Source organism: Papio anubis, chromosome 8 (genome assembly GCF_008728515.1).
Source record: "Papio anubis isolate 15944 chromosome 8, Panubis1.0, whole genome shotgun sequence".
Classification (NCBI taxonomy): domain Eukaryota; kingdom Metazoa; phylum Chordata; class Mammalia; order Primates; family Cercopithecidae; genus Papio; species Papio anubis.
Genome location: NC_044983.1, coordinates 11,699,116 through 11,843,294, shown reverse-complemented (window position 1 = coordinate 11,843,294; position 144,179 = coordinate 11,699,116). Strand labels below are relative to the sequence as shown.

At 37.1% G+C, this 144,179-nt stretch overlaps 3 long non-coding RNA genes and 1 pseudogene across 3 annotated transcripts in view; 2 read left to right on the top strand and 2 right to left on the bottom strand.

Annotated features, from left to right (window-relative positions):
- Positions 1-58,600: 58,600 nt before the first annotated feature.
- On the bottom strand, positions 58,601-62,978 carry LOC100999104 (annotated as a pseudogene).
- A 12,862-nt stretch (positions 62,979-75,840) lies between these two features.
- On the top strand, positions 75,841-99,848 carry LOC103886645. The gene is made up of 4 exons (XR_004185743.1): positions 75,841-76,655; positions 78,202-78,389; positions 94,763-94,917; positions 99,777-99,848. It is a non-coding gene; the product is annotated as an uncharacterized LOC103886645 (long non-coding RNA).
- A 242-nt stretch (positions 99,849-100,090) lies between these two features.
- On the top strand, positions 100,091-118,309 carry LOC116276329. The gene is made up of 3 exons (XR_004185744.1): positions 100,091-100,241; positions 117,079-117,584; positions 117,942-118,309. It is a non-coding gene; the product is annotated as an uncharacterized LOC116276329 (long non-coding RNA).
- Positions 118,310-128,153: 9,844 nt separating this feature from the next.
- LOC116276328 overlaps positions 128,154-144,179 on the bottom strand; it is a 19,816-nt gene continuing 3,790 nt past the window's right edge. The window contains exons 2-3 of the long non-coding RNA XR_004185742.1: positions 130,831-131,017; positions 128,154-129,125 (exon numbers count right to left, since the gene is read on the bottom strand). This is a non-coding gene — a long non-coding RNA (uncharacterized LOC116276328). The remainder of the gene's footprint in view (positions 129,126-130,830; positions 131,018-144,179) is intronic.

The following is a 144,179-nucleotide window of genomic DNA, read 5'->3' as shown; positions in this document are numbered from 1 at the left end:
TGGGAGCATCCTATATTTTCACTGTTTTGGTGGCTTCATGACTTTGTGTATTTGCTATTAACTCATAGTACTGTACATTAGAAATGGCTATTGTATGAATTTATGTTACATGTTATAATCTATGTTGTGTATGTTATACAATATACATTATACTTATACATGTAAATTATTATTAACTCTGACTTTAAAAAATTCTGAGTCAACGTAACACTGTTAAATATCTTCAGGCTGGGCGCGGCGGCTCATGCCTGTAATCCCAGCACCTTGGGAGGCCGAGGTGGGATGATCCCTTGAGCCCAGGAGTTCAAGATCAGACTCGCAATGTGGTGAAACCCCATCTCTACAAAAAACTACAAAAATGAGTCGAGTGTGGTGGCACCTGCCTGTGGTCCCAGCTACTTGGCAGGCTGAGCTGGGAGGATCACTTGAGCCCGGGGAGGTTGAGGCTGCCGTCAGCCATGATCAGAGGAGGAGAAGTTTAAATGTAAGTAAGTTCCATATTTCAAAAACTATGATGAAATAATTAGATCAAGACCTCAAAATCGATGGGGATGTTTATCTTATAAATGAAAACTATCATTTGTAAAAGTCAGTCGGAACACTGAGCTACATGCCTGGTTCTTTCCATGAAATTAAGTCCTCCTGAAAGAAAAGGATTGGGAGATTTTAATAAACATTAAGAATACCTCATCCCCTGAAGAAGAAATTTAAGGGTGAAGAAAATGTGCTGATATTAATTCTCTTTAAATTATTTCATCTTTCTAGAGAGAAAGATACTATTTGATAATTCTCAATAAATTGCTTTACTATGCCCATTTTAGGCAGTCTCAAAGAAATAAAATACCTACAAATGAGACACATGATTGTCTGATAAATGATGTAACAATTCATCACTGCTCCTGTGAAAGTCTCAAGGCAGTATTTTTCTAGTTTTATTTATTGGTCTTATCAGTGCATGAATGCTATTTGAAAGCTAATTGTTATTGAGAGACTCTATTTTATTACTTAAGAAAAGCGAGGCCGGGCGCGGTGGCTCAAGCCTGTAATCCCAGCACTTTGGGAGGCCGAGACGGGCGGATCACAAGGTCAGGAGATCGAGACCACCCTGGCTAACATGGTGAAACCCCGTCTCTACTGAAAAATACAAAAAAAAAACTAGCTGGGCGAGATGGTGGGCGCCTGTAGTCCCAGCTACTCGGGAGGCTGAGGCAGGAGAATGGCGTAAACCCGGGAGGCAGAGCTTGCAGTGAGCTGAGTTCCGGCCACTGCACTCCAGCCTGGGGGACAGAGCGAGACTCCGTCTCAAAAAAAAAAAAAAAAGAAAAGCGAACATAATCTGAGATTTCAGCATGATATGTTAGTTGTATTTCATTTTATTCCTGGGTACTAGTACTATATTCATCATACTTCTAAACTAGCCCCCCCACCCAAGATTTAGCTTATTTAATATCATTGATCCTCTCTTGCTCCTACTAATCAATTTACATCTATGGGAATGAAGTGGTTCCAAATTTTGGGCTCCGCATAGTCCTACACTTAGCATCCTTATTGAAGTTGCCAGGTAAGCAAAACATGTTAGCTCGAACACCCAAGTAAGACAAATAAATGCTACATTCATCTCAGTGTTTCAGACATATGCATACTTTTTCGACTAGTACTACTGTTCAATAAACCTCAAATGCTTTCTGTTGGACCCTTTAATCAAATTTCGTCAATGTGTGCTTAAATGTTTCCAAACGTGTTAGTTCAATTTACAACCAAATTTGACTTCTGTCACACTGACTATTGGCACTGTTCAGTAAAAGCCTATGCACTTGAAAATTGTGTCATTTATCTCTGTTCCATTCCAGAGTAGCATTTTTCCATTTTCTTTTTAATTTTTTAAAGACTAGTACACTGTCTATAATTTAAAAATCTCAGTTGTGTGTCTGCAACTGAGATTTTAAATTATAGAATTTTAGAACTAGAAACCATCAAAAGTTATGGAAATCCAGCATACATGCCTGCAACTGAAGTCTGATTTTTTTCAGTTTAGGCTTTATTACAGTAACATGAGAACTTTAAGGGTTTTTCAATAGTAGATTTAAATGGTCATGCCATTGAAACCTATGCCAGATATGGCCTTGAAAAAATAGATAAGAAAATCATTTGGAGTGTGTGCATTCAGGTTACAGTTAACTCTTATAGTGAGTAACACAGGTGTACTGGCTCTGCCTCTAGTCAACAGCAACTAGGGCATATCTAGGTGCCTTAGACCACCTAGAATTCTGTTCGCCCTCTTGCATGACTGAAGTGTAACTAAAAATCCTTTGTGCTAAAATTCCTCACCAGAAATAAAACTATTCATTATTTCCTGAGCAGAAATAAAAATATTCATCCTTTCCTCAGCAGGTGTTTTTTAACAAATGTATTTTCAAATTAAAACTTGTTTTCTTACTAAATGCAAGAAGAAGGGAGGAAGCGAAGGAGGAAGAAAGGGAGGGAGACATGGGAATGAGATATGAGTTGGAAATCCTGGAATGCCACTTTACTGACTATATAACTTAGTTTTCATTTTGTTTTTGTGACCAGGAATACCTTTCACGGTGTTATCCATTGTATTTACTATTGTAACTGTTACGCGATCTCTTCCTTTTCTAGTCTGTATTTACTTAGATATACAGTACTTCCTTTATTCTTTTCTCCTTTTTTTATTATTATACTTTAATTTCTGGGGTAGGTTTGTTGCATAGGTATACATGTGCCATGGTGGTTTGCTGCACCCATCAATCCGTCATCTACATTAGGTATTTCTCCTAATGCTATCCCTCCCGTAGCCCCCAGGCCCTGACAGGCCCTGGTGTGTGATGTTCCCCTCCCTGTGTCCATGTGTTCGCATTGTTCACCTCCCACTTATGAGTGAAAACATGCTGTGTTTGGTTTTCTGTTCTTGTGTTTGTTTGCTGAGAATGATGGTTTCCAGCTTCATCCATGGCCCTGCAAAGGACATTTTAAAAAGATATTTTAGAGACAGGCTCTCGCTCTGTCACTCATGCTTGAGTGCAGTGACACAATCATCGCTCACTACAGCCTCGAACTCCTGGGCTCAAGGGATTCTCTTGCCTCAGTCTCCTGAGTAGCTAGTTCTAGAATCACATGCCACCATAATGGTTTATTATTATTATTATTGTTATTATTATTACTATTTTGTAGAGAAGGGATATCACTATGTTGCCCAGGCTAGTCTCGAATGCTCAAGTCATCCTCCCACCTTACTTAGACTCCCAAAGTGCTGGGATTCCAGGTGTGAGCCACCGCACCTACCCTGTTATTTCTTAAGCAACGCTTGGTGGCAATTAGGACACATGTAGTAGGGAGAGAACAGGAGGACAGAATGACAGATGGACAGATAGGCCTTCTCAACTTCTGAGGCCATTTGTCATGGAGTGGCAGAGAAGAAATCACTGTGGGGAATTTTGGAGTGGAGAGAAAATATGCTGCCCGTTTGTTTCAACACAAATGGAAAAATCTAATTGATGACACGGCTCCACGCAAGGAATGCACATCCTGTCTTCTTCACTTGATTCTCACGGGAGACGGCTGGCAAAGCATTCATGGCATTAAGAAAAAAATAAAATATATAGGTTCTTTCCCAAACATGGCTACATTTTGTTTTATTTTGCTAAAGAATGCACTGTAATCTATACAGATTTGCAGTTTTCTCCTCTAAAAAAAACTATTTGGAAAAAAAAAAATCAATGCTTCTCAGTAAGTGCTTTACATGTAAGGGGTCATTGTTTATATATTTTTTTCTCTTTTTAAATAAGCATCTGCCCCGCTACTATCATTGAAAAGCTGTTTTTCACCTCAATTCTTTTAAGAACCCCAATTATAAAATCTGAAAATAAAATTTAGACTGTAGTGAACTGAAAGTGATGTTGGCTTCGGAAGCACTGTGGGAGTCAGCCAGTCTCCTTCTGTGAAATTGATCCCAGCTTCCTGGTACCTGTAAGCCCGTCAATCCTTTTCTATTTTTCTTTTTTTCTTTTTTTGAACTCTAAGGTTTTTTCCTCTGCACCCAAACTCTACCTTCCCTTTTTGTAACAGCTGAGAACACCTTCCCTCATGTGTCACTCTTTCATTTTCTACTGTCAGACTTCAGGTACTTAAACATATGAAACTGCTTGTTTAAAAAGTCACAATTATACTTCTTCCTCATCTCCAAATCTTTTTCTCCTCCTCAACTGTGCAGGATTAATCACGTCCAAGTCTTACCTTCTTAAATATTTTCAAATACTTAACAATTCATTTATTATCTGCATTCCCCTTTCAGTACCCAGTGTAGCTTAGTAAGTGTAAGAACAGACAGAGGGAAAGTGGAGAAAAGACATCTGAAAGTCATACATCTTCTCCCTCCATCCATGCCACGTGCCAGAAATGTCTTCTGAGTCCACTGAGTAAGAATTCTTGCTTCCTATTGAAACTTCCTTTGCAAAATTTTCACTGAAGGAATTATGACACTGAAAGAAATCAGACCTAATAGACACCATCTCGCTTCTAACCTTTAAGCTGCCCTTGCTCATTCCTGGGCATAGGCTGATGTAACTTTGAGAAGGAATTTAGTTCACAGTTTGACTCCAAAATAAAATGTATAATACCCCTTTCCCAAAAAGTTCCCCTTCTTGCCTGGGCATCAGTCTGCCCTTGCAGCACTAACAAATTAGTTACAAGATTAGAAACTACAGTGCAGTGGTCCTGCAGCCTCTGGCTCCAAGAATCTGAACATCCCCAAATTGGTCCTGGGGATAACATCACTATTGTAAAACCTAACATCAGTGCTTGAGATAGTTTGCAGTCCCCGTAAGGGAGGAGACCACCCCTCATATTAACTTATGCCCAATTTCTGCCTCCAAAGAAAGAAGAAGTAAAAACTAAAAGGCAGAAATGAAATCCACAGGCAGACAGCCCGGCGCCGCGCCCTGGGCCTGGTAAAGATCCAGCCCTGACCTAACTGGTTCTGTTATCTATAGATTACAGACATTGTATAGGAATGTACTGTGAAAATCCCTATCACGTTTTGTTCAGATCTAATTACCAGTGCATGCAGCCCCCAGTCACGTACCCCCTGCTTGCTCAATCAATCACGACCCTCTCACACACACCCCCTTAGAGTTGTGAGCTCTTAAAAGGGACAGGAATTGCTCAGTCGGAGAGCTCAGCTCTTGAGACTGAAGTCTTGCCAATGCCCCTGGCCGAATAAACCCCTTCCTTCTGTAACTCGGTGTCTGAGTTTTGTCTGCCGCTCTCGTTCTGCTACACCCGCACTCCATGAATCAGCTGACACTAGGCAGAGCAGTAGTCTGGCTCAACCAGTTCTGCCATCCCAGTCAGCAACAGAAGACAGCAAGAAAAACTCACTTCAACCACCTATGATTCCATCTCCAACCTTCCCAATCAGCACTCCCCACTTGCCAAGCCCCTACCCGCCAAATTATCTTTAAAAATTCTGATCCCCCAATGCTTGGGAGACTGACTTGAGTAGTAATAAAATTCTGGTCTCCCGCACAGGTGGCTCTGTGTGCATCACTCTTTCTCCATTGCAGTTCCCATCTTGATAAACCAGCTCTGTCTAGGCAGTGGCCAAGCTGAACCCATTGGGTGGTTATACTACAAGACTCTTCCTCATTAGTATTCTTCTGAATACCACCAGCTTCTACCCTTTTTCTGTGTGTGTGTGTGTGTGTGTGTGTGTGTGTGTGACAGAGACACAGAGAGAGAGCAAAAGGGAGAAAGAAAAGACAGAGAGAAAGAGGAAAACAGAGAAAGAGGAGAAGGAGGATGGAGAGAAAAACATCCAGAGAGGAATATATATAGAGAGAGGAGGAATCAGAGAGAGATAGAGACACCAAGAGAGAAAGACAGACACACACATAGAGAGGGAGAGAGGGACAAAGAAAAGCAGGAGGAGGAGGAGAAGAAGAAAAGAAAAAATATGAGGATAAGTGAACCTCAGCAATCACAATTTTCTCACTATGGCTAATAGTTGAAACAAAGTGATAAGAACATAAGGTTGAAGGAGAATACCTTTCTCGTTGGCCCAGTCATTTGCAGTTTTAGCCAAAACACTAATGTGACTGTGTTGAGCTGCAAGGAGAGACGTCCCTGAGTGATTGCTTTTATGAGAGGATTTGCACACCCCCTCTAGGCAGAGGGGGGTTATGACATTCCAAACAAGAAATATGGTAGATTTAGTAGTGATATCATGTATTTTTTCTAGCTACACACTTAATCTCTTAGCAGCCAACATTTTCTTTTAGGATTGGCAGATACAGGAAGGGCTAGAAGCACATAAACAGAATTTTCTTCCTTTCTCATCTACAGAACTTCCTAACTAACTCTATCTGGAAACCAGTGGGCCATATGCTGATAGAGGTCATGTGTATTTCCTCAGTAAGCGCTTTTCTCTCCCTAACAAATGACCTAGGAGAAAGAAAACTGGATTGCTTTACTGCAACATTTCAAATCCCCTGGTTGTTCAATTATGATGAGCTACAACATTGACAAGCTTATTTTTGTTTTGCCTCTAATATTCATCATAGAAACTCCAACAAATGTTACTACAATAATTTTGCTCTCTAATAATTCACAATTGTTTCCAGCAATCAGAAGGTACTGGACGCTAGTGAATGAATAATGCTACAGCTGGGAATTTGGATATTTTAATGAATTTGATTATTGATGAAATACAACCCTTGCCTTTTAAATGGTACTATCTACTTATGAATTCATTGTGCTACATTCCAATAACAGGCATGTTCCAGGACTACTAGTATACATATATATGTATACACACACAGATATATCTCTATATATTTATCTCTATAAATCTACCTCTATATCTCTATATATCTATGTATCTATATCTATCTATATATCTATACACCTAGATCTATATCTATCTGTATATCTATATATCTATATATATCTATATATTTATATATACACAGAGATATATAGATATCTATACACACAGATATATCTATATAGAAATATATATAGAAATACATATATATCTTTATATATCTTAACAGTGTATACATATATATCTTAGTGTATATATAATCTTATTATATATAGCTTATATATGAATACATATTAGTAAATAGTATATGTGTGTATACATATATAGTATATATAGTATATATACACTAACATATATAGTATATACTATAATACACATGTATATATAATACACATGTAATACACATGTATATATACTATATATGTATACACTATATGTACACATATATATGTACACATGTGTACTATATGTGCGCCATATGTACACATATGTGTACACATGTGTATGTATATTCTATATATGTGTATGTGTATACTATATACACATATATAGTATATATACACATATATACTATATGTATACACACATATACTATGTATATACTATATATGTGTATATATACCTATATACATGTATATAGGTATATATAATAGGTATATATACACACACATATATATTAGAAAAGCTGCTACTTTTTTTTGGTGTTTTTCTTATTTTTTTTATTATTATTATTATTTTTTTTTTTTGAGACAGAGTCTCACTCTGCTGCCCAGGCTGGAGTGCAGTGGCCGGATCTCAGCTCACTGCAAGCTCTGCCTCCTGGGTTTACGCCATTCTCCTGCCTCAGCCTCCCGAGTAGCTGGGACTACAGGCGCCCGCCACGTCGCCCGGCTAGTTTTTTGTATTTTTTTAGTAGAGACGGGGTTTCACCGTGTTAGCCAGGATGGTCTCGATCTCCCGACCTCGTGATCCGCCCGTCTCGGCCTCCCAAAGTGCTGGGATTACAGGCTTGAGCCACCGCGCCCGGCCGTTTTTCTTATTATTTATTTAAGAATGTGGGAGTAAGTCACAGCGCTATTTCCTGTTTCTTCCTGACCTTTGAAATTATTCTTGAGATACTAACTAAACTATCAGTAAAATGCCAGCAGACAGAGGTGAACCTAGCACTTGCGTGTCCTTTCTTTCTTTCAGCAGTCAAGTACAGTTCTTTCTGAAATTGCAGAAGCCTCTCAAGCATATAATTTGTGGCTTCCAATGAGTTTGAACTTCATGCTTGAAGTGACACACAAGTAAGTGATTTAATTCATGCACCTGTATCTGGATTTTTTCCAGACACAAAGAAATGGGCAACTACTTCAGAATTTCCCTAATAAGTATTGAAGCAAGACATCAGAAAGGCACTGATTGGCATATTTGGGCAGGAAAAGCAACAACGTGCTTAAGGTTGAGCTGTGACAGGCATCAGGGCTCAGCCCTTGAGACAAAAACTGAGCATTTCCTACTCCGAAGACCAGGCCCTTTGACTTCAATGATGTACAATTTTCTCATTACAAAAACTATTGTACCCAAAGGAATTCCTGTCAGCTTTCTAATTATTTTCTCAGTTTGAAATAAGACCATGTCTTTAATAAAACAGAGGTTTTGTCCTATGATTATTTTCGGCATCAACATAACAGTACAGAGAATGAGCACACAGGGGAAACACCACAAGGACTCATGAGAGGAGAAAGGCATTTGTTACAATAAATGTAGACTCTTCCCCCCAGGTGATTATCAAAATATGAGTATTTGTGTAGCAGTCAGTTACCATAGTCGTCAGCTAGAGAAATTTAAAAAGGAAAAATGTATTTCCTTAGCGTTCTGTTTTCAATGATACTATTTCCATAGTTACTATTGATGAGGTCACATAATCCCTAATCCAGACGCTTTGTGTTTTGGATCCATGGTTAGTGCATCCATATAAGCCAGTTACCATATAACCTACAGTCTCCATACCTGTATTCCATATGTGGAATTGACAAAAGCAGAGCAGACAATTGCTCTATCTTTAAATGTTGTTTCTTTTTTCTTTTTTCTTTTCGAAACGGACTGTTTCTCCGCTGCCCAGGCTGGAGTGCAGTGGCGCAGTCTCGGCTTACTGCAGCCCCTGCCTCCTGGGTTCATGTGATTCTCCTGCCTCAGCCTCCTAAGTAGCTGGGACTACAGGCGCCTGCTACTACACATGGTTAATTTTTGTATTTTTTGTAGAGACAGGGTTTCACCATGTTGGCCAGGCTGGACTTGAACTCCTAGCCTCAAGCAATCCACCTGCCTTGGCCTCCCAAAGTGAGCCACAGCACCTGGCCAAATGTTGTTTCTTTAGTATGTTTTGTGACCAGTATTTTAACGGTGATCTAATAGGGCTTAGCAAACTCCATTTGCTTGTTTTGCATTCTGCTATAATAGGGATTATATTTTGTTCATGTTTCTTCTCTCAAGCAAAAATTATCAATGAAGTATAGTAATCCTTGAAATGGACCCAAATTGAAAATAAGATGCCAACAAACAGAAGTGAAGAGGTCATGACAACATCATCAAAAACATTTAGTTGAACCTAAGGATTTGTTGGGCAAGTGAATACAAAGAGAGCAGAGAGCGTTGGAGAGTCTGGCAGTGGAACGAGAACTCCTACTAGCGTCTTTATGTTTCTCTCATTATGTCATTTCAGAAATCACAGGCCTTCAAAACTACAGTTCCATTCTCAGGAGCAGAAAAAGAAAGGTCATTGCATGACTCTGTCACGTAATAGCGTATGGCCACAGGGAAATCAGTTGACTGATCTGGAAAATGAAGGCTATGACCTGGTAAATCTCTAAGGTAACTTTCAGTTATACTTTCACTCAAAGATAAACTTGGTATCTGCCATTGTGGGCCAGATATTTAACATATTGTTGAATAAGTTAAAAGCAAATTATAAGAAAGATATTTAGGGCTATGTAGGCAGAGCTTAGAGAGCTTAGAACAAAATCTAATCTAACCAGGGAAGTGTCAGGAAAGGTCTCCTTGAGAAACTGTCATTTAAGGAGAAACTTGAAGGATTAGTGGGAGGTAGGTAAGGTGGGGGCTGCTAATAGTTCAGACAGGGCAACAGACTATGTGAAGACCTGAAGCTTAAAATGAATATGGCCTTGGAAGAAACTGCAAGAAGGTGAGCAAGGTAAGTGTGGACCATCCTTGAATGCAATGCTAAGGTTTTCAGTTTTATTTTAAGAGCCATGGGAATCCACTAAAAGATCTTAAGTCAAAGGAGAGATGATCAAATTGATTGTTAAAAAATAACTTGGGATAAAATATGGAGAAAGATTGGAAGAGATCAATAGTAGAAACTGAAAATCAATTATGGGCAATTGCAATGAATTTAAGATTGACATGACTTAGTTATGGCTTTAATGTGGGCATAAGGACAGAGTAAACACCTTTTTTTGGTCATATAACTGAATGCATGATGGTGATCCTGATGGACCTAGGAAAGGCTAATTAATAAGATTGATTGATTGATTGATTTTATGTTTATGGGAGAGGGTAAAAAAATCAATGTTCAGGTCTAAACATGTTTGCTTAAAATGTTTAAAACAAGAGAATCTAGGCAAAACAAAAATGTATTTGGGACTTCTCAGCATACAAATGGAAATTAAATACAAGGGATTAGAACCCAAGAAAATTACCAACTGAGTGTAGAGAAGGAGACATGTCAAAGAAGACTGAGAAACTGCAGAGAGATAGAAAAAAGTTCATGTAAGTATGGTGTCAGGGAAGTAAAGAAAAGGGTATATTATTAAAAGCAGTGAGTAGCCAGTAATGCTGAGCCCTGGTAACAGATCAAATAAAAAATGCCCCTTGCACAGCAACATGAAGAACAGGGTGACAGTCTAGAAGAGTTTCTATGCAACAGCACTGCCCAACAGAACATTTTGAGATGACCAGTGTTTTCTATTTGCACTATTCAATATGAGCCACGTGTGGCTATTGAGCACTTGAAATGTGGCTAAGCAATGCTAAAGAACTTAATTTTAAATTTTACTTAAAGTTACTTAATATAAATTGCACATGTGACTAGTAGCTGTATATTGCACAGTACAGATGGATTATGGGAAAATGTCAGACTTTAGGAGACTGAAGAGCGAAACTGGTCATTATAGATAACCTGTTCATAAAGTTTGCTTCTAACGTAGAATGGTGAAATGATTAGAACCTGGTAAGGAGTATGAGGTTCAGAAAGGGTGAAGTTAGATCTATTGATTGATTGATTGATTGACTGGAGATGGAGTCTAGGTCTGTTGCCCAGGCTGGAGTGCAGTGGTGCAATCTCTGTTCACTGCAACCTCCGCCTCCTGGGTTCAAGAGATTCTCCTGCCTCATCCTCCTGATGGGACTACAGGCACGAGCCACCACACCCAGTTATCTATTAATTAATTAATTTATTTATTTTTTGTAATTTTAGAAGAGATAAGGTTTCGCCACGTTGGCCAGGCTGATCTCAAACTCCTGACCTCAGGTAATCCACCCGCATTGGCCTCCGAAAGTGCTGAGATTACAGGTGTGAACCACCGCGCCCAGCCTAGATCAACTTTAGAATGTTCAAATGGCAAGGAGCCAGGGAGAGGGAGAATTTAAGGGATTGATTTTATGTAACGAGGATACCTCTTTGATTATACTCAAATGAAGAAACAAACATGAATGAATAGAGGTCAGTTCATAGATTTGGTGATAGCTATTAGAGCAATTGCTATTTAGAGTCTTCCATTTACTTCTCATAGTGGGAAGAAAGGTCATCTTCTGAGAGAGTGGAGGAAGGTGAAGGAGCCAAGGCAGAATGTTCTCTCTTCCTAGCTGGCTCCCCTGCGTTCCCCCAGGCTGGCTCACACATTTGCCCCACAGGTATCTGATTGCAAAGCGTGCTGTAAAGAGCAGTGAAAGACCTGTCTGCTTATAAAGATCCCCCCTGAGGGACCTTGATCTCCCCTGTGTTTCCTGCCATTTGAGTCAATACCTGTGATCCTTTTGAGAAAACACTTATTTCAGTTAGGGTAAAACATGAAATGAAGCACAAGCATTTATTCGTCTCACATTTAGAACAATTACTTTAACTAATTAACTAACAGATATTGCCACAAAATGCCAATCAGGGAAGAAGAAAGAAAAGTTTCTGGTCTGGCAGGCTCCTGGAACCCACCAAGTCCTAGGCATGTGGGTGGTCAGGACACAAACCCGACCTTGAAAAGAATAAACTAGAATACTGCCGAAAGACAGAGACAGAAAAAGGACTGATGCTGAAACTTGGCTCATCTTTTTTGAGATGGAGTATCGCTCTGTTGACCAGGCTGGTGTGCAGTGGTGCCATCTCGGCTCACTGCAAGCTCCGCCTCCCAGGTTCACGTCATTCTCCTGCCTCAACCTCCCGAGTAGCTGGGACTACAGGCGCCCACCGCCACGCCCAGTTAATTTTTTGTATGTGTAGTAGAGACAGGATTTCACTGTGTTAACCAGGATGGTCTCGATCTCCTGACCTCGTGATCCACCCGCCTCGGCCTCCCAATGTGCTGGGGTTACAGGTGTGAGCTACCGCGCCCAGCCCATAACTATTCTTAAAGATAATCTTACATTATATGTGGCACATTCTACCTATCCATTATCTACTCTTAAAGCTCCTTCCAAGGTAACAGTTGTTGTGGAACTAAATTCACAGATAATAGATGTGGCAGGGTTGGGAGGAAATTATGTAGAGCTGTTGAAGTGGCTTCTACGAGCTGCCACGGGAAGAATATCAAACTGATGCAGTAAACTTTTAGTATGGTTAAATGCAAGGGTAAAGACCAACAGTGCAGAAAGGGGAGTATGAAACGTGACTACAGTAAAAAGCCCAGGTGGGAAGAGTGAGGGCAAAACAAGGACTTGAAGGACAGATTCTGAAAACCTTGTAAACAGGACCTAGAATTCCAGTTGAAATGTCAGAAGAAGGGCAGAAGAGGGGTAAGCCCAGAACCCCAACAGGATCCTACTCTCTAGTTCAACTCAGTTTCAATTGCCATTTATTGGCACTCACTCACAGCATGGCATAATCCTTCTCATGGTTCCAAAGGGAACTATGGCAGTGGGAAAAGGAAAAGACCAGTGAACCACCAAGAAAAAGAAAAGCTAATGCCCATGCTATTCAAGTGCAATAAACATGTGTAACTTTCCTTTGGACCTAGAATTAACAATTGTAAACTGAAATGTGAAAACAGCACTTAGCCCCCACAAACCCAAGGAATAAAATGTGATGCTAATAAAGCATTGTTTGAAATTCTATTTAGTTAAGATTTTATAAGGAGGTAGTTAGAATTTTTATCAGATTATTCTGGTTCAAGAATGTAGTTAAAATTATTTAACAGAATTAACCAAAGCTTAGTGCAAGCTTCCCTTTCACTTTACAACTGCCCTGGCTTTAATTTTCTTTCCTTTTTTTTTGGTAATTTGTTATTTATTCCAGAAATGTAAGACAGTTGCATCCTAAAGCTTTAACAAAATCATCACTAAAGATTAATAACAAACCCATGCACTACACATTCTAGAAGATTAAAATTAAAAAAGATACTTTTCTCTTGTACTGAGAACCAAAATATTCATGAGCACAACCAATGGCCGTGATATATGTTTTCAAGCATACTCCTAATGAGTAAGCCATAAAACTGTTTATTGGTTTTTGTATTTTTAAGTTATATGTTTTCAACCTGATTAATGATGATGAGCATCCTAATAAAATCACTAGTCCAAAGATATATGGTAATACATTTGTAAACTCCAGTGTCAATAATTTTGTAACTCGATGGCTTCAGCTCAGCTTCTATAGGTCACAATCCTATAGGCCCATGAAAAAAGTTTTCTCTTTAAGAACTTTGCTGAGTATGACATTTTGAGCTCAGGGCAAAACTGGTGCACAAGTAATCATATTAATTGGATATGGTTACTTAGGCAACATTTATAATGTAGATGAAGCCTTCATTGAGAAGAAATGACTTCACTAATTATGAACATTTATGGAACCATGTCCACATTTAATTTTTGTAATTAATTATAAACTGATTATTACTATTTGCAAATTTATTTATAATTACCACATTCGCAGTGCTCTTGTTCCATAGTATTTCTCAGTTGGTGATTCTGGCAAATTATCTCAAACACTTCCCAGAAAAATTCTTGCTCTACTAGATCAGTAATATTTAATGCATAAATGTTTCCTTCACTGTATGGAAATCTTCTCCTATAATGATTTGCCTACTCAAGGTAATTGTCTACAAATCTGTTACTTGCAGCATTACAAAACTTAGCAAATAGAAGTATTGCATGGAACACACTTACAGTAGAAATTTACTGTTTATCTAAAATTGAAGTTAAAATAGGCATCCTGTATTTTGTCTGTCAACCCTAATTATTTGATTTTGTATGAATACTGTGCACAGACTTTCATCTTATGAGTTCTTACTGGTTTTCATCTAAGAGACTGCCACGTTATTAACTCTTGTGCCCTTAAGTTTTGGGAATTACCCCTAAAAGAGTGATGCCAGACAGGTTTTACATATAGAAATCTATGTAGAAATATTTCTGTATTCTTCAAGTGGGACACATGACATCTTTTCCTCTAACTTCTCTGTTGAAGAAACTTGTTTCTCACAGATTTGATGGGTTATATTTCCCCCATTTTTCACAGGAAAATCATGTATTTCCCCAATACCTGTGATGGTATCCTTGAAGATTCCTTATTAAGCTGCCACTCAAATATCTTAAAGACATTAGATTTATGTAATTCTACACGTCAATTTTTTCAGAGTACGTTTGAGATCAGTCATTTTCTATTCTCCTGGAGTAGGTGGGTGCGACAGAATAATCTATGAATGTATCCACCAAAAAGTGAAAAATAGAGAGCGAGGGAAAGAAACAATGTAAAATCAACTCTCATAGCCTTTACTTTTCAGATCATATTTGAAAATATAGCAATAAGGGGGCAAAAGCATGTGAACGAGTATGGCTAGTATTAGTCTGTTCGCACACTGCTATGAAGAACTGCCAGAGACTGGGTCATTTATAAAGGAAAGAAGTTTAATAGATTCACAGTTCTGCATTGCTGGGGAGGCCTCAGGAAACTTACAATAATGGCGGAAGGCATCACTCCACAGGGAGGAAGAGAGAGAATGAGTGCCAGTAGGGGAAATGCCAGATGCTTATAAACCATCAGATCTCGTGAGAATTCACTCACTATCAGGAGAACAGCATGGGGGAAACCACCCCATCATTCAATTACCTCCCACCAGATGTCTCCACACATGCTGATTATGGGAATTACAATTCAAGATGAGATTTGGGTAGGAACACAGCCAAACCATGTCACTGACCTAGTAATAATTTATGTAACTATACTTAAGCAGTGTATCTTATTGGCTATATATTCATTGGTATATAACATATAATTTCATATATATCCAGAGCTGTGGGATGTATGTGTGTTTGTCTGTGTACTTATCAAACCTGCCTGTGGTATATAAATGCTGCCGAAAGAGGCTACATAAATGAATAAATGCAAACACACATACATGCGTACATACATAGTCTCTTTAAAATCCCTAAAACAGTTATTTGTGCCATGTAACTTAACAATTATTTATACATTATTAATACTTTGTAAATTGGTTTACAGAAGTTAGTTTGAATCCTTCACTCCTTTGTAGTTTGACATTGCAAGAATCACAAGAAAGATGAGATCACTAAGACTGTCAAGCTAAAGGCGAGAGCAACAAAATCAGGGACCAGCTAGGGACTGGACAGCAAAAAGAGACTTGGCAAGGTAGGAAAATCAGCTTCATGTGACACATGTCAATCTTGGCAGTAAGATCCATATACAAAAATAATGGAAAAGTACATACCTAATGCAAATAGTGGTGAGAAGTAAATTTAAAGTTCATGGACAAATGTGATATAAACACCAGCCAAAACTACAAAATGATAAGGCAGAAGCTACTGTTGGAATGTAATTGACAGACACTGACTCATGTGAATGGTCACTAGTCATCATGGAGAAAATAAGAAGGTCTAGTGTCCTGCGTCTGGGCAAATTTTCATCAGTTTTAAAGACACACTCTTTGCACAGCAATTTACTTCTTTAGATTCCACTGCATCCAGCACAACATTAGTGCATTAAGTGATTGTTGGCTATAGATAGGTTAATATTCGTGTTTGGAGTCTCACTATATGCTAGTTCTGTTTTCAATGAGTACTGCAATTTATATTGCAACAGTAAGTCACATGGAAACTTTAATGTATTACCTTTGGGCGTTTTCTGCAATATAAAGTCTTGCTGAAAAATAAGTAGGTAAAAAATATGTAAGTCAAGCACATATCCATCCCGAAAAGTAATTTCATATAACACATTTTCTTATCTAGTTTAAGTAATCTCTACATGTTGCCCTGGTAATTGCTGACATTACATGGGGGAAAAATACAATCCTTTATAATATGTTAAGATGCTCGATGAAAATACATGTTTTACCTAGGCACAATTAATGTGCATTAAGTAGTTCAGCTGTGTCACAGATCTAGCAAAAAAAGATGACGTGTATAAATACTCAATAAAACTGAGGTAAACATCGATGTGATGCTGTCCAGCCTGGAATGTATTTCAGTTTGACAATAATGTTCTTGCTGTTTCTAGTTTGTCAGTTTTTAATTATTGGTTACATTTCAAACTATAAAAATCATGAAATTAGAAGAACTTTGAGGCACTAAGAATTGGTTATTTGACATCCAGATGAAACCTGGCTTAATTTGGCAACAGAATGCCATCAACTGCATAATAAATGATAATGGTCCCCACACGTCCCATATAGCACTACCCGTTATAAGAGGAAGCATCTGCTCACTTGAGCTATCAGGAAAGTTTTGGAGCTTTTCCGTGTACCTATTTATATTATTCAGCTATGTTTGTAAATGTATTTATACTCCCTGATGGGACCAGTTTGGTTATAAGGACCATTTGGGAGGTAAAAAAGTTTCAATTGATTGTAAAAGTTTCCTTCCAGATAAGGGATACGTCACTCTTTCAAGAGCCAGAGATTTAATAATTTTAGATTCTAACCCATAATGATCAAGTCACAGTGTCATTTTCTATTTGATAACAGTGCTGTTTAATAGTGTTGTGGTAAAAATCAAAGTTTAAGGTCAGGGTGGAAATGGTGATCAATGACACTATACAAGAAAAATAACCCTTGGACAATGAATACAAATAATGCTACTGACCATTATTTAGAGCTCACCACATGTCAGATACTGAGCTTTCCACTTCATACAAATGAGTTCACTTAAACTTTAAAACAACCCACAAAATGGGTATTGAGAGCTTTATTGTGCATGTGGGAAAAGCGAGTTTTAAAGATATTAGCTGGTTGGCTTTCTGTCATATGCAGGTAAGTAGTAAAGTCCAGACCAAACCCAGGTTAAAGACTCCATAAGCCAATATTTTTGAGCATCTAATGGTTGCCGTATCATCCCATTGGCTATGGATCATGTGGTTGTGTTATTGCTTCATTTTATTTCTTTTCTCCACTTACCCAATATGCCAATTTTCATAAGCAACCTAAAAAATGTTCAAAGACAAAGTCATTTCATCCTGTTTTGGATGAAATGAGGAAACTAGAAGGATCCATTTGTCATTCATACAATTTTTCTCTAAAACCACTTGTGAAGCTGGGTAATAGTCCCCAGATGGAAGTCATTAAAGTTTAATTTGTATGCATATGTGACATCTTGCTTTTCAAAATCTTTTTGACTTCACTCTTTCTATTACTGGAACTAATTGATATATATGAAAAAATAACTAATTAAAATGAGTATAAAGCAGTTTTCTCCAATATAAAGCATGCTATAAAATGCTAATAAAACTATAAAAATATATGGAAAAATCTGTCAATTATAAAATTAACTTCAGATGGGGAAGCAAGTATCATTTATCCTTTACAACGTCCAAATAAATTACTTGTTTGGCATCTAAAATTCCTTTTTGTTTAGTGTTAATAAAATCTCAAGGATAACAGTTATCTTTCTTTTTATAATGCTAACCAGAATAAAATTTTGAAGATGATCTTTGTAGTTCTAAATCAAATTTCTAAAAAATGTCTAAATAGCTAGTGGCTGGGAACATATCTTTGTTATGATTAAATACATTTAAATGACTGCTTGGCAAATCATTATCAGAATGAAAGTTTGTTTATTGTCCTCCTGAGCAACTTTGGTTGGGTGATGGGGCCGAAAGGATGCTGTATGGAGGAGAGACCCCTTTCCCAGTGGAAGCAGACACAGTGAGTAAACCTGGGCAGGACTGAGACTATCAGATGGATGTCCTTGGCTATAAAGAATTAGAGGAGATAGGCTCAGGGAGACCACGCTCATAATTGGGAAGGCCCAAAGGCTCTTCTCATTATTCATTGTGTAGACACAAAAGAATAAAGAAATTGTTTGCTTTGCTTCTGTACATCCCTTGAAGTAAAGATTAGAAAAGGCATCCTTCAAACGTAACAGTGTTTTAAATACACTTAAACGGAACTATTCAGTGTATTTCTGAATGTTCTCATAAGTTTGCTATATTTTAAAATTAGGGTCATGTTTCAAATTCATGCTCATCTGTGTAGAGTTCATTTATTTACTAATTGTATTCATTCTTCCAAAATATATCTATTGAATGCATACCACATGTCAAACAAATATTACCCTTCAACGACAAACTGGCCTCTCTGTGGTATCTGCTGTCATGGAGTTCACCATCAAATGGGGAACACAGGTACTTGACATATAATTACAGGTGTTTCTTGACTTACAGTGGGTTTAGGTCCCAATAAATCCTTCATAAGTTGAAAATATTGTAAGTTGAAAATACATTTAATACACCTAACCTATGAAAAAATTACAGCTTAGCCGAGATGGCCTTATACATGTTCACAGCACTTATATTAATCTACGGTTAGGCAAAATCATCTGGCAGCATATTTCACTGTAGAGTATCAGTGGTTCACACTCATGACTGTGTGGCTGACTATGGGCTGAGGCTCAGTGCCGCTGTCCACCATACTGAGAGAGCATCCTACCACATATCGCTAGCCTGGGTAAAGATTGAAATTCAAAATTGGGAGTATGGTTTCTACCGAATGTGTATTATTTTTGCACCACAGTAAAGTCAAAAACTCATAATTCAAACCACCATAAACTGAAGACCATCTGTACCTAATAATTTGAATTTAATTTTGATGAGTTCAAGAATAGGGTGCTGCACAATTCTAAAATGGAAACTCTGACCAATCCTGAAAATCACCCTTCATTAATTGCAATGCAAAATTCAGATGGAAGGAAGGCTGATGTATCCTGCAGCATGGGGGCAGCGAGGGGAGTTTCTGGAGCACAGAGAATACAATTTAAGAAAGGAAATTTTTTAAGTGACCCTAAGGACGTAGGAGAATTAAGTGTGACCACGAGTTCTTCTAGCTTCATTGTTCACCATGTAAAAATTCCTAGCTAGAAAAAAATAAAATTTGATAACAAAAATTTTATTCATCTCTTTTAGGAAAACAGGATAAACTAACACTGTTGGGGAAGAATAACTTTTTTTAAATTTTTTCTATTTTTATTTTTTTTTAGACAGAGTCTCAGTCTGTCATCCAAGCTTCAGTGCAGTGGTGCGATCTTGGTTCACTGCAACCTCCACCTCTGGGGTTCACGCCATTCTCCTGCCTCAGTCTCCCAGGTAGCTGGGACTACAGATTCACACCACCACACCTGGCTAATATTTTGTATTTTTAGTAGAGATGGAGTTTCACCATGTTAAACCAGGATGGTCTTGATCTCCCAACCTCATGATCCACCTACCTTGGCCTCCCAAAGTACTGGGATTACAGGTGTGAGCCACCATGCCTGGCCAGAATAACATATTCGTTTTAGCTCTGGGATTATGGGTACCTAGATTTTCTTTGAGAAAGAGCTACACATTTTTCTATAGCTTCTCCACACTTCTCATGAGCATACTGTGGCAAATGCTGACAGTAATGTTCAAGAGACAATGGGACAGAAAGAAAGAAAACTTTTTTAGTAGAATCTGATCAGGAACATCATAGCCAGTAAAGACTGTGCTTCCCTCCTCACTGAGAAGGCCAGGAAATGAGGAGGATATGGCTGAAACAGAGGCATCCTGAGGTAATTACCACAGCATTTTAAAATATGGTGCCTGCATCTACAAGCTACCAACTGAAATTCCTCCTGAGAGAATTTTATTAATATTGAGATCAGCAGCCAAGTTTCTTTAATAAGACAAGTTATTTTATATTGCTTCGTAAAATCACGATACCCATTTGGTTTTCAGATACTGACCAAATTTGGGATTATGCCATAAATTTCAAAATCCTGAAATTACTTCATCAAAATGGCTGGTTTCCTATTGTATGAGCAGACAGACGTTATGCATTTAAGGAAAATCCAAACAGTGCTAAATAATCTTCAGCAACTTTTTGTTGGGAACGAATGAATTGGGACAACTGGGAGACCTGGGATACAGGAACATACAAATATTTCAAAGATAAAAGTTCAGTGTCACCTAGCTATCCTTGTGATCCTTTAGCATCATGACCAAAAATGATTTGACATTTGTTCTCTCAGGTCAGCAGATAAAGAAGAAGAAAACATATACATTACGTATGTGTGTATATATATGGAGAGAGAGAACCTTGACAACATACACAGAATTTTGAAGACAGAACATATATAGAATCAGAATATATATATAGAATTTTGATGACAGAACCTCTGTATACAACATGGTTTACTAAATATTTTAAGCCCATTGTTGAAACCTATTGCTCAGATAAAAAGATTGTATCAAAATCATGCTCTTTGTTGGCAATGCCCCTGGTCACCCAAGAGCTTTATGGAGATGTATAAAGAAATTAATGATGTTTTCATGCCTGTTAACACAGTACCCATTGTGCAGCCCATCGATAAAGGAGTAGTTTTTACTTTCAAGTTTTATTAGTTAATAAATATGCTTCATAAAGCTAAGTAGCCACAGGTAGTGAGTTCTCAGATGGATTGAGCAAAGTTAACTGAACCCTTCTGAAAAAGATTCACCATTCTAGATGCCCTTAAAGACCATTCATGTTTCATAGGAGAAGGTCACAGTAGCAGCATGAATAGGGTTTGAACAAACTTGATGTCAATCCTCATGGATGACTTTGAGGGTTTTAAGGCTTCAGCGTGGGAAGAAACTGCACATGAGGTGGAAATAGCAAGAGAATTGGTAGCGGAGCCTAAAGATATGTCTGAATTGCTGCAATCTCACGCTAAAATTTGAAGGGATGAGGAGCTTGTTATGGATGAGCAAAGAAAGTGGTTTCTTGAGATGGAATCTCCTTCTGGTGAAGACACTGTGAACATTGTTGAAATGAGAACAACGAATTTAGGATATTGCATAAGCTTAGTCGGTAAAGCAGCATCAAGATTCAAGAGGATTGGCTGCAATTCTGAATGTTCTACTGTAGGTAAAATGCTATCAAAGAGTATTGCTTGCTACAGAGAAGTCTTTCGTGAAAGGAAAAATCAATCAATAGGACAAATTTCATGGTTGTCTTATTTTAGAAAATCACCACAACCAACCCAACCTTCAGCAACCACCATCCTGATCAGTCATCAGCCATCAGCATTGAGACAAGACCCTCTACCAGCAAAAAGATTACAACTCCCTGAAGACTCAGATGGTTGTTAAAAAGCTTTAACAATAAAGCATTTTTAAATTAACATTTTTTTAGATATCATACTATTGCACACTTAGACTATAGTTTACCGTATTTTTATGTGCACAGGGAAAGCAAAACATTCCTGTGACGATTTTTTGTGATATTCCCTTTACTAAGGTAGTCTGAAATCTCTGAGGTATGCCTGTATAGAAAATATAAATAGCAGTGTTAGATTTTATTTCTCTGCTTTTTTTTAGTATGTTTTGTTTTGAGGTCATGATAGCTAATATTCAATGAATCCTTACTAAGAGCAGGCAACGTCTAAATGCTTTCACACAAGTTATCCAATTTTAATGTTACAATGAGATACTAGTGTTAGACCCATTTCACAGGTGTGAAAACTGAGGCTTTGAAAGGCTACATTATCCCACAAATGGTTAGGAAACGTGACTCACTCTGTAACTCACTTTGTGGTATTTGTTTTATTGTGGGGCTCTGGAACCAAACCCACAACATCTCCCTAGTAGGCCAATATGAGAGCTTCTCAGCTGTACAGAACCCAGTGCTCATTTTGCTCACATCCCATAGCAGCTATCTTCAGTAAAAACTTTCCAAGTGCTTTCTACTTTTGTAGCTCCCCAAAACTGAATTCAGCAGCACTGATGAAGTACTTTTACAATACTCAGATCCATTCTAGTTATTTTCATCTAGGAACAAGAAAAATGACCTGAAAGGAATCTGTCTTGAGCCCCAAAAAGCTATCATAGAATTTATGTTTTAGTGCTTTTTTTCCCTACCTCCAAAGCACTACACATTCTTATCACGACTCAGAGATAAGTAGGTACCTGGGGTTGTTTTTAAGGATCTAATCCAAGTTCTGATTCTCATTTCCTCCTCTTTGGCTGCCATTCTCTGTGTGATAGTTAATTTTATGTCAACCTAACTGGGTCAAGGGATGCCCAGATAGCTGGTAAATCATCATTTCTGTTGTTTCTGGGAGGGCATTTGTGGGGAAGATTAGCATTCAAATGGGTAGACTAAGATCACCCTGACCAATGTGGGTGAGCATCACCCAGTCTGTCGAGGTCCCAAACAGAACAAACAGGTGAGGAACAGGTCAATTTGCTAACTCAGCTTGAGTGGAGACATCTCTCTTCTCCTTCCTGGAACACTGGCACTTCTGGTTTTCCAGTCTTCAGATTTAGATACCCTGGCTGCCTTCTCAGGACCTTGGACTCAGACTGAGTGTTACAGTCAGACAGCAAGTCATGAGACTTTTCAACTTCCATAAATAGCATAAGCCAATTCCTATAATACAGTCTGGGTTAAGGGAAAAGAGTTTTTATAAGCAAACCTTGTCTTTGTGTCATTGAAGTAAAAGTCATAAGCAGCAACCCTTCCCTCAAATCCTAATTTTTCTATAAAACATTTATTATTGACTAGCTACATGAGGCTTTGTACAAATAAAAGTTAACAGTATGCTCTCAAATAATTTACATTATAATGAATTTCTTGAGTGTATATAGTGAAGTCGCTATTTTATGTTCCTTATTGTGAGAGGGAGTTAGAGAAATAAGGAAAGGTATTATATTTCAACACATTTAAGATGCTATAAATTTTAGGTTGTACCATTAATTTTATGCATCAATAAGGGGGAAAACATCCAGTTAAACCATGAAATATTGTTTATTATCTCATACATTCTAATTAAAAATGCAATAAAATGTGAAAAATGTTTGTCTTACAATCAATGAAACAAAGTAACTTGTTCAAGGTTAAGTATCTAGGGGGACTAAGACTGTAGAAGCCGCCAGTGGAAACTTACGCAGTATGAGACACTTGAAGGAGTAAGCTGGAAATGTTGGGCTGCCTTCCAGAACAGATGCCCAGAAAGGGCATTTATCTTTCAGATTCTCCCACAGTTTTAAGTCTGCCATGTGCATAACAACCGAATATTTTTATTTTATTGATGTCCCAGAGTTGATTGTCAAGTAGATGCTAATTTGTATAACCAAAGCTCACAAAATACATGCTAGAAGATCAATTTATTAAATTGTCAAGAATTATATCAGCCAATACTTGCTAACTGAATGAACCTGTCCAATTTGTTTCTCCTCAGAAGCAAGTTTTATAGGAAGACACATTTTCAGGAAGTTCCCAAGTTATCAAGTGTTATTCACAGAATTGTTTGCCCTCAAAATTCATATGCTGAAGTTGTAACCATCAGTACCTCAGAATGTTTGAAGATACGACCTTTAAAATTCAGATTCAGTTCCTTATAAATTCTGGATGTTAGTTTTGTGCTGGATGCAAAGTTTGCAAATTGTTTTAGTCAGGGTTCTCTAGAGTGACAAGACTAATAGGATAGATGTAAGATATACATAAAAAAGGGAGTTTATTAAGAAGTATTAACTCACATGATCACAAGATGAAGTCCCATAATACGCTATCAGCAAGCTGAGGAGCAAGGAAGCCAGTCCGAATACCAAAACCTCAAAAGTAGGGAAACAGACAACACAACCTTAAGTCAGTGGCAGAAGGCCCAAGAGGACCAGTAAACTACTGTTTTAGGTCCAAGAGTCTAAAAGCTGAAGACCTTAGAGTCCCATGTTTGAGGGCAGGAAGCACAGGAGAAAGATGGAGGCCAGAAGACTCAGCTAGTCTAGTCCTTCCCTGTTCCTCTGGCTGCTTTTATGCCAGCCATAGTGGCAGCTGATTAGATATTGAGGGTGGGTCTGCCTCTCCCAGTCCACTGACTCAAATGTTAATCTCCTTTGGCAACACCCTCGCAGACACACCCAGGAACAGTACTTTGCATCCTTCAACCCAATCAAGTTGACATTCAGTATTAACCATCAGACAAGTATTTTCTCCCATTCTGTAAGTTGTCTGTGTACTTTATTGATGGCTTCTTTTGCCTCAGAGAAGTTCTTTAGTTTAATTAGGTCCCAGTATCAATTTGTGTGTATGTGTGTGTGTGTGTGTGTTAGGTCTGTGTGTGTGTGTGTATGTGTGTTTGCTTTTGAGATCATAGTCATAAATTATTTACCTAGGCCAACGTCCAGAAAAGTATTTCCTCAGTTTTCTTCTAGGATTTTTATAGTTTGAGGCCTTACATTTAAGTCTTTAACCCATCTTGAGTTAATGTTTGTATATGGTGAGAGTTAGAGGTCCAGTTTCATTCTTACATCAACAAGACAAAAAAACAAAAAAAACCTCATTAAATAGTAGGCAAAGGACATGAACAGACACTTCTCAAAAGAAGACATACAAGCAGCCAACAAACATGAAAAGTATTCAACATCACTAATCATCAAAGAAATGCAAATAAAAATCACAATAAAATACCATCTTAATCAGAATGACTATTAGCAAAACCTCAAAAAATAACAGATGTTTGCAAGGATGGAGAAAAAAGGGAATGCTTATGCACTGTCAGTGGGAATTTAAATTAGTTCACCTTCTGTGGAAAGCAGTTTGGATATTGCTCAAAGAACTAAATCAGAACTACCATTGGACTCAGCAATCCCATTACTGAGTATATACCTAAAGATAATGAAATCATTCTACCAAAAAGACACACACATTTGTATGTCCATTGCACCATTATTCACAATAGCAAAGACACAGAATCATCCTAGGCACCCATCAATGGTAGATTGGATAAAGAAAATGTGGTACATATACACCATGGAATACTACACAGCCATAAAAAAGATTGAGATCATGTCCTTTGCAGGGACATGGATGGAGCAGGAGGCCATTATCCTAAGAAAATTAGCACACACACACAGAAAATCAAATAACACATGCTCTCACTTACAAATGGGAGGTACACGTGGACATAAAAATGGAACAAAATAGACACTGGGGACTCCAAAAGTGGGGAAGCATGGAGGAGGGCAAGGGTTGAAAAATTACCTATTTAGTACTATGTTCACAGGAATATAAACCCAAACCCCAGCTTCAAGTGATATATCCATGTAAAAAAACCTGTAAATATACTCTCAGAATCTTTTTTTTTTTAAGTTTCAAAACAATAATTTTCATAAAGGTGATTAAGTTTAAATGAATCTTTTAGGGTAAGTTGTAACTTAATCTGTCTAGTGTCCTTGTAAGAGGAGGATATTTGGACACAAAGAGACACTAGAGATGCCCATCTACACAAAAAGAGACTTCATGGGGACACCACCAAAAGGCACCCATCAACGATCCTAGGAGAGAGATCTCAGAAGAACGAACCTCTCACCACATTCATCTCAGACTTCTAGTTTCTCAGACTCTAAGAAAAACATATTTTTGTTGTTAAAGTTACTCATTCTATGGTGCTTTGTTACGACAGCCCTGGAAAACTAACACATGAAAGAAAAAGGAAAATGTAATTAGATATATGAAACAAAATTTTTATAGACCTAAGCTCTTTGCGTTGAGTCATCTATTTCTCCAAGTAGTCATACACTTGACTCTGAGACCAAAAATAGGATAAAAGTCATTGACAAACTGATGGTATTTCAATGGGACTTCAAGTAGAATTTCTTTTGTAAAAAAGACATTGAAATTCTGTTTGCAGAAAGCTAAGCCACGTACACTGCAGCTACACTCATTCTGCTTTGTGAAAAACCCTTAGGAAAATGCAGTTAAGGGATTTTTGTACATTTCTAAATAATCTACTGTGTCTTCATTTCCAGTATTTACTCTCAGATATCATTTTTAATTTTACAGTTTATCTCTTATATCTATGTACAATCTACAAAGCATGCATAGCTATAAACCAACATCAGATAAATATCATAAAATCAAAGTGCTATATCAAGCCTTCAGAGAGACAAAACTCTATTCAAGAATGATAAAAAGAATCAACAAAATGGTGTTGAAGAATGGGCAAGATTTTAATAGGTGGTAATTTAGAGGTAAGTTATTTTAAACTTGAAGAAACCTCCTAAATAAAAGGGAGAGCAAAGTATTGATTATAATCACATAACTAAATACATTGTTCCTGAAATAATATTTTAAAATAAGACAGTAGAAGCAGCTAGGCCTGAGGTAGAGGTAGAGGACGTGTGTTAAGGCCCCTGAACAGAAGGCAAAAAATTAATGTATTTTGGAAGTCAAAAGAGCAAATGGTGATACATCCATACAGTGAAATATCACTCAGCACTCAAAAGAAAGAAACCACTGATACTTGTGACAATGTGCTGAATCTCAAAGACATTTCTCTCAGTGAAAGAAGCTGGTCTCAAACAATTACATGCTGTATGATTTCATTTATGTGGCATTCAAAAAAAAGACAAAACTACAGGGACAGAGAACAGATCACTAGTTCTCGGTGTTTAGAAACAAGGAAAATGTAACTACTAATAAAGAGAGCATAAAGGAGTTTTTGGGGTGATGAAACTGTTCTGAATCCATCACTTATGACGGTGTTTATATAAATACCTGCTTGTGGTAATATATGTGGAATCATACAAGAAAAAAAAGTTTATTGTATAATATTTTAACAAACATTATTTTAAAATGTGAAATTAAAACACTTTCAGCAAGGAACAGAAAATGGATGTGTAGACATTTATAATGTAAAGAGAATTTACTAGATGAAGCTACTAGTGTAAGAGAAAGTAAGAGAGAGAAAGAATGGAAGATGTTCAAAGGTTTAACCCGGGGCAGGTGGATAATTAACTGTGGTATCTTGTGATAGTAACACAAAAAAATAGTGAACTAAGAGAGAAGATTTCAAGAGTACAAGAAAAAGGAAAATTTGGATTTAACATTTTTGCCTATCAGAAAAATGCTCTGGAGATCAGAAGGTTTGGAAATATGGATCTGGGATGTAAAAGAGAAATTAAAAAGAGAAAACAAGTTAAAGACATAGATTTTCGAGTTCACCTGCTTAGAAGAGCTAATTGGAAGGATAATCTTGGAAAAGGTCACTCAGCAGGGACCATCAATGAACAGGAGGATGAAATCTTGGAGGTGTCAATTTTACAGGAGAAAAGAATCTCTATTGAATTCTATTCTGAAAACACCAGCCTAGCGTGTGCCCTTCTCAAATATCTTACAATATTCTTTTGGCATTATGTATCGGCTTCATATTTTTAAAACCAATATATGGTCACCTTAAAAAAACTATAAACAATTCTGAGTATTTACTCAATATGTATACACAGGACACCTACAAGGTACAAGGCAGTGCTGGATGATATAATGTTACTATTTATTCCTTAGAGACAAGCCTGGGCTCTTATTACCCTCCAGGTGTCTAAATGGAAAATATTATCCAGGTTTTCCAGCTACTTGCTCATTCTTGCAATGAACAGAGGTGACAGATTGAAGTACTGACTGTGGGTGTGAAAGATGCAGAGTGTAGTGTCTCATAGATTGGATTTTAGACAGATGGAACTGCAGGCTCCTTCACTATAATACAATGTTTTTCTCAGAAAATGTGCCCTAAACTTCACTGTTTCATCACTTCTGTTATAAATAACCTCTAAAAGCTTCTCTATTCTCATAATATGATTCTTTCCCAGAAGCCTGCATCTTGTTTTCTTATTTTTCCATTGCTGTAATGTATTAATATAAGTCACGCCAGTCTCCAAGTCAGACTGAACAACTCATTAAGATCCATGCAACTTTCGAGAATGGTTGCATGTGATAAACCACCTAAACATTTTTAAAAGTGTTGATTTTTCATACTGATGCCTTTTCGTGTAAGAATCCTAAGAGACAATTGAGGAAAAACTTTCTAATAGGGATGGGAGTTGTGATTAAAACCTCAGAAATTGTATGCTGGAGATAATTTTAAGACTAAGTTACAGATAAGAAGTTTAGAGATACATCTTTGTGTTCCTGCTTATAAAATCACAATAACCTTTATGAAATGGGGCCTTGGTTACCTACAAGTGTTCCAAAATAGAGAAAAAAATAAACTGATGGAAGTTTTATTAGTGCTAATATATGTATGATATCTATACTAGTACTAATAAAATATATATTAATATATAGTATATAATATATAGCATACAGTACTATATATAGTATATCATCTATTAAATACTATATAGCAATATATAGTATAAAATATATAGTAATATATAATATATATCAATATATTCTAATATTTATAGGATGATAGAAATGAGATGTACAGATTCTCATAGCAATGGTCCTTTCTCTTTTTGTGAAGGAACTACTGGATGCTATAGATTAGTTTACTCAACTGCATTTCACCTTTCTTTCAAGTGTGGAATTTTAAAATCAAAACAAAACAGAACATGTTTTCCAGATTCCTCTGAAGCAAGGGTTCTACAGGCAAATTAGATATGCCAATCATATGCCTGGGCATGAAATTTGGAAAGCAAAAGTGAGGTAGAAGCCATCTTCCTGTCACATTTTGTCTGCCTCTGCTTGGAAGCCTGTGGGGGAAACAACAATTTCTCTGCAGCAATTACTCTTCAACAGCCTCTTTTCCTAGCTCTGTGCTTCCTCAGTATGGAGTCACTAGCGCCATGTGGCCACGGAGCGTGTGCAATGTGTCTGGGCCAAATGGAGATGTTCTGCAAGTATAAAGTACACAGTGGGCTTTGATGTCTTCCTATTCCCCAAAATATAAATAAATAAAAAACAAGTAATCAATTTTCATATGGATTGATAATTGAAATATTTTATATATAATGATGTAAGTATAATCATATTAATTTGGTTAAATAAAACATGTTAAAATTAATTTTACCTGTTTTACTTTACTCCTTTGTTTAATGAGGGCACAAGAAAATTTTAAATGACAAATATGTCTCACATTATATTGCTATTAGTCAGCACTGCTCTAGCGTAGCCAGAATAGAGGACACCATTATGTAGCTTCTCTCTCCATCATCTGAGTTCCTGGATGGCAGCCATGGATGTTGATTCTCTTGCTTCTTGATAATTCTGTGGCCATGGAAGTGGGCTCCTGAGTTTGGCTTAGCTTCTGTGGTGACCTCAGTAGTAGTAGTAGTGGCTCTCCTGATGGTTCTAGGAGTCATCTCTATGGGTGCTACTGAGAGCCCTCTCTTTCCGTCTTTCTATTTTGTAAACATCCACTTTTCTGTATTTATTCCTTGTTTAAAATCTTCATGTGCTTTCTGTTCCTTGCATTGAATCTTTATTAAAAAAGAGAGACATCTTACATAATAGGATCAATTTCCAGAATGGAACTCTTCATTTAGGTTTGTATTTTTAAGTTTCTAAGGAAAAAAATATATTTTTAATAAACCTTCTGAAGCTATGGGAATACCTCTAGTAGGTGACACTGTTGGGGGGAGGGGGCTCCTTCTTTTTGCCTGAATACAGCACTTGTAACACCTGTATTTGCATATTCCAAACAAAAGACAAGCCTGGGAAACCTCTCAAATGATTTTTTAAAAGGTACCTCTGCAAGTAATACTATTCATCAAAACAGAATTTTAAAGAGAAGACAGAAGTAAAGGAAGAAGAAATGAGATGGCCCCAATCTGATAGGAACCATTCCCTGACCAAATCCGATTTCCATGATAAGGGCCTACAAAATTACTTGCCATTTTTCTCATTTTCAGCGTATCTTGAGGGCATCCAAATGGTGACCCCCCTTCCTGTGTTCCCCTGTTCCTGTTGTAAAAGCGATTTATGAATCTGCCTGGTTATCACTGGGATCATTCTATTTTGTATAGAGGTTGTTGCCTATTTTCCATACAGGATGCTTTATCCAGTAGTACTGGGCATTCAGTGATGATATCACAGCACCTGAAAATGGCCACCCTCACTAGTGTAGCTCCCAGGTTTCTTTCACAATCACAGGAAATATATGTCTCCTCCCCAGCCATGCACGATTTTAGATGTAAATTAATAAAGTGTTAGCCTATCTGCCATGGTGGGGAAGTTCATGAGTTGCTTAAACCCAAAGCCAGTACAGTAGTTACTTATGTGCGCATGCGCATGCACATGCACACACACACACACACACAGAGAGTGGATTCCTTTCAGACAAGTTCATTTATTACCTACCCTGTGTTTGACAATGCATTAAAGACCATTTAAACAAAATGCATGGTGCACTAAAAGATCATTTGCTAGGAAAGGAAAAAAAAATCTAATTCAACAATTTTTTTTTTCTCAATTTCACATTTCAGATTTCATTAACCTAGTCTTAGCGATTTACATTTCTTGGCAAGATGTCAAATGTAGTAATGTTGGGGTAACAGCTAATGGACTACGTAAGCACAGACAAAATGTAGAAAAGTATGATACACTTAAAGATCATGGAATTGCAGGCTGCAATCTGTTTCAGGCCTAAGCTCAGCTTGTATTTATGCTGGGAAGATCTCAAGTTATCTGATGGGCCTAGAGATGTATAGATTTTACATTTGATATTGTATGAAAATCCAATATATATCCAAAGTAATGCCACAGATTTACTTACAATATTGCAGCAAGTGGAAAAGAGGAAAGAAGACAGAGGAAGAGAGAAAGAAGAAAATGCAAAGTCAATAAATGATGCAGTGATTCAAAGAAAGGAAGCAACACCCTACAGAGGGAATCAGAAGGAAAAGCAGTAAAAAAAAAAAAGCAGAAAGAATAGGGTGGAGAATGAAGAGATAATGGCAGGAAATTAGTGAAGAATTCGTATTCATCAAACTAACAATTCAAATGTAGTGTTCCTTTCTTCTGTTCCTACCCATGTGGATCATAAAAGCAAGTACACACAATTCTTGAAGACAATCACTTCCAAGAGGCACGGAATAGTCACAAGGAAGTGTGGAGGAATGGAGTTCAATTCAAATTAACCTGTTCCACATACCTTACTCTGGACTAGAAAGAATCTGTGCATTAGGAGGAAGAAAAGTGGAAAAAAATTAAATAGTAAGGAGGATTCCTTTACAGCCCACTACCCAGGAGTAGAGGCTAAACCTGGCAGGAGGGGGAACACTATGAAAATCTTAGAAATTTCGAGACTCAAGACTAGATCTTATTCGATGTCCTGGTGGAAAGATTTTGGAAAGCTGCAGTCATACTCTTTCTCTTCCTACAATTGGACACTGAATAATTAAAAACAGAATGAAAACAAAAAATATAAATCAATGGAATTCATATAGAACTCAGAGGACCCAAATCCTCAATGCCCCGCATCTGCTTGCCCCTGCAAATCTGCAGCATAGAATACATTTTTGAGTTATGAGAATCCCAAGCTATGAGTTAACAGAATTAACGGGGTAAGAGAGTGAATGTACTTAGCAGACTGACTCCCGCAACGTGAAGGGATCTGGCTCAAAAGGGACATGTGGATGAGTCACAAAGATGGAGGATGATGAGGCTGCATCATGGTTCTTCACTAAAATCAAGAATAAGGAAGAACACATGCATTTTTTCTTTTGAAAATTAATGTAGCCTCATATTTAATTCTCACAATAGTTGTACAATGTAAAGTATCATCTCCTCAATTCTCTGGTGAAGATGCCTAGATTTATCAAATATAACTCAGTTGGTGTTTGTTAAAACTGGAATTCAAGTACAGAAATACCCAATTATATATTGCATGCCCTTCATAATACTCCATACCGCCCCAGGCTTTGTTATTACTTGCTACGTGTTTACTCAAAAGTATTTATTGAGTTCCTACCATCTGTAATAACACACTTGATACATGAAAAGAAAAACATTTTTTGAAAACTTGGAGCCTGCTATCTAAAGGGGAAGACAGATATTGAAAGGAATGAGGCACATCCCCCATATATCTCCCAACTTCCTGAGCCCAGCACAAACACATTCCTCCATATTTCTTTCAAACTTCAGAAAAACATCACCTGGGAGATCTCCGATAAGGAATGCTAAATGTATAATGTTAACCAATTGTAATGCTGTAACCGAGAGAATTACCTTGTTCTCTATAACTTTACATATCCTGTTTACATCAGGCTATAAAAAGCAAGCACTCGCATTGTTCGAGGCCCTCCTGTATGCTGTGGAATGGAGGGACCAAGTTCGAACTTGTAGTAAAGATCCTTGCCGCTTGGCTTTGACTCTGGACTCTGGTGGTCTTCTTTGGGGAACAAACGGTCTGGGCATAACATCATTAAATCAATATCAGTACTGCATATTATGAGAACATGTAAGAAGTGAAACCTAAACTAGTCTGAATTAGAGAAGAGGCAACATTGAAGCTGAAATTTGAAAGACAAGGAATTAGGTAAGGCAAGGAGTAAGGTTGTCATGTGAAATACAAACAGCCCAAATATTGCACAGAACATACTTATATTGAAAATTATTTGCTGTTTATCTGAGGTTCACATTAACTGACACTACTCCACAAAAGAGTAGAGGGTATGTCCCAAGAACAGAGGAGAGCTTGCATGAAAATCTTGAGTGCCAACACATACACGTGACAATTATGGGGGAGGAAGATGATATTGCTTTTTAGTTCTTGTCTGTTATTGTATTTTTCTCTATTTCTTGCGAGCAGTCAGGGTTCAGAAACAATTATCTATAACTATAGGGCAACCCTCAAACTTGTGTCCCACTTCAAACTTCTCTACATTCCAGATGTTACCTTTCCATCACACCCTATTTGCAATGCATCAGAAATGGCATTTAATTCTTCCACAAACATACATCTCAGATATGTGTTTAATACTTCTGTCCGTACTACTTCTGATCCTGCAAGAACATGGGCATTTCTTGTTTCGGGTGGTGCTGAAACCTTCTAATCTCCATAATCCTTCTGGCTGTGCCTTCCTTCTCCTTTACATTAAAATACAGAGTGATCTTCTCAAGATCTATGCCAGGTCATATTCTTTTCTTTCTTCAAAACTTCCAGTGAATTACCCCTGTATTGAGAATGACATCTAAGCTTCTTTTCCATGCCCTCCAAGTCCATTCATAAATTTCCTTCCCACATCTTTAAGCTTATCCATACCATTCTATGCCCAACTTAGAACATTTCAGCTCTTTGATTGTGGAAACTCTTTTTGGTAAATGTTCCCTGAGCTCTTCTAAATGCTGTTAAGAGTGAAATTAGAGATTTAAAAGAGAAAGGGTGACAACTCATGACTTTAAAAAGGTAAGATGTGATGGGTCTCAGAATACATAAGAAAGAACTGGGCCTGGAGAAAAAACTTCTTTTGAACATGAAAAGGTACATGTAGCCACAGCTTGTTATGCTGATATGGTAGTTAGCAAAACAATGGCATCTATTAATTTTTTCTGTTCCATAAGAAGTAGGATCACTGGATGAGAGTAAGAGGGAGTTAAGGACCTTTGAAATAAGAAGTGAACTCCAATAATTATTTTTAAATTACCACTGTTAAATATGAAATCGACCTAACTAGAAAAATACCTCCATCGTGACTGGAAGTGTTACACATCAGCTCGAGGGTGATAATGATTTATGATGGAACCAGCCATCCATGCGTGTAGCATGATTTTCTATAGCTGTTCAGCTTTCAAAGACAAGTATTGAGACTACAGATAACTAAGGTTCATTAAGCTCTTTGTTAATCATGAAAGAGGTCTGTAGCTTTTCCTGAGGCCAACCTGGCTCTCTCTGAGGCAGTTCTTTGCTTACCTAAGAGAGAGTCTGAAGGCTCTCCTGTTTGGTACCCTCACTATTCCAGAAAAGCAGGCAGATTTCAAACAGACATGAGTCCAAGACATTTTTCTTCTGCAACTCTATTTTCTGCTGACGTATAGGTCACCATGCCCTATTACAGATGAAATAACTGCTCTTAATATCCTGTAAAAATATGGTTTAAATTCTTACCTGCACACTGAAATCTCATGGCGGGGAGGGGGGGACTTTCAATACCAAGGCCTGAGCTCCATGCCTAATATTGTAATAGAATTGGTCTACCGTGAGGTCACAGGGAGTTTTAAAAGTACTCCAGGGGTGTCTACCATGTAGCCAATATTGGAGACCTGTGATCAGAACATGTGCTCTACAGAGGATGCCTAGTTTCAATTATCTTGAAGAAGTTTGAGACATGCGTATTTACACATCCTACTTCTGAAGCATACAATTCTGAGGCATCAAAGTAGATACACAAAAAGTTTATGAGAACTAAGTTGTCAGGCTCTACTGATATGAATCAATATACTGCATTTAGGCTGAGTCGATAATTTAATTGAAAAGTAATTCATATGTCTCAAAACCAAACTCTTACTAGTGAAAGAGCAATTATAACAGCAAGATTTTTTGTTGAGGGGGAAAGGGAAGAACTAAAATAGAAGACATCTAAGTCCAGTCAAATGCTGGTCATTTGTGAAAATTAAAAAGATATTTTATCCAAACATTTTAACTGCTCCAGGGTTGTTTTTTTCCCCCCTTGAAACTTTGTCAGTAAAATTAACATTACATAATGAAAAGGAGCAAATTCATTTGTAGCTGATTTGAAAATAAAAGGTACTATTGAAGTTTTTGACAGCAGGAAATCAAATTTGTAGCTCTCCTTGTCAGATATGAGAGAATTCTGATGGGCCAGCTAGAAAAATGGAGACTATGACCAGGCACGGTGGCTCACGCTTGTAATCCCAGCACTCTGGGAGGCCGACGCGGGCAGATCACCTGAGGTCAGATGTTCAAGACTAGCCTGACCAACATGGAGAAACCCTGTCTATACCAAAAGAACAAAATTAGCTGGCTGTGGTGGCACATGCCCGTAATCCCAGCTACTTGGAGGCTGAGGCAGGAGAATCACTTGAACCCAGGAGGCAGAGGTTGCAGAGAGCAGAGATCCCACCATTGCACTCCATCCTGGGCAACAAGAGTGAAATTCCGTCTCAAAAAAAAAAAAAAAAGAAAAATGCAGATGATGATCACAGGTCTTTCCCATATCAACTTTGATGCAGTCTGGAGTACTAATAATTTATACCCGGCCATACTTCCTCCCATCTAACCATGTGATGTGACTCACAATGTCTTGAATTCTAATAATTCTTCCATTATCGATTTCTGATTATTTTCCCAGAAAACCAAACTATGATTGTGCTTTGAGAGAAGCACAGTTAAACGTCATATTCTAAAGTTACAGCAAAAATTGGAGAATAATTCAGATATAATTTTTCTCAATACTTTCTATAGTGGAGAAGTATAGTATCAACAAAAAGGTTCAAACATTTAGTTGCATTTGTGTATATAGTGGTATCTCTTTGTTTTTTAAGTTATACTTTTCTGATGACTGATGGTATTAAAAATATGTAATATATAATTGGTATTTGTTTATCTTCTTGTGAAGTTCTATTCAAGTCTGTCCATTTTCTATACAGTTTCTTATTTATTTATAAGAGTGCTTTACAGATTCAATATATAAGATCTTTGAGATATGACTTATAAACACCTTCTCTGACTTTTCTCTCTCACAGTGATATCTTTGATGAACACAAGTAACACAAGTTGGTACTTTTATGCAGTGCAATCAATCAATTTCTAACTGTATGGCTAAAACATTTTCTTCCCAGTATAAGAAATATTTCATTCTGCAATGTCATTAACATATTCTCATGTTTTGTTATATAACTTTTATTATCTTAATTTTCACACTTAGATAATAACCCATCTGGAATTATTTTGCTTATGGTGTGAAAAAAGGGTCAAATATATTTTATATGAATATTCAATTGACTGTAACAATTTATTGAAAAGGACATTATTTTCTAATTGACTGAAGAGTCCCCTTCATTATAAGTCATGTGATACAGTGTATGTGGATGCCCTCATAGACTCCGTTGGTCTGTTTGCTTTTACTTATGCTACTTTCACACTGTTTTTAGCTTTTATAGTTAAAAACATGTATGCCTTAATATATGGTCACCTAAGTATTTTAGTTTTGTTATTATTCTTCAAGATTGCCTTGACTATTCCTGGTCATTTCTAAAACTTTTAGAAAAGATCGTAAATTTTCAAAAAAAAAAAAAAATCAACTAGAATTTTTACTAATAATGCATTGATTCTCTAGATTAATGCAGAGAAAATCAACAACAACCAAAGACCAACTTTCCCTATTCACAAACGTTGGCTATCACATTATTAATTAGGCCTTCTACAATGTCTTTTAATAATTTTTACTTGTTTTGTTTTGTTCTTTCTTCCTCTGTAAAGGTCTTTCTCATCTAGGTAATTGGTGTTATTAAAAATGACATATTTAAACATTTTTCATTTTGTAAGGATTGTTATGAGAAATGTAACTGATATTATATATTGACATCGTGCCACACTATCTTGTTAACTTAAAATGTTAATAGCTGTTTATAGATTCTTTGAGTTTTTACATACAGAATCACATTGTCTACAAATAGTGACAGCTTTTTGTCATTTCTGACAAGTTTCATATTCTTTTTTCCTTACTGTGTTGATGAACAAGAACTGCCATAACATATTTAATAAGATTGGTAACAGGTATTGTTTTCTTCTTTATCTTGAAGGGAAATAGGTAATTATTTTAAAAATAAATATGATATTTGCTATAGGTTTAAGGATTTTGATAGAATTGACATGTTACAAAGTCCACATATTAACATGTACAGCTAAATTTTGAAATATGTATATACCATAAAACAACACAATCAAGTAATCTTTCCCTCTTGTACTTCCCTCCCACCCCTTTCCCATCAGTAGATAATGACCATTCTAGTTCTTTCAATTAAAAATTCATATGCATTTTTTGATTTTCATGTAAAAGTCACCAGATAGTAAGTACTCTTTCATGTCTGGCTTCTTTCACCCAGCATAATTATTTAAAGATCTACCATATAACATTTATCCATAGATCTTTCCTCTTTTACTTTTTGGTATTACATGACCTAGATATAGCACAGTTGTGTATTCACCTATAGGTGGACATTTGGGTGGTTTCCAGTTTGGAGCTATTGTACCTCAAGCAACAAAGAACATTTAAGTACAGCTTTTGATATAGGTATAGATACAGATATATAAAGATGGCATATTCCTTTTATTTTCAATAAATTATGAGCACATATATTTATAATATATAAAATACTTATTTAGGTATTTAGGATTGAGATGGTTAAACCAGATGGTGCATCTTTAACTTTCAGAAAAGCACTAAATCTGTCTTAGATGTACAAATTAGCTCGTTAGTTGCTTTGTCTGTTTAGTGGTTCTCTACGTGGTTCTCTAAGGTGATCTGACTTATTACAATGTTATATAAATTTGTATATTAATCCCCTTCCAGGGTCATGTAGGACCTTAGACACTTCAATTCTATTTACCTGCTTGCCACTTCTTTTTATTATTAGGTGTTTATTTCTATGTACATGTCTTAAGCCCAATAGGATCTTATATAATTGTTTGAGACAGTCATAACTCATTTTGATTTGACTACATTTTCACTTTTTCCATTGCTTTTCATTTCTCCCTGTGTTTTCTTGTTTCTCTTTGGGTTTATCCTTTTGCCTTAGAAATTCTGTATTTTCCTTTTTAGTCCAGGTCTGCTAACAAATTCTCTAACTTTTCTTTTTTGTTTTGACATCAGTTTATATAACTTTAATTTTGAAAGGAACTTGCTCTAGGTATGGAATTCTAAGTTAGTATTGCATGGGGTTTTCCTGCATTTTTTAGGTAACTCCGTTTTCTCTTGGCTCTTTAGAAGTAAGCCTTCTTTATGAATGTGGCTCACTGAAAGCATTCTGCTAACCACTTTTTCCCTAACCACTTTTAAGATTTTTTCTAATAGATTTTTATTATTATTATTATTTTTTTTTTTTTTTTTTTGAGACGGAGTCTTTCTCTGTCACCCAGGCTGGAGTGCAGTGGCCGGATCTCAGCTCACTGCAAGCTCCGCCTCCCGAGTTTACGCCATTCTCCTGCCTCAGCCTCCAGAGTAGCTGGGACTACAGGCGCCCGCCACCTCGCCCGGCTAGTTTTTTATATTTTTTAGTGGAGACGGGGTTTCACCATGTTAGCCAGGATGGTCTAATAGATTTTTATTATGTACTCTTCCTGCTTGTGGTTTTCATCACTTCTTCATTCTGCACTATGCTTGGTGTTTCTTCTGTTTTGGAAAAATCTCATTTTCTCTTCAAGCTTTGTTTCCCTTCATTCCCTGCTTTCTGTCTGGGATTCCAATTATGCATGCTTCATACCTCTTCCACTCTTACCACTATTTCTCACCTTCATTTGCTGGACATTTTTTAAAACTGTACCGCAATCAAGTTCATAATCATCTTTTTTCTGTATCCAATATGCTCTATTTAGATGCAGTTGATGTATTATTCCCTTTTAGAATTTCCATTAATTCTTTTATTAGATATTCCTATTCCTATGAGACATTCCACCTGGTCATCTTTTCTCTTGAACATAATAACCACAGTTACTTAAATGTCCGTGTTTCACAACTCCAATCCCTTGATCACTTGTGGGTCTTTTCTATTGTCTGATGTTGCTATTGTTTTTATTTCTTTGTATGTTTGGTGATATTTTTGTTGATCTTTGGATATTGAGCATAAAAAATTCTAAAAGTAATGGATGACATTTATTTGCTCCAGAAATTATTCATCTTATCCTCTGGTATGAAGCTAGAGTGGTGTCTGATTAACTTAATCAAATAAAGCACCGAATTGACTCTAGGCTGTGTTGGAATTTTCTAGCTGTCACTCAACCTCTGGTTGGCCCTTGCTCTGAGATTATTATCTTATAGGTATTATGTGAGAGTCAGTATGTTTGTCTATACATAATTGGTGCATCCTAAATTATGGTCTTTTCAGTACAGTAAGAGTGCCAAAACCTTCATTCTTCTTTCAAAAGGCTTTCTGAATGCCTTCAGTCTTCTTGCACTGCTGTTTAATTATACAATACATTTATAAAGAGGCAAAATCTTAAATATTAGGTTCATGACTCTGTGTCACCCTTGCTTCAGGATATTGTTCTTTCAAGTCTTATCCTACTTGAAAATCACAAACTTGGATATTTGTCTTCCCAGACACAAGATACTTCCAAAAGCGCTCGTGGGATTTCTGCTTCTTAGCAGCAGCCTTCGTCCAGGGTTCACAGCCTGTTGCCACGCTCAGAAAATCAGCACATGCCTCAAAGGCTGAGGGAGACTGCAGAATGCTGTCACTCTTTTCCAGTACCTTCTTTTTCAGGTTCTTTGCCCCTCAATGTCTGGCAGCCTCGACTGCCCTTTGATGTCCCCAGACAGATGTATTTTAGATTTTTATCTGGCTTTCCTAGTTGTTCTTTCTTGATCACCATCATAGCAGGAAAGGAATTCTCTATAAAACTCAAATTTTAACTAGAAAAAGCCAGATGCCAATATTTATTAAGTTATTATTAATTTAATGTTCAAAATTCAAAATGTGGACCAACTGACCTCCATAATATTCTTAGATATATGTTCAATTTTATTGCTTCCCCCACTTTATTGGATAAATTTTGAAGCTAATCACAATGAAGATGTATGCAAGCAGGTGAAACAAGAGGCAAAATAAAATCTCAAAAGTGTATAATTTCTTAAAAACAAAAAGAATAAAAGTGCTTTCTTATATAATTTTTAAAATTATCACAATTGGAAAATAATAAAATATTCTGTACTATTTACTCTTCACTATAAGCGTTTTAACCTTGTATTTCCATATTAGCCCTTCATTGTTTGAGAGTTAAATACCATTTTAATATGGTATTTAAACATTGTAGGAGAAAGATATACTAGTTTTTATTACATGCCTATTGATTTTTATTCTGTACTTGACTAAGGTCACATTAAATTTGTTTGTTTTTTTAAGAAAACTAGTTTTTGTATGGAATCTATCTACAAATTTATTTCACTAAAATCTCTTCCAAAGCCGCTTTTAGAAAACCAGCACAAGAATTGATTGATTTTCTTCAAACCTAAGTTGATCATGATGAATATACACCCTGTGCCTAAGTTGAGTTCATTTATTTAGGGAAAAGGTCACTGAAATCAGTTGTTGACTTTTTACTTCTCAAATAACAGTCAGAATTTTATGTGACTATAACTTCAAATGCAGCACTGAGAGAGATTAAATTGGAGTAGTCAGTTTTACTAATGATGTTACATCTGTATAAAACATATCATTATGATGGCACATACTAAATGTGGTTGTAGCTCTGTTAAAATATACAAACATTTTTACATGAATTAAGAAGACTGATGACAGAAGTACTATCATTCATATTTATCTTCTTACAAAAGAAAAATATTCCACACCATCTGCCTCCTCAATCCCTGTTAGCTAACTTGTCACTCTGTGCATAAATTGCTCAGGATACTATTTTGTTCAGACCTTGAATTCACACTCAACTCACAAGTGTCCTTTCCTAGTATCTTTCTCGACACTTGTAGCTCCTCCCATCCTCTGCTTGTTTGGTCTGCGCTCTTTCAGCTTCCTAAGCTCTTTTCCTAATATTGTATCTTTCACAATGTTCTCCAATGGAGTAAATGCCTTCCTTACTGTTGATAACACTTATAACAATTCCCCCACATTTCCTAGTGACTTTATCATTCGCATCTCAGATCATTTGCTCTCCATTACCTATTTCCAGCTCAAAGAATGCCATCATCCTCATTAAAGATTCTTTAAAGTTCACATTACTAAGTCTCTTCTGTATATTTGTTTCTATCTTATTCAGCCACCCAATGATGTGGTGATGATCTTGCTTCCAGTGATTACAAAGAACATCTACCTCCTAGAAGTGATCAAAATCACCTTACATTCTACTTCTGTGGCCTTCATTCTCATCCTTATTTCATTTCTCTCATCCTTATTTCACACTCTAACATTCACTGTCATATTAGTCTACTTCCTTGCCTTACTTTGGGCTCTTGTTGACGCTCATCCCGTTAAACACTCATGAACATATCCATTACCATCTTACTAACACTCTAGAGTCACTCTCCTTTCCATTCCAAAGGCATACTCAGTCAAATAAATCTCGAATTTTCATCCTCTTTATCTGCTGCCATTAAGTTTTAGGAAAGTCTCACCACTGTACAAGTTGATGTCAATCATTTTTGTTTCTACTTTCTAGACCCTTTCTGCTTTTCAACAATTTTGTGTCAGTTTGTTTCTAGTTGTCTTCTGCAAAAATTTTAAAAAGCCTATTTCAAACATTTTAACTAACTTCCTCTGAACTGAAATGTTAGGTAGTTGTAGAAAAGAAGCACGTTTATTGAAATTCCAAAGCGGATAGGGATAAAACTAAATTGTTAACAAAGCCCAAGATAAAGTCTCTCCCCACCTCTAATTATCCATTGTCCTAGTCTCTGTGGCACAAGTGTTGTGGTCTTTTAAAAATGTGTGTATAAGGCCGGGCACAGTGGCTCATGCCTATAACCCCAGCACTTTGGAAGGGCAAAGCTGGTGGATCGCCTGAGGTCAGGAGTTCAAGATCAGTCTGGTCAACATGGTGAAACCCCATTTCTACTAAAAAAATACCAAAAATTAGCTGGGCAAGGTGGCACATCCCTGTAATCCCAGCTACTCCGGAGACTGAGGCAGGAGTATTGCTTGAACCTGGAAAGCAGAGGTTTCCGTGAGCCAAGATTGCACCACTGCACTCCAGCCTTGGCAACAAGAGTGAAACTCCGTCTCAAAAAAAAAAAAAAAAAAAAAAAAAAAAAAAAAAAAAACCAAAAAAAAAAAAAAAAAAAAAAAAAAAAAAAAAAAAAAAAAAAAAGTGTGTTCATCTAACTCAAACTAGTCATTATATGCATTTAATAATTTACTTTCAGACTTCAAACACATTTGGTAATATTTTCTATAGATGTATTTTTTTGTGTGTCAACACTTTATTCCTCTATCAAAAACTTAAGTTTCATTTTGCTCCAACTGAAATCAACCACACTTTTGCTCAAAAACACACCTTATCTCTTTGATGTTTTCTCTGTAGTTGGAAATTTTATACATAAAATAAAGTTTTATACAGAAAATGTATAAGCCTTTCATACAGGAAGTAAAGGATCTTGCCATCTTGAACATAGAGTGGTAGAAAAGGCTGTACAGTGTAAACTGAGGCTTTCTTACTAAAACAGAATTCTGAATAACCAAGGACACTCTAATATTAACGGAACCATCACCTTGTTGAGAAAGTCAACCCATCAAATATAAGCTGCCTAAAATTTCTTATCTCTGCATTTTTGATGTTTAGAAGAAAATAAAGAATATAAACACATAAAGAGGTTTGCTACATTAGGGATAAATTGGTAGCAAATAGTCAATACAATTATACTTTTAAAAATAAATTTTGTTGTACATATTTAATGTATATAACATGGTGTTATAGACTACCTATAGATAGTAAAAGCATTCCTATAAGTAGATTAACATATTCATCATCTCATGTAGTTCTGCTTGTTTTTGTGGAAAAAGTAGCTAAAATCTATTCATTTGGCATCATCCCTACTACAAGAAAATGTTATTGCCTATACTCCTCATGTTGTACCTTAGATCTCTAGACTTCATCTAACATTTCTTCTTCTTTGTATCCTCTGACCTGTATCTCCTCATTTCCTCCCCACCCCCACTCCCATCCCTAGTAACCACTGTTTTTTTTTTTTTTTTTTTTTTTTTTTTTGTGAGGCAGAGTCTCGCTCTGTCGCCCAGGCTGGAGTGCAGTGGCGCGATCTCGGCTCACTGCAAGCTCCGCCTCCCGGGTTTACGCCATTCTCCTGCCTCAGCCTCCCGAGTAGCTGGGACTACAGGCGCCGCCACCACGCCCGGCTAATTTTTTGTATTTTTAGTAGAGACGGGGTTTCACTGTGTTAGCCAGGATGGTCTCGATCTCCTGACCTCGTGATCCGCCCGTCTCGGCCTCCCAAAGTGCTGGGATTACAGGCTTGAGCCACCGCGCCCGGCCTGTAACCACTGTTTTATCCTCTCTCTGTATAATTGATTTTTCTTTTAACTTTCACATGTAAGTGGGATCATGCAATATTTTTCTGTGTCTGACATTTCAATTAACACAATGTCTTGTAGGATCATGCACATTGTGGTGAACTGAAAGGTCTTTTTTTGGAGGCTGTATAATATTCCATCATACAAACACACACACACACACACACCACAATTTCCTTATCCATTCATTCATCAATGCTTCCATATCTTAGATATTCTGAATAATGCTACAATGAACATGAGATTGCAGGTATCTTTATGAGGTGGTGATTTCATTTCCTTTGGGTATTTGTCCAGAAGAGGGATTGCTGGGTCATATGGTAGGTCTATTTTTAATTTATTTAGAAATCTCTATACTGTTTTTCTAACATTGGTTGTACCAATCTACATCCTCACCAGTAGTGTCCAAGAATTCCCTTTTCTCCACACCCTCACCATCATTTGTAATATTTTGACATTTTGATAATAGCCATTCTAATGAGGAGTGTGAGGTGATATATCACAGTGGTTGTGATTTGTATTTATCTGACGATTAATGACATTGAGCACCTTTTCATGTATCTATTGGCCTTTGTCGGCCTTGCTTTGATCAATATCTATTTCAGGTTTTTGTCAATTTTTACATCAGTTTAATTGTTTTTCTACCATTGAGTTCTAAGGTATTTTATCCATTTTTAGTTGCTTTTCATAGGATAAGAGTCCAATTTTAATCTTTTGCATGTGGAAATCCAGTTTCACAGCACCATTTTTTGAAGAAACTATCCTATTCCTAAGGTTTATGTTAGTGCCCTTGTCAAAAATTAGTCGACTGTGTATGACTGCATTTATTTCTGAACACTGTGCTTTGTTCTGCTGGTCTTTGTGTTCATTTTTATGCCAGTACCATACTGCTTTTATTACTACAGCTTGGTAACATGATTTGAAGTCAGGGAGTATGATGACTTACAATTTTGTTTTTCTTTCTCAGAATTGTTTTGGCTATTTGAGGTCTATTTTTCTACACAATTTCGAAATTGTTTTCCATATTCCTTTGAAGAATTCCACTGTATTTTGATAGGGATTGCACTGAATATGTATATTGCTTTGGGTAGTATGGACGTTTTAACAATATTTATTCTTCAATCCATGAGCATATCTTTATTTGTGTCTTCTTAAATTTATTTATCAATGTTTTATTGTTCTTATTGTAGAGATATTTCAGCACCTTGGTTAAATTTGTTCCTAATAATTTTATTTTTGATACTTATATGGATTTTCTTGGATTCACTTTAGTCAGATTCTGATTTGTGTATAAAAATACTCCTGATTTTCGAGTGATTTTGCATCCTGAATCTTTACTGAATTCATTTATCAGTTCTAGTAAATTTTTTTGTGGAAATTTTGGGAAATTTTTAGCATATAGGCTCATGCCATCTGCAAATACAGATAACTGTAATTCTTCGTTTCCAATTTGTGTTTTCTTCTTGCTGTCTGATTGTTCCTGCTAGTTCTTCCAGTACCATGTTAAATAGCAGCAGCAAGAATGGGCATCCTTGCCTTGAATTTAATCTTAGTGGAAAAGCTTTCCACTGTTCCCCCATTGATTATGATGTTAGCTGTGGGTTTTTCATAGTTTTCATTAGGTTGAGATAATTTCCTTCCATACCTAAATTATTGAAAGATTTTTAATAATGATGTCAAACGTTTTTTCTGCATCAAAATGATCATGTGATTTTAATCTTTCATTCTATTTGTCTGATGTATCATACTGATTCATTTGTGTTTGTTAAACCAGGCTTGTATGTCAGGAATAAATTCAACTTGATCATGACATATAATCATTTTGATGTATTTTTGGATTCGGTTCCCTAATATTTTATTGAGGATTTTTTGTTTACATCAGTGTTCATAAGAGCTATTGACTTATAGTTCTAGTTTCCTTTTCTTGTGATACCTTTGTCTGGCTAAGGATCAAGGTAATGTTGGCCTTATAAAATGTACTTGAGACGTATTCTCTCTAGATTTATATTGTGGAAGAGTTTCACAGGTATTGGTGTTAATTCTTCTTTGACCGTATGCTGGAGTTTGACTGTGAAGCCATCTGGTCCTGGGAGGGATCTCTTTTTTGGGAGTTTTTTTTTTTTTTTTTAATTGCTTCAATCACTTTATTTGTTAAGCGCATATGGACTTTTGATTTCTTCCTGACTCACTATCATGTTTTATTTTTCTAGGAATGTATCTGTTTCCTCGAAGTTTTTCCAATTTGTTGGCATAATTGTTCACAGTACTCTCTCATGATCCTTTTAATTTAGTAAACATCTTTCATAATTTCTTCATTTTCATTTTTCATTTTACTTGAGTCATCTGTTGTCAACTATGTTTATGTTTTGAAAAATAAAACTCTTAATTGTTGCTGTGGTTATCCTGTTCTCTATCTCTGTTTCTATTTTTATTATGTCCTTTATTCTGCTAATTTGGGGTATAATTTATTCTAGTTCTCTAAGGAATCATGTTAGACTCTTTGAGATCTTCTTTTTCAAGGTAGCCATTTATGGCCATAAATTTTCCTTTAGAAAATAGGTTAATAGGTAAGGAATTACTACCAGCATTTTGCTATTTTTTGCCTTTTTTGTAGCTTTTTATGGCTTTTTCCCTCTCTTGTCAGCTATCTTTCAGATTTGATAATTTTATGTTGTTAGATTTTGTTTCCTTTATTGTTATCATTTGTTTATCTGCTGTAGTTTTTATTCTGTGATTATCATGAGGCTTACAAAAAACATCTTATAGTTATAATCAACTATTTCAAGCGTATAACTTTTGTCACCTACAAAAACTCTGCACTCTCCTGCCCACACATGATTTTATGTCACAATTTCAATCTTTTTATACTGTGCATTCTTTCATAACTTGTTGTAGCTGTAGTTATTTCTGACCATTTTTGCTTTTAACTTTTATACTAAATATATGTATGATTTACATATTACCATTACAATGTATTTCTGAGCTTGACTATGTATTTATCTCTACTAGTGTGTTTTGTACTTTCATATGTATTCATGACAATAATTATTATGTAAATCATGGAAACGTGTCAATGTATTTAAGTGTACTTAAATTTGAAATATTGCTAATTAATAAACTAGGCATGTAACTGAACAAAATAAAGGGAATAAAAAGACTAATACCATCCTCTCTCCCCTAGAAAAAAAAATACAAAAAAATAAAGATAAATTATGGAAATGTAAAAACAAATAACGACTATAACAAAATTAAAAGCTGGCTCTCAGAAAAGTCTAAACAAATTAATACACCTACTTCAAGTTTAATCAAGAGGAAAAAAGCACACAATATTTGGAAGGAAAACTAGGCCACACCTAAATACAGAGAAGAAAGTTTAAAAGTTATAGGCTGTATTAGAATAGTCCTTAACCCAGTAATTTTAAATGTCTGGATGTGTCAAAGAAACCATGTTTCATATTCTCTATAAATCAGAAGCAAAATGAAGTGCTTTCTTCTAAAACACTGACAGCTGCTGGGGCAAAGTTATTTGTGTCTACACAAAGTCAATATTTAGGAAGGTTAAATTATCAAAACAGTGTATTGATGATGACATTTTCAATATATAGACAAATAATATATACATATATTTCATTCCAACTTCTTAAATGATGTGTGTTTACAGATTCCACAATATTTTCTTTAGCCTACAAAGGAAACGATCATATTGTAGATTTCCATCTTCAGTCATAATAAACAATGTCTAAAATAACCCTCTCAGTGTAAACAAACAGAAAAACTGACAACATGTACTTTATCAAGTGATTTCCAAACATTAGACAATATAGGAATGTGACTTACGAGAAAAGGAAAATAAACAAGATGGCAAAAGTATGACTGATTGCCCTGATTTTCAGCCTGCAGGCAATTTCTGGAATGTGGTACAAGGACTTAAAGCTCAAAACAGAGCCCAGTAGTCTCACCTTTAAGTAAACAGAGATCAAGTATGAAAAGAGGACAGCTGAGAATATGCAGGAATAATACTAGAGAAAAAGGAGCTAAACAACAAAAGAATTCCAGACATCACTATAGGGTCCCCTAGAGTTTTCGTCTAAATCCCGATCTTCACATGCATAGGGGTAATGTCTATGACACAGAGCAAAAACAGTTTCTGGTGAAAGAACAGTTATTCGGGGGGGCTATAAATTGAATAATTCCTGGAACTCACGTAAGACTAGAAAACATTCAAGTCCACACTGAGGAGAATGGAGCAAACTCAAACTCAGTAAATCATAGGATGTTTGCTAGTAATGTTTTAGTCATGTGACTAAATTAACCTGAGGGTACAGGCAATTTTGGATACACTTCTCAAAGAGCTTAAAAACAAGCCTCAGAAAGATCACAGTAATATGTAACTTAAGTGCCAACGAGACCAAATCCAGTGCTTTTTAAAAGAAAACAACAACAACAAAAAATCACTAACTCGATTAGAGTAAAATAGAAAGTCTGATTTTCATTCAAGTATCTCTGGACTGGCAAAAAAAAAAAAAAAAAAAAAGGCAGAAAATCTGATTCACAGCCAGGAGAAAAATCAGTCAGTAGAAACGGACCCAGAAATGAGAGGCGATAAATGATAGAAATTAAAACAGCTATAATAAATATACTGAATGTGTTCAAAGATTTAAACAAAAACATCAATATAATAAGAGAAGCAGGCCAGGCACAGTGGCTCATGCCTGTAATCCCAGCACTTTGGGAGGCCGAGGCGGGCAGATCACCTGAGGTCAGAAGTTTGAGACCAGCCTGACCAACATGGAGAAATCCTCTCTCTAATAAAAATACAAAATTAGCTGGGCATGGTGGTGCATACCTGTAAGCCCAACTGCTCAGGAGGATGAGGCAGGGGAATCACTTCAACCCGGGAGGCAGAGGCTGTGGTGAGCCAAGATCATGCCTTTGCACTGTAGCCCAGGCAACGAGAGCAAATCTCAAAAAAAAAAAAAAAAAAAAAAAAAAAAAAAGCATCAGATATAAAAGATGAGACTTAAAAGAAACTTCTACAGATCAAAAATATAATTTCTAAAATGAAGATTTCACTGAACAAGATTACCAAGAGATAAAAAATTACATAAGAAATGATCAATGAACTTGAAGATAAAGTAGAAAATATCCAAAATACAGAAAGAAAATTTGAATGTATGAAAAATAAAACTACACAGTGACCTGTAAGACAAAGTTCAAAATCTGATGAAAATTGATGGTCCACAGATCAAAGATGCTAAATGAATCCCAAACGAATTACCACATACAAAAAAACCCCAGAAAGAAAAAAAGAAAAAGGAGACAGGGGCATATTCTGTACCCAGGAAAAAGTGAAATTACAGACTTCCCATTGGAAAAACTGTAAGCCAGAATAATATGTCACTAAAAAGCTGAAAAGGAAACAAACAAGACTGTCAAACTCAAATTCTATAATTGGTTTAAAATATATTTCAAAAATTAATGCAATAAAGACTATTACAGGCAAATGAATAAATAAACACAAAAATCTCTGAGGCGATTTTAACTTGCAAATCTACAAAACATTTTATAAAGTGTTCTTCAGGAAGAAGGAAAACAAAGTCCAGTGGGAACTTGCATATGAACAAAGGAATCAGGAAAGCCAGAAATGATCAATACACAGGTAAGCTAAAGCATTTTTAAGGTATAGTATATCTTCTCGCATTTTTAATTTCTTTAAAAATTAAGTGACTACTTAAAGCAGAAACAATGACACCATATTGTGATATATCTAACATATTCTATTTTATTTGTTCTTTCATCTTTCTTTGAGACGAAGTCTCGCTCTGTCGCTCAGGCTATGTATGACAGCAATGGCAAAAAGGACAGAAAAGGCATAATGTTATAAGGTTCCTGCTTTACAACTAAAGAAACAATATTATTTAAAAGACAACTGAGTTAGTAAGTTGAAACCTTTGAGCAATCCCTAAAAACTAAATAAAAGGGCAATAGTGAAGTAAAGTTGGAGCATATAAATAGTCTCAAAACATGGGAAAAGAAGAAAAAGGTATAAACAGGCTGGATAAACCCAAAACAAATAACATGATTGGACACTGAAACTCAATTATATGTAAGTGTTCCAAATGTATGTTTTCTAAACAATCCAATTTAAAGTCACATTTTCGAGTTAGATAGTAAAAGATTTATATATTCTACAAAAAGTCACTTAAAATCACGTATTTCAGTTTAATTAAAATGACTGAATTGCAGTCAAAGATATCAACATGGATACGTCTCAGGAGATGTCAAATGATGTTTAGAAAATAAGTTGCAGATAGTGTTTTAAAGATCTATTAATATAGGGGAAACTATAAACTCAAGCAAAATCATGTCCACAAAACTCAGCCTCTGGGGAGGAAGGGGTGAATCAGCCTTGTTAGGAGCCAGAAGGAACATCAGCTGTACCTGATAAGGCTCAGTGGCAGTTTCAAAAATGTTAATTTCATTGCTATGCTTCAATGTGTATTATATTAATTTATGTAAATGAATAAACTGCATACTCATTACAGATAATATCATTACTATCACATTATGAAGGATATATTATAGAAAGCCAAAAAAACACACAAAAAAATGCTTGAGACAGCCTTACTAAAACAAATGAGTGTTCTTTTTTTTTTTTTTTTTTCTGGAAGGACTCATGAAAACCTTACACTTGTGTAATAAAGCAGAGAGATTAGATTTAATCTTAGGAACTTATTTCAAATTGATTCATCAACTCAGCAAACTCCTTTGTTTAACCACAGATTTCTTAATAGCTCACACTAAGACTTTTCAGAGTATACGGGCTATAAAATATTTGGATTCACAAAAAAATGTATTCTTATGGTGCAGAACTTTTGTTTGCTCTTCTAATGGTAGTTGAGGAGAATTTGAGGGAAACACTATATTTAATTTTAATGTATCCTTGTCTTAACAAAAGGAAGACATACTCTCCGGTTCCACAATCCTTCTTGGCCGATTTTTCAACACTACCCTTCTTGAGAATTTAATCTTTAAGAGGTAATTTCATTGTAATTTGACCCGCTTTTCAACTCTCTAAGTATATGTTACATGCCACTTGTCCAGACTCTTAGTGAGATAAGCCTCTTTGTATTTTATTAATGATGTAGCTTAAGCTGCATCTTACCAGCATTACAGCCACTTATGTGCTGGTGTGCTCCCAAGCCATGATTATAGGTCCAATCCGTGATCATACATATTTCAAAATTTTTAATTTTAATAACTAACCACATCATAGTTAGATTTTAAATTATCTGGAATTTATGTGTAGCAGTTTTCCCACGAGAACATTTTATTCCTTTATCTAGCATAAAACTGTGAATCAATTAGTTCTGTAAAACCATAGTTCTGTTACATTAATTTACATTAAAATGTGTAACAGAGTATTGATTGTATTGACTTTAAAATGTTAGCCAAATAGCTAATTTCTAAAATCAATTAGGTCATTTTATATATTAGAAAAGTTATAGTCACAAAGTGATCAAACACAACTCTGCCAAGCTGGTTGTGTTCTATTTCATTAGGAAGTACCAAGGAGAAATACCGGTGTCCTGGAGATCTCTAAGGCTTTCAAGTACGTCACAGCAAGCACTATTTAGAAACATTTAAATGTTCCGGATTCTCTCCTATGGAAACAGATTTCTGAGACAGGGATTTCATGCAGGAACTTTATTGGAAGTGCACTGAGAAACAGCTGTAAGGCAGTAAAGAAAACAAGACTGAGCAAAAGGAAAAGCTGAAAAGCTGAACTATGATACAATTGCTAGATATTCATTAGCTGGGAATGACTGCCTTAAGCCTTAAAGGTAAGTTAGAGTGGCCTACCACAGAATATGTTCACATGAAGGACACTCACATTTTCACAGGGATTATTTTCCAGTTTCAGGAGTGAGTTCATGTATCTACCCAAAGCCTCCAACATATTTGCCACATCTTTCTCATTTAAGATTAATGGATTCTGGCCAGGCGCTATGGCTCACACCTGTAATCCCAGTACTTTGGGAGGCCGAGGCGGGCAGATCACAAAGTCAGGAGTTCGAGACCAGCCTGGCCAACATGGTGAAACCCATTCTCTACTAAAAATACAAAAATTAACTGGGTGTGGTGGTGGATACCTGCAATCCCAGCTACTCAGGAGGCTGAGGCAGGATAATTGCTTCAAGCTGGGAGGCAGAGGTTGCAGTGAAGTGAGATTGTGCCATTGCACTCCAGCCTGGGCAACAGAGTGAGACTGTCTCAAAAAAAAAAAAAAAAAAAAAAATTAATGGATATCATTGGTAAACTGGACTCATGTTACACAGGATGTGTTGCTGGAGCAGGCCTTTTCTGACTATATTATGACAGAGAGAAGAATCAATGTAGAACTCAGTAAGACTTTGAATGTGTAATGTCACTGTGGTATGAAAAATTCTTTTAATTTCCTTCCTGATAGTACTGGAAGAAGTTATGCCAGATCGTCGGTCACGTATTAGTTACTCAAGGCTTCATTGGCAAGTCTGGCAACAACATCACTTTTATCACTGTAGCTACAAATGAGGCTTCTCATTTAGGTTTATATTAGTCCACTGTTATCACCCAGAACCTATAAGCCAGATTGTGCAAACTACATGAGGATGTAATGAGGACCATTGTCCCAGCATCATTTAGGTCACTGAAGAGAAGAACACTAATATCTGCCATTCTACCTGTGATACAGTACAGATTTTATTAGTTTGGATAGATTTACATACCACTACAATAGTCTTACCCTCTAGGCCAAAAAAGTTATGTTTCACCAAGGATACAATATGTTCACTCCAATTACACACATGGATCAGAGAAATAGCCACTTCATTCACACACAGAACCCACAAATCCACTGTGAACCACACTTTGGTCAAGACTCCATTTATTATCTGGACTCCATAATCCCTCTTTAATGTAGGGGAGGGGTAGGATAATGCTTTGGTTTCCCTGGATAATGTACTTATACTCTGTATCCAGAAGTCGTTGAAATGTTTGAGTGTTCTTCTCCCAGCATATACTCAAGTTAATGTTGTATTTCCTTTGGGGATGACTTGAGGAAATCACTTCAGTGTACATTTGCTATGGTGTGTCAAGGTTCTCCCTGAGGGCAATGGTTCTGGGTCTGAGAACTGGCTCAGGTCCAGAAACTAAGCAAAGGATTCTGACTTTTTATTGGTGCAATGACCTTAAGCTTCCTGAATTTGATTTATTTTTCATCCTTGATTCTTTTTTGTTGTTGTTCAGATTAAGAAACTCAATGTTTGCCCATCTCTCTTACTCCTAGAAACACCATAACCTGAAACCTATCTCCAGAGCTCTTGGCGTGTCCAGCCTTTGGACTGGCTGGGACGAGTGTTGTCAGTAGCAAAAGAATTTACCAAGGCAGTCTTAGGTAAAGAAAGGCAGATTTATAAGAGAAACTATGAAAATATGTTACAAGAGTGCAATGGGCTGCACAGCAGAGAAGGGGCTCTCTGTGAAGAGTCAGGGGCTAGAGGGAAGTTTTAATAGGATTGTGCTGGAGGGGCCAAGTGTGGACCAAGTTTGAACTGCTGGGGCTACATGCTTAAGCAGGTATTTGGGAACAGGATGTTGTGCCAGCAGGTGGTCTGTGTTTAGTCGTCCCTCAGAATAATTGTTCTCTGTGACCTGGAGCCCCTTATCTTATCAGGACTTTACAGACTCCTGGATTATAACTTTAACATTTATATGATGTTTGTATTCATGTCACTATTTACAGTTAAAAATCACTGTCTAGCCTAATGACAAATTTTCTATTTATCTCTTCATTTCTACTACCACCTTCATTTTATTATTTTCAGGTTCCATCATCTATTAAAGTTTCCGCAAACTGATCTCCTACTTTTATTCCAGTCTAAAGATGATAGCCACAACTGAGATTCTTCACAATCCTGGTAAAACTCTCACCAGAAAATAATTTACAACTATGGCAACTGTGGTACTTGTCAGTTTTCCTGGGTCTATCTTAGAATATAGTTGACTGGTAGATTTCCCAGTCTTATGCAGTGTGCCCTATTCTAGTCTGCCTATTTCTCTGGAGTATTTTATGTCTTACTCCACATTCTATTGCATTAAGTGTGTACCATTGTTTTTCGTTTTTGCTTTTGATAGTGTTTTTATGTTAACTGGATGTCTTCCTCATCCAGTTTTATTATTGAAGCCGCCCTAATCTGATGTCATTGTGTTCTAATACCACGCATCCTCTTCCAATTCCTGCTGGTAATACATATTGCCTAGTGCCTACAACTCTTTTAGTACAAAATTCCTTTCTTCCCTTAACCAATCCAGCACTTCCTCACCTGGATTATGCTGCGATTTAACCTTAATTATCATTCCGGTGGCCAGGAGGAAAGATAGGGGCAGAGTCTGGGGCTGGGAGCAAAATGGTTCTCAAGACAGAGGCTTCTGCATAATTTTCTTTTTCTTTTTTTTTTTTTTTTTTTTTTTTGAGACGGAGTCTCGCTCTGTCACCCAGGCTGGAGTGCAGTGGCCGGATCTCAGCTCACTGCAAGCTCCGCCTCCCGGGTTTACGCCATTCTCCTGCCTCAGCCTCCCGAGTAGCTGGGACTACAGGCGCCCGCCACCTCGCCCGGCTAAGTTTTTGTATTTTTAGTAGAGACGGGGTTTCACTGTGTTAGCCAGGATGGTCTCGATCTCCTGACCTCGTGATCCGCCCGTCTCGGCCTCCCAAAGTGCTGGGATTACAGGCTTGAGCCACCGCGCCCGGCCTGCTGCATAATTTTCAAGCAAGGAGAGAGAAGTATGAGCCATTGATATGACAAAGGTTCTCAAGTGCATTGACCTACATGTCTCAATCCCACATTTCAGTTTTCTGATTCTAAATTAGGGCTTTGGATTGCTGGGGTTGAGAACTGAATCTTCTCTAGAGATCAACTACTTTAAAAATCAAGTCCTGGGCCTGATCGTCAGCTTTGTCTTCAAAAGACGAGGGTTTTGTTTTTATTTTGTATACTACCAAGGGACCTCTGATTTTCACACTTTGCCTTAAATTGCTGATAATCATATCTAGTTTTTTGTTGTCTTTTTTCAATGCATAATTTTATTCAACAACTGTCATCTGTTTTCTTAGTCCTTAAAATTATTTCTAATCCTATACTTCTTAAATAACTGAAAGCAATTGCATTCCATTTCAGTGGCATCCCATCTAGTGATAATATTAACCACTTCACACTACAGCATGCCAGAAGAAAACCAAGCCATCAGGGTGTTATTGCCATCCAACCAGTGGGTGATCCAGTTTACCAAATTTTATTATGATGCCTGTTTCCAGGACAATGTCTGGTACCAACTATCTTAGATAAGGTCTCCTGGAAAGAGATTCTAATATGAGATTTGTCAGCAAGAGGTTAATTGAGAAGTACATTTAGGACCAGCATATGTGAGGAAGCAGGAATAGTTGAATAAGCAAAAGTGAGGATTTGAACCATGTTACATTGACCACAGAGACCACAGAAGACTCAGTGGGGAAATTTGAGTCTGGGATGGCCCTTTGGATAATGGCAACATCTTTGTACCTCTGCATCTACCTGTCATTGGATGTGAACTGTCTTGAGAAAAAGGATGCAAACTTGGTTGGTGCATCTTTCTCTTGCTTAGGGCAATTCCTGATGGAAAAGGGCATCTGTACTAGTCTGTTCTTATGCTGCTATGAAGACATACCTGAGACTGGGTAATTTATAAAAAGAGGTTTAATTCACAGTTCTGCATGGCTAAAGAGGCCTCAGGAAACTTACAATCATGGCAGAAGGGGACCCAAAGACATCCTTGTTCACATGGCAGCAAGAGAGGGAAGTGCAGAGTGAAGGGAGGAAAAGCCCCTTATAAAGCCATCAGATTTTGTGAGAATTCACTATCACAAGAACACCATGGGGTAACTGCCCCTGTGATCTGATCACCTCCCAGGAGGTCCCTCCCACAACACATGGGGATGAAAATTTGGATTACAATTCAAAATGAATTTTTTGGGTGGGGACACAGCCAAACCATGTCAGCATCTATCAGCCATGAGCATTCTGTAAAGCTCACATGATAACATTCACTTGATATAGCAACATGAAAATTAGATTCACATGCTTTTAAGGGTATGAATGAACAAAAAATTTTAATGCTAAAATAGAGTACCTATTTTAGACAAGCCCTTCCCTCCTTACGAAAGTCATTGGCTAGCACACAATTGCAAAGGGTGAGAATAGAAACAATGAAGTATGATTGGATGCTTCTTCACTCTATGCAAGAGAATTTAGCCACTAATGCTGGGCATTTCTTTTCATGGACTGAAGACCTCAGTCTTACTAGTTGGTAGTTTATTTTATTCTGAATACGTTAATTCTTTGCACTATTATCCTGTCTGTGCTATAGTTATTACCAGTACAATTACAAAGTATTCACAAAGACCAGTGTACCTAGCACAGAAAGAGTATGGGAAAGTAGTGAGAAATGAAGAGGTAATGGAGGGTACACACATCATGAAAACAAGTTTAAAAACGCCAGCACCAGTGGATACCCCTTGGCAATATGGCTTGGCTTCTTGGTTTACCTACAGCTCTGAGTTTTCATTTTCCCTTCAATTTCATCCAGTAAGTTTATTTAAGCTTGTGAAATCTTAGTTTCTTTAAAAGAGGCATTTGAAATTTATTTTATCCTAAGATTTTGTTGTTTTCAGCAAGACTTTTGATCTGAGTAACTTATCAGTCCTCTCTCAAAAATAGAAGTAGGCTGGGCGCAGTGGCTCGTGCCTGTAATCCCAACACTTTTGGAGGCTGAGGTTGGAGAACTGCTTCAGCCCAGGATTTTGAGACCAGCCTGGATAACATAGTAAGATCCTGTCTCTACATAAAATTTAAAAAATAACCAAGCATGTCGGTATGAGCCTGCAGTTCCAGCTACTCAGGAGATTAAGGTGAGGAGTCCCATTAACCCAGAAGGTCAAGGCTGCAGTGAGCCATGATCATGCCATAGCACACAGCACTCCAGCCTAGGCAACAAAAGAAGACCCTGTTTCTCAAAAAAAGAAAAAGGAAGTCACAACAGTTGATTTTTTAAAATCACCATGTGATGTGGTTTGGGGTGTACCCACCCAAATCTCATCTTGAATCATAGCTCTCACAATTCCCACGTCATGGGAGGAACCCAGTTGGAGGTAATTGTATCATGGGGGTGGGTTTTTCCCATTCTGTTCTCGTGATAGTGAATAAATTTCACAGGATCTGATGGTTTTCAAAATAGGAGTTACCCTACACAAGCTCTCTCTTTGCCTGCCGCCCTCTATTTATGATGTTACTTGCTCCTCCTTGCCTTCTGCCATGATCATGAAGCCCCTCCAACCACTTGGAACTGTAAGTCCATTAAACTTCTTTTTCTTCCCAGTCTGTGGTATGTCTTTATGAGAAGCTTGAAAATGGATTAATACAGTAAATTGGTACTAATAGAGTGGGGTGTTGCTGAAAAGATACCGAAAAACATGGAAGCGACTTTGGAACTGTTAACAGGCAGAGGTTGGAACAGTTTGAAGGGCTCAGAAGACAGGAAAACGTGGGAAAATTTGGAAATTCCTAGAGACTTGTTGAACGGCTTTGACAAAAATGCTGATAGTGATATGAACAATAAGTTCCAGGCTGAGGTGGTCTCAGATGCAGATGAAGAGAGGAACTGGAGCAAAGGTGAGTCTTGTTATGTTTTAGCAAAGAGGCTGGCAGCACTTGGCCCCTGCTCTAGAGATTTGTGAAACTTTGAACTTGAAAAAGATGATTTAGGGTATCTTGTGGAAGAATTCTTTAAGCAGCAAAGCAGTCAAGAACTGACGTGGGTGCTGTTAAAGGCATTCATTTTTATAAGGGAAGCAGAGTATAAAAGGGAAAATTTGCAGCCTGACAATGCAATAGAAAATAAAATCCCATTTTCTGAGGAGAAATTCAAGCCAGCTGCAGAAATTTGCACAAGTAGCAAGGATCCTAATGTTAATACGCAAGATTAATGTCTTCAGCGCATATCAGAGACCTTTGTGGCAGACTCTCCCATCACAGGCCTGGAAGTTTAGGAAGAAAAAATGGTTTTGTGGGCCAGGCCCAGGGTCCCCATGCTGTGTGCAGCCTAGGAACCAGATGCCCTGCATCCAAGCTACTCCAGCCATGGCTGAAAGGGGCGCACATAGAGCTCTGGTCATGGTTTCAGAGGGTACAAGCCCCAAGCCTTGGCAGCTTCCACATGGTGTTGAGTCAGCCAGTGCACAGATGTCAACGACCAGTGTTTGGGAACCTCTGCCTAGACTTCAGAGGATGTATGGAAATGCCTGGATGCTCAGGCAGAAATTTGCTGCAGGGGCAGGGCCCTCATGGAGAACCTCTGATAGGGCAGTGTGGAAGGGAAATGTGGGGTCAGAGCCCCTACTGGGGCACTGCCTAGATGAACTGTGAGAAGAGGACTACTGTACTCCAGACCCCAGAATGGTACATCCACTGACAGCTTGCACTGTGTTCCCGGAAAAGCCAGACACACTCAATGCCAGCCTGTGAAAGCAGCTGGAGGAAGACTGTATCCTGCAAAGCCACAGTTCCCATGCCCAAGACCATAGGAAGCCACCTTTTGCATCAGCATGACTTGGATGTGAGACATAGAGTTAAAGGAGGTCATTTTGGAACTTTAAGATTTGACTACCCCGCTGGATTCTGGACTTGCATGGGGACTGTAGTCCCTTTGTTTAGGCCAATTTCTACTATTTGGATGGGTGTATTTATCCAATGCCTGTACCCCCATTTTATCTAGGAAGTAACATGCTTTTGATTTTATAGGCTCATAGGTAGAAGGGACTTGCCTTGTCTCAGATGAGACTGCAATGAGTTAAAACTTTGGGAGACTGTTGAAAAGGCATGATTGGTTGTAATATGTGAGGACATGAGATTTGGGAGGGGTCAGGGATGAAATGATATGGTTTGGCTGTGTCCCCACACAAATCTCATTTTGAATTGTAACTCCCATAATTCCCATGTGTCATGGGGGGCACCCAGTCGGGGGTGATTGAATCATGGGAACGGGTCTTTCCTGTGCTATTCTCATGATAGTGAATAAGTCTCACAAAATCTGATGGTTTTAAAATTGGGAGCTTCCCTACACAAGCTCTTTGCCATCCACTTAAGACATGACTTGCACCTCTTTGCCTTCCACCATGATTGTGAGGCCTCCCCAACCATGTGGAATTGTAAATCCATTAAGCCTCTTTCTCTTCCCAGCCTCAGGTATGTCTTTATCAGCAGCATAAAAACAGACTAATACACCATGTCAATCCAGCATCCCAGCAGATTCTGAATGAGGTAGGTAGGTAAAGTATAGTCATGTCTTCTTCTGGATAAAATCAAGTCATGTATCTACAAAATGCAGTCATGGTGAAGACTGATCTGCATTTTTTCCTTGAAAGATTGCCTGCATTATGAGCTTTCCAAATTGTGCTGGTTGACAATACTATTGAGCCACATTGGAAAATTGGAAGCATAAGAATTGTATTTCACTATTTCTGTCATCTTACCTTTTTGCTCTTGTGTGCCTTCTTCTGGCTTCTATGAGTTTAGAGGAGAATATCCTTAGGGGACCTCACACAACCTTTTAGGAGGTCCAAAAAGTAATTTAGTGTGAAAAGTTCCTTATGGTCTCTGAGAAACCCTTTGAGCCACGTGGCCTGATCTTTCAGGGGAAAGATTTTCTTATGATCAAGATACTTGTTCTAGAATGACAGTCCTATTTCAAGTAAAAGAGGCATAACAAATGATGCATGTCTCAGGAGCTGTCAATAACAATAGCTATCTATGTCCAGGATTATGTGCATGTTTGAACTTGGAGTTGGCTTGTGACTTTACTTTGGAAGATGAAGGCTATTTTGTGCCATAAGGAGCAAATTTGGAATTTTTTAAATGTAGGTTTAGTTTAGATTATTTATGACTTTTTTGGGCTACATTTTTAAAAATTAAATGAAGGCATCTTGTTTACAATCCTTTTCTGAAAGAAGGATAATGGAAGGTTAACTGATATGCATAAGGACAGAATAACTAAAATCACACATTACCATCCACATCCCTTTGAGAATTTGAGAGAATAAAGAACATTCCATGTGGCCTTGTAATGCAAGTAGCCTGGAAGCTTTGATATGAAAAAAATAAAGCAAATAAAAATTTGCTAGCAAGGTGAGATGGGACAGAATAAAAGAGCATAAATCTATAATTGTAAAATACTTAATAGCAGGTGGGATGCATAAAAAATGTAGCATCTAGATCAGGGACAAATGGAAAAGAAGGCAATATTACTGCATTAGGTTCCCAGAGGTGCTATACAAATAGAAACATGTTTTCTAAATGGTGAAACAGGTATTGCAATGACTCTTTATCAGAACTATGAGTCTTTTTTGCAAAAGAAATTGGATTTACTAGTTGAATGTTTTTCTCTTCCTCTGGTCACAAACGGTATTGGGGCAACTTGAGAGAGGATTCAACAATGTACAGTCTGATGGACACTGAATGATCAGCCTCATAATCTAACTACATAAGCACAATAAAACAAAATCAGAGTCTCTTGCAAGTTGTCATAGGGGCAATAAGCTGAGGGGAGGACATTAGTTAAGGCAGCAAGCACTGAAGTTTTGTTCAAGAATTCTATCTTTCTATATTCCATTTCACATCTACTAAACGGTGTCCTAAGTTGAAAAGGTGGTTCTACCCTAATAATGGTGAGAAAGTATTCTGTATATTGCATGTTGATCAGAATAAAACCCAAAGAAACCTTTGTAGGGTAAAGGATAAAATGTGCTTCTCATTAAAAACTTTATGATACAAAGACTAGCGAATTCTTGATTTCTAAGAGTGGAATTGTTTACACCTATGTGAGTGACTGATTTGGGTGCTTTTAGTAAGCAAAAATATAAAACTAGCTGGATTTTATATGATAAAACTAACAACACTGATAGAGCTGAGAAGAAATTTCAGGATTAGCATATCTAGAATATCCACAAGAAGTGGGAGTTTAATTTGGGCATTTGGCCTATCAGAAGTTTGGGTTGGCAGTTAATTCTAAATATGAAGTCAATATGAGGACTTCTCCCAATGATCTTCCTCACAGTATGGCTCCCAACACTAAGCCTTTAATGAAAACTTCATCTCGCCTTATTATACCCTGGCTTCTTTACCAAACCTGGTGATTCCCTCCTAACTTTTCTGTGGTCTCGAAGTATTTAGCTTACAAAGCCATGCATTTAGTTGTATTACTTTCTTTTTCTTATCATGGCAATCCACGCAATTTAGAGTCAATTACAGAATTAACTTCAATTAATAGGTTTGCGTGCCAACTGATGTAGATGGATTTTTTTTTACAAATAGACTTTTTATTACAAGGCATACTTTTAGAATGAACTGAAATAAAAATCATTACATTTCAGTATCAAGAAATATAGAAAACATTTTTTAGCTGACCTTAAAGATTTTAAAACTTGGTTATGAGTTGTATTTAGTTACCTAAACGTAAATTCCACAGCCTAATGTAGGGCACGTAACAAAAACAAATTTAAATTTGGAATTGACTTATAATCATCATCATTGCATAGTGAATGCTGATGATAAAACCGGGAAATAAAAAGAAATCATCTCATCTATCATGACCTGGAAATCCTAATAAAATACACATGCTACCTGGAAGAAAATCCGTACTTCCACAGTAGCCTCATTCAAGACGAACGAGGAAATTAAAAAAAAAAAAAATCATCTGATCGATCATGACCTGGAAATCCTAATTTAATAAAATACAGATGCTACCTGGAAGAAATTCCCCACTTCCATAGTAGCTTCATTCAAGAAGCTCTAATATAATAGGGTCTGATGTGATTATCTGCCTTGAATGAAGATTTTTATTATTTAGAGTAACTGGAATATCGGACATTGGGGCATTAGGAGATCCACTTTTAAACAGTTTGCCTTTTTGTTCTTTTTATCCCTGTTTTAGATTGTTGTAGAATAAAATACTTTAAATTGATAATTATTGTAAACGAGCCCCACACCCCACACACACTTTCTAATAATGGGTTAACTTTTCCCTTTCTGTATAGCCTTAGCTGGTTTTCCACCGAGTTGCCTAAACATGTTTCTCATATAAGCGAAACTGAACATGCTGCTGCTATTAATCATCATAAACTTTTTTAAATGTGGTTTTCTGGAGAACTGGTACTTCGGGAGTTTTATAATAACCCTTTTAGAGTCTACGCCACTCCATCTCCTCTGAGTTCATTCTAGAAAACGTGTTTTGTCTTTATCTTTAGTAATCCGAGACCACTCTAAAATTAAGGCCATCAGGGAAATAGCAAACTGATGATGCATTTTTATAGTGCTTTTTTCACACGACTGCTTGATTGACAGATCTTTGTGAAACATTTTTATCAGTCAAGATGAGCCTCAAGTGCCTCTGCATTACAGTAGGTGGTCAGGCATTTGCCACATCTTTTCACTAATATTTTACACACGTTATCTTGATCAGAACAGGCATCTATCAGTAAGAAATTTTCTGCATTTGGGCCTACTAAGATATTGTTCATCAAGGTAACTGGTTTTGTTAAAATCAAACCATATGAAGTATGTTCACTTGTCAGATTTGGTTTAGAAGGTGCCTGAGATACTGGAAAGGTATTGTATTCTTGTGGTACAACACTAGGTAAAATGGAACCATTTTCTGTCCTGATTCTGTTTGCATCAATTTTCAAAGCAGGATCTGATCAAACTAAAGGTGTTTCCTCTACCTCACTGTGTCCATTGACTAAATCACTACTACTACGATTATTTTCAGAATTTGGCTCTTTGTCAGGCATCTTTTTGTCTATGAAGCTCATATTTGAAACCGTCATCAGAATGTTCATTTCTATTCTGAACTAAACTGTTTTCTTTTCCATACTTTCTACACCTGCCTTTGGTTCTGTAGAATCTTTCCTTGATTTGCTAGTAGAAACTGGCAGACTAATAGTTTGTTTCTCATTACTAGATGAATCTTTTTCCTGATGATTAGGATTTGAGTCTGTGTGAACATCCCAAAGAATTGTTTCACCGGATTGTGCAGATGATTCTGGTGTTTTATTTAAAGACTGCTGAGCTTCTTGTTCATACAGCACAAGATGATCTTCCAAAAGCTCATGGAATTCTGGAAAACTACGGAGTTTGAAATAGCCTGTGACTTTTTGTATGCTGGGCAAGCTGGAATGGCAGCTTAAATGACTCATTGCAATTAAAATGCAAACAAAAATACACATTTGGATAGCTATGTCTATTAAGGTGGTCTATAAAATGTTGAGAATCTTCAAACTGCCTTTGACGAAATTTGCATTTTCCTTTGCTCCACTTCATTACTGTTTGCTGCACATTTAAATCACAAGCTGACGTAGATGGATTTTAATTGTTCTCAAGGCTTAAGTTGTGACTAGTATTCCAAACAGCTAATGCTGTTTCAAAAATAATTTTAGAAGTGTTATCAAAGCCTATTTCCATTCTGAATTTACTTTATCCTTACTTTGTCTTATTATTCTATTAATTTTTGTGAAATCAACCCTTCTAGGCCATTTTTCTTCTATACAATCTCTTAAGGCATTCTGACTGAAATGGTTCTGTGATAATGAAAGTGGGAGCTCTCTTTTGAGATGTTGAGATCTCCCCTGTGAGATTATGACAAGTTAAAATTCCCTCTAGTTCTCCACAAAATACAGCATTTCCAGGTGCTGGGAATTACATAATAAAAATATTTTTCCAAGAGTCCATGGAGCATGGAAGAGGCACATTCTGACCCAGGCCAGGGAGTTCTCTGCTTTTATGAGGGTGGTGTCTAGGGCACTGGTGATTGCTTTTGACTTAAATGGTTTACGACCCTGGAAACCATGGGTGGGTGGTTAAACCAAAAGTTCCACGATGTATATTTATGTGTGTGTGTGTGTGTGTGTGTCTTTCAAGGGTAGTAGTGCTAATGCATGTAGCAGAAGGCAATCAGGCAATAAAGCCTAGCGGACAGTATACACAGGGCCATTATGATTGCAACGTTTTACAATTTTCAAACAACAAAATAAAAAAAAAAATACCTTCTTTACTCTCCTGTCTCCTGTTCTAATTAATGAAATGTAGTCACTATGAGATGAAATCTGTAGGGACAGAGACTGTTGGGAGAAAACAATAATCCATTTGGTATTTTAAGGTCTGACTTCACATTTTTTTACCTGGAAGTCTGTGAGATTCCTCATTCACTACTTGTGTGTATATTACACAAGTTCTCTGTCACAAACTGAAGCAAACCATTGAGCCAGAAGTGTTTTCTTGTCCATGGAATCTGTTATACTCCTGAGGGTCTCCATTTAGTTTAATACTTCATTCTGTTTAGCTACATATTTTTGAGTGACCAACTTATTTTTAAGGAATTTTTAAAATGCTGTGACCTTAATCTATTTACAATATGCAAGGGTTCACATCAGTGATGTAGGTACTGGCTAGATTTTCTCCAGAGCTCAACTAAAACTAAATCAAATAAAAAAAAAATAGCATCCATGAATATACAGTTTTTAAACTTAAATAACTTCAACATAGAAACAATTATACCTATTTAACAGAATGCCTGGAGTCATTAAGTAGAATAAATCCAAGTTGCATTATTTTAAAGTCAATTATCTTTTAAAGAAATTTGAATACTAAGAAAAACATCCATATGTCTTGTTGTGGGTTCAACTGTATTCCCCCAAATGATATGTTGAAGTCTTAACTGCAAGAGAAATAGGATCACCACAGATACCATGTTAAGAAGTTACCATCCTAAAGTAGGGTGGATCTCCAATTAAATGTGAGCCCCACATTGGAGCTTAGCCACGGGGGCTTAGCCTGGGAGGGTTCTTTGCTTCCCCAGGAAAGAATTCAAGGATGAACCAGTGGTGGAAGAAAACAACTTTACTGAAGTGGCCATGTTCCAGCTCTGGCAGTGTTACAGCTCTGTGACTGTTTCTGCAGAGGAGGACTACCCCCTTGGCAGAGACTAGCAGCTCAGAGCAGTTCTCCAGTCATATTTATACTTACCTTTAATCACAGGCAGATTAAGGGGAAGTTTATGCAGAAATTTCTTTTTTTTAAAAAAAAAGGGTAGTAACTTTGGAGTTGTTGGATCATTGCATGAAAAAGGGTGGTAACTCCCAGGTCTTGCCATGGCAATGGTAAACTGACATGGCACACTGCTGGGCATGTTTTATGAAAAGTTGCTTCCACCTCATCCCTGTTTTAACTAGTCCTCAATGTGCTCCAGTGTCCAAGCCCCACCTCTGGAGTTCTATCCCGCTTCCTACCTCAATTACAGTAATGCATCTGCAAGCTGAGGAAGATGAGAATTGCCAGCAAACACCAGAAGCTACAAAGAAGCAAGGCATACTTCTTCCCTAAATGTTTCACAGAAAATATGGCCCTGTCAACACCTGTTTTGAACTTTTAGCCCCTAGAACTGTGAAACAATAAATTTCTGTGGTTTAAGACACCCAGTTTGATGTGCTTTGTTACAGCAGTCCTAGAAAACTAATACAAGCATTTACTCACATAATTGTCATTTTCTATGGCATCATTCTTTTGTATAGATTTGTATTTCAGTTTCGTTATTTTCCTTTTTCTTCAAGGATTTTCTTTAACGGGTCTCAGGGTGGAACTCTGCCAGTGAGGAACTATTTCAGCTTTCATATTTCTGAGAAAGTATTTACTTTGCCTTCACTTTGTGAGATATTTTCACTGGAGATAAAATTCTAGGTTGGTAAGTTTTTAAATTTTTTAAAATTTTAGTATGCTACGATGTTGTTCAACTCTTCTCACATGCATTGTTCCTGACTCCCCCTGCCAAAAGAAAAGTCATATTTTTACATTTGTTTTTTTGTATATAATGTGTCATTTTTACGTTTGCTTTTAAGATTATCTTTATTGCTTTTAGAGAATTTGAATATTATGTGTTTCAGTATCATTTTCTTCATGTTTCTTGTGTTTGGACTTTGCTGAGGTTCTTCTATTTATGGATTTATTATTTTTACCAAATTCAGAAAGGCAATAGTTACTACTTGTTTAAATATATTTTCTACACACATACCCTCACTTTGAGAACTCCAGTTACATATATATTATTAGGCTGATCTGTTAACTTAGCTAATTGTTTTGTCTTTACTTGACAAATAATTATACATATTCATGGGGGTACATAGTGATGTTTCCATACATATAAGGTATAGTGATCAGATCAAGGTAATTAGCATATCCATCCATCATTTCAAATATTTCTTTTTATTAGGAACATTCAATATCCTCTTTCCAGCAACTTGCAACTATGTAACTATTAACTATAGTTATCTTATAATGACTTACTCTTCCTATTTAACTGTAATAATTCTGTTTCATTTTAGATAGTTTCAATTATAATACATTTATTAGTTTCCATTATAATACAAGGAAGATTGCTAAATCTTCACTGTATTTTTATCTCACCTTGTCTCACTGAGTCATTTTTAGTTGTTTTCTTCCTCTTTATGGTTTATATCTTCCTGCTATTCTGTATGCCTGGGACATTTTTTATTGAATACCAGATAATGTGAACATCAGCTTGTAGGTGGTAGATGTTTATATTTCTATAAATGTTCTTGAGTTTTGTTTGGGGTTGCAGTTAATTGGAAAATGTTTGATGAGTTTGCGTTATGTTTTTAAGATTTGTTAGATGTGATTGAGCAGTACTCAGCCTAATGTTAATTATTCTTCCCTACTGAGCCAAGAAACTTACATGTATTTTACCCAAATGTTCGTCTTCCTGTCAGTCCCCGGAAAAAGGGTGCGCCTCTTGACCCTACGTGAAAGCCAGGGACTGTTACTCCTAATCCTTTCTGATGGCTCTTTCCCAAGGTTTGGGTAGTGCACTGTCACTCGGCTGAATTCCCTAAGGAGACGTCTAAGGATCTCTGGAGTTGTCTATGTACTTCTCTCTTCTCTGGTATTTTGTCCTGTCAATGCTAGCAACCTTGATCTCCCAGGACTCTTAACTCCTCAACTCAGGGTTATGCCTGGGATTGCCTTGCTTGTTCTGTGGCCTGAAAACTGTCAATACTGGGAAAATCATTATTTCCTCCTTTGATTTTTGTATCTCAGAGATCACCGTTATCCATTGCCTTACGTTCAGTGTCTTTGAAGCTATTGCTTTATGTATTTTTCTGTTGGTAATTGGTTTATTGCTTTAAGTGTTTGATATGCAGAATAATGGCCAAAGACTTCAACATCCTGCTTCCCAGAAGCGGTGTACAATTGGCCCTTTAACAACATCGGTTTGAACTGTGAGTTCACTTATATGTGGATTTTCTTCTACCTCTGCCACTCCTGAGACAGCAAGACTAACACCACCTCTTCCTTAGCTACTCAATATGAAGACAATGAGGAAGAAGACCTTTACTATGACCCAGTTAATGAATATTAAATATTCCCTCTTTTTTAGGATTTTCTTAGTGACATCTTTTCTCTTGCTTACTTTATTATAAGAATACAACATGCAATACATAGAACAGGCAAAAAGTGTGTTAGTTGGCTACTGATCATATTGGTACAGCTTCCAGATAACAATGGGCTATTAGTAACTAAGTTTTTGGAGAGTCAAAGTCATATGTGAATTTTTGGCTGCACAGAAGTCTGTGACCCTAATCCCTGCATTGTTCAAGGGTCAGCTATAATACCTTTTCCTCATTCATTGCAATACTCATGGCTGAGACTCCTGTAATAAAAGACAAATTAACAAGGGGAAATCATTAAACTATATTTAACTAAAATTTTAAGTGAGAGTGGAGCCTTCAGAAATGAAGTCATAAAGATAGATCCAGAGAAAACTGTATTTTTACAGGTGGTCATGCAGAAGTGTGATGGGAGGACTAAAGGGTATACTGTAATAGTACTAATTTAGCAAGGCCTGTTTGTCCAGATTCTTCATGGCTTCCAGGTATAGGGCTGGATCCCTCTGGAATGGGGGTCCTACAACCTACTTTCAAACAACATAGGTCAGAGAATTCTTCTACGACCATGCTTTACTGGAGGGAAAAGTTCAGAGAAAGAGAAAGAAAAGGTCAGCGACCATCTTGCTTCCATTGTCCTCTCAATTTCAGCTTAAAATACTTAGTATGCCAAGGTATCATATATTGAGGTATTGTGTTCTGAGCCCTGACACAAGTGCAAGGAAGGGTAACTGCAGGAGCTAAGTTAAGTATGGCTCCAACGCACAAAAGGAGGGCTAATCTTTAATAAATTTTAATATGTTTTGGTTTTACTTTGTTCATGGAAAACATTTAAATGAGAATGAAATTTAAAGTTCAAAATATAAAAATAGATGTTCAAGTAAGAAAAACTTAAGGATTTGGTTAGAAAAGGAAGACTAATTGAAAATAAAGAGATGAAACTAGAGAACGAGATGGCCTATTGAAATAATATGGTTAGTAGATAGGGGCATTTGGATTTCATAAGATTAGTAATAAGGAGCTAGTGTCAATTGTTGTTACTTAAAAAGCATTGCTTTTCAATAGTTTCCTAGGTTACGTTTTTCCAAATAAAAATTGTGCAAACTCAGGTTTATGAAAACACCTAAGGCAAAGCTTTTGCAAACACAATCAATTTAAGACTAGGTTTTGATGCCTTTCTCTCATTGTTCTAAATTTGTATCTTTTAAAATATAGAAAAACCAACATTACAGGCTAACAATTCTAGCTCTATGGGATATATGTGCAGTAAGTTAAGATAATCAGTCTACTTGTGCATTGAGATTATTAACCCATCAATATGTGATTAATTAAGAAAGCTTCATCCCCAATTAACTTTTAGATGCAACCTAATGTAGAGGCAGAAACACTGCCTATGTAATTAGAAATCCAGTTGTGTTTGTGGTCCCATGTTATTCAATAAGCTTCTAAAAAGAAATTTGGACACATACATAGAAACTGTATATGGATTTATTCAGGGACACACAAAACAGTTATTTTAGACTTTTAACACTTAACGATCCACACATCTTGGTGTTTCTTTTACATTTATTTATTTTCATTTATTTGTTTGAGATGGAGTCTCACTCTGTCACCTAGACTACAGTGTAGTGGTGTCATCTTGGCTCACTGCAACCTCCGCCTCCCGGATTCAAGCGACTCTCTTGCCTCAGCCTCCCAAGTAGCTGATTTACAGGCGGCCACCACCACGCCCAGCTAATTTTTATATTTTTAGTAGAGACGGGGTTTTGTCACATTCGCCAGGCTGGTCTTGAATTCCTGACCTTGTGATCTATTCACCTCGGCCTCTCAAAGTGCTGGGATTAAAGGTGTGAGACATCTTTTACATTTAAAAAAGCCTATTCTAATTTCTTCCTTTAAAGTCTATTTATATAGTGTTTTATATAATAAATTTTAAAGGTTTAGAGGAGGCAGATTAATAGCTAAATATGTGACCTGGTTTTGAATGTGTTCCATAACATATTAAAACATGTATGTCTAGGATAAACTACAGTGCTTCTAAAAAACACATTATATGTTACAGAAGTGAAGTAATAGTGAGGTGGAGCAAGATGGCCGAATAGGAACAGCTCCAGTCTCCAGCTCCCAGCACCAGTGACACAGAAGAGAGGTGATTTCTGCATTTTCAACTGAGGTACCAGGTTCATCTCACTAGGGAGTGCCAGACAATCAGTGCTGGTCAGCTGCTACAGCCCGACCAGCGAAAGCTGAAGCAGGGCGAGGCATTGCCTCATCTGGGAAGTGCAAGGGGGAAGGGAATCCCTTTTTCTAGCCAGGGGAACTGAGACACACAACACCTGGAAAATCGGGTAACTCCCACCCCAATACTGCGCTTTACCAAGGGTCTTAGCAAAGGGCACACTAGGAGATTATATCCCACACCTGGCCCAGAGGGTACCACGCCTGCGGAGCCACCCTCATTAGCACAGCAGTTTGAGATCTAGCTGCAGGGCAGCAGAGAGGCTGGGGGAGGGGCATCCACCATTGCTGAGGCTTAAGTAGGTAAACAAAGCTGCTGGGAATCTCGAACTGGGTGGAGCCCACAGCAGCTCAAAGAGGCCTGCCTGTCTCTGTGAACTCCACCTCTGGGGACAGGGCATACCTAAACAAAAAAAAAATGCAGGAGAAACCTCTGCAGATGCAAACGACCCTGTCTGACAGCTTTGAAGAGAGCAGTGGATCTCCCAACATGGAGGTTGAGATCTGAGAACAGACAGACTGCCTGCTCAAGTGGGTCCCTGACCCCTGAGTAGCCTGACTGGGAGACATTCCCCACTAGGGGCAGACCAACACCCCACACCTCACACGGCAGGGTACACCCCTGAAACGAAGCTTCCAAAGCAAGAATCAGACAGGTACACTCACTGTTAAGCAATATTCTACCTTCTGCAGCCTCTGCTGCTGATACCCAGGCAAACAGGGTCTGGAGTGGACCTTAAGCAATCTCCAACAGACCTACAGCAGAGGGTCCTGACTGTTAGAAGGAAAACTAACAAACAGGAAGGACACCCACACCAAAACCCCATGAGTACATCACCATCATCAAAGATCAAAGGCAGATAAAACCACAAATATGGGGAAAAAGCAGGGCAGAAAAGCTGGAAATTCAAAAAATAAGAGCGCATCTCCCCCTCCAAAGGAATGCAGCTCATCGCCAGCAATGGATCAAAGCTGGATGGAGAATGACTTTGACGAGTTGAGAGAAGGTTTCAGTCCATCAAACTTCTCAGAGCTAAAGGAAGAATTACGTACCCAGTGCAAAGAAACTAAAAATCTTGAAAAAAGAATGGAAGAATGGATAACTAGAATAATCAATTCAGAGAAGGCCATAACCGACTGAGAGAGATAAAAACCATGACATGAGAAATACGTGACAAATGCAGAAGCTTCAGTAACCGACTCGATCAACTGGAAGAAAGAGTATCAGCGATTGAGGATCAAATGAATGAAATGAAGTGAGAAAAGAAGTCTAAAGAAAAGAGGAAAAAGAAATGAACAAAGACTTCAAGAATTATGGGATTATGTGAAAAGACCAAATCTACGTCTGATTGGGGTGCCTGAAAGTGAGGGGGAAAATGGAACCAAGTTGGAAAACACTCTTCAGGATATCATCCAGGAGAACTTCCCCAACCTAGTAGGGCAGGCCAATATTCAAATTCAGGAAATACAGAAAACACCACAAAGATACACCTGGAGAAGAGCAACTCCAAGACACATAATTGTCAGATTCACCAAAGTTGAAATGAAGGAAAAACTGTTAAGGGCAGCCAGAGAGAAAGGTCGGGTTACCCACAAAGGGAAGCCCATCAGACTAACAGCAGATCTCTCGGCAGAAACTCTACAAGCCAGAAGAGAGTGGGGGCCAATATTCAACATTCTTAAAGAAAAGAATTTTCTACCCAGAATTTCATATCCAGCCAAACTAAGTTTCATAAGTGAAGGAGAAATACAATCCTTTACAGATAAGCAAATGCTTAGAGATTTTGTCACTACCAGGCCTGCCTTACAAGACACCCTGAAGGAAGCACTAAACATGGAAAGGAACAACCGGTACCAGCCATTGTAAAAACATGCCAAAATGTAAAGACCATCGAGGCTAGGAAGAAACTGCATCAACTAATGAGCAAAATCACCAGTTAATATCATAATGACAGGATCAAGGTCATACACAACAATATTAACCTTAAATGTAAATGGACTAAATGGTCCAATTAAAAGACAGTCTGGAAAACTGGATAAAGAGTCAAGACCCATTAATATGCCGTATTCAGGAGACCCATCTCACATGCAGAGACACACATAGGCTCAAAATAAAGGGATGGAGGAAGATCTACCAAGCAAATGGAAAACAAAAAAAAGCAGGGGTTGCAATCCTAGTCTCTGATAAAACAGACTTTAAACCATCAAAGATCAAAACAGACAAAGAAGGCCATTACATAATGGTAAAGGGATCAATTCAACAGGAAGAGCTAACTATCCTAAATATATATGCACCATATACAGGAGCACCTAGATTCATAAAGCAAGTCCTTAGAGACTTACAAAGAGACTTAAACTCCCATACAATAATAATGGGAGACTTCAACACCCCACTGTCAACATTAGACAGATCAATGAGACAGAAAGTTAACAAGGATATCCAGGAAATAAACTCATCTCTGCACCAAGCAGACCTAATAGACATCTACAGAACTCTCCACCCCAAATCAACAGAATATACATTCTTCTCAGCACCACATCACACTTATTCCAAAACTGACCACATAATTGGAAGTAAAGCACTCCTCAGCAAATGTACAAGAATAGAAATTATAACAAACTGTCTCTCAGACCACAGTGCAATCAAACTAGAACCCAGGACTAAGAAACTCAATCAAAACCGCTCAACTACATGGAAACTGAACAACCTGCTCCTGAATGACTACTGGGTACATAACGAAATGAAGGCAGAAATAAAGATGTTCTTTGAAACCAATGAGAACAAAGATACAACATACCAGAATCTCTGGGACACATTTAAAGCAGTGTGTAGAGGGAAATTTATAGCACTAAATGCCCACAAGGGAAAGCTGGAAAGATCTAAAATTGACACTCCAACATCACAATTAAAAGAACTAGAGAAGCAAGAGCAAACACATTCAAAAGCTAGCAGAAAGGAAGAAATAACTAAGATCAGAGCAGAACTGAAGGAGATAGAGACACAAAAAACCCTCCAAAAACTCAATGAATCCAGGAGTTGGTTTTTTGAAAAGATCAACAAAATTGACAGACCGCTAGCAAGACTAAGAAGAAAAGAGAGAAGAATCAAACAGATGCAATAAAAAATGATAAAGGGGATATCACCACCGACCCCACAAAAATACAAACTACCATCAGAGAATACTATAAACACCTCTACGCAAATAAACTAGAAAATCTAGAAGAAATGGATAATTTCCTGGACACTTACACTCTTCCAAGACTAAGCCAGGAAGAAGTTGAATCCCTGAATAGACCAATAGCAGGCTCTGAAATTCAGGCAATAATTAATACCCTATCAACCAAAAAAAGTCCAGGACCAGATAGATTCACAGCTGAATTCTACCAGAGGTACAAGGAGGAGCTGGTACCATTCCTTCTGAAACTATTCCAATCAATAGAAAAAGAAGGAATCCTCCCTAACTCATTTTACGAAGCCAACATCATCCTGATACCAAAGCCTGGCAGAGACACAACAAAAAAAGGGAATTTTAGACGAATATCCCTGATGAACATCGATGCAAAAATCCTCAATAAAATACTGGCAAACCGAATCCAGCAGCACATCAAAAAGCTTATCCACCATGATCAAGTGGGCTTCATCCCTGGGATGCAAGGCTGGTTCAACATATGCAAATCAATAAACATAATCCAGCATGTAAAGAAAACCAAAGACAAAAACCAAATGATTATCTCAATAGATGCAGAAAAGGCTTTTGACAAAATTCAACAGCCCTTCATGGTAAAAACTCTCAATAAATTCGTTATTGATGACATGATTGTATATTTAGAAAACCCCATCATCTCAGCCCAAAATCTCCTTAAGCTGATAAGAAACTTCAGCAAGTCTCAGGATACAAAATTAATGTGCAAAAATCACAAGCATTCTTATACACCAATAACAGACAAACAGAGAGCCATATCATGGATGAACTCTCATCCACAACTGATTCAAAGAGAATAAAATACCTAGGAATCCAACTTACAAGGGATGTAAAGGACCTCTTCAAGGAGAACTACAAACCACTGCTCAGTGAAATAAAAGAGGACACAAACAAATGGAAGAACATACCATGCTCATGGATAGGAAGAATCAATATCATGAAAATGGCCACACTGCCCAAGGTAATTTATAGATTCAATGCCATCCCCATCAAGCTACCAATGAATTTCTTCACAGAATTGGAAAAAAACTGCTTTAAAATTCATATGGAACCAAAAAAGAGCCTGCATTGCCAAGAGAATCCTAAGTCAAAAGAACAAAGCTGGAAGCATCACACTACCTAACTTCAAACTATACTACAAGGCTACAGTAACCAAAACAGCATGGTACTGGTACCAAAACAGAGATATAGACCAATGGAATAGAACAGAGTCCCCAGAAATAATACCACACATCTACAGCCATCTGATCTTTGACAAACCTGAGAAAAACAAGAAATGGGGAAAGGATTCCCTATTTAATAAATGGTGCTGGGAAAATTGGCTAGCCATAAGTACAAAGCTGAAACTGGATCCTTTCCTTACTCCTTATATGAAAATTAATTCAAGATGGATTAGAGATTTAAATGTTAGACCTAATACCATAAAAACCCTAGAAGAAAACCTAGGTAATACCATTCAGGACATAGGCATGGGCAAGGACTTCATGTCTAAAACACCAAAAGCAACGGCACCAAAAGCCAGAATTGACAAATCGGATCTCATTAAACTAAAGAGCTTCTGCACAGCAAAAGAAACTACCATCAGAGTGAACAGGCAACCTACAGAATGGGAGAAAATTTTTGCAATCTACTCATCTGACAAAGGGCTAATATCCAGAACCTACAAAGAACTCAAACAAATTTACAAGAAAAAAACAACCCCATCAAAAAGTGGGCAAGGGATATGAACAGACATTTCTCAAAAGAAGACATTCATACAGCCAACAGACATATGAAAAAATGCTCATCATCACTGGCCATCAGAGAAATGGAAATCAAAACCACAATGAGATACCATCTCACACCAGTCAGAATGGCAATCATTAAAAAGTCAGGAAACAACAGGTGCTGGAGAGGATGTGGAGAAATAGGAACACTTTTACATTGTTGATGGGATTGTAAACTAGTTCAACCATTATGGAAAACAGTATGGCGATTCCTCAAGGATCTAGAACTAGAAGTATCATATGACCCAGCCATCCCATTACTGGGTATATACCCAAAGGATTATAAATCATGCTGCTATAAAGACACATGCACACGTATGTTCACTGTGGCACTATTCACAATAGCAAAGACTTGGAATCAACCCTAAAGTTCATCAGTGACAGACTGGATTAAGAAAATGTGGCACATGTACACCATGGAATACTATGCAGCCATAAAAAAGGATGAGTTTGTGTCCTTTGTAGGGACATGGATGCAGCTGGAAACCATCATTCTTAGCAAACTATCACAAGAACGGAAAACCAAACACCGCATGTTCTCACTCATAGGTGGGAACTGAACAATGAGATCACTTGGACTCGGGAAGGGGAACATCACACACCGGGGCCTATCATGGGGAGGGGGGAGAGGGGAGGGATTGCATTGGGAGTTATACCTGATGTAAATGACGAGTTGACTGGTGTTGACAAGTTGATGGGCGCAGCACACCAACATGGCACAAGTATACATATGTAATAAACCTGCACATTATGCATATGTACCCTAGAACTTAAAGTATAATAAAATAAATAAATAAAACGAAAAAAGAAATTTTAAAAAGAGAAGTAAAACAAAATAAAAATAAAAATAAAAAAAAGTGAACTAATAGTACTTGTCTCAAGGGCATCCAACATGATTATTTGAAAGAAGGAAGTATTTTTCCCATCTGTAATGCACATATCCCTTTAGGCACTGCAAGAGACCCATGAATTCATGTGAGCACCAAATATTGTCAATAAACTGATCCAACGCATCTTGCACACCTTTACATACTACTGTTATGTTTCTAATTATTTATGACAATACAAAATTAAAATGACATTTTAAAACAGTACTAAATGCAGAGGAGGTTTTGATTAATCACATTTTTAAAGTTCAATTGCCATCAAGTAGAGTGTCATTTTTAGACATTTTATAAAGGAGACTGCAACCACTGTGAAACATATAATCTCAAATAAGAGTGCATGATTGTAATTCTGAGCCCTGGCATTGTCTTCTCCTGTAGGTACTGACTATTTTAGTAAACTGTTTACCCTCTTCCATGACCAAATGGGCACCAGTTCCAAATGTGTCTCAAATGCATATCCTTCATTCCATTTTTTTTTTTTTTTTTTTTGGCTCTGCCCTAACAGAGACCCTGTGTGTAAGGGTTATACAGATTCTCACTTATGGATTCTACCTACTTTGGTTTCCTCTGATGTAACACAGTCATATAATCAGTTTGGACTTAGAGTTCCAAACATCCCTAGATGAATATAACACAGTATTTGTCTACAGTCAGTTTAAAAAATCAAATGCAAAGATATTTAATATTTGACATCATTATCTTTTGTCTCATTAGTTGGTAACAATCATATTTTATGCTGAGTTTATAGGATTTTTTCAGTAAGCTTTACTCTCTTTACGAATATCTTATTCTTTTAAATGGCGTCTCTTAGTGGCTGAGTGGTTTTCTGTATTATTTGCAGCCTATGTTGACTCATTTATTGAATATACATATATCTTTTAAATACCTTATATATTTCAAGAGTGATCTGGGTACTAGGAATACAAAATTAATAAGATAGTTTCTATTCTTATAGACAAACACATAATTTTATTCTAGCGTAAGATTATATTAAATAATTTTTTTCCAATACTTAGGGCATAAGACACTTTAATCCAAAACATAAAGAAGAGATATGTTTAAGAATGACTTATTGTTAGTCTTGGAGCAGAGAAGTTGGGAGAGAACATTCCAGGCCACAAAAAGCTATGCAAAGGCATGGAGGCAGAAGAGCAAATTACAAGTCTTTTGGGATCACAGGAATGGTGCAAGGATGACAGTAAAGCTGGAAAAAATTGGCAAGGGCCAGAACATAGGAATCCCTGGAGACTACTGTGAAAATTGGATGTCTTACTGATGGCTGGGGGAAACCATTAAATAAGTTTAAGTTGGTGACTAACAGAGTTCAATTTTCTTTCTTCTGTTTTGCTTTTTCAAGATTATTCTGCTTATATTTTGAAATGAAGGTTTGAAGCCTGTGAGGAGGTTACTATGGTAAACACATGAACAATAAGAGAGTTACAGTAAGACTGAGGCAGAGGGGAGGGTGCTCACAAAACTAGGTGTTCAATCAGAGGTAGGAGAATTTACTGATGTGGGAAAAATAAATTGGGGAGCAGATTTTAGAGCCTTTGATTAGTAAAGAAAATCTGGGGTTCAGAGGCAGATGTAAATTTGAAATGTCTAAGATATACAATGGAAAGGCATAACTGGAAATCAAATGGACAGGTCTATGACTCAGAATAGGGAAGATTCATCAACTCAACCTAGATTCGTCCTGGTCCACACCTAAACTAGGGTCACTGAGTGGAGAAATAGATGGAGTAAGGATCTCTGTTCTGGCCAAGTCTCCAATTTCAAGGGGTAGGCATTCCACTAACGCCTCCGTGTTTCCATTTCTTATTCAGTACAAATTTCTCTGTCTTAAATCATTAGGCAGACTAATTTCTAGGGCTGGTTCTTCCATTGCAGCAAGACTGTTTCAGTTTTGGCAGCCAGAGGAGTGTTCTTTTCCTGACCACCACTGACAGAGAACAAAAATGTTGACCATGTTTTGAACACACCCCAATTTTCAAATGGAGAAGCCTGTTCATGGTGGGTGACTTGTTTGACAGGATACAAAATCAATCACAGTGAGGGCACTGGATTTGAAGTCTGAAATGTCTGATACTCTTGAAAGATTGAGCTAGAATCCCTTCAGTGGTGCTTTAGGAACGTGATAACCATTTGATGTAGCCAGAACATGATTTAATGCATTGCTAATGTATTTAGCCCTAGTGAAACTGATCCTACTTCTTCAACATAACTCTTCTATCCCCCAGTAACCCATTACTAGGAAAGCCTTGCCAAGATGGGATATTTTTCTCTGAAGAGATTTGATAGAATAGCAAGATAATTTGATGAGTACTGAGTTGGTCATTTTAACACATTTATCCATATCACACATCTTTGGCTCAAACATTTCTCTAAATACCTAAACTATCTGATCATAATAATGTTCCTTGCATATTTTAGATGCTGACTCCATGAAACCCAGCTTTCCCTGATGAGTTAAATCTTTTCACAATCTGGCCCCACTCAGAGGCAGAATTACTATGAAGTTTTTGAAGGTTAATACAGTCCCTCACTTGCATGGGTTTCCTCCAAGACCCCGGAAAGGGCCCTAGCACTGTGCTCACACATCACATACAAAACTGGCACAATTTATTTTCTTTTTCAACATAGTTATCATTGCTGTGCTTTCTACCCCTACTTCCTCTTTTTAGGGGTTTTGGGGAATTCCAGTTCAAGGAAAGGCAAACTGACAGGATATTCAGTTTGTGCTTAGTGGGGGTACGCTTGTGCAGTTGACAGTATCATGCGTAGTTAAGTTATTGCTAGCCACTGAGCGTAGAAATGACTCCTAGGAATACTTCTACCACCCATTGTGCTGACTCTCCTGTTGTCACAACAGGAGGGCAGGACCAGATGACATGTAGATGTCCTACATTACTGCCAATCAAAATATAAACGTAGTGGGGAAGAAACAAGGTTTGAAAACCGAGAAACACTTTGTGAATAATTTTTACATTCCTCAGAAATGTAAAACTCTAAGCAAAATATTCTTTCTTATGGGCCCCTAGTCTAAACAATCAACAAAAACAACAAAAAAGACACCAAAAATAATGCTAAAGACAGAATTATCTTTCTACTCTCACTGTACAAATGATTCTTCAAGATTATAATGTGAAGAGTAATTAAAGAGGATGCAGCCAAAACATGCAGGGAAAGGAAAGTGTCATAGAGATGTGTCTGGTATCAAGTAACAAAGGTATTGTATCATTTTTCTTGATTTTCATTAATTTTCAGATTTGGAATGTCTTGTGATTATCTTTTGCTGAAAGTTCATGTTCCCCCAATATTTATATGTTGAAATCCTAACCTCCAAAGAGATGATGTTAGGAGGTGGGTCATTTAGGAAGCGATTAGGTCTTGAGGGTGGAGCCCTCATGAATGAGATTAGCACCCTTCTAAGAGAGGTCCCAGGGAGCTGTCTTGACCATTTCACCACATGAGGACATAGCTAGAAGGCACTGTCTGTGAGTAAGTGGGTCCTCACAAGACAGCAAATCTGCTGAGGCTTTAATCTTGGACTTCCCAGCATCTAGAATTATGAGAAATACGTTTCTGTTCTTTTTAAACTACTTCGTTTATGACAGAATATACTAAGACTTTTTTTTTTTTTTTTTAAAGGAAAAGCTTTTCTTTCGTAATTGAGGTAACATACAATCACACAATCAGGTCAGACTTCTATAATTCTGATACCTTATATCACTAATCATTTCAAATATGTAAGAAGTTATGAGAGAGAGATGAAGCAGGGGGAATGCCAGGACCTTCCATTAAGTTGTGCCCAGGGACTTTCTCGTTACATTTGGGTCCAAGTTAACTTATGACACTTCTAAGCAAAGCGTGCAGTCCCATCACTTGCAGAGGGAGCCACTTCAGTTCTGACACATCCCATTAGACACACAGAGTTAATGTGTATGTGACATTAATGTGTGTATGTGACATTTTTCAGTAAATCCAGACTTTAGGTATATTTACTACCAGGGCTGCATAAAGCCAGCCTCCTTGTATATGTGACCAATGCCTCCTGAACTTCCCCCCTTACCACACTTTTCAATATGCTTCCATTTAATAATTGAATTTTGCTGGCTTCTCCATCCCTATTCAAATGGCTCTGACATTACCCAAGACGTGGTTGGTATTTCTTAACTCGGACTTCTCTTGTGAAGGTAATTTTCACCACTGCCTCCTAACAAGCTAACAATTGCTTTCTAACAGCCTGTAATGAACAGATGCTTCAGACAGCTTAGAAACTCAAAGTCCAAGATGTCTTGGCCTTATTTGAGTTCTGCCAAAGGCTTTGCTCTATATATGTTCAGCCGCGGATTATAAGGACAAAGTGGAGCTGCCTGCACCACCATCCTCTGTAAACCTCTGCATGTTTATTTCTGCTCATGATCCTCTACATATTTTATTGTTTTCTAGTGCCTTTGTGTTGAGCATCCATCAGGATTTCCAGAAAAGGAAGAGAATTGTTATCAGTACTTGAATAGCCCTGCTAGTGTCCACGTGTCTTTTCTCTCAGCAGAGCCCGTGAAAATGTATTTGTCAGTTAGGGGGATGGCCTTGGTTGCCTCAGTCCTCACAATTTCCAGGAATTTCACAGACAGTTCAATTTTAACTGGAAATGCCAGCCAGCCTCCATTTGTCTTCCAGCGCTTCTCCCTCTGAGTGATAATCAGTGATAATCATGCCCTCAGTGCAGTGCTGTGCTCTCACTTGCTCTAATGGATTTCAAGTTGAAGTCCTACCTTATTGGATTGCAGCCATATGCCTGAGAATTCGAACTTCTCCATGTTAAAACAGTGCATGTAAGGCCAATGTGCATTCCACAAGATTGCAAACTGTATGTGGCTGGACTCCAAATCTGATATGGAAAAAAAATGTGTCTGCCAAGAAGGTAACATCATACCAGTCCTTGTTGGCCTATTGCACTTCCTGGAGAGTCTCCACTGTATTGAGTACGGCTGGATCAATCAGAGGAATCAACCTGTCTAATCCTCGATAGTCTAGTATTCACCTCTAAACACTGCTATCTGTAAGTGCTGGCCACACTGGACAAGTAAAAGGACAATAAAGGAATCGAAACTCCCATCTCAACCATTTCTTAATGAGAGCAATAATTTCTTGTTTCCCTCCCAGAATTATTGTTTCATGTTCATTACTAAGGAAGTCTTGGATCTAAAGATTTTTGTTTATCACAGCCAATTAAAACTACATGAGAAAGATTTAGCAGATATCCTCCTTGTAAAGGGTAACATTCCCTATTTGCACAAAGTACCCCTCCCAAGCTCACATTCATAAAAAGGCAGGGGGACCATGCTTATGCAATCACACTTTCCAATTCATCACTCTGCCCTTACCATGGTTGCCTGAGCAGCACCGGGACCCCTCTCAGGTTCACCTCCATGCCATTCAGAGCAAAATTACCCTCCTTACCACTTTACGCTGGGCTAACATTCATAAGCTATGTTACTGAGAAAAATGACTTTCCTATGTACTTCACACTGGGCTAAAATTCTATAGCTAACAATCCTAAGAAAGTTTTGTTTACACCCCGTGTCCCCCATATTAACCTAATCATTGCACGAAGTCTAAAATCTCTTGCAGAGATGAAGCATGGAGATCTTGGCCTCTCAGTTCATCTTATCTTTTTTCATGGCTTAGCCTTTAATTAAGGGAGTAAATTTCTTCAGAGAGTATAGATCAAGCAAAAGTACCACTGCCCTTCAAGAGTTAAAAGAGACTGGGAAACCTCCCATGCCTTTACTCACTGCAGCTTATTAGATGTCAGATCATCCAGAGGCCTTTGCTCATAAGTAGTTGCAGCCACTTGGGGATCAGTCATCAGCACAAATAATCACTTCCATTCAGCAATATACATCATCAGCAGCATATTTCCCTGATTGCTATTTCTGCAGTAACATGTCAATAATTGTTCCCCAGGCTTTTCTAACATTTTGCTTTTCAGTGTCCTAATGCTTAAACAGAAAGCATCCTTTTGAGATTCCATCGTTACCTGCACCTGGTCTCTAGCTGTGTTTATAATTTTGTGAGTAACCAGGGGCAATAACTGAGTTATTTTGCTAGTGAAAGTAATATCTTTCCTAGTTGTCAAAGAGGCATGATAAGCTATTCAGAACTAGAAAATGTAGTCTCGCTGAGGTTTCCACCTGTCACCTCCTCCTCTCATAGAAGTCTCACTTTCATAAGGGCTTTTAACAATGGCCAGAGAATAGAATTTTTATTTAATTTGCCATTTTTCCTGTGACTCCTTGTCTATCCACTTAGCCATTTTCCCCAGATATATCGATTTCCTACAAATCCCACTGATAAGACTCATTCCAGTAACTACGCCTTGAATTTTCACCTTTCCATACAAAGGCTGATAGACAGAAAACACGGCAACAAGCCTGCATAGTTTCCCCCATTTCTTCTTTTCCTTGCCAAAATAACAACAATATCTGAGCTATTGTGATTTATGGATCTAAAATGCAACCCTACTCAATGCACCGATCAGAGAGAACATGAAAGAGCATGTTGTGACATCAGACACACAAATCAGAGATCTTACCCAGTATCAAATACAAGAGCCCAGGGAATTTTACCCCAAAATTAGTCCCCTGGTATGCTGGTTATTTTAAATTAAAGGCTCTTGAAATTCAGCAAATGCTAGAAGAGGCTCCACTTTGATATTCTGTTATCTACCATAAGACTAGATCTGCCAAAGAGAACACAATTGCATTCCATCCCCTCTGAAATCCCATTCATTATCAAGTTTATTTCTGTCTCTGAGGTCCAGTCATTCTCCCTAATAACCACTTACTACCCCTCAAAAGAATTGCCTACATTTCTCATTCCCCCACCCCATGAGGAAGAGTATATAAGCATCTGTACTTCACTGAGTTACTGGGTAATCTCTTTCCCGCACTCCCCCATGCTTACATACATTAATACAATTGTAATTGTCAATTCATTTCAACAGACTTAGACTTGATTCTTTAGAGAGAAAAGCTTTGAATTTCCCTAGAGGAGCTTTACTAATAATTTAAGGAATCCAAGTAATCACAAGTCTCAGAAAAACATGTAAAGTATTAGGGTCTCCAATGTAGTTCCCCAGATGTGTACTGGTCCTGTATCAACAGATGTGCTCTCCCAGTGACACATGCAGTCACATTCCTTACAATGCACAGAAGGAGGCACTCTGGTCATTACAACATTTTTTATATCCGATAGTTACAGAGATAACGAGAAATTTTCTCTGGAATTTCCCCATAAAAGTATAACTGGTTGGGTGTGGTGGCTCACGCCTGTAATTGTAATCCCGGCACTTTGAGAGGCTGAGGCAGGTGGATTAGGAGGTCAGGAGATGGAGACCATCCTGGCTAACAAGGTGAAACCCCATCCCTACGAGATGGCGCCACTGCAATCCAGCCTGGGCGACAGAGCGAGACTCTGTCTCAAAAAAAAAAAAAAAAAAAAAAAAAAAGATAACTGTCATGTTTTTTGAGCTCATGAAATCCTAGAGAAGGAAGTTTATACATTTATGCTTGGGAAAAACAATCAGAAGACAGTTACTCTCCTGCTAGCAAATACCACTGGTTTGTTTGCCAAGAGATCTGTCATTAGTGAGTTAACAATAAAAATTGATGATGCCATTTGCTTTCTCTCCCAGGAACATATTGCTGTCCCGGAAAAGGGATTCAATGGATTACCTACCTCCTGTTTACCATTTCCTTCCCTGCCTCAATTTGTATTTGTAATCCTGGATTCTTTTTCCAAAAAGTCACCCCTGAATTATATCTTTCAAGATTTCCCAAAATGCGATCAATCCTTGGCTCTGCTGTATGCAGGCAATGAGAGAAGAGTGAAGATACACCTCCATCCTTCTCTATCTTTTCTGCTGCACGTTATCCAATCCCATCCACACCCCATTTATCCTAGGTACACTTCAACCTGTTCTCCTATATGTCTGTTTAACTCTGTCTGAAATCAACTGTTTCCCTTTTGGGAAAAATCTTTTATTGATTTCAAATTTTAGTGTTCTTCCAATTACCTCTACAAAATTTTCTCTAATTTTGCTACCTCTTATAATTGTATCCTTTATCTGAAATGTCATTACTTATGCAAACATCTTCGGATTACGACTAATAATAGCTACCTCAATTGAGTGCCTACTATTTGCTGTAAACTTTTCTAGGCAACTTACATAATTAATAACTATATCAATCCTACTAGTCATCATTGTGCATACGAGTCTTTTGCCCAACATCATATAATTAGCAGATATAATCAAAAATCATTATCTCACTTTGTGTCTGACTGCCTTCAAAATGCACCATATCATGATGTATTGACTCTACTCTGCTTCATAGTTTTCTCTAAAACTATTTACATGTTTTACCTTTTCCTACTAAATGGTAAGCACTTCCATGGGAAGTACCCTGCATTGTTAATTTTATTATCTCTCTTCACACTAAGTATCATCCATCCACATTGTAGCAATTTTGTAATATTCATAGAATATACACATGAATGAATGAACTACATAATAAAAGTAAAGGTCACATTTTCTGCTTATTCTATAATCTCTGGGGTATGAATACAATATAAATGTATCTATAAATTATTGCTGATTATATGTTCAGGTTGTTGTATTTTTTGGGCTAAATAATGGACTATTTCAATAAAGACCCAGAGATGCAGGGTCTTAAAGAATACAGAAATTTTAGGTTGAAATGGGAGGATCACTTGAGCTCAGGAGTTAAAGACCTGACTAGGCAACATAGTGAGACTCCTTCTCTAAATTTTTTTTTTTTTTTTCAGTTAGGCAGATTTGATGCTCTGCACCTTGAGTCTCATCTACTTTGGAGGCTGAGGCAGGAGAATTGCTTGAGTCCAGAAGGTCAAGGTTGCAGTGAGCCATGATCACACCACTACACTCCAGGCTGGGTAACAGAGCAAGGCCTCGCCTTTAAAAAAACAAACAAACAAAAAAAAAAAAAAACAAAGAAAAGAAAAGTTATATATTTCTCATATAAAGCACTGACCTAGTAGGCTGCCTTGGATCAATTAAGTCACCCATGCACCAAAGTTGTGGGTTGCCATCCTCAACATGAAGCTTTCAGCATTACTACAGACATTGCCATTTCCAGCCAGCGTTGAGGAGAAAGCACAAGCCCAGAAGAATAGATATCCTTGCAAACAAGTCATACGGAAGTTGCATACTTAAAATCCTTTTTCATTCTGTTGGCCAAAACACAGTCACAGGGTTGTAAGAGTCGATTGGAAAATGTAGCCCCTAGTTCTCTAGGTGGCAGTGTGCCAGGCCAAACCTCTATTACAAATGGTACCTGGCTTAACAATGATTTGATGTAGGATGTTTTTAACCTTACAGTGGTGCAAAAGTGATACACACTTACTCTAAACTGTATTTCAAGTACCCAGCCATTCTGTGTTACACTTCCACTATAATATTTAATAAATTACATGAGATATTCAGCACTTTATTATAAAACAGACTTTGTATTATGTGACTTTACCCAACTGTATGCTTAGGTAAATGTGTTGAGCACATGTAAGGTAGACTGGTCTTAACTATGATGGTCCATAGTGAGGTATATTAAATGCATTTTAGATGTATGACATTTTCAACTTATGATTGGTTTATCAGAAGATAACCCCATTTTAAGTCAAGGGGTATCTGTATTATATGTAGGCTAGGACAGGCCAATGTGATTAACAGCCAATTCCCAACTCTTAGTGGCTTAAAAGTATATTTTATTGTTTATCCATTCTCCATGTCCATCATAGGTCAGTGAGGAGCTATGCTCAATATTTTTTCGTTGCTCTTACTCTGAGATCCTGGTTACTACCGGGATCTATGCCTGATGCTGAGACAGGAGGAAAAAATATATAACTCCTAAGAGTCTGGCATTGACATTTATGTGGTCTAGCCCAGTCGTGACACACATCACTTCCATTAACAGTACCTGGTCAAAGAAAATAATTATTGGGCAGAACTAGTCATGAGAAAGGTCTCAACCAACCACAGCTGGCTATGAATTACAAGCCTCATTTTTACCTAGATGATAGACAGATGCCAGTATACAGTGAGCAGCAACAACATTTATCACATTCTAGGAAAGGTGAAAGATGAATCAGGTTTATAACCAACAATACTCAACCCTGGCCTACCAGCCTGAAGATATTTCATTGGGGAACAAATGTCTGCCATGCTAAGCTATATGGTTTGGATGCGATTGACTTCATGCTCCAATCTAATAATGGGCATTTACTGACCTGAATCAATCAGCTTAATCTTACACACTTGATCATAGTTGATTCAGAAATAGGCATGTAGCATAAGTTAGCATAAGATTAACAGTGTTAATGTTAAAGCTGTGGGAGAGACATACTCTTTAAGTATAGACAAGAAATATGTAGCCTTGGCAAACGTTGGTACCACCATTTTAAGAGGGATCACTCACGTATGAAAAAGTATCACTGTTAGACATTGGTAAGCTACTAGATTAAATTAACCTTTCAGTTTTGCTATTTAATACAGTCCATTCTGCGTATTCTGTTACTGACAAAATAAAGACTTAAGTGATCAACTTGGCCCATAAAGCTTAAGAAAACTCGCATTAGTATAATTACGGAAAAGCAAGGCTTATGAGTTGAAACGCAGAAATGTTACTTACAAAAAGTGACATCAGAATTTATCCTAGAAACCGTATTGAAAATAGCTTGATGAAATGAGCCTATTTTGTACTTTAAAACTGTGGCTCTGCTGGGTTTTGCCAAGTTTCCCTATGGGAGAACTAAATGACCCTGAAAATTGCGGAGAAAAGCTTTCAGAATTCTTGAGATCATCTGAGATATACACAATAAAAGAAGTGGAACATGGTTAACAAAAAAAAAAAAAAAGTGGGTGGCAAAAATTGCAAAATCCTGCAAGCTGTACAATTAACCCTTTAAGTAGTCCCCTCAACGAAAAAAAATAAAAATAAAAATATCTCCAGTAAAGTCTGTCACCCTAATTAGTGTTTGGCAACAGATTTATTTTGGTAAATGAGTGTCAAGTTGGGGTTTTGTAGAAGCAAAGCTCCACTTGGAGAAGCCAGAACTCAGGAGGCAGAGAAGGTCAGGAGAACATAATTTGTACTTCAACCCTAAATAAACATCAGCAAAAATTCAGGGGAGGATTTTGGAGTTGAAGGTATGAGGAAATGTGGAAAGGGAGAAGGTTGGATATTCCAAGAAATGAAGCTTAAACCTCAAGAAAACATTTTGACAACTTTAAAAGTTCAAGTCAGATAAACAGAGTGATTTTTCTTTCTCCACAGTCTGTTCACCCAGAATCAATGTAAGGGCAAAAAAGTTTTTGCTTCTCCCACTGAGGGGCGTTAAAATTGGTAGTGATTGTTAGTAAAGCTAAACATATTCCACAGTGTATGCACACCAATGAAAAGAACTGGTCTACAAAGTATGCTTTTAATAGCCAGGTCAGGAGTGAAGTCTTAAATCCTACTCCAAATCTGTCACTAATCAGGAATGGGAACCTTACTGGGACTTGTACTAATGTAAGTCCCAGCAAGTATACTGTGGACTAACATTAGTATCAAATTCCCTTTGTCTCTATAAATCTATAAAAAGCAATAGTAACTAGAATATATAAGCAATTCATGTAATACTTATGCCTAATATCTGTACTAGTTACTCTGCTAGCCTGTGACAATACTATTACACTATTTGTATACGCCATTTAAACTTTCAAATTCTTTTTCCATATACCTGGTATTTTCATTGTAAAAGTACTATGCAAGAGGATTGGCAGTTGATATTATGCCCATTTCACTGATTAGGAAAGTGAGGTAGAGTGAGGGCAAGGAATTTGCCCAATGTTGAACAACAAATAAATTATTGAACAAAAACTAGAATCCAGATTTTTACCTTCTAACTTAGGGATTTTGAACCAAAAAAGAATATAAGGCCGGGCATGGTGCCTCACGCCTGTAATCCTAGCACTTTGGGAAGCTGAGGCAGGTGGATCACGAGGTCAGGAGATCGAGACCATCCTTGCTAACATGGTGAAACCCTGTCTCTACTAAAAATGCAAAAAATTAGCCGGATGTGGTGGCGGGCACCTGTAATCCCAGCTACTAGGGAGGCTGAGGCAGGAGAATGGCGTGAACCTGGGAGGCGGAGCTTGCAGTGAGCGGCAATCGCGCCACTGCACTGCAGCCTGCAGCCTGGGTGACAGAGACTTCGTCTCAAAAAAAAAAAAAAAAAGAAATATATATATATATATATATAAAAATAAAAGATACAGTCTGTCTCTCTCTATATATAAAATCTAATACTGTACTTTATATTTTATTCACTACACTTTGTATTTACTATACTTTTATATATCAACACTATATTACTGTACTACCATATACTACCAATGAATAGTATATTTTACATATATGTACTATATGTAATATATAGTATTGGATATATAATTATGTGAAATAACATAATTATGTATATATAATTATGGAAAATATAGATCCAATACTATATATGCATACATATACAGTAATATCTATACATATATATGCAATAAATAGTATCGTAAATGAGGTTCTTTCTTGCATTATATCCATTACTATTTATTGCCTCAGGATAGATAATGAACAGTAGATAGAATAAATGCCCTGAGATGCTGTAGACCAAAATGGAGTCAATATGGAAAAGCAACAGATGCTTAATAGAAAAATAATTTTGTTCAGACAAATTTGCAGCACAAATATGCTGACATTTTTATGAAGGACTAATATCTCTTATCTAACTGAAGTAAACCACAGTCATAAATTACAGTACCTGAACTTCAGTGAGTTTTCAAAAATACATCACCCACCAAAGATTAATCTCCAAGATCAACAAGCACTATTCGCAACATAGGAGAGTGAGTCCAGTGACAAATGGCTTGGAGAAAGGAAGCATTTGAAGGTGAAGAGCAGTGACAAGTGAGGCTCCATGGGGATTAAAATATGAAGACCATTTTGGTTCACTATTTTTCTGTATTTCCAATGCTGGAATGGAAGCAACCAGTAAAAATGATGAAGGGTGCAAATGTGAAAAAAAACAAAACACACCTAGGAGGATGGGGACAAATTTAGGGAGCAGAACTTAATTTAAAATAACTTTGACAAAATTGGAGTACAGGGAAATAATTTACTGACTAATGTACCTCAGCGTGTGTAAATAAATAAATACGAAATAATAAGACTAGAGTTACAAATAGCATAACAAGCAAGACACAGCCATGATGAGCAGAATCTGCATACTCTGGGGACTTTCAAGTACCCAGGGATACAACATTATGCGAAACAATTCTGGCACCGGATCACTCCCTGACAGTCGTAGCACTGATGCATCAATCTTTAATCTTTGGGATGTACAATTAAAAAAAAAAAAAAGGTGATGATTTTGTAACTTGTTGCATATTCCACAAATTCCTTCTTCAATTTTTGATTTTCTGCCTGCTCTCCCAAATTTAAGCATTCTTGTTTTCCTTTTTCTTAATTGTATCTCATTTTTATGTTTTTCTCCATCATCTTTCACATGTTTTCTTTGTTAATTTATAAAAATCACAGATACAGTAGTACCACCTTCTTGGTGGTTTTGCTTTCTACAGTTTCAGTTACCCAAGGTCAATCACGGTCCAAAAATATTACGCAAAAAATTCCAGAAATAGATGATTGAAATGTTTTAAATTGCATGCCACTGTAATTAGTGTGATGAAATCTCACCTTGTAAAAATAAGGGCTACTTGAAACAAGCACTGTGATACCATGACAATCGATCAGTTAACCAAGACGGCTACTAACTATAATAAACCCTAGTGTTGTACTTGTATTTGGTAAGTACAATTAACATTTCAACCTAATTAGACAGGTAAGTTTTTATTCCCCAGGATTTGACTACTTTCTATAACTTCAAAATTCCCTTACAATTTATTGTCGGACTCATCACCGTTCTATGTCTAATCCCATCTCTGTGCCAAGATGCTTCTGCTAAGAAAAATAATAAAATCACATTTTATCACTTTCAATGCACTAGAGGACAACAAGCATTGGAGGTTACTCTAGCAGTAGCAGGAATCCAAAAGCACTGAAAAGATACAGGCCCTGGCTTTCCCCTGTGGTGGCAGCACGCTCCAAAGGAGGCATGTTGTTTGAAAGACTGATGGGAGTAGAAGCCCTGCAGAGAAGTTCAGAGAAGAATGGACTGGAAGATGCATTGGGGGGCATTGCTGGAAATCTCAGTGAAGAGCAGCTGGCTTAGCTACTAAGATTGCTTGCCCTCAACTATCTCCTCCCTCTTCCAACTCGTCTTAGTCCATCTTATGTTACTATAACAGAATACCATAGACCAGGTGATTTTTAAAGAACAATGATTTATCTCTTACAGCTCTGGAAGCTGTGAAGTCCAAGGTCATGTGGCCTGCATCTGGTGAAGGTCTACTTGCTGCATCATCCCATAGCAAAGGCAAGAAGGCAAGAGAGTAAGAGGGGGCCACACTCACTTTTATAAGAACCCCACTCTCGAGAAAACTGAACTACACCTGAGAGATGACGACATGAATCCATCCATGAGGGCACACCGCCCACGACCTAATCACCTCTTATTAGGGCCCCGCCTCCCAATACTGTTGCATTGTGGATTCAGTTGTCAACACATGATCATTGAGGGACACATTCAAACCGCAGCACAACTCTATTGAGATTCCATCAAGTGGTGCTACACCTGGCTTGATGTAGAGCAACAAAAAGAGACCAATATCAGTGAACTGAGCCAGAAAAAACTGTGCGCCTTCTAAGAGAACAGTCAGTCTTCAGCACATGTGAAATGGGGACCCTACAAGGCCAAACATCAACATTTGTTATTTAAAGAAAAGCTGCAATATAAATTTCATGTATATTTAATTTTTAAAACCTTGACAATTGATTGCATTTCATTTTTAAAATATTGTCCTGGCTACATAAAATGTATCTTCAAGACATTTGTGGCTCACGGAAGCCAATGGACAATTTGTGTCTTGGTTTAAATTCTAATTTGTAACACAAAATTACATCTATTCCGAGCCACAATGTGTTAATTTGCTTCCTTTTTAAATTGATCATATGAGGATCCTTGAGGAGCCTCATACTCTGTGGGGTTTGGGTAAGATAAACTATTATGTAAAACATAATGATAATAAAAGCAAGTTGGATTTTTATAATTCATTGGAATTTAAGAGTGACATGAAGTTTATAAGTACACCACTCGACACCTAATTTCAGTCTTTGTTTCCACTAAAATTTTGAAAAATTGTATTTAGATCTTTAAGTAAAATGAACACCCTATTAAAAGTAACCATAAGGTATCTTAAGTGCTTTCAATCTCAAAACAAAACATTGACAATTATAAATTATGAAAGTCATATAGAATAAAATCACAATGTATATGACCTAAGTTCACAATGATATACTCACTCTATTTCCAGTATTAGACTTCATAACCTAATGGTCAAAGAGAGGGAAAGCATTTAAGTTAATGATATTACCAGCCAAAAAGGGTGGACACTGAGGGGAACAAAATTTCCTTGGCTAAAATGAAAATGGTTACATATAGATAGCAATTTAGATTTTAGTTGGAATTACTTATTTCTGGCTCTAAAATATTGCTTTATTAATTAACACACAAATTAGAATCAATTCTGTAAGAGCTATTTTTGTTTTACTTTTTAAACATCTTCATCTATGTCTAACATGCTAAGTCAGACAGAAATATTTAAGTGTATAACATTTGTGCATCTCTTTAGAAACTAGAGTATGAAAGTAAGGTTTAAAGAATAAGAAAAATAGAGAATAAATTGTCAAAGTATTTAAAATGTCTAATTTTAAATACTACCACTGAAATTAGTATCCTTATTCCAGGTATTGCATTTGCATGATACAGCAAGCTTAGAGACCAAATAAAACTAGTTTGGTTTAAGAAAAATCAGATTTTAAGTGAGCCAGGATCATGCCACTGCACTCTAGCCTGGGGTATAGAGCAAGACTCTATCTCAGGGAAAAAAAAATAAAGAAAAAAGAAAAAAAGAAAAAGAAATCAGCTTTCAAAGGTAAATAGTGTAAAGAAAATATACAAATCAACTTGCAGTACAAACTCAGTTTTTCTAGCTTCTGCTTGTTCCTACTGTTATTTGTCATGGCAATAAGTGAAGAAGTAGGAAACAGCTGTGTTTCATCCAATATCTATTTCTTCCTTTTGATTACAAAAATTGTTTTTTATCTGAGTGTATTTTCACTCAGAATAAAAGCTACATTTCCCAAACTACCTTGCAGTTAGGTGTGAACATATGGCCAATTTCTGGTCAATGAGGTGTGACCATGAGTGATTTGTGCAACCTTTGAGCCATGTCATTTAAACGAAGAGTTCCCCCCTTTTTTTTGGTTCAGACCAGGTCACTAGCTGGAAGGCAAAAGTTACTGGCCAACCTGCACGACGTGGTAAAAGTCAACATCTTACAGGGGCTGCGGGAATGTTGTAGAATGAACCTGGGCCCCTGGCACAAGGTCATCTTCATACCACTTCTGGCCAGACCATATAGGAGAGAAACAATGCATATTTATTTTACTAGGTCAATATAAGTTAAGGTCTCTTTATAGTACCTATATATTAAAACAAATAAAAAAAAATTGGTCAGAACAAGATCAAGAATAGCTAGCCATCACTTAGAAGTCAGTTGCACAAACACAGAAAGTGTCCACAGGCAAACTAGTGCCCCTTATTATGCCATGAGAAAGCATTTTGGGGCGTTATACAAAATCCTCATAGGGAAAACCGTGCACCTCAGAGCTTGTAACTCTAAGACAAACTATGGGGGGAAACTGATAAAATTGGTATGTATTGGTTGTTTCTTGGCACTTCCAGCGAAGTTCAATTTGAGTGACTAAGATCAATGCTTGTATGTGTGTATGCTGAAATTGAAAAGAACTCAGTTTTTAGATAGATTTTTCTTAGCCTGTGGTCAGAAACCCAAGGTGACTAGGATCTGGAAACTTGGGGCCTTGGAGTATTGATCAAGACAACTGAAATAACTTTTTACAGTGATTCTGAAAAGGTAGTTTGGGGAAGAGATAAATCTGTGCCCCAAAATCCTTCACCTATAGAGGCCAGATAATAGGAGTCCATTGAACAACTGAAAAATCAGATTAAAATTACTGCCTTATTCCCTCAGCCTATTTTCAGATGGCTCCAAGGAAATCACCATTATATTAGGAGAAAGAGGAAGAGAAAAAGCAGAAAAGTAAATAAATGATTTTAGGCTTAAAAACTTATCCATGTGATAGCTTTGCTATGACTGTTAACACATGAAATTAATCAGAAACTAACCATCAGCAACATTTTTGACTAAATTATATGATTAAGGAAACTACAAGCCAGTCCTAAAAATTCCTAGGCAGCCAGTAAAACTAAAATTGGAGCTCCAAACACACGCAAGAAGAAAATTGAGAAAAGTTGGTCCTCTCCAAGAAAATACCAAATGCTCACTTCAATTACAACTTGCTCAGATTAATAGGCAAGGAAGGATCTTTCAGACATCTCCATTAGAGGTCACAGAAGACAGTGGCTAAGATACTTCCAGAGTAACCAGGAGATGGCCTTAGCAAGAATCCTACTCAGCTACAGTTCAGAACGCCTCTCTAGTCCAGCCCAGTACTGTAGGATATTTTATATGTATCGTTACCCTCTGGGGTTTCTCATTTTTGGCTTTTCCAAATACTTGTTAATATGGTTTTACAATTCCGTAACCAGTGTGCATTGGGTGTCTCCCGGGAAGGTGACATGTCATTTAATTTAAAGGTGATTCAACGGGAGGAGCACATCTCTCAAATTTCTAGGACTTGTAATTGAAGTTGAGCCCGGTTCAGAAATTTAGATTATCCTTCTTGGCGAAGAGCAACTATCTTCTATACTTGAGAAGAAGAGAGTACTTTGACATTTGTGTGACCAAAAAGATATATGACGATGAAAACTCTTTGTTCCCAAATACCCATTCTTCCCTTGTCTGAGAGTAATAGATATTTAGATATTTTAATCGATATTTAGCTGAGAACATACTTGTCAGAATATAGACTTTACTCTCAAGTTTCTCACTCTTCCCAGGCTAATGATATGACAACACCTTGGCCAGTGATCTAGAAGAAATAGGTAATATAAACTTCTCAGAAAGTTAAACATAAAGTTATCATATGACCCAGAAATTCTAGCCCTATCCAAGGGAATTAAAAAATAAGCCCATCCCAAAGCTTGTATATAATAGCTCATAGTAACATTATTCATAATAGCAAAAAAATGGAAGCAGTCTAAATGCCCGTCAAACGAATGGATAAACAAAATGTGAACACAGCCATACAATGGAGTATTATTTTGCAATTAAAAGGAATAAAGTACTGATACATGTTACAACATAGATGAGCCTTGGAAACACGCTAAGTGAAAGGAGATAGTCACAAAAGGTAATACATTGTATGACTCCATTTATTTGAAATACTCAAAATAGTCCAATCCATAGAAAGTAAATGTAGATTAGTGATTGCCCAGGATGGAGGAGAGGGGAAATTGGGAGTGAGTGCCAACAGGTAGAAAAGGTAGGAGGTTTCCTTTTGTGGTGGTGAAAGTTTTCTGGAATTAGGAGTGATGGCTGCACAACTCTGATTATACTAAAAACCAATGAATTGTACACTCTGAAATTTTTTTGAGACTGAGTTTCACTCTTGTTGCCTAGGCTGGAGTGCAATGGCATAATCTCGGCTCACTGCAACCTCCACCTCCCAGATTCAACCGATTCTCCTGCCTCTGCCTCCCAAGTAGCTGAGATTACAGACATGAGCCACCACACCCGGCTAATTGTGTATTGTTAGTAGAGACAGGATTTCTCCACGTTAGTCAGGCTGGTCTCAAACTCCTGACCTCAGGTGATCTGTCCACCTCGACCACCCAAAGTGCTATGATTACAGGCATGAGCCACTGCGCCCAGCCCTGAAATTTCTTAGTGTGAATTTTACATTTTGTAAATTGTACCTCTTTTTTTCAAAATAGTATCAGTATCAGTCCATTTAGGATGCTATAACAAAATAGCATATGTTAGGTAGCTTATAAGCAACAGAAATTCATTCCTCCCAGTTGTGGAGGCTAAGTCCAAGACCAACACACCAGCAGATTTGGTATCTGCAGAGGGCACATTTCCTAGTTACAGATGGTGCCTTCTCACTGTGTCCTCACATGCTGGTAGGGTCAAGTAGCTCTCTGCTGCCTCTTTTATAAGGGCACTAATCCCAATCAGGAGGCTTCCGCTCTCATAACCTAATCACCTCCTAATGGCCTCACCTTATACTACCTTACCTTGAGGGGTTTAAGATTTCACCAAAAGAACCGGAAGTGGTGGGGAGACACAAACATTCAGACCATAGCAACCAGCAATGTCCACATCTGATAAAGAAGAAGTGTGTTCTCTCATTCTCTTTCTTTCAGCTCCCTGGCAAGCATATGGACATGATTATAGTTAATTGTCTTGGATATGTAGATAAAAGCAACTCACTACGGAGGAGTAAGATTGAAAAAGTCTTGTGTCCTGGTACTACAGAGTTAACCAAGTAGTCCTGGACCACAGTCTCCTACACAATCAGGTGAAAGATAATTAAAATGATTAAGTTCAATTTAGTTTAAGCCTTTGTTACCTTGAGTCTCTGTTACAACAGCCAGATCTTTGTTGTAATTCAGGTAATACAAGAATTCAAGAACTTTCAAAATTGCTGGTAAATGATTTTTATCGTCTTTTAATTTCTGTCCAGCCATCCATATAGAGGTTGACATTGCAACTAGAAAGTACGTCAAGAGAGGTGATGTGGTGTTGTGTCTGAGTGAATGAGGTTTATTGTTAGACAACCCTAGAATTGAATGTATTCAATCTACAACTGAGTTTTGTTAACTCCCCGTATATTACTTTGACTAATTTATTTAACACATCCACTCTAGTCACATTTTTTCCACTTGTAAAATAAAAATAATAGAAGTCTTAAGCCTAATGTATAGCAAGGACTCAATAAATTGTAGATTTTTGGAAAGGGTACTCACACTTGGAATATTGCTTGAGATTTTACTTGTTATATGCAAGGTTTTCTCCAGGTCAATTGTTACTTTTATCTCTTTGTCTCTGCCTTTTAAATGCCCTAGAGCTTTGCAGTTGTCAACCATACAATGAAACGTCACTTCTGTTTAATGTTCAATATTACTGATTATGCAATGAATAAGAGAAGTCAACAGCTGTGATTTGCTATGGCTAATAGTATCGGTAACTCAAGGATCAGGTGGAACAAATCAGAAATATTTGTGATAAGCTATTTTTTAAAGCAAGTGAAATTAGATAATCTTTTGCAGACACCCTCAGGGATAACAGTGTTCTTGAGAAGTTGTTATTCATGCCCATAGGACATGCAGAAACTAAATTGCAGTCTCCAGAAACCTGTGTCACTCAGCCTGATGCATGATGTCAAGTTGCAGTTGACAGTGGGAAAAAAATGTTAAATTACTGTCTGACACTTTTAAATGAACTTTAAATGAACAATTCATCTCTCAAGCTCAATATGCTATAGGCACGTTACAAAATAAATCCTAAGAAAATATTCTGTAATCAGAATTTCCTTAGTATTGAATTACCCTCAGATAATAAACATTATCTCAAATATTGCAATACAGTATAAGGTTGGCATTATATGAGACACACATTTTTCAGATTGAATACTATTTTATTACAATTTTGTTAAACCAATGTATGTGTCTGCAAATTCTGAATTCAAAACTGGAATATCTATAGATTATTTTTGCATAAATATTATGAATTACAATAACTGCTACACTGAGTAAGGGCAGAAAACAAATGCAGGAGGTTTCTCCATTTTCTCACTTTGTGAATGAAAACAAGGGTAGGTCCATGACTCTTCAGGTCACTCTTAGGTAACAGAAGTTCTTCCTATCACTTTTGTCTCAAAACAATCAGTTCAGTAATTGGAATATTCAATCCAATGTAATCACTAAAAAATTTTAGGTTCATTTAAACGTGTACTTTTTTATGAAGCCAAAAGAGAGGGCATGTTCATCTTACTTCTTCTCCCCGCTTCTTTCTCAGCTTTTAATAATTTCTTGTTGACCAGACTGGAGTGCAGTGGTGCAATCTCAGCTCACCACAACCTCTGCCTCCTCCTGGGTTCAAGCGATTCTCCTGCCTCAGCCTCCCAAGTAGCTGGGATTGCAGGCATATGCCACCAAGCCCGGCTAATTTTGTTATTTTTAGTAGAGATGGGGTTTCTCCATGTTGGTCAGGCTGGTCTCTAACACTCCTGACCTCAGGTGATCCATCCGCCTTGGCCTCCCAAAGTGCTGTGATTAGAAGCGTGAGCCACCGCATCCGGCCAGAGGTTCTTTTGCTTCTCAAGGCTGCCCTCTTAAAGAGAAATTAAGACAAGCCCACTCCATGCATTTCACATATATCATACACATTATCAAATACATAGGAAAGACCAACCCATCCTCTGTTCTGACAAGCTCTACATTAACAGGAAATTATTTTCCCTCTGTCATCAGACAGACAAGTCCCGGTGCTTAGATTTCAGAAGCATCAGTCAGACATCAGTTTACCGCACCTAGCTCCAGGGGACACACGTCGACCTCTGAGTGGCCTTTATTCCTTCCCTAGGTTTTAGGTGAAGGAATCTGAACTCAGCACATTGACAGAGGTCCCCAAAACCTTCTGCAAATCCCTATTCTTTTTCTCAAAACTGTATTACAGACTATAAATCAATGATTGGCTATAATAAAACCAGTTTGGAAAACTCTCTGTACATTCTGCAGAGGGCTTCTGTACTTTGTTTTAAAATGCAGCAGTAACCGCCAAGAGACCTCAGCTGAAATCGAGAGTAAAACAACTGTGGTTAAAGATATTTTTATGTAAATAGTTTCTCTTTTTGCTTTTTTTATGGTTCCACAATCCAATTTGTTTTCTTGCTTAGACTTTGAAGACTGAGAGATGTACACCTTGCTGGGTAGTTAGACGGCAGGACAGTATTGAGAAGTAGGACATATATCAGTGGAAGGAGGCTTGACATCATTTTTGCTTTTTATGGAGACTGTATCTAAATAACTATCATAATCTTGATTAGTAACTGATCTTGACTAGTGTATTTAGAACACTATTACTTTAAAAAATTATCACCCAAAAAACCACCTTGAACTGGATGTGCTATATTTATTTTCCTTTGCACAGCCATTATTTTACATTCCTCATCATCTTTACAAAATAAGGCAGGTTTATTTTTCCAAGTTTAACTTCCTGTACTAACTCAGAAGGAATTAGCTGGCTTAATTTTCTCATAACCTTTTCAAGCAGACAGCTTCAAAACATCTAATAAGCCAAATTCTATGCTGACACTTCTCTCCTTCCTGCAAAAGAAACAACTAAAATTTTGTTTTAAAGATATTTGGCTTTTATTAACTTCACTAAGCCTCAGTTTCTTTCACTGTGATATGGGTATAATAATGGTTCCATCTTAAAGATGTACTGTGAGGCTCAAAAGAAGCTATTATATATGCAAAGTGTTAGCCCCAGTACCCAGCACACAAGAGTGCTCAGTAAATATTAGTTCTTATGTTTATTATCAGTATCACATGTTTGAGCATAATTTTGCCTTAATATTTGCATTTAAAATTACTGAATAATATAAAATATTTAAAGTCAGGTTGAAATGCAAGCCGTGCAGAAGCTATGCAGTAGAAAAATATTGGAGACGGGGAACTTTACACTATTAGTTCCCATTGAAAGTGTATTTACTGCCCTCTAGTGGCTATTGACCTAATAACAGAACATGTGCTAAAGGAAACGTGCAGTTTTTTTAGACTTCTAAAAAAACATTATCAAACAACCTGTATTAACAATCAGAGGTGCCATAGTAACTAAACATAATTATATTCTTTCACTTAATTCTGAAAAACTAAGTATCTCTACATTATAAAATGACAGTCATTAAAAATTCTTATGCTTATAAAAACATTCATTTGGGGTATTTTAAAAGTAAAGAGTCAGGAGATTTTTTTCAAAACCGTATAGTTTTTGCTATCATGTAAACACTTTCCCAAATGATTTTTTTAAGTAACTAGCATTAGATCTGTGATTTAAGAAAGCAAGGTTGTTTTCTTTACACATCTGGCCAGGTTATAGGGCTACTTTGCAGAATCTACGACAATTTCACTTTTCATCAACATTACTATCTTTTCTCTGGTGCATATGAAACCTAGGAAGTTCAGCACTGTAGTAATCCACAGTGTTTCAATAAGGTTTTAAGATTGATTTCAATATCCCGGCAAAGTTCAGGTGTGTTAAGGCAAATGCATCAGATCTGGTAATTTTTAGTAAGAAAAATTACAGGGAAATATGCAGTACAGTATATTTAAGAACTATCAACTTATTTTTAAAAATAGAAAGCATCCTTAAAAACTATTGAAGTTGAATAGCAAGAACAACCCAATTTATTATAGAGAACTTTTTCTCATTAATCTAAATAAGTCTCTATCATGAAATTTCTGATCACATCATTTCTATTATGGATTTTAAATATTAATGCATAATGTTTTCTATTTCTATAAATGGAGATTTTATTGCAGTGCAGATGTTTTTAAAATGCTTTCTGTTGGCATGTTTTAAATAAACACCTCCTTACAGTTAGAAAACATTTACTAAATAGCCTAGCTAAAATTTTAATACCTAATAACTTTTTACTTTTTTCCTTGTGCATAAAGAAGGCGGTTGTCATTCCTTTCTTAATGATATTTTTACACAGGTACTAGTGTTTGCTTTAATGACTCATCTCTCTTGTATTCAGGTTAAGTATAGGTAATCCTCTCATCTTTTTTTTTCTTCTTCTTCTGAGACTAGGTCTCGTTCTGTCACCCATGCTGGAGTGCAACGGCATGATCACAGCTCACTGCATCCTCCCACCTCAGCCTGCTGAGCAGCTGGGGCTACAGGCAAGGATCACCATGCCTGGTTTGTTTGTTTATTGGTAGAGACAAGGTCTCACTACATTGCCCAGACTGGGTCCCTCAACTCTGTAATGACAAATTTAAAGGGTATAGACATAAACCTGTTAAGTTTAAGCTCCTACACATTTATACAACTTAAAATGATAAACAAAAACTAGCTCAACCAACCTACCTGACTCACATTAACAACATTTCACGATGGTCACTACATGGCTCATTGTAACTCAAACATGACTGTTCTAGGGCAGGTTTCTTTGGAAGGCAGCTGGTCCACCCCACATTGGTTAAATAAGGAGTCAATTTTCCCACCTTTCTTACTTTATTCAAACACCTGTGAAACTCTGTTTCATGTTTAAAATCTCAACTCTCAGAACTGTGTTCACAGATAGATCCTATCATTTATCCATATTCAGGGTTTCTTACCTTCTTCTTTGAACTGTTTTCTGACTTGCAGCATTCCCATCTATAAGAATCTGATCAATGATGAATGAATTGGAAGGTTATCTCCATGTATTCCACCCTGGATATCTATGCTGCAATGCCGTGTTTATCTTCTTACTCAAATCCCAACATTGATAAGGCAGGTTAACCATGTGTTATGACCATTTCCCGATACACATTTTGCTGGTGGCAGTTTTAAAATGTATCCATTATTTTTTTGTCATCTCATCGCACTAAGAGGTGGTGTTGCCATATCCTTCTGATCTTTGAATCTGAACTGGCCTTGGTGGCTCAGTAGTAATCAACAGATGTAAAGCAACAGAAGTGACACTGTGTGCCTTCAAAAGCTGGATCATTAAAAATGGCACTGCTTTTGCTTTGCCCACTGGAGCACTCCGGCTTGGACCCTTGAGCCACCATAGAACCACCCTGATATTGATATGCTGTGAAGAAACTCAATCCACTGAAGAAACCACAGGTAGGGGCTCTAGTTGAAAGGACCAGTTGCTAAATTAACTCACATTACACCTTTTGTCCCTCAAAGCTGCCTTACAGCTTATTTTGGAGTCGCATTGCTGAGCCTTGGGTTTTTATGTCTTTAATCTGTTAATCAGTGTACTTTCTGAGATTTATCAGGAAATGCAGTTGACAGCACAGTTCCAATAATTATTGGAAGAATAAGGTCAGAAGTGCAAAAAGAAAAGAAAAGGAAAGAAAAAGAAAACAGGAAAGAAAAACAAGAAACGTAAAGAAAGGAAATCTGGTATAAAACACTGGCCAAGGGTCTTTAACATTCCCAGAGGGAAACTTGGAGAGAAATTCAAACAAAAAAGCTTTTAAAAAGCTGACACTGTATTGTACACTTAGTTTAATGCTAAATATTTATCTTTATCTAGAAAGAATTAAAGACTGAAGGAACATTTTTTGTTTGATATTTTTTTGACATGCATTATTAGTCATTCCTACTTCTATGTATTTAGCCACTCACCAAGGGAAGCTTCTTGTGAGAAGTGTTATACTTGAACAGGTATAAATGGGCTGGTTTTTTAAAAAATGGAAATAAATGTAAAGATAGCCATCCCACCTTCACATAACAGTCTAAAACTGGATAGTTAAAAAAGCATTATGCCATCATATAAGTTTTATTTCATACTTAATAAAAACAGAAGTTTAGAATGTGCAAATTATTGCTACCCTACAATTGTGAGATAAAATATTCTGAACCACATTTGACAGTTGGTCCAAGCTTTTTAAACTTCAAAAATTAGCATTATAGGCACACTGCCCTTCTTTGAGATTCCAAAATTCCAAAAAGCAAGAATAACATACAAATACTTTTGAAGTTAGGTAGATGCTGGTCAGTTATAATTAAAAATATTTTGCCTTTATTTAATCACTTGTTTTATTTTTATATCATCCAAACATCCAAGCAAATCTTTAAGATATGTGATTGTTGCATTTATAAATTTTTGTTTGGTTCTAATCTAAAGGTGTTTGTAACAAATGTGTCTCCTAAAAGAATGGCTCTTTTTGTGGGGTGGATACTGTTCTCCAGTGGCACCAGAGACTTCAAGCACACTGCTGAGATACCAGAGGTTGCCAGTTTAAGAGTCCTATCACATAGTATATCAATATATTAACCCACAGGCAACCCCTTAGCATGCAGGTGTGCAGGCTAGAACTTTCCAGCTTCTCTGGGTGTGTTTGTATGTTTAAGCATTAGTATAATATGCTGAATTCTCTTTTCAATGTTTCTGCTTACTGTGATCATGATATCAGTATCAAAATTTCTAGTACTTTGCTCTTAAGTGTACAAACAAGTAAAACAAGCCAGCAAATCAACTTTTGCTTTATGTTACCTATATCCTATACCAATACTGGGTTAAGTACTTTCAGTAAAGCTCAATCGATCATGAAAACCCCTGTTTTGCATAAGAGGTTCACAGGGATCAAGTGATTTGGTCTTGATTATGTAACAATTATGTGAAGCAACAAAAAGAAGGATTTGAACCTACCTCTTCTGACTTCCATGTCAGATTAAACCATAAAATAATTTTAGCATTCAGTAATAGACACAGTTTAATCTGTTCCAAGCACCAAAAATGTAACATAAAATTTACGAAGAATGTTTTATCAATAACATGTTTTATTTAAACATGAAACTCCCCTGGGTCCATGAACCCCAGCTTTATTTTTCTCTACAAAAATTCAGCAACTGAATTGTAGGCTGCATACTACAAGAGGTCAGTGATCTTAAGTAGCATACACCGTGTCAGGTCCCAAAGCTCTAAAATTGCATACTTAAACGTGTGTGTGTGTGTGTGTGTGTGTAATGTACATATTATTTGTATATCTGTCACCCCATGTGAAAGAAACTCTGGAAATTAAAATAAAAAGGTTTTTTGCCTTAAGGGAGATGGAACACACTGTGCCAAACCCTTCCTTGGGACAAAGGAAAGGTGGGCGTGGCACCAATCACTGAAGGGGGCTGCACTGATGGCCATGTACAATCACAGAGAGGTATCATCTCATCCCATCTTCCCCTGTCCCACTGCTACAGATGCAGCAGTTCTTACCACTGGGGGCTGGCGCATATGCACTTGAAAAAGTCTTTTTCCTGCTTTCCACAGTGGCTCTACCCCCACTCAAAGTGAGCCCACGCTGCTTGGGCTTGCATGAGGGACAGAGCTCAGCTCCTCCTTCCTACACAGAGCAGCAGTGTCCTGGCATCGGAAGACAGACAAGACACAGATTGTCTGCTCTGAACTGGAGGAGACTGCATTCAGCCCGTTTGATGGAAGCCACCAGAGGGCCAAATCTGTGGTCCACAGTAATACTGTGGCTGGAAACCATAGGACCAAGTTTATATGAACTGAAAGTGGTGAACTCCGCAACAAGGACCTAATAAGGAAGTGGATCATGTTCTAGCCTGCACAGGAGAGGAGCTCCTTCCCCTCCTCTTACCCGGAGACCTCAATACATCCCAATGGAATATCCTCCCATCACTCCCTGATCCAAGCAAGTGCTTCTACTTGTCATCAGCCTACCTGAGCATGAGCCAGCTCTTACTCTTAACTGTCACTTGCTGGACTGAAGCCTGAACTGCACTATCAAATAAAAAACCTGCTGCCAGAAGGGCTTAGTGCTAGTGTATGAGATAAGCTTTCTAAGACCTCTGCACCCTCAGCCCTAAGGAGATAGTGTGTTGGTTTATAAATCCAATTTCTATAACAAGCAGCACCTGAGAAAGCCACTGTACAGAAACTACCTACAACCAAGAAACCAATACAGAGCCTTGACTCCCTGAAAGCACCCAGAAATGAAGCCAAATAATCATACAAAACATAAAACACAGTCCAAAGGAAAAAAATAATTAAAAATCAACAAGTCCCATTCAAATGATAGCAAATTCAAAAATAAGGAGCAACACATCACTCAGATGAGATGGAATCAGCACAAGAACTACAGAAATACAAAAACAAAATGTCTTGGCAATGCTGAAAGATCACTCTAGATCTCTAGCAAAGAATCCTAACCAAATTGAAAAATCTGAAAAAATAAAGAATTCAAATTACATCTTGCAAGAAAACTCAAGAGATCCAAGAGAAAGTTGAAATCCAGCATAAAGAAACCTAAAAATGATTCAGGATATGAAAAATGAGAGCTTTAAAAAAAAACAAACATATAACTTCTGGAATTTAAAAATTCACTGAAGCAATTTCGAAATACAGTTGAAAGCGTAACCATAGAGTAGGCAGAAGAAAGGAGAAGAAAGAATATCAGAGCTTGAAAACTGGTCTCTTGAATTAACCCAGTCAGTCAGAAATGAAGACAAAAAGACTTTTTCAAAATGAACAAAGACTTTAAGAAATATGAGATTATGTAAAGTGACCAAAAGTTTAACTTGTTGGCATTCCTGAGACAGAAGAAAAATAGGTAACTTGGAAAACATATTTGAGGAAATAATTCAGGAAAATTTATCTAATCTTGCTAGAGATGTAGACATCCAGATATAAGAAATTCAGAAAACTCTTGTGAGATACCAGATGAGCATCACAAACGCATAGTCATCACACTATCCAAGGTGAATGCAGAAGAAAAAATCCTAAAGGCAACTAGAAAGAAAAGGGCTAAATTACCTATAAAGGAAACCTCATCACATTATCAGCAGATTTATCATCAGAATCGTTACAAGCCAGAAGAGATGTAGTGCCTATTTTCAGCCTTCTTAAAGGAAAAAAAAAATGTCCATCAAGAATTTTATATCATCAAACTAAGCTTCATAAACGAAAGAGAAATAATGTCTTTCCAAGACAAACAAAGGCTAAGGGAATTTGTCACCACCAGACTGGCCCTACAAGAAATGCTCAAAGGAATTCTAAACATGGAAACAAAAGAATGATACTTGCTACCACAAAATCACATACAAGCACAAAATTTACAGATATTCTAAAGCAATTACACAACTGAGACTACAAAGCAACTAGTTAAAAACACCATGACAGAAACAAAACCTAACATATCAATATTAACCTTAAATATAAATGGCCTAAATGGTCCACTCAAAAGATCCAGCTTAGATTTGAAAAAACAAAACCCAAGCATCTGCTGCCTTCTAGAGACCCATCTCACACATAACACCCACAGACTCAAATAAATGGACAAAGAAAAATCTATCATGCAAATGGAGAACAAAAAAGGTTGCTATTTCTGTATCACATAAAACAGACATTAAACCAACAACCGTTAAAAAAATGACTAAGAAGGGCATTGCATAATGATAAAGGGTTTAATTCAACAAGATTTAACTATTGTGAATATATGTGCACCCAACATCAGAGCACCCAGATTTTTAAAACAAATACTAAGAAAAGAGACAGACAGCTGTACAGTAATAGTGGAGGACTTCAACACCCCGCTGACACCACTAGACAGGTCACCGAGGCAGAAAACTAACAAAGAAACTCTAGACTTAAATTTGACTCTTGACCAAATGGACCCTAAGAGACATCTACAGAACAGTCTACCCGACAACCATGGAATATATGTTTTTCTCATCTATGCCTGGAACAGTCTCTAAAATTGACCACATGCTTTCTTATAAAGCAAGTCTCAATAAATTCAAAAATAATAAAAATCACATCAAACATTTTCTTGGAACACAGTGGAATAAAATTAGAAATCAATACCAAGAAGTACTCTCAAAATGACACAAATACATGGAAACTGAACAACTTTCTCCTGAATGACTTTTGGGTAAATGGTGAAATTAAAGCAAAAATTTTTTTTAAATGAAACAAAGAAAATAGAGACACAGTATACCAAAATCTCTGGGGTATAGCAAAAACAGTTTTAAAAGAAAAGTTTACAGTGAGCACTCTCTACACTAAAAAGATAGAAATATCTCAAATTTAACAACCTAACTTTGCACATAACAAAACCAGAACAAGAACCAAACCAAACCCAAAGTTAGCAGAAGAAAAGCAAGAACAAGTATCAGAACAGAACTAAATGAAATTGAGATTAAAAATATCATGCAAAGGGTCAACAAAATGTATATTTTGTTATTTTAAAGAACAGACAAAATTGATAGACCACCACCTAGATTAACCAAGAAAAACCAGGGAAGATTCAAATAAGTACAATCAGAAATCACAAAGGCAAAGTCACAGCTGATACCACAAAAATACAAAAGACCCTCAGAGACTACTATGAACTTCTCTGTGCGCACAAACTAGAAAACCTAGAAGAAATGGATAGAATCCTGGAAACACATAACCTCTAAGTTCGAATGAGGAAGGAATTTAAATTCTGAGCTCACCAATGGAATCAGCAATAAAATCTACCAATTAACCAAACCCAGGCCAAGATGAAATCACAGCCTAATTCCACCAGACATACAAAGAAGAGTTGGTATCAATCACACTGAAATTATTCCAGAAAAATCAAGGAGGGATTTCTAACTCATTCTATAAAACTAATATCATCCTGATAACCAAAATCCGCGAAGAACAAAAATCAAAACAATAAGCCAGTATCCCTCGTGAACATATAAACAAAAATCCTCAGAAAATAGTAGCAAACAGAATCCAGCAGCACATCAAAAAATAATTCATCACAATCAAATGGACTTTATTCCTGGATTGCAATGATGGTTCAAAATTTGCAAGTCAATAAATGTAATTCACTAGATACACAGAATTATAAACAAAAACCATATGATCATCTCAATTGAAGCAGAAAAGGCATTATAAAAATCCAGTATCCCTTCATAATAAAAACCCTTAACAAACAAGGCATTGATGAACTTACCTCAAAATGGTAAGAACCATATATGGCAACCTATAGCCAACATCATACTGAATAAGCAGAAGTTGAAAGTGTTTCTTCCAAGACCTGGAACTACACAAGGATGTCCACTCTCACCATTCCTATTAGGGGGGCATAGTACTACAAGTCCTAACTAAAGCAATCAGGCAAGAGAAAGAAAAGCATTCAAATATGAAAAGAGGATGTCAAATTATATCTTTTCACTGATCACATGATCTTGTAGCTAGGAAACCCTAAAGACTCCTATTCCTGGTAAATTACTACAATAAAGTCTTAGGATGCAAAATTAATACACAAAATTCAGTTGCATTTCTATACACCAACAACATTGAAGCTGAGAACCAAATCAAGAACTCAATCTCATTTACAATTATCACACAACAACAAAAGACCTAGGAATACATTTAGCCAAGGAGGTGAAAGACTTCTACAAGGATAACTACAGAAGACTGATGAAAGAAATAATGGATGACACACAATGGGAAAGCATCCAATGCTCATGGATGAGAAGAACAAAGATCATTAAAATGACTACACTCCCCAAAGCAATGTACAAACTTGACCCAATTCCTAGCAAATTACCATTTTTCACAGACTTAAACTATTACAAAATCCGTATGGAATCAAAAGAGCCCAAATGGTCACACTAATTCTATGCAAAAAGAACAAAGCTAGAGGCATCACATCACTTGACTTCAAACTACGCTGCAAAGCTGTAATAATCAAAACAGCATGGTACAAAGACAGAGAGTTAAATGGAACACACTAGAGAAACTGGAAATAAAGCCACATACCTACAACCAACCAATCTTCAACAAAGTCAACATAAATAAGCAATGGGGACAGGACATCCTCTTCAATAAACGATGCTGGGAAAACTGGCTAGCCATATGCTGAAGAATGAAACTGGAGCCCTGCCTCTCACCATATACAAAAACTAATTTAAGTTGAATTAAAGACTTAAACATAAAACCTAACTCTGGAAAAATCCTAGAAGAAAACCTAGGAAAAACTATTCTGCACATTGGCCTAGGCAAGTAATTTATGACTAAGACCTCAAAAGCAAATGAAACAGAAACAAAGAAACAAATGGGACTTAATCAACAGAGAAAATAGATAATCTACAGAATGGGAGAAAATGTTTTCAAACTATGCATCCAACAGAGGACTAATAAGGAACTATTAGTACTATTACTAGTCCTTTGTTGAATGCATAGAAACTATAGAAATTATGCAAAGAAACTTAAATACCAAGAACAAAACAATTATCATCCTTAAAAAATGGGCAAAGAATATGAACTCACAGTCCTCAAAAGAAATCCTACAAGCAACCAACAAACATGAAAAAAAATGTTCAAGATCACAAACCCAATAAATGCAAATTAAAAACATGAGATACCATCTCACATTAATTAGAATGGCTACTAAGTCAGAACAGATAGTGGCAAGGATGCAGAGAAAAGGGAACACTTACATACTGCTAGTGGGAACATAATTAGTAAAACCCCTATGGGCAACAGTATGGAAATTTATCAAAGATCTAAAAATGGAACTACCATTCAACCCAGCAATCCCACTACTGGGTATCTATCCAAAGGAAAAGAATAATCATTTTATCATAAACTAACCTGCAATGGCTTGTTTACTGTTGCACTATTCACACTAGCAAAGTCTAGGAATCAACCTATATGTCCATCAGTGGTGGGTTGGAAAAAGAAAATTTGGCTTATATACACCACAGAATACTATGCAGCCATAAAAAAAAGAATGAAATCATGTCCTTTGCAGCAACATGGATGCAGCTGGAAGCCATTATCCTAAGTGAAATAACACGAAAACATAAAATCAAATACCACATTCCCACTTATAAGTGGAAGCTAAACAATCAGTATAGATGGACATAAAGATAGAAACAATACATATTGAGGACTGTCAAGCAGGGGAGGGTGAGTGCTAAAAACTACCTATTGGATACAACATTCACTATTTGGGTGATGCATTCACTAGAAGTAAACCCCAACATTACTCAATATACCCATGTAACCAACCTGCACATCTACCCCTTGAATCTGATAAAATAAAATACGTGTTTTTAATCAACTACGAGTGATGATAGATTAATAAGTCTGACATGCTACTTAAATGTATTCAATGTATATATTCATTTTTAAATATGAATATTCAAGGAAAATCTATTTTGAAGTCATTGACAAGTTTTCCAAAGTTCATTCCTGAAAACAGAAATTGTAATGTCATCATTCATTATTATGACATATTAATATACAGGTATAAATTTCTTCAACATTTGAAGAAATGATTCATGTCTTTAAAAAGTATCAATCTATAGCTTTTTCCTTTTTGTATTGCAATATGTATTTTTAAATTTTCATTTTTTAAAAAATTTTACTGGCATGGTCATATATTCAAAATACAAGAAAAGAAAGTTTTCTCCCATCCAAGTACTAACCATGCCCAACCCTGCTTAGCTTCTGAGTGGAAGACAGTGTGGCGACTCCTCAAGGATCTAGAACCAGAAATACCATTTGACCCAGCAATCCCATTACTGGGTATATACCCAAAGGATTACAAATCAATCCACCATAAAGACACATGCACAACTATGTTTATTGCAGCACTATTTACAATAGCAAAGACTTGGAACCAACTCAAATGCCCATCAATGATAGACTTGATAAAGAAAATGTGGCACATATATACCATGGAATACTATGCAGACATAAAAAAGAATGAATTCATGTCTTTTGCAGGGACATGGATGAACCCAGAAACCATCATTCTCAGCAAACTAACACAGGAACAGAAAACCAAACACCACATGTTCTCACTCATAAGTGGGAGCTGAACAATGAGAACACATGGACACAGGGAGGGAACATCACACACCAGGGCCAGTTGTGGATGGGAAGCAAAGGGAGGGAGAGCATTAGGACAAACACCTAATACATGCATGGCTTAAAACCTAGATGACAGGTTCATAGGTGCAGCAAAACCATCATGGCACACGTATACCTATCTAACAAACCTGCACGTTCTACACATGTATCCCAGAACTTAAAGTGAAATAAAACCAAGTAAAAAAAAAACAGTTTTCACTGTCTGCATTTTTTTCTGGCCAGAATTAGTATATCATTTTTCTTATTGAAAATAATTGTGTCATTCCAGAGAAAATATCAATACACCACTGCTCATGCTACTACTGTGAGGGATCTAACATGCATTTAACACATTTATTTTCCATTTAATGAAAATAATATTTAATATTTAATTTATTTTCTATTTAATGTAGTCAGAATACATTTAGTTATTTGCAACTAAGAACCCTGATTTCTTTGAAAAGATATTCAAAGGGAGTGATTTAAAAGAGATTTCAAAGGCATAAAAGATACTCTACAGATGACTGCTCTAACAGAAGGAAATAATGACAAGATCCTAAAACTTACAATGTTATACCTCTAAAACTCAAAGTGAATACAGTATCTCCTTAATATGTATTTTTAAATGATAGCAAATACTTCAGGCTTACCTCTTGTAAATTTCTCTTTATGTGGGATCCCTAGGCAACCAAATATTGATAATAGTGTTAAGTGTTTTGAGTTTCACTTACACATAGTATTTTAAAGTAGGTGTTGAGTTTAGAAATAGGAATAAAGAATGCTTTTTCTTTAAGGGGTTTACTACATTATTTGGGTAGAAAGACATATGCATTAGGAAGGCAAGTGAAAATGAAAAAAAAAGGTCAAAGGTCAAAGGTCAATGTGCAAGGATGATATTGTTGCTCTAATTATAAGAAAATACTGAAGATTTTTTACATTATTAACTTTCCCATTGTTCAACATTCAGTGATACCATCAGGCAAAAAGTTCTATGAATTGTTTCATGTACGAATAATCACAATAACAACAATATTTAACATGAATTGACTGCTTCTATGTATGAGACACCCTTCTGAGCATTGTATGTGCTTTAACTTAAGAAATTCTTACAAACTTAGGACTGGCTTTAAAGCCTAAAATATAATGATTAAATACTACCCCCAAACCATGACAGCATAATTTTTCAGGAGTAAATAATTTTTTCTAGTGCTTTTTAATATTGATAAAACATAATTCTATTTTTAAACGGGATGTTCTTTAAATGTGTATCTCTTTATGTTCATGTTTCCTGAGCACATTTCACATTTTTCTCTTTTGTGGTGTCATCAAAGGTTTCTGCGACAGACCTGGTATTATGAACGGGCGCCACACACATAATCCTACATACCTGTGCACACGGCATGCTTCCCTATAAATCTGGGTCATTCCCATTACTAATGAAATTTTATGAACTATCACAAAATATACAAGATATGCACACCTTATAAGCTACTTTATGTAGCAATGACCTGAAGTGCCATGTGCATTCACAAAATCCAAGAAGTTCTAAAAATCATTTTCATCAGGTGGAAGGTAAGAGCTTGTTTACAAAATTAATTTGACAATAGTTCATATTTTCTCCAATATCAAGTATTCAATTAAGCAACCCGTAAACTTAAAATAGATAAGTGCATTGAAAATCTTCTCAAAGGAATGCTTTAAGACAATGCCTTTTGTACTCAGTATTTTTAACTTACTTTTATAATAGATTTGTTCATTATGAATTTATTTGGTGTTAATGTAGGTGTCAGTTTTTCTGGAGGGCAGTGATAACAAGCAATAACGAAATGGCAAAATATACTTTTGAAGACACAAGCAAATTATAGCTTCAATAAAAACAATGTATCCATTTAATAGCCAACTAAAAGTGGAGATAATAAATGCTACAGGGCACAGAAAGCCATTTAGTCATTTAGAAATAATCAGAGAGAGAGCATGCAGTCCTTGAGTATCTCTGCTCATTCCCAGAAGTCTCAGTTTAAAAGTAAAGTTGTGTTACAGCTAAACATGTTCTTTAGCAATTCCTATGCCTCCTTCTGTAGCATTCCCCCTTCATTTTCCACACAGGTGCCAATTACCTTTGAACTCTGCTCTTCCTCCCAAAGCCTTGCATCACAAAAACAGCAGAGTGAATATGTTTTCCTCTTCCAAATAGAGTGGCTGTTTTTATTTCATTTATTTTGTTTGAGACAGAGTCTTGCTGTCACCCAGGCTGGAGTGCAGTGGTCCAGTCTCTAAGCAGTGAGCAACTTCTGCCTCCCAGGTTCAAGCAATTCTCCTATCTCAGCCACTCGAGCAGCTGGGACTAAAGGCATACAACCACCACGTCCAGCTAATTTTTGTATTTTTACTAGAGATGAGGTTTCACCATGTTGGCCAGGGTGGTCTTGATCTCTTGACCTCGTGATCCGCCCACCTTGGCCTCACAAAGTGCTGGGATTACAGGTGTGAGCCACCGCAGCCAGCCTAGAGTGCATTTTTAAGTTATAAAAACAAATCCACTGAGATTGTTCCAAACCTAAAATTATAACTCTTCAGACAAGGAGAAAAATTCTAAGAAAATTCTAAAAATTCTAAGATTGATATTTCAGGAAACAGCAGTTAGGTTCCTACTTCTGCACATATCACCTTCACTTTGTAGATTTAACGAGAATCTGAGTCCCACCCTCGAAATATTAATTGCCTTGGAGTTTTCATTCCCCACACACAACAGGAAAACAGCTACTTCCAAAGAGTTCTTCCTCCCCCACACCAAGTTCAATGCTTGTTACTTTTAGACTCATATTACTCATATAACATCTTTTATCCTCCCTTGAACTATCATCCATTCATTGAAAACTAATGTCTTTCTCTTTAGCTAATTTCCAGCAGCATCATCAGTAACTTCCACACACAAATTAATGACCAATATATACTTCTGACTTCATAGTCCTGTTACTTCACTGCCTATTATTTTCAACTGTACTCCACTCAGTCACTTACTCACATAGTCACAGCCACTAGTTATATAGCTTTCAAGCGAACGCTACCTCTGAAATCTAGACCTGGGCCTTTGAGACCACAATTTATGTTTTTCTCCATTTTCATTTATGTATTTATTTATTTATTTATTTATTTATTTATTTATTTATTTATTTTTTGAGACAGAGTCTCGCTCTGTCATCCAGGCTCGAGTGCAGTGCTGGGGTCTTGGCTCACTGCAAACCTCCGCCTCCCAAGTAGCTGAGATTACAGGCACCCATCAACACGTCCCGGTTTTTTTGTTTTTTTTGTTTTTTTTTTTTTTAGTAGAGACAGGTTTTCACCACGTTGGCCAGGCTGGTTTTAAACTCCTGACCTCAAGTGATCCGCCTGCCTCAGCCTCCCAAAGTGCTAGGATTACAGGCGTGAGCTACCAGGATTCTTAATCAGTTACTCCCATTTTGTGGTATTTTATTTACCCAGCAACCTCTCTTAATCTACCTACTTCCTCTACCTTTAGCAGCCTTTGTGTATCTTTACCTCTTTCCCTATACTACAGATTTCACATCCATCTCTTTAAGCTCTCTCTGATCAACTTCCTCCACTTCTGTGCCCCACCGGGCCTTTCGCATTCCATTTCACAGAGGCCAATGCTGCTGAAATCCAGCTGCCTGCTTTCTCTCTGTCTACTTCAGCAATCTAAGAGCAACTGGAGAAAATTTACTACCAGATAGACTTGTGCCTCTAAGTTTACAGCCACTGACCTCATCAAAGGAATGCTTCCCAGCAACTCTTATTTCCTATTTAGAATCTTTTTTAAAGTTCCAATCTTCATCACCCTCTCTTCAGTCTCAAATTTTACCTTACTTATTATGCTGCAAAATAGGCAAAGTATCATAGAATAAATTCTATAAGTTCTTGGAACAAATATACAAACCCATCGGTATCCACATTTATTCCTTCCTGTCTCCCCACTGTTAGAAGAGCTTACCCTTTCATTTCCAAGCCTTTCGTTTTGTGCTTGTGATCTTATTTCCACCAATTTCCCCTACACAGAATCAATCACTCTTTAAAGGGTTATTTTTCAACTACTCCTTCTCCTCTCTACTGGCTATTTATCATTAGCATTTAAATATACTCAGTTCTTCCTCCAACTCAAAACAAAACGAAAGCAACCACACACTCCCCATCTCTTTCCTCCTTTCATAATCAAAGTCCCTAATGGGTTTTCTTAGGCTTTCTGTTTTTAATTCCTCACTGGTGATCACTTTCTCTGAAATTCCCTAGTTCTATAATGGAAACAGCTTCCACCGATTCAAGAAAGCCAAGTGTGTGAATCTCTTCCCAACTGCACTATCATGTAACAGTGGCAGCTCAAAAAATAAGTCATGATAGGAACGTTTATCTCATGCAAACTAGCAAATGTTACACATCTACGAACCAGCTTTGTTAACCAGCACGCTGCTCTTTATCTTCTTCCACCCATCCTGTAAATGTCATTTCACAGCCTTCTAGATGTTGATACACACAGGCTAACTTCTTTTCTGAAATTCTAACATCATCTATGTACTAAGAATTCTCACATCTATACCACAAGCCTAAAACTCACTCCCTACAGGTCTAAACTCACGTTTCCAATGTTTCCCTCCATTTAAATATCTCCAGCACATGTCAAATTTTACATTTCCAAAACTGAACTTTTTCTTTCACAAAATTCTTTGTGCCATGTTTCAATAAGTGACACACTGAGTTGCTCAAGCAAGAAACCTTTGTATTATACTTGACTCTTATCTTCCTTCACTTGCCAGCCTAGTCCACATTTCTCAAATCCACAAACTTTTTATCCTTACCATTGCTGTCCTACAACCTTAAGGTAAAATATAAATTATGTCAGCAGCCTTCTAACTTGTGTCTTTGCCTCCAGTACTATTCCAGGTCAATTCATTATCCACACTACAGCAAGGCTAGTATTTTAAAATCAAATTATGTAACTCTCATATTTAAAATGTTGCTAATTCAAAACCCTTTTGTATTTCATAAAGCATCTTTTAGTCTAGCTCCTGATTATGTTCTCAGGGTCCTCACTCTTTTCTAGCTCTACTTTATGCTACAGCTATTTCAATGCTTTCTGTTCTCAATTTTGAGACGCTTCTGCTTTCTGTGGGGTCTTTACTTGTATCACTACTGTCCACCTCTCAAAGCCCTCTAGTTCCTCTTGTGTCATTAGTCATTGCCCCTGATTTTTAATTCACTCATTATTATATTATTAAAATTGGGTCTCGCTATGTTGCCCAGGCTGGACTCAAACTCCTGGACTCAACTGTTCCTACCGCCTCAGCCTCCCAAAGCACTAGGATTACAGGCATCAGCCACCACACCAGCCTATTTTTGCTTTCCAAAAAGGAAATCCCTTCAAAAAGGTAAAATTTTGAATTCCTTTCAAAATTATGACTGTGGATTTCTTTCAGATTTTTTTATCAGATTTGTATTGTTCCTATGACAAATTTCCACAAACGTAGTTCCTTAAAACAACACAAATTCGTTACCTTAGAGTTTTGTAGGTCAGTAGCCTGACCAGGTCTCACTGGCCTAAAGTCAAAGTGTCTACAGTGCTGTGTTTGTTTCTATACTTTCTAAGACAGAACCCATTTCTTGGCTTTTTATAGATGCTAGAAACCACCCACATTCACAAGCAGAAAATGAAAGGCTTGGAAATGAAAAGGGTAAGCTCTTCTAACAGTGGGGAGACAGGCAGGGATAAATGCAGATGCTGATGGGTTTGTATATTTGTTGCAAGAACTTATATGAATTTATTCTATGATTCTAATGTGTTTCCCTTCCTCCATCTTCAAAGCTAGCACAAACTGATAGCATCCTTCTCACGTTATATCACGTGACCTTGCTTCAGCCATCACATCTCCTTCTCAAGACTCTGACTTTTATGCATCTTTCTTTCACTTTCAAGGAGTTTGAGATTACACTGAATCACCTGAATAATCCAGGATAATCTCTCATTTTAAGCCCTTTCCTTAAATTATCTATAAGATAACATATTTACATGTTCTCAGGATTACACTGTGAACACTTTCAGAGCCATTACCATGCCTACTATAGATCCTCATCTCTTCTCTTACCAAAGTTCTGGGTGTTCAGTGTACATTCATGAATATTCAAAGATGTGTTTTCCCACATCACTCAAGATAAAACCCTGTAAACAGCTCTACATGTTTTTTAAGTACCTAGGGATATTAGCAGAGACTCAAAGTATCACAATTCATCATTTTAAAGAGAAGTATTTATTAAGCAAACTTCCGTTTATGACTTTATCTTTTATACTAAGATACACGGGCCCAAGTATTCTTGAGTAACTTTACATTCTGTATTTCAAATATTCTATGAGGTGATACTAACTGTACTTACTACTTGAAATTATGATCAATGAAAATTTAGGCCAAAAAATTTCAACTCCCAAATTTAAATATGTTAATTAGGATGTTGGAATTTTTTTTTTCAAGGGCCTAGTAGACCCACCTTCCCTGGCAAACCTTAAATGACATGCAGAAATTGAGTATCATTATGAAAACAAAGCACTTTTATATTACACTCCATTAGTTACCAGTATATTATAATGTAAAGACCAAAAATATCTTTTCTTTAGGATGTAATACAAAAATACATCAAGGTCCTCAATAAAAGTTAGCTCAATCTGAAAACATGCTAAGTACATAAAGTTCTGAATTTATAGGAAAATGTGATGCAAATAAATAGCATTTTTGCTGCTGCTAATATTTCATGATACAAATATATTTAACTTAGAAATGAAGTTATCAAGAGATATCAAGAGATTCTTGATATCTCTTGAAACCCAAGAGATAACAACACTGGCATTCTTGTATCTACCCATTGTATTTCACTATCTGAAAACGATACAGGCTGTCATAGTTATAACTAGATTCAAACTTGAGTCATCATTGGGACAATTTCTATCACTAGAAAAATAAAATACATAAACATTTAGAGACAAAATTTATCACTGATAAGGGAATATGCAAAGAAAACAGTTCCCCTCTTCATGGTTTCATAACCCATGATCTTCTTAAAAGGATTTTGCAAACAACTGCAATGTGTGAGGTTTTGTATAATCCATAGAGGGCCTGAGCAGGATGGCTGCTGGAAAAAGTTCTTCTGCCCTCAAAATATGTTGTCCTTTGGTCAGCTGACCAATGCCTTCCACTTTAACTAGTCATTTATTTTCTGAAATATAGAATTTCTAAATGCCTTCATTATCAAAATGGAGTAACACAAGAACCAGTCTTGCCTTTATTTTTTCTTTTCCTGTTAATACTCAGCTCTCTAGGAAGGCGTGCGAGGGACAAAGAGATTTTTTAAGAATGAAAAGTTGGGAAGGGCAGTGGAGTAAAGGGAGAGCTGGGCAATGAGGCTACCAAATGAGATTGTGGATACTTCAAGGGCACAGAAATTTCAGAAAGGAAAGTCAAGAGAGCTTGCCTATTTTGCAGTTTTACCTATAGCTGGCCATGCCAGAGACCATTGTATTTGCCTTACTTTTTTAACACAGGGTATTAAAAACAGAACCTGGCTTGGACAGATCTCTTTAGATCAGGTTATTCAGTACAGGTAGAGCAGCCACAGCCATAGTAAGCCAGAATGATGTCCACAGGGTGGAGTCAGATCAGGGCTGGCCCATCTGTGCTTGCCTGGATTGGCCAGAGACTTGAAGATATTTCCTCTGATCATCTTTTAAAATTGACACATTTTAATCTGCTTACTGTGACTCAAGAATGAAGCTACTGACCTTATAATTCAAGTATTTAAATGGTACTTTCTTTCTAGACAACATTAAAAAATTAAGACTGCATTTTAGTGATTTTTCAAAATAAAAATCCAAATGTTCATGCGTAAGATTCTTATGTTGGTGCTGTCTTCTATATTTATTAGGAACTCCTAAATTTGATTAAGAAGCAGTTATAGGCAGCTATATTTTATATTAATAGAAATGCATATTAAAATGCTCTAGTGACTTCAATGTGTATGGAATTCTAAAAATGCTTTTATGTTTTCTTCTCCTAGAAGGAAGTACTTCAACAGTTACTCTTGAATGTCACTAAAATGTTTTTAAAGTTTATTTCAACACTCTTCAGTCTCAAAAAACAGACTTTTCAAACAGCTTGGAAAAAAATATAGTTTGGAAAAAGTTGCTTGATACTGAAATGAAGAACAGTAGCTATGAAATATTTACACACTTGATGCATGCTTTTTTTTTTTTTTTCCAAATTGCCTCAAGGCAGACATGGTGCTTCAAACAAATACAGTCTGGAGGTAATCTGAGTGGGGTGACTGAGTTATTGTCCTTGTTAAGAAAAGTGAATAAATTTACATCACTGTAAATTATTCAGCTTTATTCCAGTGACTATCTCTCATATTCCCTTATCAATGATAAATTTTATTTCTAAGTGTTTGTGTTGCCTATATATTTTTCTTTTCCAGTGACAGAAATTGTCCCAATGAGAACTCAAGTTTGTATTTAGCTGTAACTATGACAGCCTACATCAGCTACAGACAGTAAAATACTACAGGTAGATATAAGAATGCCAGTGTTGATATCTCTTAGGAAGGCCTTTTTCTTAAGTTAAATATATTTGTATTATGAAATATTACAAATAACAAAAATGCTATACAATGGACATCCATATGCACATGTTCAAAAGGTTACTAAATCTCATGCATTGCTGTAATTATTTCATACTTTTAAGTTATATAATGGAGGAAGACAGTAGAATAGTGATTAGCAAGGCTGGCAAGGATAGGATGGCTGGATGGAGAGAGGTTGGTCAATAAGCACAAAAATACAGTTAGGAGCAATAAATTACAGTGTTCGATAGCATAGTCGGATGAATATAGTTAATACTTTTTTCTGCTTTTTGTCTTTAAAGGTGCAAATTTTAGGATAAATGACCTAAATAAAGGCATCACCTCTGCACTTAAACTGGACTGCATAATATTCATTTAAATAGTCACACAGCTGAGAATTCTGTAGTATCATCAAGAAGATGTGTTTCAAGATTCAGGAAATGATAAAGTATAAATGCAAATCTAAAGTTGTACGAAAACATTATGGACTGTAAAAATGTGCAATGTTAACATTTTCAATTCATTAGACAATCTGTAAAATGGCAATATTAAATTTTGGTAAATTTAGTATTTAACAAAATGGTTTTATAGAACTAAGAAAGCGCCCCATTTTTTGACTCCTTTTGATGAGAATAGCTTGAGGGCTTTTTTTTTTACTGAATCTTGCAGTTTCTAGTTTGTGATTTTTCCTCATGTTATAAAACACTAACGATTTTTACAAGCACGATTTCAAAAACTATGAAGTTCTCTATTATTTAAAAAGTTTAAGTGTCTGAATTTCCAATTACATAGCTATCTCAGTTATTACATGAGATGTTTCTAAGTAAAATCATGATGGAAACAAGTAGAGAATTAACCATATGATTCCACCATGGCCTGATGGCAACATCTGATACGAAGTGTTGAGAGCAAAATATTTCAATAGAGAGCATTCTTTAAGTCTCCCCAAACAGAATTATATCCCCTGGTTTCTAAAATAATCTTTGGAATTAATGAGGTCCAAGTGTGTACATATCTCCCAGAAATTGGAAAGGATGCTTCATGGCAAAATTTCAAATAAAGAAATATTTATTTTGCATCTTTCTCCCTTCATGAAGTGTGCAGACCAACTGGAAACATAGGAATAATACCTGAAATATCAAGATATAGCGGGATATAATACGAAGTTGCAAAATTGGAGTTAGAGGGAAGACAGAGCAAGATGGCCAGATGGAAGCCTCCACCTGCAGGAAAACCAAATGGAACTTCTATCCACACACACATCAAAAAATGTTAATAAGAACCAAAAATCAGGTGCCTAGTTTTATGATTCATATCACTAAAAGAGGCATTGAAGAGGGTAAGAAATATAGTCTTGAATGGATGATGCCACCCATCCCCAACACCATGAAGGCAGCAACCGTGTGCCATGGAGAAAGAATCTGTGCAACTTGGGGAGAGAGAGAACAGTGATTATCAGAATTTTCATTGGAACTCAGTGCCACCCTGTCATAGCAGAAAGTAACACCAGCAGTACTCAGCTGATGCCCATGGAGGGAGCACTTAGACCAGCACTACTCAGTGGCAAATTGGGCATCCCAATAGTTGGAACCTGAGTTCTGTTAAATCTTATAAGCCAAAAGGCTCTGGGGTTTTAAATAAACTTGAAAGGCAGTCTAGGCCTGCAATTTCTGGGTTATGTCCTGGTGTTTTGATGAGCTTGGAGCCAGTGGAGTTGGAGGCACATGACCCAGTGGGAAACCAGCTGGGTCAGCCAAGGGAGCATGTGCCTCCCTTCTCCCTGCCCTAGGCAGCACAGCCTGTAGCATCCGGAGAGACCCCTTCCTTCTGCTGAGGAGAGGAGACGGAAAAGTGAAGAGAATTTTGTCTTGCAACTTGGGTACCAGCTTAGCCACAGTAGAAAATGGCACCAGGCAGAGTCCTGAGGTCCCCAGTTCAGGCCTTTGCTCTTGATGACATTTCTAGACACACCCTGTGTCAGAAGGGAATGCTTGAGGGGAAAGATCCAGCCCTGAAAGGATTCATCACCTGCTGAATAAAGAGCCCATGGGCCCTGAATAATCAGTAGTGGTACCCAGGCAGTGCTCACAATGGGCTTTGGATGAGACTCAGTGATGTGCAGGCTCCAGACGAAACTCAGCACATTCCCAGCTGTGGTAGCTATGGGGAGGGACTCTTTCTGTTTGAGAAAAGAAGAGGGAACAGTAAAGGGACTTTGCCTTTTGCAGTTTTAGTCCTAGCTTGGCCACAGTGCAGTAGGGCACCACATAGGCCCTTGGGGTCCTGATTCCAGGCCTTGGCTCTTGGACAGCATTCCTGGACCTGCCCTGGGCAATAAGGGAGCTTGCTGCACTAAAGGGTAAGTACTAAGTCTGGCAGCATTCACCATAAGATGACTGAAGACCCCTTGGGCCTTGAGTGACCATAGGCAGTAGCCAGGCTGTACTTGCCATGAGCCTGGTGTAGTGGTTTCCATGGAGAAAGACTCCTCTGCTTATGGAAAGGAGATGGGAGAGCTGCAAGGACTTTGTCTTATGGCTTAGGTGCCAGCTCAACTACAGTGAATAGAGCACCAGGTAGATCCCTAAGGTTTCTTACTCCAAGTCCTGGCTCCCAGACTGTACCTATGAACCTACCTGAGACTGGGGGAAGCTCACCACCCTGAAGGATACAAGGGAAGGATACAAGCCTAGCTAGATTCACTCCCTGCTGATTGTAGAGCCCTAGGGCCATGAGTGATAATAGGCAGTATCCAGTCAGTGATTACTGTAGTCCTTGGGTGGGACCCATAGCTGTGATGGCCTCAGGTCTGGTCCAGCATAGTCCCAGTGGTAGTGGCCACAGGTGTGCTTGTGTCACCCCTCCCTCAGTTCCAGGAAGCTCAGCACAGAAAGACACTCCATTTGTTTGGGGGAAAGGAAAGGAAAGGAAAGAGTCTCTGTCTGGTAATCTAGAGAATTCTTCCAGATCTCATCCAAGAATACCAAGGTGGCACCTCCCTAAGTCTGCAAGAGTCACAGGGTTACTGGGCTTTGGAAGTTCCCTAATGTAGATATGGCTGCACTAACAAAAAAACAGGTTACACTACCCATGTCCCTTCAAATACCTGGAAAGCCCTGGAAAATCTTCCCAAGAAGAATGGGTACAAATAAGCCCAGATTATGAAGACTATAATAAATACCTTGTTCTTCAATGCCCAGACACAACATACCTCCACAATCATCAAGCCCATCCAAGAGAATATGACCTCACCAAATGAACTAAAGCACCAAGGACCAATCATAGAGATATAGAGATATGTGACCTTTCAGATAGATAATTCAAATAGCTGTCTTGAAAACACTCAGTGAAATTCAAGATAAAACAGAGGGAGTTGGAATCCTATCATATAAGTTTAAGAAGAAGATTGAAATAATTTAAAAGAATCGAATAAATTCTTGAGTTGAAAATACAATTGACACACTGAAGAATATACCAGTCTCTTAATAGTAGAACTGATCAAGCAGAATTAATGAGTTTCAACATAAGCTATTTGAAGGTACACAGTGAAAAGAGACAAAAGAAAATAAAAATAATGAAACACATCTACAAGAGCTAGAAAATAGCCTTAAATGGACAAATCTAAGAATAATTAGCCTAAAAGAAGAAGCAGAGAAAGACATAGGTGTAGAAAGTTCATTCAAAAGAATAACAGAAAACTTACCAAACCTAGAGAACAATATCAATATTCAAATACAAGAAGGTTATAGAACACTTAGCCAATTTACCCTAAGAGTAAGACTACTTTAAAACATTTAATAATCAAACTTTCAAAGGTCAAGGAGAAAGAAAATATCCTAAAAGCAGCAAGAGAAAAGAAACAAATAACATACAGCGTAGCTCCAGTGCCTGGCAGTAGACTTTACAGTGGAAATCTTACAGGCAAGGAGAGAATGTCATGACATACTTAAAAGTGGTGAAGGAAAAAATAATTTGTCCTATCCTAATGTATTCAGTGAAAATATCCTTCAAACATGAAGGAGAAATAAAGATTTTCCCAGACAAAAACCAAGGAATTTCATCAACAATATACATGTCCTAAAAGAAATGATGAAAGGAGTTCTTCAAGTTGAAACGAAAAAACATTAATGAGCAATAAGAAATCATCTGCAGGTACAAACCTCACTGGTCATAGTAAATACACTGAAAAGCACAGGATACTATAACACTGTGATTGTGGTATGTAAATGGGTCATATCTTGAGTAGAAAGACTAAAAGATGAACATACCAGAAATAACTACAACTTTTCAAGGCATAATCAGTTAAAAAAAACAAAAAAAACAACAACAACGAAGGTATTAACAACAGAAAGTTAAACATGGTGACAAAGTTAAAGGGTAGAGATTTTATTAGTTTTCTCTTTGTTTTTTGTTTATGTAATCAGTGTTAAGTTGTCATCAGTTTAAAATAATGGGTTATATTATTTACAAGCCTCACAGTAACCTCAAATCAAAACACAAACACAACAAATACACAAAGTACAAAAATCAGTAAATTAAAATACACCACCAGAAAAAAATAGCCTTCACAGGAAAGAAGAAAAATAAGGGACAAGATTTAAAAAAATAAAAAAATAAAAAATAAACAAGAACCAATAAACAACAAAATGGCAAGAGTAAGTCCTTATTAATAACATTGAATGTAAATGGACTACATTCTCCAATCAAAAGATGTAGAGGGGTTGAATAAGGAAAAACAAAAGCCAATGATCTACAAATACGTATCACCTATAAATACACACAAACTGAAAATGAAACAATGAAAAGATATTCCATGCAAATGGAAACATAAAAAAGAAGTGGTAGCTATACTTACAGAACTAGATTCAGGACAAAAACTATAAACAGACACAAAGAAGGCCATTATCTACTGATAAAGGGGTCAATTCAGCCAGAGGATATAACAATTACAAATATGTATGCTCCTAACAGTGGAGCACCCATACATACAAAGCAAGTATTGTCAGAGCTAGAGACACAGACTCCAATCCCATAACAGCAGATGACTCCAACACCCTAATTTCAGAATTGGATAGATCATGAAGACAGAAAATCAACAAAGTAACATTGGACTGAATCTGCACTATAGACCAAAATGGACCTCATTGATATTTACAGAACATTTCATCCAATGGCTGCAGACTACACATTCTTGTCCAGACCACATGGATCATTCTCAAGGATAGACTGTATGTTAGGCCACAAAACAAGTCTTTAAAAAATTCAAAATTATTGAAATTATATCAAATGTCTTCTCTAACCACAATGGAATAAAACTATAAATAACAAGAAGAATTTTGGAAATTAAAACACATGGAAATTCAGTAATATGCTCCTGAACATCCACTGGGTCAATGAAGAAATTAAGAAGGAATGTTAAAAATGTATTGAAACAAATGCTAATGGAAACACAACTTACTAAAACCTGTGGAATACAATGAAGGCAGTACTAAGAGGAAAGCTTACAGCTATAAGCATCTACACCAAGAAAAAAGAAAAACCTCAAATAACCTACCAATGAATTTTTAAGAACTAGAAAAACAAGAGCAAATAAAATCCCAAATTAGCAGAAGAAAGGAAATAAAAGATCAGAGCAGAAGTAGATGAAATTGAAATAAAGAAATAAGAAAGCTCAATGAAACTCAAAGTATGTTTTTCAGAAAGATAAATATAATCAACAAACATTTAGCCAGACTAAGAACAAAGAGAGAAGATACAAATGAATAAAATTAGAGATGGAAAAGGAGACATTACAACTCATACTGCAGAAATTCAAAGGATCATTAGAGGCTATCATGAGGAACTATATGCCAATAAAGTGGAAAACCCAGGAGAAATCCATAAATTCCTAGAAACGCATAACATACCAAGATTGAATCATGAAGAAATCTAAAGCCTGAATAGAACAGTAACAAGTAATGTCATTAAAGACTTATTGAAAAGTCTTCCAGAAAATGAAAGTCCAGGATCTGGTGGCTTTTATGCTAAATTTTACAAAACATTTAAAGAAGAACTAGTATCATTTCTATTCAAAGTGTTTTGAAATATGGAGGAGGGGGGAATACTTCCAGATTTATCCTATGGACCAATATTACCCTGATACCAAAACAAGGCAAAGACATATCAAAATAAACAGATAAATAGGAAAACTACACATCGATATCCTCGATGAAAACTGATGCAAAACTTCTTAAAATATTAGCAAAACAAATCTCAACAACATATTGAAAACATCATTCATCATGGCCAAGTGAGATTTATGCCAGGAATGCAAGGATGGTTCAACAGACACAATCAATGTGATACATCTTATCAACACAATGAAGGACAAAAAACATATGATCATTTCAACTGATGTTGAAGAAGCATTTGAAAAAAATCCACACTTTTTTGTGATTAAAAACCCTAAAGACTTGGGTATATACAAAACATACCACATCACAATAAAAGCCATATATAACAGACCCACAGCTAATATCATACTGAATGGGAAAAAAACTGAAAGTCTTTCCTCTAAGGTCTGGAACACTAAAGGATGTCCACTTTCACCACTGTTATTAAACATTGTACTTGAAACCCTAGCTAAAGCAATCAAACAAGAGAAAGACATAAAGGGCATCTAAGTTAGAAAGGAAGAAGTTAAATTATCCTTTTTTCCAAATGAAATTTTATATTTAGAAAAACTTAAGACACTAACAAAAAGGCTCTTAGAACTTATAAACAAATTCAGAGAAGTTGCAGGATATAAAATCAACATATAAAAATCAGTAATACTTCTTTATGCCAATAGCAAACAATTTGAAAAAGAAATCAAGAAAGCAATCCCATTTATAATAGCTACAAATAAAATAGCTATGAATTAGCCAAAGACAAGATCTCCACAATAAAAACTATAAAATACTGATGCAGTAAGTTTAAGAGGACACAAAAAAGGGGCAGATATTCTATATTCATGGATTTTAAGAATCAATATTGCTCAAATGTCCATGTTACCTAAAGCAAAGTACAGATTAAATGCAATCTCTATCATCATACCAATGACAGTCTTCACAGGAGGAAAAAAATCTTAAACTCTATATGGTACCACAAAAGACCCAGAATAGCCAAAGTCATCCTGAGCAAAAAGCACAAAACTGAAAGAATCACATTACCTGACCTTACATTGTACTACAGAGCTATAGTAACCAAAATAGCATGGCACTGAAATAAAAACAAACCCATAGACCAGTGAATAGAGACTCCAGAAACAAACCCATACGTTTACAGCAAACTCATTTCTGACAAGGTGCCAAGAATATACACTGCAGAAAGGACAGTCTCTACAATAAATGGTGCTGGGGAAACTGGATATCCATATGCAGAAGAAAGAAACTAGACCCCTATCTCTCACCATATACAAAAGTCAAATCAAAAGGTATCATACTTAAATCTAAGACTTCAAACTATTAAATGCTAAAAGAAAACATTAAGAAAACTCTCTAGAACATCAGATTGGGTAAAGATTTCTTGAGCAGTACCCTATAAGCACATGTAACCAAATCAAAAATGAACAAATGGAATCACATCAAGTTATAAACCTTCTGAACAGCAAAGGAAACAATAGACAAAGTGAACAGACAACCCACAGAATGGGTGAAAATATTTGCAAACTACCAGTCTGACAAGAAAACCAGGATATATAAGGAGCTCAAATACTATAGGAAAATATCTAATAAGCCAATTTAAAATGGGCAAAAATCTGAATAGACATTTCTTTAAAGATATGCAAATAGCAAACAGGAGTATTAAAATATTCTCAATATCATTGATAATCAGAGAAATGCTACTGAAAATATAATGAGATATCATTTCACCCCAGTTATAATGACTTTCACTCAAAAGACAAGTAATGCTGGTGAGGATGTGGAGAAAAGTGAACCCCGTACACTGTTGGCAGATACGTAAAATTTCAACGCAAAATGTAATAAAAAAGTGAGCACGAAGTGAATGACAAAGAACAAAAACAAAACAATGAATGAAGGAGTAAATGAATTAACAAGTGAAGCAATTTTAGAAAAGCACGTTAACATAACAGACTAACAAGCCATAGTTCCCTCAGGCCTCTTCAGTAATAGGAGACTCACTTTACAGGGAGCCGACACACACACATACATAAATATATATGCAGTCTGTATGCACATTTACAAAACCCACCTAGACCAGGTTACCCATAACTAAGAAGACCACATATTCCGGTTTGCCTGGGACAGTTCTGGTTTACGCCTGTTGATCTACTTCAATTACTAACAACATCCCCTTTCTCAACAGTCTCAGTTTACACAAAACGTATGATTTTTCTACCCCCATACCCACATGGTTTATGAAAGACATGATGGTAAATGCCCACATGAGCCTATAAGACAGCCCTAATAATGCTAACAAACAATGACAAAGGAAAAAAAAAGGGTAAATGAGATCCTACAGACAGGGTCACATTCCATGAAGGGTATCTTGTCAAACAAAGGCAAGTTTTAAGCTCACTTTGTGCACCAAGGATTAATTTGTTCTCAGCTAAAGACGACAAAATTCCAAACACAAATAGCAGGGAAAGAGGTGAGGCTCCTAAGAACGAATGGGACCTGTGGAGGCAGCTCAGACCCCAGAAAATACAAGTCTGTCAAGCCTCTCCAAAGATGCTGGGAAGATTTAGGCCCATAGGCAGGCAAGCAACCAAAATTATGGCCTTCCAGTATGCCTGGGGTGCGACCCACAGGCTGCAGTGTACAGGTGGCAAATCTGCCTGCTGTAGAGTCCCAGACTGGCCCCTGAACCAGGATTTCTTGTATAGCCAATGAACTCTGCTGGGTCATCAGACCTCATCTTCAGACATACAATAGCTGAAAGAGGCTTTATTAAAGGGCATACTTTGACCCAACTGAATACACTTTCAGACATAAAATTGCCCTAGAGATGAGCCACTTGCAGCCTACATTTGCCTTAGATATGCCAGCCTACCTTTGTAGATACCCACATTGAAGCATCAGTTTTCAGATGCAACCAGAGTTAGACTTTTGTGAAGCTAATGAAGCTTTATTTTCAGAGCCATTTCCAAGGCCCTCTACCTAGTTTTATATTCATATTTTTATTAAAACATCTAATTAGTTGAAGCTTCCATCCACAAAATCTGGATCCACCCTGGTCATGACATAAACACTTGGAGAATTGTCACTAGAATCTGCCCTACTCCTGGCATGTGGAGGACCTCACATGCAAAGGCTGCCTTTCCCTGGTGGTGCCTCAGTGGACACAAGCAGCTCACCCAGCTGTCTTCTCTCCCTGAGCAGAACATCATCTCAGGGAGGTAGAAGGAAGCCAGGACTTGGTGCTGGAAATGAATAAAGCAAGCTAAGAAGAAAGGAGGAAGTGGTAATGGGAAGGAAGAAAGGAGACATGAAAAGCAAACTAGCAATAAATTAGCACAGCTTCCTAATGCTGTTAGCCACGCAGTATGCTGGACTGCGAGCCCCTTGAGGGGAGCACTGTGCATTCCTCTGGGTAGTTCCAGTGCCCAGCATAGTGCTTCATCAACATTAAAGGATACCCTTCCTTTCATCTAGTCATTTTTCATCTCCCGTTTTACCAGGTAATATTCTCAATGTTCACCTTCTCCAAGGCTTGTAAACCAACAGAAGCATAGAAGAATCAATGCTGCTATGCCTCCTTAAATGCTCCCCTTTAGAGTGCAGCTGAAGGGGAAAAGCTCCTTTGCTGCCTATTTTTTCTTAAATCGTCCGTGTACATCAGACACCTTCATTCCTTCACCCTGTGTCCCAGCCAGGAAAGCAGCAGCAACGACTTTGCAGTAACAACCTTTTCCCCACTGAGCACTCTTTCCATTTGGAATATGCAGGGTTGGCTTGGGAGTCTTTTTTTTTCTTCTTTCCTATTCCCCAGAATAGAGTCTCACTCCGTCACCCAGGCTGGAGTGCAGTGGCGTGGTCTCAGCTAACTACAACCTCCACCTCCCAGGTTCAAATGATTCTTGTGCCTCAGTCTCCCGAGGAGCTGGGATTACAGGCATGTACCATCATACCCAGCTAATTTTTGTGTTTCTAGTAGAGAGGGGGTTTGGCCATGTTGACAAGGCTGGTCTAGAACCCCCGGCCTCAAGTGATCCGCCTGCCTTAGCCTTCCAAAGTGCCGGGATTACAGGCGTGAGCCACCGTGTCCCGCCTGCTTGGAATCCTGTCTTAACTGGAGTCAAACACTTTAACACAGACAAATGGAACTGGTCCCTTTTCACAGGTAGCATCTCTGGGGCACAGACTGCTTCAGGCCGCTATTCCGTTTACATTCATAGTAACAACAGTGGACGTGGGTTTGTTCAGGTTCTACTTCCATCAGTAAAGAAATGTAAAATGCACATGCCTGTGGTCCCAGCTACTTAAGGGAGGATTCTTTGAGCCCAGGAAGTGGAGGCTGCAGTGAGCCATCATCCCGCCACTGGACTCCAGCTTGGGCATATAGTGAGATCTTGTCTAAAAAATAAATAAAAATAAAAATAAATAAAAAGCCAAACACTGTTATTACAGGAAGTTTATTACCCATCTCTCACTCTCTATTATAGGGATGTTTTATACATTAGAAAAGTTTAGTGATTTTTTTTTTTAATCAGTGAATGTGTGTTCCTTATGAAAATAGTAGGAGAGGACATTATTTGTCTTTACACTGATGCCAAAATAAAAATTTAGAAGTGTTTTAAAGTTTTGAAGTTATTAAAACTGAGCTCTAGGTTTGGAAAGTTAAAATGAGCAACTATGAGCACATTTTGCAGCAAGTCCACCAGACCAGCAGCTGCACCTATGGCACCAAACGAGCTGCTGCACAATCAGGCCCAGTATCATGGCTGGGGCCTTTGCTAGAGCCACACCTAACTCCTCCATGAAGCAACAGTAACACTGTAAATGGAAGAACCACCACTGGTTCTGAAGAAGAAACCTCATCAGGTTTGTATTCCAGCATTTATGGCTTTTATGTGTTTGCATAGAGAGAGGTGACCCGCCAGGCCCAGGGAAACCTGGACCTGGGGTGGGGTAGGGGAAAGCAAGGCTGTTAAACAATGGAGTCGGTACCGGCTCCCAGTCTGTCCTCACACTATGTTATGAGAAGAGTCGCAAGGTGTAACTCAAACAACTGAACACATGAGAGTCTAAAGTCCACTCTCGACATGTAAGCGCGCAGGTGTTGATTCTTCTTGTCCTTGCCTTCCACAGGGGCTGCTGTAAGGTGATATTGCAAAGCCTGCGACTGCAAGGCCTCTACCGCAGCCTTCAGTCAGTTGAAAGCATTGGTCTCCTCTTCCAGTTCCTGGTGCCTTTCCACCACCTTGCCCTTCTCCTGGTGGACCCGCTTCAGGTGTCCAAACTCCTCATGGAGCTCCCTCCTTTCCTTCTCTTTCAGCTTCAGCCCTGTGGGGAGGAGTGGTGTCGGGAAGGGGGTGTTCAAAAAGGATACAAAGCAAATAATGAAAATGAGAATTTTCATTATTCTGAAAAAGAAAGAAACCTCATCAGTTTTGCATTCCAGCATTCGTGGCTTTTGTGTGTTTGCATAGAGAGAGGTGGACCACCAGGCCCGGGGAAGCCTGGACCTGGGGTGGGGTGGGGGAAAGCAAGGCTGTGAAACAATGGAGTCTGTACCAGCCCCCAGTCTGTGAATTTTCATTAAAATGAATACTGAAAGTGAGAATTTTCATTATTTATTTGACCACAAATCATAGACAGCAAGAATGTCCAGAAAAAGAAGTGGCTATTAGGTACCCATGTAGAAAGATGGAAACAAATACAGCAATGGTGAGATATCCGTATTACAGGGATGGCAGGCAATTAGCAAATGACCTCGAGGAGACATCTTGTTCAAGGACCATGCTGTCCCACAGGAGTAGAGACAGGGGTCATGAACTATCCAAACTTTATACAAGTGAGCTCCATCCTGTGGCTCACGGAACAAATAATTCTCTTTATTATTATCTACAGAAGATAGTAAATTATCAGCAACCAGCACTGCACAGCATTCAGCCAGAAATAGTGACACCTATAAGTGTTTCAAAATGTTGCATGCTTCTCATCTGAATTTCCTGTGGGCACCTTTCCTCTCCAAGATTAAAGATTATTGTAAGCCAAGAAGAGTCACAGTGGTACACTTAAGACCTACTTGGCAGGTAGTGAGACTACAGAAACAGTATTGAACCAGCTTGAGACTGTGTTGAGACTCTTTAAGAATATACGCATTATACAACCACCATGGGAATGTATACTTTCAGGTGAGCATAGCAATTTATTCAGAGGTAGAAAAAGTCATAGTTGACAATCACTGCTAAGTATCTGTATCTTCCTGGAGCAAAAAATTTAAGAATTTTGAAGAAAATATTAAACTATTTAATAGTAATGACACACCAAATATTACTGCAGGTGCTTTCAAATTTGGCCTCAAAAGACTCTTTCTTTTGGATTTTAGCTGCTTCTCCTCTGATAAAAGGATTCAGGTAAAAGCCTAATGCTATCTGTATCAGTTAGACATCAGTTAGGAGCAGAAATCACACCGGTAATCCGAAGAGTGAAAACAGAATATGAGGAAATATGAATTCACAACAGGGGATTAACCAAAAAGAGCAAAGGGAATCTAAAAAATATAGCCGAGGCAGGTGGATCACCTGAGGTCAGGAGTTTGAGACCAGCCTGACCAACACGGTGAAACACCTCTCTACTAAAAATATAAAAATCAGCTGGGTGTGGTGATGGGCACCTGTAATCCCAGGTACTCAGGAGGCTGAGGCAGGCGAATTGCTTGAATCTGGGAGGCAGAGGTTGCAGTGAGCTCAGATTGCATCACTGTACTCCAGCCTGGGCAACAGAGCGAGACTCCATCTCAAAAAAAAAAAAAAAAAAAAGTTATACAACTAGCAGATGTAAGTGGCAGCCACTACCTCTAGGGCTAGAAACAAGTATTCAAAAAAGAGATGATCTTAGAAGACAACCGTGGTAAGGCTAATATTTTGAACTGGTTAGAGAAGGTGCAGTTGTCACCCACAGGATGTCTGAGAACTTCACTGAAATGATGCACACCAAGCCTGGAAAACAGAAACCTGCCCCCAAATATTCCATTGATACTCACTGTGAAACCAACAGCATCACCAGCCTCATCAGCTAGGGGGCAGTGAAACTTGCTGGGAAGCTACTTCTGGGATGAGAAATCTCACTAGAAAGCTGCTTCTGTAGTGCTGGCAAAACTCACTAAGAAGCCACTCACTGGGGTGCACACTACTGGTGACCCTCACCAATGACAGCTCAGCTGCATGTCACTGAAGCAAGAAAGAAAAGCAGGACACCAGATTCAGAAAGAGAAAAACTCTTCTAGATCCCTCTACTACAGAGCTTAGCATTATACTATTAAAGGAGAAATGTTTACGGGGTCCAGCTCCAGTATTACAAAGTAGGGCAAAAAAGGATAGTTTGGGCATGAGAAGCAATATAGTGATAACAAGCACAGTGTGCTTCCAAATAACTTATCATTCTCCAGCCATAAATACCAGCATTCATCTTGAAACTCTGCCTACCCTTCTACATTTGCACATCTGTGTGTGTGTGTGTGTGTGTGTTTAACATCAGGAGTGTAAGCTTCTGGTCACTTCATTTCTTGGAGGAAGCTGCATGCCAATAGATTGCAGTGGATAGTATAGGAGCTTTGATAAAAATTTATTAAAATTGAGGTAAAAGGATGACTACATGCTCTTTTTATGTGATCCTGGAGCACCTTTTAACAAGTCCTCTTAAGAGTCATCTAAGTTTCTAGCAAAATCATTCTATGTACTACTAATTTTGTATCATTAGAGCTCAGACTATACAATTAGAAACTGAATTGAAAAAAGAATAAAAATGATTATCTAATAGATATGAGTATGGTAAAAAAAAAGGTAAACTCAAAACTTTATGGTTTTATTATCCTGCATAAGACATTATACCAGTGTGGCATGTAACCAAGCAAACTGATTCTAGCCTATTTTATCTCTGTATCTCATATATTTTTATGGGAATATTTTTAACATATTCAGAATTTTACTTTGACAGAAAGAAGGCAAAATATGCTTATTTTTGGTAACAGTTTTATTGAGTGTAATACAAATACTACTTTTGAATGTAATATAAATACTACCTATTGAGTGTAATACAAATACCCATTTGAGAGGCACAATTCACAGGTGTTTCACCTGTGAATTCACCAGCTTGTGCAAACCATGAGTTAATTCCAGAACACTTCAATTACCTCAAACAGAAACCCTGTAACATTCAGCTGTCACCTTTCAATATTCCCATTCCCTCCCCACATCTTGGCAAACAGTAATCTACTCTGTTTCTATGGATTTTCCTATCTTGGACATTTCATATAAATGGGATTACACAATATACAATACATGGCCTTTTATAACTGGCTTCTTTCATTTAGCATATTTTCATGTATCAGTACTTCATTACATTTATGGCTCGATAATATTCCATTGTATGGATATAAAATACTTTGTTTATCCATTTGTTAGTGGTTATTTGGGTTGTTTATGCCATTTGTCTATGAAAAATAATACTGCTGTATACAGCAATGTTCAACCTTTTATATGAACATGTCTTCATTTCTTATAAGTAAATGTGCAAGAGTTAAATTGGTCAAATGGTAAGTGTACACATTTTTGAGGAACCAGCAGACTGCTTTCCAAAGTGGCTGCACCATCTCCCATTTCCATCAGAAGCAGTGTATAAGGGTTCTGACTTCAGTGTCTTTACCCAAACTGGTTATTGTCCACCTTTTCATGGTAACCATCCTAGTGGGTGTGAAGTGTATCTCATTGTAATATTTGCATTTCTCTGATGCTCAGTTGACACTGAGCATCTCTCATATGCTTATGGGATATTTTTGTATCTTCTTTGAAGACATTTCTATTTCAGGACGTGTGTTATATATATATTTTTATTATACTTTAAGTTCTAGGGTACATGTGCACAATGTGCAGGTTTGTTACCTATGTATACTTGTGCCATGTTGGTGTGTTGCACCCATCAACTCGTCATTGACATCAGGTATAACTCCCAATGCCATCCCTTCCCCCTCCCCCCTCCCCATAATAGGCCCCAGTGTGTGATGTTCCCCTTCCAGAGTCCAAGTGATCTCATTGTTCAATTCCCAAACACCGCATGTTCTCACTCATACCTCTGTTATATTTTTAGTTGGATTAGTTGTCTATTGTTGAGCTGCAAACATTATTCATGTATTCTAGATAAAAATCATTTGTCAAATACATGATTTGCAAATTTTTCTCCCCACTCTGTGGCTATCTTTTCACTTTATTGATAGTGTCCTTTGAAGCACAAAGGTTTTTATATTTTGATTAAGCCTGATTTATCCAATTTTTTTCTATTGTTGGGCTTTTGAGGTCATATAAAAAACACTGCCAAATCCAAAAGTATGAAAGGTTTACATATATGTCTTCTAAGAGTGTTATAATTTTAGCTCTTACATTTAGGTTTTTAATCCATCTTAATCTTTATGTACGGTGTGAGGTTGGGACAGACGCTTATTCAAAAGAAAATATGCAAATATCTTCTACATTTGCCCTCCGATCAAAAAAGAAATTACAATTTAAATGAGTTAATGAGTCATGCACAGCTAATATTTCCTGGTATTTTTAAAAATTCCTCTATTCCAAAGGCCCAGTGACTTAGATGTACTTAAAAGTCTAAATTAGTAAGTTAACAATCTTGTATGTTGAAAAAGCAGCAGTTGATATTGATGTCACAGAACAGCATAGAAAGATTACAGACTCATGTTCCTGGCTGACTTAACAGCAAGTTTGTCTGACGATGAAGAAGTGAAATAAATGCCCTTTTAATGTATCATCCCAACATGCATTTCCGTTATTTCAATAGTCACAAACGTTGTTCCTCTATTTCTCCAGTTTTATTCTATTTTTTACGTAGATATAAAAATCAAATACTATGTGGGAATACTAATACTAAGCTTTTATGGAAAGCTAAAAAGAGGTTTTATCTGAAATAGGCACCAGTTCTCCTTTTACAACCATGATATCAAAAGCTACTTACAGCCTGACCTTGCATTTGAAAGAATGCTATATGTAGTGAGATAAAAAATCATCGAAGAATTTAGCAGACTTGTAGGTTCAGGCACTAGGATCCAAGGGTAAAGAAGCAAAAGAAAAACAAAAAATTTAAAAATTTAAAAAAAAACTACCAAGGCAGAATGACTCTTTCCCTCTGGCAAAATCATTGCCTCCCACAAATGAAATTTAACACTCCGATTCTTTCAAGTGAGACCCTCTGATTTTTTCTTACCATAGCCCTGGGGCCACACCAAAAGTTATCTTATTCTTAATAAGGAATCAAGGTTACAATGAATATAAGAACTACATAAGGAACTGAAATATAAATAGCCATTCTTCTAAGTTAGAGAAGAGTGGTGAGGAGGACTAACAAGTCAAGCTTAAAAAGATGAAGGAAATGTTGTGAAACTTATAACAACAATATATATTCAATATACCAGAAAAATTAGTTCTCTTTATTTTTGACACTTTGTAACCTAAAGCTAAAAGGAATCTGGAAGCTCATCTAATCCAACGTCCTGGTCTTCCAAATAAAGAAACTGAAGCTTAGAAATGTAAATACTTTTCACAGTACATTATTTGAAATTCTTCTGAACCTACATTTTTAGAAATAATAGTGAACTATCACTGCACTCCAGTCTGAGCAACAGAGCAAAACTCCATCTCAAATTAAAAAAAAAAAAAAAAGAAAGAAGGAATAGTGAACTAAGGAAAGAAAGTTAACACAGTTGAAATGGTGGAAAGAAGTTTAAGGAAAGGAAGTATAATAAAATTTAAAAGCTAAATTTAAATGTATATTACTTTGTAGATATATCCTTATATACTGAAAGAAAAAAATTATTGAAGTGCCATATTTAGACATTCATGGCGGCTTATAAGAGTGTTTGTAGATTAGAAAAGATCATGTATCTTTGGAAAAGACTAATTGAGAAATGTAAAAATACTGCATTTTGGGTTTTGACATGGCATTTATGGATAGTACCAGAACATTTTCACTAAGAAAGGATTCATTTTGAGTATCTTTTAAAAATTGAGCAAATAGTAAATGTTTATCCCTAACAGCTAAAATTGAAGAAGCTCATGAAGACTGTGAAGAAGATTCAACAATCTAAATGGCAGAAAATATATACTAAGATGGATAAGCATAAGAAGATTACTAATCATAAAGGAAAAACAGTCTTCAACTGCATAAAAGACTTTACAAAGAAGATGAATTAGTATCTCTTTACTATCAAAAAAATACAACAGAATGGTTATTTGTAAGAGAATAGAAAATACATATAATATCTGTTAAGCCTTTACTAAAAGGCTTACATCCTCTACCTATGAGGTAGAGGATTATTATATTACAGAAATGTTTTATTTTATATCATTATTTTATCACAGAAATTTTAACTGAAAGAAATGAATCATTCATGTAGGTACACACACATAACCAGGTATATTATATTTTTGTATAACCTAAAAAAACTTACAGTCTCAATCATTATTTTCCCTTGAATACATACTGAGGCAACCTCAACAGAAATGAGATTGTGGTTATATTTTCCAGAATAGATATTAAGGGCATAGAGTAATTACTATAAGAAATTACTTAAGCACAGAGGAGCAAACCTCAGAAATATCACTTACTATACCTGTAGATGGATTTTTCTACCCTCTCAGTTGTATCTTGAAAGCATGAAATGAAATTCTTTTGAAAATCAATGGGAATTTACTCACATTTTAAAAATCTGACCTGGCACACCATCTTCCAGATAAATAATAATTAGCACATACCAGAAGTTCAATAAATATTAAATTAAGTCTAGGGCAAAGCAGGATTAGTTATTTCCTATTTTGAAGGGTTAAAAGGCCCCACTTAGCTACAAGGAATGCTGAAAATGTGTTGTAACTGCACAAAATTTCTACGAAAAATGGACTTCAGTTAGTAAGTAAAAAGACAATGAATATTAGATAGGCATCTAGCATTCTTTGACACATACCTCATTGCACAACAATAGAATAATCTACCCACTTTCTCGCCAGCATCACTGCCTAAATTGTGTCATTCCTTTGCATTTTTATTATTCATATGAAATTACATCTAGTTCGCTCTTTTCTGAAATGCTGTAATTTTTCTTCAGTTAAGGCACTATAATCCACGTCACTATGATAAATAACATCTGCATTTTATTAATTTTTCTCTCAGAACAGACTCCAATGTAATGACTCTATGTTGAACCATACTAGGTTCTTAAACTATTAAGTTATAATGCTCTGTGATTTAGAAAGGTATCTCTTTATGGACCTAAAAGCAAGCATTAAGGACATAAGAAATCGGAGTTAGTCATTTGATTTGTTTATAAGTACTTACAATACTTATAATTAATTTATTTCTACTTTTGCAGCCACCACAACCAAAAAATTTACTGATACTCACAGAAACATACATGTTATTGTGTACATTGCTAAATTTTCACAGAAAAATTATAGGATTAGGGTTAGATCACCTTATATTCTAGCTTTATCGGTTATTTGGCAAACAGGCACTAGATTCTCAGAGCTTTACTTTCAGTATCTCCAACAGATATACTATTTGGGGCATTTTTTTTTTTTTTTAAGACAGAGTTTTGCTCTTTTGGCCCAGGCTGGAGTGCAATGGTGTGATCTCAGCTCACGGCAACCTCCGCCTCTCAGGTTCAAGCGATTGTCCTGCCTCAGCCTCCTGAGTAGCTGGGATTACAGGCATATGACACCGCATCCAGCTAATTTTGTATTTTTAGTAGAGTCGGGGTTTCTCCATGTTGGTCAGGCTGGTCTCGAACTCCTGACCTCAGGTAATCTGCCCCCCTCAGCATCCCAAAGTGCTGAGATTACAGGCGTGAGCCACTGTGCCCAGCCTGGGGCAATCGTAATTTAGTATGCACTCATATGCCCATACATGTTGTTTACAGTCTGTATTACCTCTGGTCAGTGTTCATGCCATTCATATTACTAAATATTTTGAATTCTAATAATAGCTATATCAGGGATTTTTGTGGCACTAGGCAGATTTTTTTAAAGTTTCATTAATTTCCTTTCTTGATCTACCATCATTATGTAATATATCATACACCAACATCAGCTTTTTAAAGAAAACTGCATATTGTTTAACATAAAAATACTGGCTCCTTTAGATCGAGGTGACTGACTAGAGGTGCCCAACACTAGCCTCCTCCACAAGGAGGAATCAACAGATACCCACACATTAAATAGAGCATCTAAGGGAGAATATTGGAATTCAGCAGCCAAATGACACTCTGAGACAGAGAAACTTGAAATGTCAGCCTAGAAACAGAAATGAAGTAGCCAGCAGTATTGGCTTAGTATCAGCAGAGATTATCCATTATAGGGAAAAAGTGAGAGACATTCAGCACTCCACATTTCCACCCCAGATGCCTGCAGTTCTGTCAGGAGAGCCCTGTATTCCTCACAGGCCATGAGCCTTTTGTAAGGAGCTGGCTGGAGTACATGTGGCTGCATTATTCCAGAAAGGATATTTACACTAAATCCCTGTCATTCCCCAGGACCCAAACTGATCTAATCTTAATCCTATTGTTTTTTCCGTGAAAATGCAAAAGTATACATAATACCATGTACATTTCCACATGCAACAGTGAATTTTTTGTTGTGGTGGTTGCAACCAAAATATAGCATAGAACCTTTTTGAGACCAGAGCCACCAACAGAGTATCACACTCTAAGGCCCACCAGGCCCAGCATACCCACCTTACTGGGGCCCCACCGGCATCCCTCCACATCCACCCATAGGGCTATAGCATCATAACATTTGCTGGACATAGAGGTGCAACAGTGTCCTTAGCACCTGAGCCCACATAGCACCCTACAACCCAGAGAATACGCACTTCAGCACATCCGGGAGGCTGACCCCAAGACAGAGAGCTAAGGCACACATTCACCAAAGCCTGAGAGCCACCTACCTAGAGTTTCAGCACTGCCAGCAACTCTGACCCCTCAGTGATGGGGCTGTCACACATCTCCCAGTGGCCCAGTGATTAGCCTGCCTGGCATTCCCCTCCACAGTAAAGCCATGCCATACCCTTCACAAACCACTACAATGTCAGTTACTAACCAGTGATATGGATTACAGACAAAGATACTGTGTGGAGACTATTATGTCCACCCAAAACCAAAGCCAAATCTACCTAATCAACACTATAGATGTATCTACAGGGGAAAAAACAAGTATTTCCTTATGAAAGCTATTCCACAATATTAGAATAAGTGACTGTTACACCAGATGTACAGATATGAATGTATGGACACAAGAAACGGAAAAAGCTAGACGATGACTCCCCTCCAAAGGAACACAGTAATTTTCCAGTAGCAGACTCTAAAGAAAAGACAACCTATGAAATGTCTGAAAAGAAATGCAAAAAAAAAAAAAAAAAAAAAAAAAATGCCCTAAAGGAGAATCAGTGAGATACAAGAGAACACAAATAGACAATTCAAAGAAACCAGGGAAGCAATCTTTGATCTGAGTAAGAAATTAAGCATAGAGATAGATATCATTTAAAAAACAGAAATGTTGGGACTGAAGAATTCAATTAATGAAACAAAAAAATACAATCAAGAACTTCAATATACTAAATCAAACAGAAAAAAAAGAACGTCTCAACTTGCAGATAGGTCTTTTGAAGTAACCCAGACAAAAATAAAGAATAAAAAAGAATGAAGAAAGGTTGAATCACATATGGGATGCCATTAAGTAAAAAGGTGTTCACATTTGGGGAGTTCCAGAAGGAGAAGAGATGGGAACAAGGCACAGAACACCAATTTAATAACATAATAGCTGAAAACTGTCTAGATCTTGGGAAAGATATACACATTTAGATACAGGAAGCTCAAAGATGCCCCAATAGAATCAAACCCAAAAAGTCCTTCCTGGGACATATCATAGTCAAACTGTCAAAAGTCAAAGACATAACTCTAAGAACAGCAAGAGAAGAGCATCAAGTTACATATGATGGAATTCTCATCAGACTAACAGATTTCTAAGCAGTAACTTCATAGGCCTGGAGAGATGGAATTATATATTCAAAGTGCTGGAAAAAAAAAAAAAAAAAAACACTTCTGCCGAGAATACTGTACACAGCAAAGCTGTCCTTCAGAAATTAAGGATAAATAAAGCCTTCCCCAGACAAAAAAAAAGCTGAGGGAATCGATCACCACTAGATCTGCCCTACAGGAAATGCCTAAGGGAGTTCTACATCTCAAAGCAGAAGGATGATACCTACTACCGTGAAAACATAAAAGTATAAAATTCACTGGTAAAGCAAATACATATATGAGAAAAGAGAAAGTAATCAAATGTTTTTACTACAAACACTAACTGAAAAAATAAGAGAAAGAAAGGAACAAAGGATATACAAAACAATCTAAATAATAACAAGAAAAATGACAGAAATAAGTTCTCACCTGTCAATAACCTTGAATGTGAACAGTTTAAATTCTTCAATTAAAAGATATAAACTAACTAAATAAGTAAAAACAGAAGACCCAACTACACGTTGCCTGCAAGAAACCCACTTCATGTATAAAGACCCACATAGGTTGAAAGTAAAATGATGGAAAAAGATTCTACGTAGGAAACAAAAACATGCAGTAGAAAGATTTCAAATATACAAGCTAATTATGCACCACTAGGAACTAGAAAGGGAAGAACAACCCAAACCTAAATATAGTAGAAGAAAATAAATAATAAAGATCTGAACAGAATTAAAAACAGACAAAAGATAAAGATCAATAAAGCCAAATGTTGTTTTCTAAAAAGACAAAATTGACAAATCATCACCTGGACTAAGAAAAAGAGGAAAGACCCAAATAAAATAAAAAATGGAAAAAGGAAACTTACAACTGATACCACAGAAATAACAAAGGATCATTAGATATTATGAGCAACTACATACCAACCACTTGGAAAGTCTAGAGGAAATGGATAAATTCTTAAATACATATAAACTATAAGATTGAACCAGGAATAGAAAACTTTGACCAATAATAATTAAGCAGATTGGACCAGTAATAAAAATTCTCTTGACAAAGAAAAGCCCAGGACTGCACAGATTTACTGCTAAATTCTGCCAAACTTTTAAACATTAATTATTCTCTGACTATTTCAAAAGAAGAGGAATAAATTGTCCCTATTCTATGAGGCCAGCATTACCCTAATACGAAAAGCAGATGAGGTCACAACATAAAAGAAAACTACAAGCCTATAACCTTGATGCACACAGATGCAAAACTCCTATACCAAATACTAACAAACCAATTCCAGCAGCACTTCAGAAAGATAATACATCATAATTATGTGGGATTCATTGCAGGGATGTAAGGACAGTTTAATATTAATCAATAAATATGATATGTCACATCAACAGAATGAAGAACAAAAATCACATGATCATCTCAATCGATGCTGCAAAAGCATTTGATAAAATTCACCTTCCCTTCTAAGTACTCTCAACAAATTAGGTACAGAGGAACATGAATCAACACAAGAGAGGTCAAACACACAATCCACAGCTAACACCATATTGTTAACTTTTCCTTAAGAATTGGAACGGGACAAGGGTGCCTACTTTCACCACTGTCATTCAACATAGTACTGAAAGTCCTTGACAGAGAAATTAAGCAAGAACAGGTAAAAACACATTTAAATTGAAAAGAGAAAATAATCTGTTTGCACATGTTAATATAAGGTGTTGCATTAAAGTGAAACTTAATTTTAGTGATTTGTAAAAATAATAGGCATATTAGAAGACAGTCATATTGCTTTGAGTATCTGAAAGCAATAACCACATTCTTAACTAGTATGTAAGATTTTTAAGATTAAAATTAATGTCAATGGCTTTTCTAAAGCAACAATGTAAGTGGTTACTGCTATAAAAAGAAAAAAACACCTAATATGTTTTTACTTGGGAGTTAAGTAAAATTGACTTTTTGTACTCTACATATTAAATTACTTTAAATGACTTGATAAGTTGTAACAAAAACGTAACAAACATATTTTTCTAATTCAATTGAGGGAGAAAGACTAACCTATCACATATCATACTTATTTCTAACTTTGAGAAAGTTTTATATAGTACCTCTTACATAAATGAATGTGTAGAAGAAATGTAAAAACTCAGATGTGTTGGAAATAGCAGCAAAGAATTTTAAAGTGTTGTTTGTCTTTTTAAAACTCAACGTATGTTGCAAGGATAGCAATTAACTGTAACAAGCAGAAACTTAATTCGTTATTCAGAGTTTGACTGCCATCTACAGGGGCTTTTTAAGTCTTTTTTTCTACCACTTCCAAATGATCAATATGACTAAATTTTCACTAACTTGATGAAATTTGGGGGAAAAAAGGGGGACTTGTGAATCATTTGCTCCCCTTAAAGACTTCTTTTAAGAAAATGTGGGCTGGGCACAGTTGGCTCATGTCTGTAATCCCTGCAGTTTGGGAGGCTGAGGCAGGTGGATCACCTGAGGTTGGGAGTTTGAGACCAGCCTGGCCAACATGGAGAAACCTTTTCTCTACTGAAAATACAAAAATTAGCTGGGTGTGGTGGCATATGCCTGTAATGCCAGCTACTTGGAAGGCTGAGGCAGGAGAATGGCTTGAACCTGGGAGGTGGAGGTTGCAGTGAGCTGAGACCACGCCATTGCACTCTAGCCTGGGCAACAAGAGCAAAACTCCATCCAAAAAAAAAAAAAGAGAAAAAAAAAAAGAAAGAAAGGAGAAAGAAATACAGACAAAGAAAATGCAGATGATCACTCTTGAAATTCTATGTGTGACAGTGTACACTGATTTAGTGTATTGTGAAGATAAGACTAATCACTCTCCTGCATGGTAAAATGCTTAAAAACTCATTTTAGGACCACAGTATAAAGCCTATATATAAAGCAATCATAATTTAATGCAACTAATTCCTATGAATGTTGAAAATCTCAATTTGAATAAAATTTCAAAATGCTTTAACTAAGGTTATTGATAGGTAGTGCATGAAGCAAATATATGTTGTGCAAGAAAAATAGCAGTGGTTTAAGGAAGAAGAATAAAATTTTTCTTTAGAAATATAACAATATTACTAAGACCTGGAGCCTAAAATTAATTTACCATAAATCAAATCAATTATACATACATTTGTCTAGGCACAGACTATCTAAGGTCACTGTGCAAACCACAAAAATATCAAACATCCTTCTGTACTGGTTAATGTGAGTGATAGCTGTTTCTTTACCAATTATAACTGTAGTATTTTTCTTCCCTTCTGAATTAAATTAAGATACTTAGAATAATCCCTACTTCCTGGTAGCTCCAATCCAAAACAAAACAAGCATAAGGTGCTTTAACCTACATACTATTCATGCCACAAAATGACTTTTTTTCATGGCTTCATAAGTTTGCAAATGTTTTTAAAAATCTTTTCTTAAAAATCTATACCCTTATATTTTTTTCAGTATCTCTATCACTAGTAATGCAGCTTACATAATTGCTATAAATACGAATATGGTTGCCTTATCTTCTATGACATTTTCAGTTAAACTCTGTACGTTTGGTATAAAAGGTTACATTTATATAATGAGGAACAACTTTTCAAAACATCTTCATTAAAACCAATTTGACAGACTCAAGTTATTCTCTTTTCTACAACTAATTTTTCTCCATTAGCTACCATATAGATTTCAACTTAGTGTTCTATGTACACTATGACATAAACATCACTCACCAAGTTTAAGGGGATAATTTAGCTCAGAAACACATTCTGAGCTAAATAAATTACAGCTTAGCTTAACTTGAAGTTACAGAACAACAAATTTGGAAGGAGCTTCATCGGCTAGACCACACAATTTTATGAAAGGTAAAATGAAGCCGATGGCAACACCAGAGCTAATACCCAGGGCATCTGGTTCAATATACCATTATGTTCCACCAAATACTTTGTCCTTTCCAAAAGCAATAGGTAAGCAACGACCTAGAGAAGGGTCAAATGGCTGTGTAGAATGGATACAGCTTCCCAAGTTGCTCCTCAGAGAGAACTGAGGCTCATGAAGCCATCTTGTAAAACACTCCCAGCTACCCGCTGTCACCAAAAAAAAATTCTGTTTAACACACAAAATCTAAATGGGCATGTTATCCTCCCAGTCTCAATTTTAATTGAGGTGCCAAGAAGACATAAAACAGCATATAAAAGAGAGGGTAAGAAAGTGTAAGCATGTGAAGATTTATAAAGAAAATGGTCCTGAGAACAGGTCCATGCATCTTAGACAACTCAGTAAGACGAAGAATACAAACCCTTAATAGAGGAACACACAGAAGTTTCTGTCAGGAGAATTATAATGAGATACCCCGTGAAGAACTGGGGGCCAGAAATATTCCTCACACACATATATACTCCTTTCCCAATCTGTCTCCTTGATCCTCTGTTAGGATAAGTGAGAAAATGTTATCCAACTCCAAGCTTTAGGGGGTTAACTTTGAAGCTGAAAACTGTAGTGAGCTAGTGTGTTTTGATATCTGAGAGAGTGCTAGTTCATTTTGCATTGCTATAAAGAAACACCTGAAGCAGGGTAATTGATAAAGAAAAGCGGTTTATTTGGCTCATGGTTCTGCTGGCTGTATGAGCATGGCACCAGCATCTACTCAGCCTCTGGTGAGGCCTCAGGAAGGTTTTACTCATGGTGGAAAGCAAAGAGAGAATATGTAGGTCACATGGACAGAATAACCATGAGAGAGGGAGAAGGTCCCAAACTCTTTTTAACAATCAGATCATGTGAGAACTCATTAACCACAGAGAGGGCAGCAAACCATTCATGAGGGATCCATCCCTGTGATGCAAACACCTCCCACCAGGCCCCACATCCAGCTTTGGGGATCACATTTCAACCGGAGATTTAGAGGGGTCAAACATCCAAACTATGTCAAAGTGGAAATGGAACACTGACTGTGGACTATCCTAAGTGCTTTGGTGATGAAGCTGGAAGTGTGGTATTGCTTCGGAATCAATCCACCCTCCTAGAAGATGCTGGTACAGGTGATATGTGAGGATATCAAGTTAACAACGTAAGCTAAAGCTACACTGCACAGCTGGGAGTCTTAGCATTAGAGGTCATCTCATGTCCTGAGCAATACAGAGCTGTCTCCAGGAACAAGGACACTTTAAAATACAGTGGTTGGATGTGCACTTCCACCTGTCCATGGGATGAGAAGAGTAACAAATGTCCACCTAGATGCATCTGCCCAGGTTAAAGGGAACTGTAGGATGGTGGGTCCTAGCCAGACACACTGCCAGATTTATTTCTAATTATCACACTAATTGTTCTTT